The sequence below is a fragment of the Oryctolagus cuniculus genome, chromosome X (assembly GCF_051225735.1).
Source record: "Oryctolagus cuniculus isolate XC-2025 breed Fujian yellow rabbit chromosome X, ASM5122573v1, whole genome shotgun sequence".
Taxonomy (NCBI): Eukaryota; Metazoa; Chordata; class Mammalia; order Lagomorpha; family Leporidae; genus Oryctolagus; species Oryctolagus cuniculus.
In genome coordinates, this window is record NC_142888.1 from 32,728,395 (window position 1) to 32,869,209 (window position 140,815).

Below are 140,815 nucleotides of genomic sequence, written 5' to 3' on the forward strand. Positions count from 1 at the left end.
CATCACCTGCTCACATACAGTGAGGTGTCTCACCTACACATGGGCCCTGACAGTCCCTACCCGTTTCCTGCCCAGTGTCTTGCTCATCAGACTGTCGGATAGCGTCTGATCTTCGGTCCTCACTCCCTTCTCATAAACTATTTCGTACACACCATCACAAGTTCTTATACAGTATTTCAAAAAAAATAGTGCCATCGATAGATTTTATGAATAGCAGACATATACGTAAAACAATTTTTATTCATTTGAAGACAGAGTTCTTCCATCTGCCAGCTCACTCTCCAAATACCCACAATGGCCAGGGCTGAGCTGGGCTGGGCTGGGCCCGGCACACAATTCAGGTCTCCCAAGTGAGTGGCAGGGACTCAATTACTTGCTTCCAGGTTGTGCATCAGAGGAAGGCAGAGTCAGGATTGGAGGTGGGCATTGAATCCAGGTATTCCCAAGCAGGTTGCAGGCATCCTAACCTGGGCCTAATTGCTAGGCTAAGCACCTTCCCCCTGTCAGTATCTTAATCACTCAGTCTTAATGAGTTCCCACATAAACACACTGTCAAAAAAGTCTGTGGTCACAACTTCTGCTCTCCCTCCCCTGTCTCACACACACAATTGTAGCTGCCCATGTTTCTTACACACAGTTGCCAATTTGTAGCCTCTACTGTTTTGGATACCTGATGTCACTGTCATTCTCATTCTCTCTCTGTCAACCTCTGCCCCACACCCTCACGGCCTTTCACACAAAATCATGCCTGTCACATTCAGTTCCGACAACATCAGGGAAAAGAAATGGCACCAGCCTTCAGCAACACCTTTAAAAATATATATTTACAGGAACAATTCCCCATTCTCTGGGACTCTTAGAAAAAAAAGGTCCATTTTGGGGAAGTAAAACAAACAGTGGAGACGAGTGTAGCACCGTCCCCCAAATCACCAACCCCCAGGTCCCCAGGCCTGGGCTGGGCTGGTGCTGATGGGAGGTGAGCCCAGGAGTTTTTTGAACCCACCCTCTCCAGCCTGGAATTGAGACAAGACAGGCTTTATGTCCCCCATTTCTCCCTCCCAACTCCAGGGACACTTAGAGTCCTTTGTACCCGCCCGCAGGAAATTGGGGGGCTGGGAGGGAGCTGAAAATACATGTTTGGTATCAAAAATAAACAATTGGGGGTGACAGGAAGATCCCCCCCCCCAAAATCCCTTCCTTCCCACCCACCCCATCAGATATAGGAAGGGATGCTTCCCTCTCCCCTATTGAAAAGCCCCATTTAAAAATAGATTATACTATCAAAATGGCAGGGGTGGGAGACAGGGAGACCTGGAGTACTGGGTGGAGGGGCCCCCCAGACGGGGACCACCCCCCAAAAAAAACCCTCCATTGGGAGGTAACACGCAGGACCCCAGGGAGGTTGGCAGACAAAGGAATGGCTTCTCAGGGGGCAGAAGGACAAAGGGGCATTCCTCCCTGGCCACAATGTTGGTTGAAAATAGGACAAGCTGAGAGAAAGGCTCAGGAGGTGGAAAATCCCATTTCAAAGGTGTGATTCTTGCTTGGTCAAGACTCCTAAACCATTAAATGGTACAAATTCTTCCTGGATCCCAGATACGGCCAGGAATAATAAAACAAAACTAGCTCTTCTACCCACATCCTAAAATGGAGACAGGGCTCCCTCACCTCCCCAAGGGTAGGCTGAGAAATAAATAAAGAAATGTCCATCTCAAGCCAGACCCTGATTGTCTTGTCTTGGCGAAAAAAAGTGGGGACATGGGGGAGATGTCTCAACCACCCCTCTTAAAAGGGTTGGGCCAGTCTCCTCCCAGTGGCCTTCAAAAAATAAATAAATAAACCGCCCCTACCACTGAAGTAGGAGACGTGTCAGGGCGGCCACTGGGGGACTGACAAAGAAGACAGAAGTTGTGTGTGTTTTGTGGAAGAGTTAGTGCGAGATCCTTCTTCCCAAGAATCCCCACCCCACCACAACCAGAGCATGAGTCTGTCAGTTGAATTATGCTTCTCCTTGAGATGGCTGGCTGGAGAGAAGTTCAGGGGCATGGATGGAGTGACCCCAGAAGGGGGTGGTAGTGGTGGAGGAGGTGGTAGTGGAGGAGGAGGAGGAGGAGGAGGAGGAGGAGGAGGAGGTGGTGGTGGTGGTGGAAGTCATGGCTTCTGAGGCCCTGGGGAGAGCACCACGGGGGTCGAGAGGCCATCCACGCTGATGGAAGGGATGTGCACCTGGGCGCTGCCGCTGGAAGGAAACTGGGGGCAGAAATAGGGAGACGTCATGGATGGGGGCAATTCTAGGGTCTCTCACCCTCTCCAAGATGGGCGGAGGGGATCCTACCTGGAAGGAGAGCTTGGCCGGGCTACGGGGTGCAATGGGACTCAGGGTGCTCCAGAAGTGAATGCTGGGAGGCAGCGAGCTGGGAGTCAGCAGCACCGGGGTCTGCAGGGAAGGCGCAGTTGCAGTGAGCCCAGGGCATGCAGTCGTACGAAAATGGAAGGAACCTGATCCCACCCCTACCACAAATTTTCCATACAGACTCCCAAGGTCACTCTCCAAAAGTTCACAGACTTACACTGTAACTACTAAGGCCACGGCCATGACAACTCCCAAACTCTACACAGACACCCCCTCCCAGCTCCTGAGCACCCACCCCCAAGGATCTATCCATATCCTGCTCTCAAACCTCACAAAGCATCATCCCAATAGCTCAGGGTCCTCCAACTCTTACGTCCCACCCAGATACCTGAGAGGAAAGCCAATTAGCAAATACCAAAGAGCCCCACTCAGATTCCATAAGCCACGCCCCAATGCAGAAACAGTTCCCACTGCAGGGCGAGCAGCTGTCCCACAGTCCCGCCCACAAAAGTCCCCAGACCGGCCTTTCAATTCAGCCCCACCCCCAGCCAAGTTTCCGAGCTGCCAATCACACTCTAAGGCTCAACCCTCTTCAGAGACCACGGTCACCTGTCAGTCACCTGCCTAGCGCCAATCCCCATCCAAACTGGCTGCCAGCCCCACCTCGTTCACAGGCACTCACCAATGTATGAGTAGGTAGCAAAGAAGGCGTCAGCGCTGGCCCCGGTGCCTGCAGACCAGAGCCAGTTCCAGAGCCTGGGGTCCGGTCGGGTCCCGGCCCACCAAGCAGGCTTGGGCTGAGTGGAAGCTCCAGGTCCCGCGGCTTCCGGCCCTTCTGCGGCTGGGCAATTTCAGGGCTAGAAGTCGCCAGGCCACCCGCCGGCGCCGCAGTCTCCCTAACGACCGCGGGCAGCCGGGCCGGCCCGCCTTCTGTGGGAGGGACTTCCGGCTCAGCCTTGGTGGTTTCCGGCACAAACCCTGCCTCCCCCGCGCCTTCCAACTCTTCCTTGGGCCCATCCACTTTGACTTCTGGGGGCAGTGGCCGGCCCAAAGCAGGCTCCACGTCGAGCTCTTCCGATTTCACGTTCGGGACCTCGGGCGGGGTTAAGATGACCTGGGAGAGGGGTGGGCGCAGAGGGTGTAAGTAAGGTGGTTTGGGCGAAGCAGCTTTCTTCCGTGAGCCACACAGTGATTTCTCTGGGAAGGTGGGACTTGGTGCCTGAGGCATGACTGCCCGTAAGGGCGTCTTCCCGGAGGACACGGGACTTCTCGAAGGAAATGGGATTTCTGCGGAGGCAGGAGCCTGGGGTGAGAACCCCCACAGCCAAGTGTGACTGCTGGTGATGCCCTGCCCCGTCATGGACTAAACAGTGGTTCTCAAAAATCTATTTGACAGACCCAGCAGCGCTTGCCTCATCTGGGAACTTATTAAAAATGCAAATTCTTGGGATGGACATTTGGCCTAGAGGCAATGGCTGCATTCCATATCCGAGTGCCTAGGTTCGAGTCCCACCTCCGTGTTCAGCTTCCTGCAAATGTGCACCCGGGGAGGCAGCAAATAACAGCTCAATGTGTGGGTCCCTGGCACCCATGTAGGAAACCCAGACTGAGTTCCTGGCTCCGGGCTTTGGCTTGGCCCAGCCTTGGTTGCTGTGGGCCCTTGGGCAGTGAACCGCAGGATGGCAGCTCTCTCTTAAAATAAATAACATTTTTAAAAAAGGAATGCAATTTCCTGGGCCTCTCCCCAGACCCAAGCAATCAGAAACTCTGCAGGGGAGCCCCAGCGATCTGTGGTTTAACAAGCCCCTCCAGGCGGTCCTGATGAGCACTAAAGTGTGAGAGCCCGTGTTACCTGTAGGTAACAATGAATTGTAGCACATTTATTTGCCCTCTTCATAAGATTTGCATAGCTCTCCTCTCCGATCCTTTCTCCAAAGGGACTTTTTTTTTTTTTGTCAGGCAGAGTGGACAGTGAGAGAGAGAGAGACAGGAGAAAGGTCTTCCTTTGCCGTTGGTTCACCCTCCAATGGCCACCGCGGCCGGCGCACCGCGCTGATCCGAAGGCAGGAGCCAGGAGCCAGGAGCTTCTCCTGGTCTCCCATGGGGTGCAGGGCCCAAGCACCTGGGCCATCCTCCACTGCACTCCCGGGCCACAGCAGAGAGCTGGCCTGGAAGAGGGGCAACCGGGACAGAATCCGGCACCCCGACCAGGACTAGAACCCGGTGTGCCGGCGCCGCAAGGCAGAGGATTAACCTAGTGAGCCACGGCCCCGGCCTGGGACTTCTTTTTTAAAGATTTAATTATTTAAAAGGCAGAGTGACAGAGATGGAAAGACACCGTGAGAAAAGAGATCTTCCATCTGCTGTCACTCCCCAGATGGCTGCAATTGCCAAGGCCGGGCCAGGCTGAAGCTAAGAGCCAGGAACTCCATCCGGGTCTCCCACATGGGTGGCAGGGGCTCACATACTTGAGCCATCAACTGCTGCTTTCCCAGGCACATTAGCAGGGAACTGGATGGGAAGGGGAGCAGCTGGGGCTCAAACCAGTGCTCTGATAAGGGATGCAAGTGGTGGGTTTCACCGACTGTGTCACAATGCTAACCTCCCCAAGGGGACTTCTGAGTCCCTCCTTCCACCACTATCTCCAGTAGCAGGGCTTCTGCACCTCTGCTCTTACCGGCCACTCTCCTCAATTGGGAATTGTACACCCCTCCTCTTATCAAACTTCCATATTCCAGTCCTTACCTGCAGAGGCAGGCCAGCCTCCTCAGCCTCTAGGCAGGCCTCCAAGGGGGTTGGACTAGTGCTCCTGCTGCCGGAGGGGGGCGCTGATGCTCCTCCAGGGGTGGTGCTGGGGAGCACGGAGGCAGATCGGAGATGAGATGGTGGCGGTGGCTGTGGCTGTGGCTGCAGAGACTGAATGGTGAAGGTAGAGTAGAGACCGGAGCGCATGTACTCGTTCCGGCTGCTGCGTGCCAAACCACCTGGGCCTGCCATCCCTGCACCCTTGGGTGTGCCTGGCTTTCCACAGGCGGTGTCCCCAGGGGTGGCATGTACAGCAGCAGGGGCCACATTTGCCACGGCAGAGGCAACAGACACCTCAGGCTGGGACGGGCAGTCTTCGGTGGAGCACCCTGCGACCTCGGGATAGGACACGAACTTGTAGACAAACTTCTGGCCGCTCACCTTGCGGATGATATTCTGGGAAGAGACAAGACAGAACAGAGGGCCTTAAAGGTCAAGGGCGGGGGGAGGGACGGTGTGGCCGGGAGAAGAGAGGCTGGAGGGGCTGTCTTCCTCCTAGCACCTTTCTTCCTACCTGCCCCTATTTCACCCATCTCAATCGCCTGTCAGTATCTGCATCCCTTCCTTCCCCCTCCCCGGATCCGTCTCTGTATTCCTCCTGTTTCTCCCTTCGACAATGCTTTCTTTAATCTCCTCCCCATCCATCTCCCTCCCTCTTCATCTCCATCTGTCTGGTTTCCCAAGCTGTGCCAGCTCCTGTTCACAATGGAACCCCTCTAGGGGAGTATAGGTGCAGGGGTGTCTGCAGGTTAACAAGTTCAGGCCTATGGGGTGGCTGCTAGGACACAGACTTGGAGACTAGCTAATGCAATATAACAGCAAAATGAAGTGAGTGCTGTAAATGTTGGAAGAGATGAAATTAATGCAGATGAGTGGGATGACAAATTACCAATATAGATTATTTAATGCTATTAACATAGAAGTGGAACAGGCCGAGGTCCATTACAGAGGACAGGGTAAGGAGGCCTCATTAATACTACCTGTGGGGGCAGGGGTTCAGTGGAGCAGCTTAGAAACTGGTTGGGATGCCCACATCCCATATAGCGGTACCCTGGTTCAAGTCCCAGCTCTGTTCCCAATTCTAGTTTCTTGCTAATGTGCAACCTGGGAGGCAGTGGATGATGGCTCAAGTAGTTGGCTTTCTACCACTCATGTGGAAGACAAGGACTGAATTCCTAGCTCTCAGCTTCAGTCTGGCCTGGTCCCAGCTGTTGTAGGCATTTGGAGAGTGAACCAGTGGATAGGAGCCCTCTCACTCACTCGCTCGCTCTCTGCCTCTCAAATAAGTAAAAAAACAAAAACAAAACCAAAAAGACTGTTGTGGAGTTGTGGAGGTTTAAACCAAAAGGGCAACAAAATGAAGTAACTGACAATTAGGAAAGAACAATAAAATACTGGTATAAATATTGGGGGAGGGGCAAGTATGTTTGAGGTATTTCAGGACAGGTCCGGTCTGGAGAGTTTCAGGGACGTTCTGGGGTCTCTTAGGCTACAGTGAGGTAGCCCCACTGTTTTGGAGATCTGGGTTAAAGGAATAAACTAGGAAAGTGGGATAAATGCTTCCAGTGACTAAAGGGTGTGACACAGGTCTGTGGCTGTTCCGGGAGCAAGAGGAGTCTGGGGGTACTAGGCAGTCTTTTTCTGATTAAAGATTTATTTATTTATGTGAAAGGCAGAATTAGGGAGAAGAGAGAGAGACAGACAGACGCGTTCCATCTATTGGTTCACTCCCACAAATAGCTGCAAAAGCAGGACTGGGCTAGGCCAAAGCCAAGAGCCTGGAATTCCGATGTGGTGCCACGTGGCTGGCAGGGGCCCAGGTGCTTGGGCCATCTTCCGCTGCTTTCCTGGGTGCATTAGCAGGGAGCTGGTTTGGAAGTGGAGCAGCGCCCATATGAGATGCCAGCATCGCAGGCAGTGGCTCAGTTTGCTGTGCCACAACGTGGGCCCCCTGGTGAGGTCTTTGTGCTGATCAGGCATGTCACGGGGTGGGCTTGTGTTTCTCAGAAGAGGAATGAAAAAGAGTATTAGTTTACACTGTTTCAAAGGCTTCTTCTAAATAAGAAAATGAGATGCATGTTATAAATATTAAGGAGAGAAGAAAAGTAGTGCAGCTCAGAGGGTCTGATAGGATGCAGAAAATTTAAAATTCCAGCTATGACAATAAGATGATGAAATAAAACAGTTGATACGGATATTGGAGCAGACCAGTGTTGCTTTGGGAATCCAAAAGGATGGTGTGTGGCGCTGACTTTACATATGCTGCTTCAGAGACTTCAGTGAAAGAAAATAAAAAGTATGAGGGTCCCAGAGAACAAAGTAAGAAAGGTTAGCATAATATTTTCAGGGAGGTTTTGATTCCAGGAATTAGAATAGAAAATATTTTAGAGTAAGAGAAGATTATAAAGCTTTTAACCAAAGCAGTAAAACAAGAAAATAAAATGAGATTAAGTTAGTCTGAAGGTCCCAGAGAAAGGGTTAAGAAATAATACATTTTAATATGATGTTCAGTTATACCATAAGTTAGACAAGAGAATGACACTTGTGACCTCAATGTCAGAGGCCTTACCTTGTCATAGTAGTACCGCAAGGCCCGGCTGAGCTTGTCATAATTCATGTTGGTCTTGTTCTTGCGCAGCCCCCACAGCCGGGCTACCTCCTCTGCATCCACCAGCTTGAACTCACCACCATCCCGTGAGGTCCAGGAGATGATGTGGCCATTGCCTTGCTCTCTCAGCAGCTGCAGCAGAAACTGCCACAGCGTCACAGATGGGTCCATCGCTGGGGCAACACTCACGCCATCCCAGGGATACCTGGAGGGCAGAGAGCTCAGAGCTGAGAAGCTGGGGACACAGGAGGAGGCAGAGATGAAAAGGAGGATTCCTTTCTTGTCATCTTGTCCCTACCGCTGTCTCCAAACGCCACTATCTTTCCCCTAAGCACCATCAGATTAACTTTTAAACATCTCCGTCTAGTTTTGGTTGTCTCCTGTAATGGGCCAAGATTTATGGTGGCTCTTAGGATGGTGTGAATGTTTTGCACGTAGCAGAACGTGGTAGGCAGAAAAATGCTACCTCCGATTCAAAGAAGTCCACATCCTAATTCCAGAACCTGTGACTGTTATGCTATATAGCAAAGAGGAACTGTGCAGATGGAATAAGATTACAGACTCTAAGATTATTCTGTTGTTTTTTTTTTAAAGTGAGCTTTTAAATACAGAAGAGGGGGGGCTGGCACTATGGCACAGAGGGTAAAGCTGCTGCCTGCAGTGCTGGCATCTCATAAAGGCACTGGTTCAAGTCCTGGCTGCTCTTCTTCTGATCCAGCTCTCTGCTACGGCCTGAGATAGCAGTAGAAGATGGCCCAAGTGTTTGGGCCCCTGCACCCGCATGGGAGACGTGGAAGAATCTCCTGGCTCCTGGCTTTGGATAGGCTCAGCTCTGGCCATTGTGGCTGTTTGGGGAGTGAACCAGCGGATGGAAGCCTCTGCCTCTCTCTCTCTCTCTCTCTCTCTCTCTGCCTCTCTGTAACTCTGCCTTTCAAATAAATCAATCAATCTTAAAGTCAGAAAGGGCCCTCAGCGGGCAGCCACTAAGGAAATAAGGATCTTGGTCCTGCAACCTCAAAGAGTTGAATTCTGCCAACAACCCCAATAAGCTGGAGACGGATTCTCCCCCTAGAGCCTTCACAAAGGATCACAACCCTGCCAACCCCTTGACTTTAGCCTGGTGGGACCAGGGTTGCACCTCTACAGCACTAGATCATAAAAGCATTGCCTTCAACAGCATTGCCCGTGAGCATCGCGGCAGGAAGACTAGGGCAGTCCCCCTCCACTGAACCTTTTTGGGATCTTCTACCACATCAATGTCAAATTCGTCGGAAGGTCTCTTTTGCCAAATCCTCTTAAAGCTGGTCACGTATGGGGCTCTGCGCCTCTGTTTAGCAATTTTCCTCATCTGTCAAGTCCCCGCTTGGAGGTCCTTTAGGAAGAATCTTCCTGCAACTGAGGACCTGCTCTCCCTTGTTTCTGTCCACATTCTCCTCAACAGCAACAACTAACATGTTCTGAGTACTTACACATGTCAGGCACTGCTCCAAGCAAAGCAGCAATATGGCCTACTGGACAACTGCCCAGGCGCTAGGCTCAGATTGCCAAGGTTCGAACCTTGCCTTTTATGAAGGTACTTCAAGCAGCTCACGGAAAAATGAAATTAGGTAACTTTATTTTGCTGCAAAGAGTTTTTTGAAATACATGTATAGTTTTCATAACAAATATTTTCCATAAAAATACTCACTTTTCATCTCATCCCCCCCCCCCCAAACTGTGTGAAGTATCCTATTAGCTGTGTGACCCTGGGCATATTCTTTTAACCCCTTCCTACTTCAATTTTCTCATATCCATACAACAGGGATAATAATAGTGATATCTTGTTCATAGGGTTATTGTGTGGGTACAATATAATAAGCCTGGGGTATAAGCTCTAAGTAAACATTACTTTCTGATTTGTTCATAATTTCTTATCTCAATATCCCAAACTCCCAAAAGCCCTAAAACCAGAAAGCTTCTCTGCAAGTATTTTGGCAGCAAAATCTGATGTGAAAGGCAGTGAGGCCCTTTTTGGTCTTTACGGAGCCTCACTCAGCATCAACCACTGGCCGTTGTGCTGCAGAGATACAAATGTAGCTGATGCCAGAGCTTACGGAGGGTATTATGTAACACATCGCAAGTGCACTATGTTACCTTTCGAAAATCTGAGACTGTGAAACATAGCTGGCCCCAGGGTTTTGGATAAGGGCATGCAGACCTGCACTGTTATATTTTTATAGATACTGACTCATTTGTCCCTCATCACAAGGCTGGGACCTCAGTCCTCTTAGCACTGTTTTACAGACAAGGAAGCTCAGGCACAAAATGGCTCCGTAACTTCCACAGGCCGCAGGCTGTAAGTGACAGAGCCAGCAGCGGGACTCAGGTGGTCAGGTTCCAGCTGTGTAGGCTTTCACCCCTCAGGTTGAGCTGCTCCCCCACTCCTCACAAACACTGCCACCTCTCAGCAAGGTCCTTCCCAGAGCGGGCTCCTCCCTGTGAATCCATCACTGCTCTTTCCCAAGGACAAACTGGAAACAAACATGAACTTCCTGTTCCTAAAGGGAATGAACTTTAATCTGTTCACCTGGCTAGGATCACTGGGTTAAGACAAAGTTTTGAAGAGCTTCCTGTTATTGTTGATTGTTTAATCTGCAATGAAATATACAGCATGATCCTCTTCTGTCTGACCTGGTTCCAAGTTCATGCAGCTGGCCGTCTTGGGCAATTATACAAGTCACAAAGCCACGCAGTGTGGGATTGCAGAGTCCTGTCATCAGAGGCCTCGCCGAGTTTGTTTGGACGGCTGACTTGTTTCAGAGGCCCAGAGAGGTTAGTGTGACTCCTAGTGGCGAACAGAGGCAATTTTCCCGGTTTCTCTTCCAGACCCTAGCAGTTCAGTGGAATCAGCTGGTTGGCTTCCAGCCTCAGCAGCACACAGGGCTTTGTATTTTGCTTATTATCACTTCTCCCACTCGACCCCTAATAAGAGCTCTAGTAATCTGCCTCACTTGGATGTGTTTACTCCTCTTCATCTCATTCATCTTCAGCAAGCATGGGAGTGCCTACTACGGACTTGGTGCTAGGGACGCCAACGTGAGCAAAACAGACCAACATTCTTGCTCTAGAGGAATCTGCACTTGAGTGCGGCAGACAGACAAGTAAACAAGGCACACAAGGGCATGCCCGATGCTGATGCAGGCTATGGGGGAGATGTGGGCAGGAAAGGGCATGGGGAGTCAGGAGAGGGTGGTTACGACCTAGGAGAGGTGAAGGAGTTGGGCTTGGGGGAGCCTGGGAGCAATGAGCCTGGCCAAGGAAGCAGCCAGTGTGAAGAGCTTCGTAGCTGAGGGTGCTGATGGGTTAGAGGGAGAGGAAGGCAGCCAGCTCGGGTGGAGGGCAGGCAGTGAGGGAGGGGAGGGAGCAAAGGATGAGAACGGAGGGACCGGGGGCACAGAGGGCTGACGGGTAACAGGATGCCTCTGGCTGTTGTGAGAACAGGTTGTTGCGGCTGTAGTGGCTCCTGCACCAGTCCGAGTGGACAATGGGTGAGAAGTAGATGGGTTCTGGATAAAATCTGGAGACAGGGCAAGTAGGATCTCCTGACAGGCAGCAAGGTGGGGCGGGGAGAGTGAGCCACATGGGTCAAGGGTGCTTTCAAGTTTGTGGTCTGATCACCTGCGAGGATAGCGTTGTATTCAACCGAGACTGGGGCACTGCAAGAGAGAGTGGGTTTTGTGGTACTGGAAGTACAGAGCACTATCTTGCCCCAAATCACACAGCTGGAAGCTCGTGGTGGTGGTGGTGGTGGGGAGACTGGGATTCAAACCCAGGTGACTTGGCTCCAGCCATCAATCCTAGTTACCCTACATCACCAGTCCTCTGTGAAGACAAACACAGAAGGGTTAAGATCTCAGCAGACAGCATGAGGGCTTCCCTGTGGAAGTGAAGTTTGATCTGAGATGGCCATCCTGAACTACCCACGTATCTCACTTCTGGGGACAGGCGCATGTGCTGTTCTGTCTGCCAGGAGAGTCCTTCCCTCACCTGATGAACTCTATTACACAATCATCAAGTTCCGGCACCTGCCAGGCAGGATGAATTCTTCCTCTGTGTGATTTAGTGCACCGAATAACCTGTCTGCTCTTGCAAATCTATTCTCTCTGGGTTTTCAGCCTTATACTCCTCTGCCATGCTCTCGCTGTGTGACCTTGAGCAAGCATCTCAACCTCTCTGTGCCTATTTCCTCATCTGTAAAATGGTAATACTTTATTCTCAAATAATCTGAAAAATATATTTATGTTAGCATTTGTAGCTAACGTGTCATTCTCCCTCCCCAAGCCTTTCTTCCCAGTCCTGCATATCACAGTGGCCTATGCCCTCTGGCTACTCTCATCTCCCTGACCTCAGGTTCTACCTCCTGCCCTTTTTTCCCACTACAGCAGCCTCCTTGATGTCCCCTGAAAACATAGCAGGCACAATCCCTCCTCAGGGCCTTTCTTCTGCCTGGTACATTCTCCCCGAGACATTACAGATCCTCCCCTCAGGTCCTTCAGGCCCTAACTCAAGAGTCATCTTCCAAGTGTGGCCTGCCCTTTGCCTAAGATTTCAACCACTCCAAGAATCTATTCCTACCTGCCCTACTTCCTGTTTTCTCCTTAGCACCTGTTTAACAGACCATCTTATTTCGCTTGTTTACACGGTCTGCCTCCAAGGGCATGGATTTCTGCCTGTTTCATTCCTTCTCATATCCCTTCTCCATTCTGTCTCTGATATCAAGGTCTGAAATTCTATTTTTCACATCTATTCATGCAATAAATTCTTACTGAGCACCTACTGTATACCAGCTACCTTTTTTGTGTGTGTGAACTGGAAACACAGCAGCCAATAAGCAGACAAAAAGCATAAGCTCTCATAGGACTACCCTTCTAATGGGGAGAAACAGTAAACTGGCCAGTGTCAGAAAGCAGAAAAGGGCAAAGGGACAAGCAAAACAGGAGAGGGGCCTGAGCTCTGCTAAGTGTGCAGGATCAGGGGGTGGCCAAGAGAAGTTGGTTCTTTTTTTGCTAGAAACAGCATTCTGAGCAACTTTTTGTAAGGCGTGTGCCTTTAAGTAGTGTATCCCAAGTACCACAGCATGATGGAACAGACTGTTTACTGCAATAACACGACCCAGATGAAACCAAGTTCAAGCGCTCTTTTTTTTTTTTTTTTTTTTTTTTGACAGGCAGAGTGGACAGTGAGATAGACAGAGAGAAAGGTCTTCCTTTTGCCGTTGGTTCACCCTCCAATGGCCGCCGCGGCCGGCGCGCTGCGGCTGGCGCACCGCGCTGATCCGAAGGCAGGAGCCAGGTACTTCTCCTGGTCTCCCATGGGGTGCAGGGCCCAAGCACTTGGGCCATCCTCCACTACACTCCCGGGCCACAGCAGAGAGCTGGCCTGGAAGAGGGGCAACCGGGACAGAATCCGGCGCCCCAACCGGGACTAGAACCCGGTGTGCTGGCGCCGCAAGGCAGAAGATTAGCCTACTGAGCCGTGGCGCCGGCCTCAAGCGCTCTTTAGAAGCTGCTTTTCCACCTGTGCCTTTAGGCGAGCTGGTATTACAGGTATTCGTTTTGGGAACGCATTCTTTTGCTAAAGCAACATGCACCTACCTTGTTCACATATAAACTGGCCTTCTCCGAAGCTGATTTTGCATGTGTCTTCACATAGTGTGTGCCATGCACCTGTGCCATTTGAACAGAGCCCTGAAAGGAGCCAAGCAAAGCTCCCAGAGGAGTGGGAGAAGAAGCAATGCAAAGGGCCCGAGGTTGGGCACGTCTACTGTGTCTGAAGACCAGTGCCGAGGTGGCCAGTGTACCAGGAGCACAGTTAGAGGGGGTGGGGTGGTGGAGGTCAGAGAAGTGACTTGTTTCATTAACTCACAGGTATTCTGTATTTATGCTGGAGGGGGTTCTAGTCGGTTCCGTCATTTTACAAATGAGAAACCAAGTGCAGGGAGAACATGATTAAATCATGCCTGTGGGGTCACCCAGCTAAAAGGACTGGGGCTGGCTGGGTGCTGAGACAAGGTGTGGCATGGAGACAGCTCTGCAGGCACCGGAAACGGAAAAAAAAAAAAACCCATGGAGGTGGGAACTACTTTGGTTTTAAAGGAGTAGGGTCTCACACGGGGTGGGATGAAGTGAGAGAGGGGAGCTTCAAAAACTGTTCTGTGCCCCTAGCACTTACTGGGCCACCCTTGAATAAGGCATTTAACTCCCTATGCTCCCATTTCTGCAGTACCTATCTCCTAAGACTGGTGAGGACCGACTGAGTTCCCTAAAATAAAACACTTTGCCTGGTACATAGCAGATGCTCAATAAATGTTAGCTCCTCTTGGTATTCTCATCACCACTATCGCTAATGTATTCATTCATTGTGGTGGTGGCAGGATATCCGGGTGGCTAAGAGTGTGTACGAAGGAGAGTGCTCCACAAGGAAAGGGGGAGGAAGAGAAAAATGTACAGGCTAACCCTCCTGGGGGAGGTATGTAAGGCAGAGTGGGAATGCAAGAACACGGGGGTGGGGGGGCAGGAAGGCCATGGTACAGATACCTTACAGGGCTAACATTCATCTGCTAGCAGGGAGAGGAGTAGAAAAAACTTATTGACTCCTGTAGGAAAAAGGAGAAAGCCCAAGGACTGGAGTGGCAGTGTACAAAACAGGGAGGCCACGCAGGGCAATGGGCTGCTAGCTCGGGGGATGTGAGCCCAAGCCTGGAGACAGATGCACCGTAAAAAGGGAGGGCGCGTTGACAAGGCCATGCACTGATACATTAGGGGACTGGAGAAGGCAAGGACATACTCAGGTGGACTCACTGTTAAACAGGAGTGTGTATGTCTGTGCGTGTGTGTGTTGGTGGTGGGATATAGCGCCACGGATTGATTCGCTATGGGGAACAGGACGGGTGGAATAAACAAGGCCACAGAGGGGCCCCCGAAAGTTAAGGGTGCAAGAAACGCAAACACTCAGACGCACCTACTATTAAGGGGGCTGGACAATGCCACAAACTGGCTCTCTATAAGTGGGGGTGGGGGGTGGGGCAAGCCAATGGACGAGTCCACTGTAAATTGGGGTGTGGAGAATAGAAGCACGCAGACCGATCCATTATACCGCGGAAGGGGGACGATTAGGCCACGGTCAGATCCACTATAAGAGGCGAAGGGAGGAGAGGGCATGTCATACGCAGGTCCACCAGCTGTGGTGGGGCGGCAGTGGGGAGTGGAACACTAGCAGGCCACGGGCCAAGCCACATTCCCCGCGCGGGGGCGGGAAGATACATGGGGTCATGGACAGGACCCTCCACCCTCCAGGCCGGGGCTCACCTGTGCGTAGCGCTGCAGTGGCGGTGGCGTAGCTGGTGTTAATAGCTCCGGGGGGCGGGGGCTCCATACGCGGCCCCACCGCCCCCCAGGCCCGGGTTCCGAGGCGGCGGCGGCGGTGGTGGCGGTGGCGGCGGCAGCACCTAGAAGCCGCCCCTGCGTTTCCCCACCGCTCACGTGGGCCTGTGGAGGAGGAGCCCAACGTCCCGCCGCTTGCTGATTGGCTAAAGAGCCAAGGCTAGAACGCACGGCTTAGGGGCTCAGCGGGGCGGACCCTGCCCCACAGAGCCATTCCGTGATTGGCCGAAGGAGAAATGATGTGCGCGGACGGACACCCAAGTCCCGAGGCGGCATGCTAGCCCTCGCCGGTGCTCCACGCTGATTGGCTCAAAGAGAACCGACAGATCGTGGTTAATTGATAAGCTTGGGGGCGCCTGCCTCACACTGATTGGCCTAAACGGAATTGATGGCAGACAGACAGCCCCTAAGAATGGCGGGCGCGCGGGCCGGGGTGGGGTGCGGTGCTGTTCTCCGCTGATTGGAGGATTAGACTCCTAGACAGCTGCCAAAACACCAAGCAGGCGGTGCTGCACGCCACGCTGCTTAGCGGAAGCAGGACTTGTATAGAAATGGGCGTAGCAGCCAGCCGGGCTCTGCGTAGGCGGGCAGGGTAACTCTATAGTGATTGGCTAGAAGGGACGAATTTAGAAGGGAGCGGGGGTAGGAGGGCAGGATGGCTGCCAGACTCGCAAAGGAGCGTTGAGAAACTAAGTGCTCACAGAAAAGACAGGGTCAAGCTGTGGCTAGAGTTATTAAGGGGGCGGAACCTGGCTCTGTGCTGACTGGGGGGCTGGACCAGGGAGGGCAGAATTTGGCTCTGCGCCTATTGGTGGAAACTGGAAGCAGAGGCCAAGGTTGGGCTGAGCCTGGCGTGGGTGTAATTGATGGTACCTGAGGAACGATTGGGATTTGGAAGAAGGGTTAAACCTTAGGGCTAGGAGTGAAAGGCTGATTGCCATGGGAACAAACCTCCACCCTGAACCTGTCCATTCTCCATGGCAATTCAAAGGGCGATAGCCAGTAAAAGGAATGCAAGGAAGGGTGTGTGTGTGTGAGGTTGCCATGGTGACAGAGAGGGCAGAGCCTAAAGTCAAGTAGCAAATGCTGCCAGGCAATAGGCCGGAGGCAGGACTTCCAGGGTGCTTTAAAGGATCCATAGAGAAACTAGATCTTCCAATTAATGCTGGACTCTGGAAACAGGGTGCCTTGGCAACCCGCAGGAGTTAGGGGGAAAAAGAAGGGCCATGTGACTCAAAGGCATTCAGGATCTTTAATGTCGGAGGATGCGGTAAGTAGTCAATGGTGAGGCTTCTCTGGGAAATTCTGCAGGCCTTGTAGTTCTCTAAGCCCCTGAAAAAAAGGACAGAAAGGATTTAACAAGGGACGGGTCCAGGCCCCACCTCAGGCTTGCTCTGACCTCCCCGCCCTTGGATCCAGTTTAGAAGGAAAGATGGTCCTTTCCTTCGTCGGCTCTCTCCCTTCTTTAGGTCATCACCCTAACCACATCTGGACATAGAGGCTGGGAGTGGAGTGAGCTGCTCTCACCTCTAGCAACATGTGGATATGGGCCTTGATAGTCATGGAGTCCTTGGTGAGGCTGTTGCTGAGCCTGGAGAAAAGAAACGAGAATGTGCAAAGTGGGCCCCACTTATGAAGATGACCCTTCCTCATCACTTCAAGAACTACCTACATCTGGGATGACTTCCACCCATCTGCTGTGCAGAGATGCCTGACCACAGTCTGGACCTGATCCAAGGATTACCAAATGTCTAATGTATGCCAGTTTAAGGCACTGGGGAGATAGCAGCAAACACAACATACAAAAATCCTGCCTACACGGGGCTCAAATTCTTAGAGACAAATAAATGATGGACTAAAATATATGGTATGTCAGATGGTTCTAAGTATAATGAAAAAAGGAAGCAGTGATGGAGGGAAAGTAGTATGGGAGTGGGAGCTGCCATTTTTAATACAGTGCCTAGGGACAGCTCCATTGAGAAGCATTTGAGTGAAGCTGTAAAGAAGCAAATAGTGCTATATGAAGGCTGCACGGTGTTCCACACAAGTAGCAGCAAATACAAAGGTGTTGAGGTGGGAGTGTGCCTGGCATGTTTGAGTCACAGCTAATAGGGCATTGTGGCTGGAGAAGAGTAAGTGAGAGGTACTAGAAGAGCTGAGGTCAGGGAGGTAAGGGGGTGGGTGCAGGGAGTGGGAGGCAGGCTGTGTAAACCTACAAGGCCATGTTAAAGAGCCTGGCTTTTCTGCTAAGTGAGCTGGATGCCAGGGGAGGGCTGTGAGCAGAGGAGGGAGGTGAACTGAGTTGGGTCACAGAGGATCCATTTGGATGCTGTGTAGAGTGACTAGGGATAAGGAGAGTAGTGTGGAAGCTGGAAGTCCAGTGAGGTGGCTATGGCAATAGTCCAGGTGAGCCATGGAGGATCAGACCACAGTGGCTGAGAAATGACTGGATTTAGGGTGCATTTTGGAAGTAGAGCCTACAGGATTTACCAAAGGGTCAGCTGTTGGGTGTGAGATAGGACGCTAGGAAGATGCTAAGGCTTAGGCACCCTGAATCTAGAAGTGCCTAAACCACCCTGGCTCCGGACTGCTGGGATACATAAAATAGTAAATTCCTTTTGTGTGAGCCAATTTGGATCAAGTCCCTCCTGAAATAATCCTCACTGATACAAAGAATGAGAAGGAACTGACTGAGAAAGAATTAAGCAGCAAAAGGGCCCAGAGGCAGGAAAGAGTTTTTTAAGGAACAGCCAGGAGATCAGAAACTTAGAAATTAAGTGAACAGTGAAGGAAAGTGGTATAAGATAAAGTCCAAAAAGGTAGGAAAGGCTAGATCATGCATATAATGAGAAATGTGGATTTTATTATGCTGTCAATGGAGCAGTCAGTTTGAGGGGAAAATGAATCTAAGTACTGAACTAAAGTACATAGTAACAAGATAGGCTGTTACACTGGAAAAAATAGGATGAACTCATCTGTATGTCAATACCTCACACACTTTGTATTTCCAGCCCAGACCTTTCCTGAACCGGACTTAGGAGTTTTAACTCTATCTTCAAAAAATCGACTTCTGGGGCCCACCCTGTGGTGTAGTAAGCTAAGCCTCTGCATGTGGCACCAGCATCCCATATGGGCGCCAGTTCGTGTGCCGACTGCTCCTCTTCTGATCCAGCTCTCTGCTATGGCCTGGGAAAGCAGTGCAAGATGGCCCAAGTGCTTGGGCTGCTGCACTCAGGTGGGAGATCTAGAGGAAACTCCTGGCTCCTGGCTTCAGAAAGGTGCAGCTCCAGACGTTACGTCCATCTGGGGAGTGAACCAACGGATGGAAGGCCTCTCTCTCTGTCTCTCCCTCTCTGTAACTCTACCTCTCAAATAAAACCTTTTCAAAAATCGACTTCAGTGTTCACTAAGCACTTCATACTTAACAGGCCTCAGATTGAGCTCTTGATCTTCCCCTCCAGATCTACTCTTCCCCTTCTCCTCTGCCTCAGATACTGGCAACTCCATTCTTTCAGTTGCTCCACCAAAAACCTGGACTCCTCTTTCTCACACCTAATGTTCAACCAACCATTCTTTTTAAAAACAAATTACAACAGCTCCCATCTATCCAAATGCTTCTTTAAGTGTTCTTTCTCCATAGCACTGCTAACATCTGACTTACATTTGTACTTCAAAAAGTTCATGGAAAATGGAAATGAATGTTCATTTTGGTGTAAAAAATTTGAAATTCATGCAGTTTTTTCATAATATGCATTTTCATAGATCTTTTGAAGACTTCTTTATTTTTTAAAAAGAGATTTATTTATTTATTTGAAAGGGAGAAAGAGAGAGAGAGAGAGAGGGAGAAAGAGGGAGAGAGGGAGGGAGGAAGAGGGAGAAAAGAGGGGGCAGAGGGAGAGAGAGGGATCAATCTTCCACCCGCTGCTTCACTTCTCAAATGGCCACGTTAGCTGGGACTGGGCCAGGCCGAAGCCAGGAGCCCAAACTCTATCTGGGTTTCCCACATAGGTGGCAGGAGTCCAAGGACTTGGAGCATCTTTCGCAGGCACATTGGCATAGAGCTGGATCATAGCTCTATGTAGAGCAGTCAGAACTCAAATTGGCACCCCTATGGGATTCCAGCATCATATGTGGCAGCTTAACCCTAAGCACCACAAGGCCGGCCCACTGAAGACTCCTTGTGTGCATGTATTTTAACTTTTTTTTGTACTAAAATTAATGTCTTTTAATTCCATATCCCATGAATTGTTTGAAATTCTCTCATACTACAATTTACTTACTTATTGTCTGTCTCCCCTGACTAGAATGGTCAGCTGTGTGAAGGTGAAGGCTTTGGTCTGTTTTATTCCTGTTGAATCCCCTGTAACCAGAACAGTGTGTGGCACAGAGTAGGTATCCAGTGTATGCTGAATGAATAAGTGAATGACTAAGCCACTCAAAGGAGCCTGAAGTCCTCACAAGGTAAGTGAGTCTATGTTTAGGTACAAAAAATGAAGCATGGTGCTGTTGCTAGAGAGTGTCAATACTTTCAAGGTTATTTGGGGTAGTGTCCAAAGAACAGGGCAATAAAGTTGATAAGATCCAAACCAACAGTTTTAATGTCAAAAAGGAGAACAGCGGCTAGCATTGTGGAACAGCAGGTTAAGCCGCCACTTGTGATGCTGGCACCAGCTATTTGGGCACCGGTTCATGTCCTGGGGGCTCCATTTCAAATCCAGCTCCCTGCTAATGCTCCTGGGAAAGCAGCAGCAGATGACCCAAGTGCTCAGTCCCCTGCCACCCAGCAGGAAACCCAGATGGAACTCCAGGCTCCTGGCTTTGGTCTGTCCCATCCCTGGCTGTTGCAGCTATTTGGGGAGTGAACAAGTGAATAAAAGAGCCTTCTCTCTCTCTCTCTCGTCCTCTCTCTCTGTAACTCTACCTTTCAAATAAATAAATAAATCTAAAAAAAGACAGAACAAAATTAGCTACTGCAACAATGAAACAAGCTTAGTCTATGAGTGGCTGTGAAGTTAACCCTTAAAAGGAGAAAAACATGAAGCTTACCAAATGCTACTTGTAACACAAAAGGAATATGTTTAATTTTTTACTACTGATGTAATATGTAAAGCATTGTTAACAGGAAGATGGTTAGGCTGTTTCCTCTATAGTTACATGTCTGTTTGCAGACGTGCACTCCTTTCAGGCTTAACAGGAAAGTAGATATAGAGACTTGCTCTCCTCCATCCCCTCCAAAATATACTAAGAACAGGAAAAACTGATGGGCAATTTTGCTTACATGAAATAACCACAAAGAATGTCCCAGATAGTTGATAGACTCAAATTTTTATCTTCTAGAAATATTAAACTTCTAGGCAGTCCAACCACTAATAATAAAGCAATAAGAGACTCAACCACATTTTTTATCATACTAATAGACCAGGTAAGGGGACAGGCACTGATAACTTATATACCTAATTTTTGAGAAATATAGAGTCTCAAAAACTTAAAATATATTTAAAAAGCCCAGGAATCTTTTGTAACATAAAAGGAAAGCTATGATATAAAGACTGAACTTGGTCTAAATGACTACCAGTGCAGAACTGCATTGACCATGGAGGCAGACTCCTTGATCAAACTATTCACTAACTGGTCTGATCACCAAGATTTAGACATCTCAGCAGGTCTGATATTCTTTTGAGTCCTGTAAAACAGAAGCCCAAGAAAGATCTGAAAAGAGAAAAATTACTGAACACCTAAGAGAGGCAACTCTGAAAGAAATTAATGTAGGAATAAGCATAAACATAACCAGGAAGAAATTTGACATCAGTGGTATCCACACTTGTGAGCTGTTGTTAGTCTAAGCCTATCACTCAGAGCCCTCACTCTCGTTCCATCTGAGCCCTGTTTGCCTTTCTTGGCAGTTTCTCCAGCAGGCCAGGTGCACTGCTCCCCTTGCTGGAAATGCTCTTCTCCAGACAGCCCCATGGCTTGTTCATTCAAATAACTCAAATGGAACCTCTGCTGGGCAGCCTTCCTCAGCTGCATTTCAAACCCCTCACCTATATACCCAATTGTCCTTCCTTATTCAACAACTTAAAACTCAAATGGAGCCCACCCTTTCTCTCCCCATCACCACCAACATAGATCTGTTCCATTCACTGCTTCAGTAATTCATTCAACAAACACAGAGGGTCTGCTACCTGCTGGGTAGTATTCTAATCACCTGAGGTCTAGACAAAGTTTCTCCCTTTGTAAAGCTTACATCCTAACTGGAGGAGATGATATGTATGAGTAAGAAATAAATTACACAGTAAATATTAGCAAGTGACAAATGCTAGGTAGAAAAGAAAAAAGAACAAGAGAGGGGAATCAAAGACTACTAGGGGTTGCAATTATATAGTTAGGTTATGAAAGACTTTGTTGAGGAAAACACATTTAAGCAGGACAATGGAGTGAGGAGAAAAGAAGCCACAGGAGTACTGGGGAAAGAGCACTGCAAGCAGAGAAAACAGCCATGGCATCTGCCCTGAGGTGAGAGCATTCTTGGGACATTTAAAGAAGCATGTGCAAGTCACTGTGGCAAGAGCACAGCAATGAGCAGGAAAATTAACAGGTGAAATTAGAGGTAACCTGTTTTACTGTTACTGATTTACAGGCTGAGGCCTCATGGATCCGGTCATAGTTGTATTTAGGTCTAATAATACAGTCCCTCTAGAATGTAAGCTCTCAAGAAACTCTTCTGTCTTGTTCCCTGGGGCATCTCCACTGTCAAGCACAGAGTGTGGTAAACAGAAGATGCCCAATATGTTTGTGTGAATGAATGATACAAAGCTCCCTTACTGGAGTGTTTATTATGTGCTATACCTGGGGCTGAACTTTGCATCCCCTTTCCTCAGCTCCAGCCCAGAGGAGGAACGGAGGTAGGTCTCTAACTTAAGGGAGAAGAGTGTTGAAAATGGTGGGGTGTTGGGGCCAATGCAATGGCACAGGTCAATCCTCCACCTGTGGCGCCGGCATCTTATATAGGCACCAGTTCTAGTCCCGGTTGCTCCACTTCCAATCCAGCTCTCTGCTATAGCCTGGGAAAGCAATAGAAGATGGCCCAAGTGCTTGGGCTCCTGCACCCACGTGGGAGACCTGGAAGAAGCACCTGGTTTCTGGCTTTGGATCTGCGCAGCTCCAGCAGTTGCAGCCATCTGGGGAGTGAACCAACAGAAGGAAGACCTTTCTCCCTATCTCTCCCTCTCACTGTCTGTAACTCTACTTCTCAAATAAAATAAATAAATTCTTTAAAAAAATGGTGGGGTGTTTTAGATACTACCTTCAAGAATGCACTTACTGTGTGAGGAGTGAGCTCTTACGATCAATGAACTTGAGAGCTTCTGCCAGTGTTAATTCCAGGAAAAAACCATATCCCAGGGCCACATAGATGCGTGAAGTATCTGAGCTGAGGAGAGAGAGGTTAGAGGAAGTGGAAGACATCCTTATTACTGTTTATCATACCATACAGTTTAGTTAATTTTTTACTCCCTCCCCTTCCCCAAATTGAGACTCTGGGAAGACAGGGACTTTATTCTATTTTATTTCTTGTCATATTCCCAGTACTTAGGTTATGTCCTAAGGTATGTAAAATCTAGCACAGTGTTTGGTACATAGAAGATGGTAAAAAAAAAAATATCTTGCATGAAGGAAGGGCTCAGAAGGGCGGGTAGACACTCACACCACTGTGTCAACGAAGAAGTTACAGCCCAAATCCACCTGCATATATAACTCCGATTGCTTAGCTTCCTGTGGGGCCAGGGAAAAAGAGGTAGGGGTCAGTGGTCAATTTGTAGGTCAGGTGACAGGTTTTGGTCTAGGGTCTCTCTTCTCAGTTCCTTCCCATGCTCCCCCCATCACACACATACCAAAACCAAATGAAAAAAAAAAAAAAAAAAAAAACAGTACCCAACCATGATATATCTACCTGGAGTCGTTCAATGACATTTCTTAGCTGAAGGTATTTGGCCAGCTGCTCATATACCTTGTCTCGATGGTCCAGCACCTTTCTGATGGGACAAAAGTACAAATGGTGACCAACAGGCAGCTTTGTCCTCCTTGGGAAACCTTATACCATGATTCTTTGAGGTGCTCCAGTTACCATGCTCTAAGTAGGCCTTTTAGTGTAGAAGTTAAAATTCTGGACACTGGGTCAGACTGCCTGGGTTTGAATCTGGGTTCTACCCTTTGCTAGCGGTGTGACTTCACTAAGTAAACTGTTCTATATGCAGTTTTCTCATCTACAAAATAGGAGTGGCATTCTAACCTCACGGAGGCACTGGGATTAAATGAATGTTTACTATAAGACACTTAGAATGATGTCTTCCAAATGATAAGCTTTATATACGTGTTAGCTCTTACTATTATTACACTTTACTCCCAAATGTCAATCTCTATGTCTCATCTTCACCCTAGAAAAATCCTCCACCCCTTTCGGGATGCTCATAGTCTAAGCCTTACTTCCTGCTCAGATTAGTAATAATAGCTTTTCACATTCCTTGAACCTTTAACATATTTCAGGCATCACACTTTTTTAAACTCAACCACTGCATGAATAAGGTTCCGTAATAAACTTCCTCATTTTACTGATTTGAGAAATTTATAAGGCACAGAAAGGAGGGGCAAGGTGCGATGTTTACACGGATGGCAGGTAGCCGAGCCAGAACTCAAACCCCAGAACTGTGGATCTGGAATTTGGCCCTTAATCCATTAAGCAACATCGGGACCACGCATGCGCAGACACGCCCTATGAACGCCACGTCCTAGCCAAATCGCACCCCGGAAGTCGCTCCTCCTTTCCCCTTCGAATGGCGCGTGGTGACGGGCTCCGAACGTCTCGCCCACCAATCTGAAGGCTTGGCCCCCGACTTTAAACGCCCCACCCACCACGTGGACTATTCTGAAGGCCCCGCCCCTCTCGCTGTCACTCACCGCAAGTCCCGCTGCAGCACGTCACTGATGAAGGCCTCATAGCGCAGAACTTTCTCTCCCGTGGCCTCAACCACCCGCCCTTTAGGGGGCGTCTCCATTATGGGCTCCTGGGGAATGAGCAGGGGGAAGACCACGTTGACCACTTCAGTATGGACTCATGCAGGTCATCTCCACCCTCTCAACGTTGGGAAATGGGCACGTTCGGGTCCTGCTGGGAGTTCCGCCTTCTGCCCTTCCCAACTCTAGGACTCGGCCACCCAGGGATACCAAAATGCGGCCCTTACCTGAGGGCCGCCGGCGATAAGAACGGGTTGGTATAACCGCGGCTTCCGGGTGGCGCGGGTGAATGACGTATAACAAGCGCGCTGACCAACCAAATAAGCAGGTGGGGAGGGGCGGTCCTGAAAGGAAGTAAGACCCGCCAAGGGGAAAAAGAGAAGGTCAGGGCTTTACTGAATCAAAGGAGATCAGGTAGGACTGTAGGGCGTGGGAGCAGAGATCCTTTGGCAATGAACTAGCCTATTGGAAACTGCACAAGCAGCGCGTGGAGCCTGTGGGGACTGTTCGCGGCTTTTGTGGATTTGGCGGTTTCCAGGGGAGGTAGAACGCACAGGTGGAGGTAGAGCTAGGGAATGAAGCGTTTAGTATTTAAAAGGCAGAGCCTGGGAGGCGGACAGGCAAGTCACATCTTGACTTCACCCGAGAGGTTCGCGTTTCACTCCCGGTGATGGGAACGAGTATGAGCATTTAAAAACTTTTTAATGGAGACGCATTTTTCTAGAATTCCTCTTTGAGGATTGCAGCTCTGTGGCCCACAGTCTATGACTGGAGCTAAGCAGAGATTGGCAATACTATGTGTAAGCATCTCATTTTATTAGTCAAATGGAGGGTCCCTGAGTCGTTTGCAAAAGATCTGCTATTTTGTACTTAGGAATAATCCCATGTGTTTAATTAAATGGGCAAGCTTTTTCTTTGTATGCACTCAAGTGATTGAATGCCTGTATTTTGCATCTTTAGCATCTAACCCAGCAAGTCCTGGCCTGAGCCCAGAGGAGAATTCAGATGCTCGCACCCCCAAATGCTATTCCCATATCTAGAGCCTAGAGTCCTTACCCTTACTTGTGAAGTCTTCCCAAGTAATTTGCGTGTAAAAGTTCGGTTGTCGTTTCCAAATTCTCAAACCTGTTTGTTAAGCTTTTCTTTGCCTTCAGGAAAAAGTGACTGTAAAAGGAACATTGAGTTTTTTTTTTGTTTGTTTTGTTTTGTTTTGTTTTGACATGAGAGTTCTTTTAAAAGTTTGTGGGAAAATAGAATTAAACCGTGGTTAAGTCCCTGCTTGGAACACTAGCATCACATGTTGGTGGAGTGCCTGGTTCGAGTCCCAGCTCCTTCACTTTGGATCCAGGTTTCTGATAATGCATACCCTGGGAGGCAGCAGATGATGACTGACATAGTTGGGTCCCGTAAAATATGTAAGAGACTCAGATGAAGTTCTGGACTCCTTATTTCAGCCTGGCCTAGTCCTTGCTTTTGCCAGCATTTGGGGAGTATCCCAGAGGATAGAAGATCACTCTGTCTGACTTTCAAATAAAATGAAAATAAATAAATAACGTAAAGAAAAATAAGATTGGTTTGGTTCAAAATTTTTGAAATCCATTTATAATTTCTTCATAGTGTGCAATTTCCATGAACTTTTTGAAGACTCCGTGTATGCATGGCTTTCAAAAGTTTTTCGCACCAGAATAAATTTACATTTTAATTCGTTTCCATAAACTTTCTGAAGTACCCTCATACTTTTTTTTTAAATTTCACGTTATAGTTAAAATTACATTTAGTGTGATTTTTTTTTTAATTTATCTATTCAAAAGGCAGAGTGACAGAGAGAGAAAGGGATCTTCCATTCGCTGGTTCACTCCCCAAATGATAACAGCAGCTGGGGCCCAGCCAGGCCAAAGCCAGGAACTAGGAATTTCATCTGCATCTCCCATGTGGGTAGTAGGGACCCAAGTACTAGGGACATCCTCCATTGCTTTCCCAGGTGCATTGGCAGGGAGCTGGATCGGAAGCAGAGCAGCCAGAATTCAAACCAGCACTCTATATGGGATGCTGGCATCACAGGCTTCACAGGTGGCAGCCTGCTGTGCCACAATGCTATTTATTGTGATTTAAACAAACACTAAGTAGTTAGACAAAGATTCAGTTAAGGTTAATCTCTACCACTTTCTTGTGAAAAAGATAAAGCATTTGTTACCTTTATTTGGCAGCAGGAACACATATCGTTCTGATGGGCTGAGGATGGGTCTGGGCAGGCCTATTAATTTATATTTCACAAAAAACACTTTTCTGTTTTTAAAAATAATCACTTTTCTATTTTAAAAATCTGTTTGTTTGCTTTATTGGAAAGGCAGATTGACAGAGAAAGAATGAGAGAGCGAGATCTTCCATCCACTGGTTCACTTCCCAAATGTCCTCAACTGTGAGGGCTAGGCCAGGCTGAATCCTGGAGCCAAGAACCCTATCTAGATCTTCCATGTGGGCTGCTTGCCCAATTACTTGGGCCATCACCTGCCAACTCCTAGGCACATTAGCAGGAAGCTAGATGGGAAGCATAGTAGCTGGGACTTGAACTGACACTCCAGTATAAGATGCTGGTGTCCCAAGCGGCAGCTTAACATGCTGCACCACAGTGCTAGCCCCAGCAACATCAACCCCCATTTTTTAAAAAAAATATATGTCCTGGACTGGCATTGTATAGTGGCTAAAGCCAACTCCTACAACACTGGTATCCCATATGGGCACCAGTTCAAGTCCCAGCTGCTCCACTTCCTATCCAGCTCCCTGCTGATGGCCTGGGAAAGCAGCAGAGGATGACCCAGGTGCCACCCATATGGGAGACCCAGAAGAAGCTCCTGGCTCCTGGCTTCAGCCTAGCCCAGCCCTGGATATTACAGACATCTGGGAGGTAAACCAGCAGATGGAAGATCCCTCTCTCTCTCTGCCTTTCAAATGAATAAATAAATCTTAAAAGAAAAATGTTGCCAATTTTGTTTTTACATTTCGTTTTTATAAAGAATTTTATTTATTTGAAAGACAGAGTTACAGAGAGAGGTAGAGCCAGAGAGAGAGGTCTGCCATTCTGCTGGTTCACTCCCCAAATGACTGCATTGGCCAAAGTTGAGCTGATCTAAAGCCAGAAGCCAGGAGCTTCTTCTGGGTCTCCCACGTGGATGCAGGGGCCCAAGGACTTGGGCCATCTTCTACTGCTTTCCCAGGCCATAGCAGAGAGCAGGATTGGAAGTGGAGCAGCCAGGACTCAAGCCCAGTGCCCATATGGGATGCAGGCTGGCTTTAACCCACTGTGCCACAGTGCCAGCCCCTACATTTCTAATCTATAGAAAAGTTGACAGTGAACACACATAGAGCCTTCACTGAGGTTTACTAGTTGTGAATTGTTGGGGAATAGTTCGTGGCGGCATTGCTAGGCAGAGGTTTTTAGTTTCAGTTTTGACCGGGGGCTTTCCAACGGGCAGGGCTCTCCAGAGGTGGAGGGATTGAGGTCGCAGTAAACAACAAGATGGCGCCAGGACCCCTGCAGTGAGTCTGCCTGCCTGCCTGCTGCGTGACACCTCACCTGATTGGCCGAAGGACGCGTGCCCTTCACGTGAACAGAGACCGGATTGGTGTGCCTGATGCATGGACTCTAGCTTGCTTCTGATTGGTCACATTTTGTATATAAGCCGTGGGTATAAGGAGGAAGCTCTCTCTCCTCTCCTTTCCTCCTCCCTCTCTACCTCTGTCACATCTACTTTCTCTAATAAAAAGTCTACTGAAGACCGATAAGTGCCGTTCGTTCTTTTCTCATTCTTTTCTCGCCCGAGAAACCGTCGTCGCAGGCCCTGGGTTGAGTCTGCTGGCCAGACTCCCCGAGACGCTCACGGCAAGTGGTGCCGTGTCTCGGATTCCTCAGCGAGGGACAAGTGGCAGAGAAGGTAAGAAAACTTAAAACGTACATATACGGAAATCTAGGGGATAAAGCCTAGGACCACCGCGGTTTTGAGTAAGCAAATCAGGTTGCAACCATGGGAAATACACCCTCAGTTGCCAAAATGCGGCTGCTCTTCAACCGATTGTTGAGAGCGACAGGGACTCCCGGCAAAGCTGCAACTGTCTGCTCTTTCACCAGAGCAGTGGTGAAAGTTTTGCCGTGGTTCATAGAAGGAGGGGATTTATCAAGGGAGAACTGGCGCACGGTAGGAAGGGAACTGCATGCCGCTAAAGTTGAAGAAACGGTCTTACGGATGTGGTACTTGGTTGATAACGCTTTGGCTACAGACTCAGAAACCATAGGGCAATTGCTGGATGAAGGTTTAAAAATTTTAGAAAAGATAGGCAAGGATTCCAAGGATAGCAGCAGCAAAGATTTGGAGGAGGAAAGTGGCGCTGGTGGAGGGATGCCAAGTAAGAAGAGCATCCCTCCCTCTGATATCTCCCCACCACTTTATCCTCCACTGCCTTCCGTCCCACCTTACCCTGAGGATTCTCCCCACTGTTGCTGCCTTGCTAGCAGTGCCCCACAGTGGAGCCCCGTTGTACTCGGTTCGGGGAGGACGGCAGTGAAGGAAAAGGGAAGGGCCATGACTCCCGTTGACCCAGAGGAGGAGGAGCGAGACAGCCCTGTCGGCAGGGGAATCCAATCCCACCGAGGGCCGATTCCGGATTGGTCACAATTCTATAAACCACAACAGATATTCCCGGTATTCATAGATCAACAGGGCAATAGAGGTTGGACACCGGTGGACTTTAAACTTCTTAAGGAATTGCAGCAAGCAGTACAACTTTATGGGACCCATGCAAATTTTACTAAGGCAGTCCTTGAAGGCATGGGATCGGGAGGCCTTATAGTGGAAGATTGGAGAAACATAGTCAAGGCAGTTTTGTCAGGGGGTGACTCTCTTCTATGGGCCGCAGCTTATGGGGAGCTAGCAAAAAAACAGGCACTGGCCAATAGGGCCAACAGGCAACCCGCTTGGAATGAGGATATGTGTCGCTCCCCCTCTTCGTGGAGGAACGACACTAAGCCCTGCCTAGGCTTCATATCCGAGTCACGGCACCATTATGTCACTCCCCCTCTTCGCGGAGGAACGACACAGGACCCTGCGCTGTTCTTTTGTCTGCTCGGCCCTCCCCGGGTTTGCTGCTGGTTCTTCCCGGGTTGGCTGCTGGTCCTTCCCAGGTTGGCTACCGTCCCCTCCACCTCCGTGGAAGGGCGGTTCCCCCTGCCACATTCCCCACTTCCGCGGGGGAGCGGCACACCGCCGGCCGGCTCTCTTGGGGGCTGCACAGGTGTTCCTCTTAGATGTTCCCCTTAGATGTTCCTGGTGCATGCCGTCTCTCTCCTCCTTTATAGTCCTCTTCCACCAATCCCAACTCTGCTACCCACACGCCGAGTACGCTGCTCTCCTCCAATCAGGAGCAGGTCCCACAGTTTATTGGTTGAACTGGAGGCAGCTGTGTAGAAGCTGTTTCCCTTCTCAGCGCCATATTGTGGGAAAGCAGATGCATAGAATAAGTCTTAATTCCAGTAACTTAGTCTAGTCCGAGTTGCTCCCCACAGATATGTTAACTGGGAATGGAGCCTTTGACACAGAGGACGCGCAAGCGTGGTGCCCAAACGAAGTACTGATGCAAGTTCGAGACATGGCTCTTCGGGCTTGGAAGGTGGTCCCAAAAAAGGGGGAAATTAAACACAGTCTTACGAAAATAATCCAAGGTCCCAATGAACCATATGCAGACTTTATTAACAGACTGTTTGAAGCTGCGGGCAATTTGTTTGAGTCGGTGGATGAAGCCGCCCCATTGTTAAGGAGATTGGCCTATGAGCAAGCTAATAAAACGTGCTGTACAGCACTCAGACTTTGGCAACATAAAGACATTCCCACTTTCATAAAAATATGTTGGGATGTGATGGATGATATTGCGCCCAGAGCCCATGCTGCCATGGCTATGGCAAAAACTATACGAGGTAATAGCTGTAAATGTTTCAGCTGCGGCAAAGAGGGCCACTTAAAAAAGGATTGCAGGGAAACTAGGACACAGGGTCGGCAACCAGGACTATGCCCCAGGTGTGGAAAAGGAAACCACTGGGCCAATGAATGCTACTCAAAAATGGACAAAGCAGGCAATCCCTTAGAACAAAAAACAAACAAATGCTCTCAGTCGCCAAAAAATGGGAACTGGGCCCCAGTGCCCCGGGGCCCCAAACAACAGTGGGTGCAAAAGACTCGGAAAACAACAACCAACAGGTATATCCTGTTTCAAGCTCCGAGCCACAACTGCCTCAATATTAACCCCCTCAATGGGAACGCAGGCAGTGGAGGTAGAGCCGACCACAGGACAAGTCCCCTTGCAAGGTGTAGCGCTCGTCATTGGCAAAGCCACCAATTCACTTAAAGGGCTCCAGATTGTCCCAGGATGACTGACTTTCCTGCAAGAGAAATGAAAAGTGTTCTTACAGACCACGAGCCAGGCTGCGCTAATCGAGCCAGGGCAGCCTCTTGCTCAAGCACTCCATTGTCCTACCATTGCAGACCATAGGGGGAAGCAGGGAATTCACCTTGTGGCCTTAACTATGACATTGGATAATCGACCTATTTGGGCCTTAACAATTAAAGGAAAGACTATTAGGGGATTATTAGATACTGGGGCCGATGTGAGCATTAATGCACGAAAGGATTGGCCCTCCTCCTGGCCCCTGCAGGAGTCAGACAATACACTTGTAGGATTAGGAATGACGGAGGCACCACCCAGGAGTGCAGAAGTCCTAGAATGGCAGGATGAAGAACAACATAAGAGACAGTTTCAACCATACGTATGTAACCTCCCCATCACGCTGTGGGGGAGAGAAGTACTGGTACAATTAGGACTCACACTCACAGATGGTAACAGTAAAGCTGGCGTGGGCTGGCAAATGATGGCAAAATGGGATACAAACAAGGAGGCTTAGGTAAACATGGACAAGGCATAGTTGAGCCTGTCAAAGTGAAACAAAGGAAAGACAGGTCAGGACTGGGTTTTCAAAAGGGGCCACTGAACAGCAGCCAATTCCCTTAACATGGCTTACGGACACCCCAGTGTGGATTCCGCAGTGGCCCCTACCTTCTCCTAAGTTGGCTGCTGTTAAACAATTGGTTAAAGAACAATTAGAGGCAGGACATTTGAGGTCCACCTCACCATGGAACACACCCATCTTTATAATAAAAAAGAAATCTGGTAAATACCGTCTTCTTTATGATCTCAGAGCCATTAATCGGCAGATGCAGCCTATGGGAGCCCTGCAACCAGGCCTCCCAGTGCCAACTATGATACCTCAAAACTGGAAAGTGCTAGTAATAGACCTAAAAGATTGCTTCTTTTCCATTCCATTTCACCCACAAGACACCCGATGCTTTGCCTTTACAATTCCCGCTGAAAATCATGCAGCCCCCAACGAATGTTATGAGTGGAGAGTCTTGCCACAAGGCATGACAAATAGTCCTACTCTATGTCAATTATATGTGGCACAGGCCATCTTGCCAGTAAGACAACAATTTCCTGAGATTAAAGTGCTACATTATATGGATGATATCCTCCTTGCCACTCAGGACGACCACACCATTCTGGCGGCATTTACTGCCTTGCAAAAACAACTCACTAATAATGGTCTACAAATAGCTCCAGAAAAAATTTAATCTCAAACTGTTGTACAGTACTTGGGCCTAAAAGTAACCCCCACTAAGGTCATGCCTCTTGATTTTAATATTTCAACACATAAAAACACTCAATGATCTCCAAGGGCTCTGTGGACACTTAAATTGGATACGACCTTACTGTAAATTAACCACTGAAGAGATGCAACCTCTATTTCGACTTCTAGAAGGGGATTCTAATCTTAATTCTCCCAGGCAATTGACCCCTCAGGCAAAAGAGGTGATCTTCTTGTTCGAACAAAGACTCAAAACCACTGCCATGCAGCGTTGTGACCCCGCCCAAGAAATTCAAATTTTGATTTTCATAGAGTTTCACTACCCATATGCCCTACTCTGGCAAGGATGGCCTCTCTTGTTCATATATCCTCATAATCATTTACCAAAAGTAATACTCCCATATGGAGAAGCATTGGGAAACCTGGCTATACAGACTGCCAACAAGGCTTTAGAACTTTCAGGACGTGTGCCACACTGATGTGTGACACCATTCGACTCTCAAGTAATTAGGGAATGGGGCAAGGAAGTTTGGCAATGGGCTCATATGATGGCACACTTAAATATAGAAATTGATAATCATTATCCCAGTCATCCCTTTATTTCATTCTGTAAAAATGTACCTGTACATTACTTCAAAAGGGTGTATAACAACCCTATTGCAAATGCCCCAATAGCCTTTACTGATGGTGCAAAAGGGGGCACCGGAGCCGTGGTAGTCAGTGCTCAATGTCATTTCGTACTTACTATGTCTCCATCCCCTCAGCATGCGGAACTAGCCATAGTATCAAAAATATTGCTTCTCTACACACAACCTATTAATATCCTATCCGACAGTGCCTATGTAGTTAATGCTGTCAAACTAATGTTGTCCCCTGTTATATTATCCTGCCATTCCACTGTTTTCCCTTATCTAGACGCTGTTCGTCAGGCTATATACACCCGAGTCACTCCTCTATTTATAGGGCATATTAGAACTCATTCTCAGCTACCTGGTCCCCTAGCCTTAGGCAATCACTTAGCCGATCAATATTCTCGCTTCCAACTTGCATGCTCAGCCCTAGAATTAGCAAGAGAGTTTCACCAAAAATGGCCTGTAAATATCCTAACCCTCAGCAAAAGGTTTAACATTCAACTTGCCAAGGCCAAAGACATTGTCCGTACCTGTGAGCAATGCATGATACATATTCCTCTGCCTGCACCTACAGGGGCTAACCCCAGAGGATTGTATCCCTGTCACATTTGGCAAATGGACGTCACTCACATACTTTCATTTGGCAGAGTTAATTGTGTTCATGTCACTGTGGACACATACTCAGGTGTGGTCATGGCTTCGGCCATGGCCAAAGAATCCACCACTTGTGTCGTTCAACATTGTTTACAATGTTTTGCCACCTGGGGAACCCCACAAGTCATTAAAACAGACAATGGTCCCGCTTACACCTCTGCAAAATTTTGAGATTTCTTAATACAATTCGGCATCCAACATATAACTGGAATTCCCTATAATCCACAGGGTCAAGGCATAGTAGAATGTACCAATCAGTATCTAAAACTTATCATTAATAAACAAAAAGGGGTAGTAGGAGTATTATCCTCCTCACCCAAAGATATCTTGAACACAGCCCTATACACCATAAATTTTTTAAATCAGAAATCGGATGGCACCACTCCAGCTGAACGGCATGCACGTTCCGCTGAGAAGCCAAGTAAAGAATGGGTGATGTGGAAGGATCCACAGGATAATCAATGGAAAGGCCCGTTCCCAATATTACGACGGGTGCAAGGCGCAGTTTGTTTTCTCCCACAGGACGCGACACGTCCAGTGTGGACCCCGGAAAGAAGGACAAGGAGATTAGACAAGCCATCGAAGGACGATGCTTACCATCTGGAACAGGACGAGGAGATCGCTGACGCACCACATCCTCCTGAAGATCCTCCTATCCACCGCAACCAGCAGCTCTGATGAGGGCAACCCCTACTAGGGGCTCCTTTGGGCGCTCCCTTTTCCTCTCCCTTTATCTAACTCTTCCAAGATCCTCCCCTTAATGTACTTAGCCAATGTTACTCTTGGTCAGCGCTACAATGTTCCGGCTGCTGACCCGGTAGCTTCGCCTAGCTCTGCTTAAGCTGGCCTGAATCTCACCTTATCTCTAGCCGGATCTCTTTCAGATAAGCAAGGACGGTATGGATGAGTGTGGGTTTAATCACACCCACCCTTCACCATGCATTGTTTTACTCCCTTTTGTTCTCAGCGATTTTGTGAATGTTTCCCACTCCAACTCTTCATATCAGAATAATTCCGGCAACGTGGCCTCTTTCTCCTCTAATAGCATTCCACTGTGTTGTCTCCACTGCACTTCTAACAAGCCTTTACCTATTGTAGACCTCATCCAGCATTGTAAATCCCCAGTCAACCCTGTACGCCCCGCTTTCTCATCTTGCTTATCTAGCACGGTTCACGTGCAGTTAGGTCATGGATTCTTTCTCACTCACCATGCATTATTCGGGGGCTGGACAGCCCTCAATAATTCAGTCATTACCCGCTTTACTACTACAAATGTGACCTGTTCCAACCCTCATTCCAATAACACCCACATACAGCCGCTCAGTAACAGCATACAGGCTTGGTCCAACCAAAATATGTTTGAAACCGATGAGGATGGTAGTGTGTGGGACCCATTTGTTATGTGTAATGCTGCTGGAGTGTGGGGAGCAACTTGGACTAGACTGTTACTGGAATTAAGACTTATTCTATGCATCTGCTCTCCCACAATATGGCGCTGAGAAGGGAGAAACAGCTTCTACACAGCTGCCTCCAGTTCAACCAATAAACTGTAGGACCTGCTCCTGATTGGAGGAGAGCAGCGTACTCGGCGTGTGGGTAGCAGAGTTGGGATTGGTGGAAGAGGACTATAAAGGAGGAGAGAGACAACATGCACCAGGAACATCTAAGAGGAACATCTATCTGAAGGAACACCTGTGCAGCCCCCGAGAGAGCCAGCCGGCGGTGTGCCGCTCCCCCGTGGAAGTGGGGAAAGTGGCAGGGGGAACCGCCCTTCCACGGAGGTGGAAGGGACGGTAGCCAACCCGGGAAGAACCAGCAGCAAACCCGGGGAGGGCCAAGCAGACAAAAGAACAGCGCAGGGTCCTGTGTCGTTCCTCCACAAAGAGGGGGAGCGACATAATGGTGCCGTGACTCAGATATGAAGCCTAGGCAGGGTTTAGTGTCATTCCTCCACGAAGAGGGGGAGCGACATAATGGTGCCGTTACTCAGGTAGGAAACCTAGGAGGGAAGAAGTGGGAAAATACCAGAGAGAGAGACTAGCAAAGAGCCTAGGGAAAAGCCTGACGGAAAAGGTGCCAGAAGAAGCTATTGAAAGCCTAGGCATAGACTCGTATACGGACTGTGGGAAAGAAGTTAGGATTTAAAGTGAAAGCAAGAAGAAACTTAGACTCAGATACGGACTGCAGGTTGAAAGTGAAAGTGAAACCTAGAAGAAACTTAGACTCGGATACGGACTGTGGGGAGAAGCCAGGAAAAATGAGAGGGGAATATTGTTGGAAGAAAAGTTAGGGAAACATACCAGGTAGAGAAAAATATGTTAGGGAGGATGAAGCCGTGGGGGCAGGCCGAGGCAGAGACGTAAGCTATCTTGGGATTGTCAAGTCAGCCCGGGGAACAAAAGGCGAAAATCTAAAAAACCAGAGGCGGAGACGTGGGCCAGGTTGGATTTCGCCAGGTTAGCAGGGGGAACTTGGACTGAATGCTGGTGGTGGAAACGTGAGCTGGGCTGTGTGATTCGCGGAAGCCGCCGCATGCAGAGAGAGCACGGGGCGTGAATAGATAGGGAACGCAGGTCTAGCGCGAAGGCTGTGGTGCGGGCACGAAGGCCGTGGAGACCACGGAGCGTGTGAAGCCGAGCCGCGCAGAGCCGGGAACCCGCCGCAGGGCGGGCGCCGGGAAGCCGCGCAGATGAGAGAAGCGCGGCTGAAGCGGCGCAGAGCCGGGAACCCTCCGCGGGGCGAGGCGCTGAGAAGCAGTCTTGGGGCGGGCGCCGGGATGCCACAGGGATAAGAGAAACAGAAGTTTAGAAGTAAAATAGGAGAAATAGGAATGCCCGGAGATAGAGAAATAGAGAAAAATAAGGCCTCCCCACAACACGCACGGCAATGAGAGAGCTTGGATTCAGTCTGCCTGATTAGTAAGACGATAAGCACCTGTGGGCGGCTGCAGGTCACCGAAGACAGGCACGTTATCAACACCAATAAGTCTCCCCACAAGACGGCAATGAGAAGGCTTGGATTCAGTTTGCCTGATTGCTAGGGCTTGTAAGCACCTGCAGGCAGTTCTAGCAGAGCAGAGCATGCGCTGCAGGGCACCGAACTCAGGCACGCATCAGCGCCTAAAAACCTCCTCACAACATGGCGAAGAGAGGACCCGGATTCGGTTTGCCTGATTGATATGGCTTGTAAGCACCTGTGGGCAACTCCAGCAAGCAGAGCAGAGTGTGTGCCACGGGGCACCGAAGACAGGCGCGTATCAACACCAAAAATAAAAAGAAAGGGGGATCTGTGGGGAGCAACTCGGACTAGACTGTTACTGGAATTAAGACTTATTCTATGCATCTGCTCTCCCACAATATGGCGCTGAGAAGGGAGAAACAGCTTCTACACAGCTGCCTCCAGTTCAACCAATAAACTGTAGGACCTGCTCCTGATTGGAGGAGAGCAGCGTACTCGGCGTGTGGGTAGCAGAGTTGGGATTGGTGGAAGAGGACTATAAAGGAGGAGAGAGACAACATGCACCAGGAACATCTGAGGGAACACCTGTGCAGCCCCCGAGAGAGCCAGCCGGCGGTGTGCCGCTCCCCTGCGGAAGTGGGGAAAGTGGCCAGGGGGAACCGCCCTTCCACCTCCATGGAAGGGACGGTAGCCAACCCGGGAAGAACCAGCAGCAAACCCGGGGAGGGCCAAGCAGACAAAAGAACAGCGCAGGGTCCTGTGTCGTTCCTCCACAAAGACGGGGAGCGACACTGGAGCTTGTACAGATATCACACCCTTACTTTTCCTTAAAGGATTCCATTGGGCTAACGGCACCTTCTGCGGCTCGTACTACCAACCTGCTAACCTAACGTTAAAGTACACATCCCATAAAGCTGAAGGCAGGGTCAATTCTCCTGTGTGCCTGAGCACGCCTTTTCTTTGGTATGTTTGTCAAGACATTAATTGTACTTGTTTTTCAGGAAATCTAACTGCTGGGATGGGAACCACACGGCTGTCATGGTTCGCATTCCAACTTGGGTCCCAGTATGGGTACTGGTACGCGAACAGGACTTTGCAGTCGCCCTCCGCAACTGGAGAGACTTTGGTGCCACCGCCATTGTTGTAGCCATTATTGCAGCCTTGTCAGCCGGTGCGGTATGGCAGTCTCTCAGGCTTCCACCCTATCCACACTGGATAACATTACTAAGGACACGGCTGCGTCGCTGGAACATCAACAAGAAATGGACCTACACTTCTATACCGGCCTCCGAATGCTAAATCAGCGTGTAGATGTTATGCAGGAAGAGCTGGACTTATTGGTGGCTCTTGCAGGTATGCCATGCTTACTTCAACCCGTGTCCACTTGTGTTACTCCCTTTAAAGCAGCAGAATTTTCTCATTTAGCCAATGACTCTAAAGCTTTAGGAAAAATGATAAATACTGCTTGGAATAGCAATTTCACTCTGCTGTTAGATAAGCTGCGACGTGATATATTACGGTTAAGGAAAACCTCTCCTTCTGGTACAACTATATGGTCGCCCTTTGCGACCCTAGGGTCCCAGTTCAGCAAATCCTGGAACACGGTTAAAGAATGGGTGGCCATCGGGGCCCTGTTTATTGTGGTACTCTTGTTTGGTTCTGGGCTACTTCGCCTCCTGATCTCCATTATACGCCGCCATAGGCAAACGCAGCTGGTGGTTAAACAAGCCATGTTAGTGATGCACAAACAATACCCCATGACTAACCCCCAAGCTGGAGTGTGGCTTAGCATGTTGGAACAGTAGTCAAAGACGGGTAAGTTCTGGGAGGCATGCCGAGCAACCTAAGACAGGGCGGAGGGGCATGTTCCCCCCCCCCCGACCCCATGACAGGTATGGCGGTATTGCGTTCCTGGTCGCCTAAGACAGACACGTTTCCACGCCACCAATTTAAAATAAAGAAGGGGGAGATGTTGGGGAATAGTCTATGGCGGCATTGCTAGGCAGAGGTTTTTAGTTTCAGTTTTGACCGGGGACTTTCCAACGGGCAGGGCTCTCCAGAGGTGGAGGGATCAAGGTCGCAGTAAACAAGATGGCGCCAGGATCCCCGTAGTGAGTCTGCCTGCCTGCCTGCTGCGTGACACCTCACCTGATTGGCCGAAGGACGCGTGCCCTTCACGTGAACAGAGACCGGATGGACTCTAGCTTGCTTCTGATTGGTCACATTTTGTATATAAGCCGCGGGTGTAAGGCGGAAGCTCTTCTCTCTCTCCTCTCCTTTCCTCCTCCCTCTCTACCTCTGTCACGTCTACTTTCTCTAATAAAAAGTCTACTGAAGACCGATAAGCGCCGTTCGTTCTTTTCTCGCCCGAGAAACCGTCCTCGCGGGCCCTGGGTTGAGTCTGCTGGCCAGACTCCCCGAGACGCTCGCGGCAGTGAATATTTGGCCACTTTTACTTTCTCTCCAGATTACAAAATAATTGTTGACACGGCTGCATTTCCACTCTGTCCTTTGGATGGCTACAGATATTTGAGCCACTCTTCTGTTATTGGATGTTTAAATGTCCAGTTTTTATCATTGTTATAGTCTGGGATGGGATAACTGTATTTGCTTGCAAATTTTGGTGTGCAACCATAATTATATCCTGGTGATAAAACAGGATTTTGGTTCATATCCCAAATGGTTGCAATAGCTGGGAATGATCTAGGCTGAAGTCAGGAGCCTAGAACTTCAACTGGGTCTTTCATGTGGGTGGTAGGGGCCCAAGTATTTGGAACATCATCCACTGCCTTCTCAGGTACATTTGTAGGAAGCCTGGTCGGTAATGGAGCAGCCAGGGCTCCAACTGGCCCTCCAATATGGGATGCCAACATCCTAAGTGGCAGCTTAACCTGTCACCCCACAATGTTGATCCCTAGTGATGAGTTTCTAGAAGTAGAATTTATGAATCTAAGTTCCCTGCTAATGCACCTGGGAAAACAGTAGAGGATGACCCAAGTACTTAGACCCCTGCCACCACCTTGGAGATTTGCGTGGAGTTCCTGTCTCCTGGCTTTGGCCTGGTTGGCCTGGCCCACCCTGGCTGTTGTGACCCTTTGTGAAGTGAATCAGTAGATAGAATCTCCTCATCCTCTCTCTGTCCCTCTCTCCATCTCTCTCCCTTTCAAATAAATAAATAAATAATTTTTTAAAAAGAGCTTTTGGATTTAAGGATATCACTGCATTGTAAATCAAGTATTAAGTGTCAATTGTACACATACTCCATTACAAACCTCCTCATCTAAATTCTATATCAGGGGTCAGCAAACTGTTATACTGGTTTGCTAACTCTTGATGTTTCCTTACATCCTATGAGCTAAGAATACCATTTATATTTTTTAAGTGCTTAATAAAGTAACAATAAAATAGTTTGGGACATGTGAAAATTATATGCAATTTGAATTTCAGTGTTCAATAATGAAGTTTTATGGGAACACAGCCACATTCATTTATCTACATATTATCTGTGACTGCTTTTGTGCTACAGTGGCACAGTTGAGTAGTTGCCAAAGAGGCCATCTGGCCTGAATACCCAAAAGTATTTAATTTCTGACTTTTTACAGGAGAAGTGTGCCAAGCCTAGCCCTACGTAATTATGTCAGTCAACAGTATAGAGGCTGGGGCTATAACCACATGGGCTGCCCTGGCTTCTACCGGTGACCTCTTCCATGGCTGATGAGTTAGCATTTTCAGGTTGGTAATTCAGGGAGATATGAGAAACATGGTCAAGCTGTAACCAACTCTAGCCCAAGACAGAATATCGACCAAGCCTCATATCTTCATTACTCTTTGCTCTCCTTTCATCCAACCATCTACTCTCATGCTTTCCTCAGTTCTGACTTAACACCTCTTTTCCCTATCTTTGCATTTTCCCAGGAAGAAACACTGAGGCCCAGGTATGTTTGCCTTTACTTGATAGCTAATGATGCAGAACATGTCACCATGTCCATATTTGCTATCCATGTATCCCATTTGCTGAAATGTCTCTTTACATTCTCTGCTCATTTTCTAATTAGATTGTTTTTACTAAACTGTTGGATTTTCAGAATTCCTTATATGAGGGATTTAAAAAGGGGCTGGTATTGTGGTGCAATAGCTTAAAAACCACTGCTTGTGATACCAATATCCCATTATCAGAGTGCTGGTTTGAGACATGGCTAATTTGCTTCTAATCCATCTTCTTGCTAATGCTCCTGGAAAAACAGCAGATGATGGCTCAAGTACTTGGATCCCTGCCACACAAATGGGGGACCTGAATGGAGTTCCTAGATTCCTCGGGGTGCTTTGGCCCAGACCTGCCTATTGCAGACACAGGGAACATGAAATACCATATGGAAGGTCTTTCGGTTGCTCTGCTTTTCAAATAAACAAATAAACAAACAAATATAAATATTTTAAAAAGTCTGTGGAAATACATATTATGAAAATCCATTATGAATCTGAAAATTTTGCACTAAAATAAAAATTTTAAAATTATTTTTATTTTATTTGAGAGACAGGAACAGTTAGCCACCACTGTTGTTCCAATCCTGAATGAGTCCTAATTTCACTCCTGGCAGCTCCACTTCTCATCCATCTCACTGCTAATGTTGCAGGAAGGCAGCAGAAGATGGCCTGAATACTTGGGCCCCTGGACCCATGTCAGAGTCCTGGATCAAACTCCTGGTTTCTGGTTCTGGCCTGGACCAGCCACAGCCATTATACTCATTTGGCAATGAACCAGTGAATGGAAGATCTCTCTCTCTCTCTCTCTCTCTCTCTCTCTCTCTCTCACTCTGCCTTTTAAATACATTAAAAAAAACTCTTCAAAGAAACAGCATTATTGAGATATAATTCACATTAGATTCACAAATCAGAAGTGACAATTCAGTGGTTTCTAGTGTATTCACAAAGGTGTGCAAATAGCACCATAATTCAATTGGCTAACATTTTGGTCACCACAAATAGAACTTCTCTGCCTACTCCTCAGGGCTTTTCTCCCCCCAGCACCAGCTCTAAACTGCTACAGTTTGTTGTCATTGTTTTTGATAATAAGTTTTCTTGGAATATGACTCTTCACCTTATATTTTCCAAAGTCCTTTCCAGCCACATCTCCCAATCCTTGCAAAGATCTCAACCCTCTTGCAACCAGTGAAAATGATGGCTCACAGTATTGTCTGCCTACTCTTGTTTATAGTAAAATAACTCAGGAGACTTAATGGTAATAGATTCTTTTCTAATAAAGCACAACATTTACAAATATCATAAACCCAGGTTTGAAATGCATATGTAAATTCTGAAATGAATAAGCATTACTTGTTTTTTTTAAGATTTATTTATTTTATTTCAAAGGGAGAGTTAGAGAGACAGAGGTACAGAGAGAGGTCTTCCACCTGGTTTACTCACCAAATGGTCACAACAGCCAGGGCTGGGCCAGGGAGAAGCCAAGAACCATCTTCTTCTGCGTCTCATGTGGGTGCAGTAGCCCAAGCACTTGGGCCATCTTTGGCTGCTGCTTCAGGGCATTAGCAGGGAGATAGGTCAGAAGTGGAGCAGCTGGAAATTGAACCGGTACCCATATGAGATGCTGGCACTGCAGATGGGAGCTTAACTCACTATGCCACAGCACCAGCCCCATTCATTGAGTTTTTAAACAGGCAACCCTTTGACTTTCGACTTGCTCCTAAATAAATTTCTGCTGAGGAAACTGCAAGGGAGAAGGAAGGGAAGGCTACATTTCTCCAAGGGCTTTTTTTTTTATTAAAGATTTATTTATTTATTTGAAAGTCAGAGTCATACAGAGAGAGGAGAGGCAGAGAGGGGGGAGAGAGGTTTTCCATCTGCTGGTTCATTCCCCAGATGGCTGCAATGGTTGGAGCTGTGCCTACGTGAAGCCAGGAGTCAGGTGCTTCTTCCTGGTCTCCCATGTGGGTATAGGGGCCCAAGCACTTGGGCCATCTTCCACTGCTTTCCCAGGCCACAGCAGAGAGCTGGATTGGAAGTGGAGCAGCTGGGTCTTGAACCAGCGCCCATACGGGATGCTGGCACTTCAGGCCAGGGCATTAACCCACTGAGCCACAGCACAGGACCCTCTCCATGGGCTTTTATCATGGGTTTGTATCAAAAAAGGCACACATCCATTCTAAAACATGGAATAGTGTTTTTAAAACTTTATTGTAATAAAACTATAAAGCACACAAATATTAGCCACATCCTCATTTTAAAAAAATACTAAAAGCAAAATCACTGTCTATACATGTTTACTCTCCTGAATCAGTTAAAAAAGAACTCACATTCAACTCAATAATAAAGAACTTTTAAGATAACAGTAAATATTCTCATATGAAGAACAGGTTCCTTTCTCTCCTTACCCACCCCAGGTAGGTCACATGAAAGAACAGGCCTCATAACATATTTAATTTCATACCTACATGAAGCAGCAATAACCATCAATAATCTGACAATACTGCTTGTAGATGCTGTAACATTTTTGGCAATTACACAAAGCCATTCCTTAGTATTGCCATGAAACAGAGACCTTACAGTCTAGAGAGTGGAGAGGGTTTCCAAAACCAATGTGACATAAATAGAAACCAAGGCAACAACTAGTCTGGATACAGCTGTGGCTGACTTGACTGAACACAGGGAAACCCAAATAAAGTTATTTAGTGTTTTATGTAAGTCAGAATAAAGAAATAAAGAAGAGGGACAGCAGTCACTTGAAGGGAAACTAAGAAAAGGTTAGTTGGTGCTTCACAGGAGAAATGAGGACCTGCAATGGCTGCTGGTGGGTGGCAGCCTACTCTGCACACTGTGTGGATTTGAGGCACCTGCTGGTTGAAGCAGCCAGGCAGGGTATCTCTCCCCACCCTGCAACGTGTGACTCCCGCCCCTGCCCCAACATCTAGTTCTGATGCCAAGTATGGTGAACCTAAGGCCAAGTCATCCAAGACGCGGTAGGAGACAAAGTCAGCGTTAACAAATGGCATGAAATGTGAGCCACAGGAGAGTCCCTTTCAGTCCTCCTCCAAGTCCTGCTCGAGCAGAAAATTGGCAGCCCACTCCTCATTCTTCTCACAAGCAAAATATGCTTCAACCACAAGTCCCTGAGGAAAGCCCAAAGCCTTCAACCTCTCTATAGCTGCCAATTCCTGGGGTGTTACTTCCACATAGCTGCCATCTTCTGTTGATGCTTCTTCGGTTCCCGCGCTGTCCACTCCTCCTCCTTCATGGCCAGCTTCTTCACGACCAGCTCCGCTGCTACCGGCTTGAGGGGGCTCGACCTCGGCCGCACTTGCCCTGTCTCCGGGGAGTCCCATTAAAAGATACTCCACGGCTCTGTGAGGGTTGTTGAAGCTGGCTCTCAGGGCTGCAAGGACCTGCTCCCGTTCGTAGCCCATGGACACGATCTCGGCGACCATTTGCTCGGAAGCCGGACGTGTCAGCAGCGCCCTTGCTGCCTGCTCAGACGGCTGGGCCCGAGAGGAGGGTCCCGCGATGGCGTCATCTGGTGTGGGGCTTGGAGCCCCTGGCGGGCCTGCCTGCTGCCCTGCCGCTTGAGGTGACGCAGGTGCACCAGCAGGTGCAGGCTGAGCCGACGCTGTACTGGATGCTGACACGGAGGCAGGCGCGGACTTGGCACGCGTGGAGGTGGCAGGCGCGGCGGGCAAGGCAGGGCCGCGCGCTGGGGCCCCAGCACCAGCCGATGCCGCGGTGGCAGGATGGGACTGCCCAGCTGTGGCCGTGGCCGTGGCTGGTGCTGCTGTGGTCGCCGCCTCGGGTCTGGCCACCAGGACCGTCACAGCGTGGTGCTCGTGGATCTGACAGTCTCTGAGCACAGCGTCGTCCGGGAGGACGCGGCCCGCATAAAGGAGCTGCTGCCCCGCTACCGGAAAGGCATCTCTGCCCTGCTCGGCTTCAATTTTCTCCTTGAGGGCCCTCACCGTCTGGCCGGGGTCAATGTCGATGTGGAAGGTGAGCTGCGGCCCGGCCTCGAGGGTGAGCCGCATGGCGCCGCCGCGCAGGGCCGCGGCCTGGTCGGCTGGCCGGGCTGGGGCGCGTGCTGGCCGCCGGGCAGGCGGGCGCGAGGCCTGGCGGGGCGGGCACCGCCGCGCTCCTCACACTGCCTCTGCCTCTGGCTCTCGGGACCCTGCGGGGGCGGGTCCCAGTCGCCCTGCCCAGCGCGCTCTGCCCTGCCCGCGGGGCCTCCTTCCGTGAGCCCCGGCCTCCGCAGTGCGGGCCCCTGGCTCAAGATGGCCGCCGTGCCGCCGCCAGCCCCTCCCCCACCCAGGAGTAGCCGTTGCTCCCCGCGTGACGGTGGCCGGGAGGGGCCCTCCCACGCCCGGACGCTCCTTCGCCACCCACCCGGTCGCGGTGCTCGGCCTCACTCGTCCATGCACTCCGAGCTCCCGGGGCCTCTGTCTGGGCTTCTGGTGCTTCGCAGCCTCTTTTAGATCCCTTTGGGGGACTGCTAACCTTTCTAGAACTTTCTCCGTTTGCTAACTCTGTAATAAGCTCTGGAACATTGTATCCCTTTGTGCACATCCAAGTTCTGTTCCTGCACATTGCTCTTTCTCCTTTAAATATCTGTGCAGTCTCTCTTGCCACCCAAGTGTAAGGTATGCTATGGAATCCCCCTTGTTTCACCTCACACTGTGGAAAAAACACCCATGGGCTCATTTATGCCTCAGACACCATGCTCTTAACAATGCTCTGAAAGGATGAAATCTATCTGATATAGTTCCATTTGTTGACTTGTAAAAATATTTTCTCATTTTGCAGGTAGAGTGATACAGAGAGGGACAGATATATAGAGAGGTCTCCGTGGCATAGCTCAGAGCCTACGTGTACAGCATAACTGTGGCTATGCAAGGCTGAAGTTGGAGCCAGGAACTCAACCCAGGACTGTTTGCTGGTGGCAGGTGTGCAAGCCCTTGGGCCATCCTGGGCTTGTTTCCAGGCCCGTGAACCGGGAACTGGATGACAAGCAGGGGAGCTGGGCCTCACTGCACTCTAACATGGGATGCTGGCTTCCTTAGTGGTTTGCAAACCCACTACAATAGTCCCTTGATATTCTGTTTGCATTGACCTATAGAAACTGTACATATTCATGGGATACCATGTAACTTTTTATTTATTTATTTGAAAGTCAGAGCTACATAGAGAAGGAGAGGCAGAGGCAGAGTAAGGAGAGAGAGAGAGAGAGAGAGAGAGAGAGAGAGAGAGAGAGAGAGAGATCCTCTGTCCTCTGCTCCACTCTCCAATTGGCGGCAATGGCCAAAACTGTGCTGATCAGAAGCCATGAGTTAGGAGCTTCTTCCAGGTCTCACATGCAGATGCAGGTGCCCAAGGACATGGGCCATGTTCCACTGCTTTCCCAGGGCATAGCAGAGAGCTGGATTGGAAGTGGAGCAGCTGGGACCCTAATCATTGCCAATATGGGATGCTGGCACCACAGGTGGCAGGTAAACCTGCTACGCCACAGGACTGGCCTCCATATAAATTTTTAAATATAAACTAACCACCTTTATTATTTTTTATTTTAATATGTGCAGAGACAGCAAGAAGAGACAGACAGAGTTTTCTCTTCTTACATATGCATCCCCAAACCCTGGTTAACAGGTAGGGCTGTGTCACAGAAGTCAGGAACCAGGAACTCAGTCCATGGATCCCATGTTGGTGTACTTGAGGCAGGAGACAGGGACAGACACATCTTCCATCTACCAGTTCACTCCTTCAGAGCCCACAGACCATGGCTGGCCTGGCTAAAGAGCATCTCATAGCTGCATTCCCACCTCACAAGTTTGTGGTAGGGACAGACATATTGATCCATCACCTGTGCATCCCAGGTGTGCATTACTATGGATCTAGATTTGCAGTGAAGCCTGGACTTGAATCATTTATGTCCATGTGGGACTGACATCGCTAGAGCAGCCTAAACTAATGCTCCAAGTGCCTGCCCCTGAATTCTTCTATTTGTTGCCTTGTGACGTGGGTTTCCAAAATATTCTCATACATTCTATGACTGAGTCCTTTTGTTACATGAGTGGTTTGCACATAAATTGGCCAGTCTATTGCCAGTCCTTGCTTATTTGATCCGTGATGGGTTTTTGCAGAACAGGCACAGCAAATTTCCTAGTTCAAATGATTCCTTTGAAAATTGTTGGATGTTGCTTGAAGTTTAACATCTAAGAAGTCTTTCTCAAGTCTTAACTCTGAAACTCCTTCCTGTGATTTATTTAGAAAATCTGTAGTTTTGTCTTCTAATTTCAATCTTTGGCATGTGTCGCTCCCCCTCTTCATGGAGGAACGACACAGGACCCTGCGCTGTTCTTTTGTCTGCTCGGCCCTCCCCGGGTTTGCTGCTGGTTCTTCCCGGGTTGGCTACCGTCCCTTCCACCTCCGTGGAAGGGCGGTTCCCCCTGCCACTTTCCCCACTTCCACAGGGGAGCGGCACACCGCTGGCCGGCTCTCTCGGGGGCTGCACAGGTGTTCCCTCAGATGTTCCTGGTGCATGTTGTCTCTCTCCTCCTTTATAGTCCTCTTCCACCAATCCCAACTTGGCTACCCACACGCCGAGTACGCTGCTCTCCTCCAATCAGGAGCAGGTCCTACAGTTTATTGGTTGAACTGGAGGCAGCTGTGTAGAAGCTGTTTCTCCCTTCTCAGCGCCATATTGTGGGAGAGCAGATGCATAGAATAAGTCTTAATTCCAGTAACTTAGTCTAGTCCGGGTTGCTCCCCACAGATCCCCCTTTCTTTTTATTTTTTGGCGTTGATACGCGCCTGTCTTTGGTGCCCCGTGGCACACACTCTGCTCTGCTTGCTGGAGTTGCCCACAGGTGCTTACAAGCCCTACCAATCAGGCAAACCGAATCCGGGTCCTCTCTTCGCCATGTTGTGAGGAGGTTTTTAGGCGCTGATGCGTGCCTGAGTTCGGTGCCCTGCAGCGCATGCTCTGCTCTGCTAGAACTGCCTGCAGGTGCTTACAAGCCCTAGCAATCAGGCAAACTGAATCCAAGCCTTCTCATTGCCGTATTGTGGGGAGACTTATTGGTGTTGATTCGTGCCTATCTTCGGTAACCTGCAGCTCATACTCTGGTCGAGCTGCCTGCTGGTGCTTATCGCCTTACTAATCAGGCAGACTGAATCCAAGCCTTCTCATTGTGGTATTGTGGGGAGACTTATTGATGTTAATTCGTGCCTGTCTTCGGTGACCTGCGGCGCATAAGCTTCTAGCCGCCCGCAGGTGCTCACCACCTCCCTAATCAGGCAGACCGAATCCAAGCTCTCTCATTGCCATGTTGAGGGGAGGCCTTATTTTTCTCTATTTCTCTATCTCCGGGCATTCCTATCTCTCCCATTTTACTTCTATCTGCCAGCATTCCTATTTCTCTCATTTTACTTCTAAACTTCGTTTCTCTTATCCCCACGGCTTCTCGGCACCTGCCCCGAGGCTGCATCTCGGTGCCTCGCCCCGCGGCGGGTTCCCGGCTCTGCGCTGCTTCAGCCCGCGCTTCTCTCATCTGCCCGGCCTCCCGGCGCCCGCCCTACGGCGGGCTCCCGGCTCTGCGCGGCTCGGCTTTGCGCGCTCCGCGGTCTCCACGCCCTTCGCGCCCACACCACGGCCTTCATGCCAGCCCCGCGTTCCCTATCTACTTGTGCCCCGCACGCTCTCTCTGCGCGCGGCAGCCTCCGCGAGTCACACAGCCCCAGCTCACGTTTCCGCCACTGGTATTCAATCTAAGTTCCCCGGGCTAACCTGGCGAATTCAACCTAGCTCACGCGTCTGCGCCTTTCGGTCTAGCTTCCCGTCCTTTGCTCCCCGGGCTAATCTGATGGATTCCAACCTGGCGGCCAACGTCTCTGCCTCTGGTTCCAGATTTTCGCCTTTTGCTCCCCGGGCTGACTTAAAGAATTCCAAGCTGGCTTATGTTTCCGCCTCGGCCTGCCCCCGCAGCTTCAATTTCCCTAACATTTTTCTCTACCCGGTATGTTTCCCTAAGTTTTCTTCCAACAATATTCCTCCCTCATTTCTCCTGGCTTCTCCCCACAGTCCGTATCCGAGTCTGTTTGTTCTAGCTTTCACTTTCGCTTTCGACCTTAGAGATTTCTCCCAGCTTCCCCCCGTAGTCCGTATCTGAGTCTATGCCTAGGCTTTTGATAGCTTCTTCCGGCACCTTTTCCGTCCGGCTTTTCCCTAGGCTCTTTGCTAGTCTCTCTCTCCGGTATTTTCCCACTTCTTCCCGTTTCTTCCCTCCTAAGTTTCCTATCCGAGTCACGGCACCATTATGTCGCTCCCCCTCTTCATGGAGGAACGACACAGGACCCTGCGCTGTTCTTTTGTCTGCTTGGCCCTCCCCGGGTTTGCTGCTGGTTCTTCCCGGGTTGGCTACCGTCCCTTCCACCTCCGTGGAAGGGCGGTTCCCCCTGGCCACTTTCCCCACTTCCATGGGGGAGCGGCACACCGCTGGCCGGCTCTCTCGGGGGCTGCACAAGTGTTCCCTCAGATGTTCCTGGTGCATGTTGTCTCTCTCCTCCTTTATAGTCCTCTTCCACCAATCCCAACTTGGCTACCCACATGCCGAGTACGCTGCTCTCCTCCAATCAGGAGCAGGTCCTACAGTTTATTGGTTGAACTGGAGGCAGCTGTGTAGAAGCTGTTTCCTCCTCTCCCAGCGCCATATTGTGGGAGAGCAGATGCATAGAATAAGTCTTAATTCCAGTAACTTAGTCTAGTCCGGGTTGCTCCCCACAGGCATGTTTCAATGAAGCAACTTTACCAGAATCCAAAAATTTCAAGAAATTCAACAACATGAAAACACACAATCCAGTTAAGAAATGGGCACATTACTTGAACAAGCATTTGCAAAAGAGGAAATTCAAATGACCAATGGGAACATGAAAAAATGTTGAGTATCACAGCTGTCAGGGACATGCACATCAAATCCACAGTGAAGTTTCACCTCACCCGCGTTAGAATGTCTTTCATAAGGAAGTCAACAAACCACAATCGTTGGCTAGGATGTGGGAAAAGGTTCCCAACCCACGGTTGGTGGGAGTGTAAATTGGTACAGCTGCTGTGGAAGACAGCATGGAGATACTTCAGAATTCTAAATGTAGACCTACCAGATGACCCAAACATCCCACTCCTGGGAATTTACCCAAGGGAAATGGAATCAGCATATCCAAGTGTTAGCTGTACCCACATGTTTACTGCAGCTCAATTCACACTAGCTAAGAGAGGGAATCAACCCAGATGTCTGTCCATTAACTGAAGTCTGGATAAAGACATTATGGTATATGTACACTATTGAATAGTACACAGCAGTATAAAATGAAATCCTGTCATTTGACACCAAATGGATGCAACTTGAATCTGTTCTACCTAGTGAAGTAAGCTAGTCCCCAAAACAAGTGCCATACCACAGCCTACTCTTGTTGACAGTAATATTTACAGGTGGTCTCAGTAGTAACAGATTCTTCTCTAAGAAAGCGCTGCATTTACAAATACCAGAAAGGAGATTTGAAATACTCGTCTGAATTCTGAGCTGGCTCACCACTCAGTGGGTTCTAACTGGGCAGGTCTCTCACTTACGAGCAATTTCTGCCCAAGAAAGGCAATAGAGAGGGGAAGGGGATGCTGCTCTTGTGCACGGGCCTCAACAGTCATCAATTCTCAGCGGGACACGTCCACAGCAAACATGCAAGTGTGGCTTTAAAACTTTAGTGTGGGGCCCGTCCTGAAGGCACTGCAGGCTGTGCCTCCACCTGCTGTGCCAGAATGCCATGAGGGCCCTGTTTCATGTCCCAGCTGCTCCTCTTCCAACAGGCCCTCTGCTGATGGCCTGGGAAAGCAGTGAAGATGGCCCAATGTGTGGGCCCCTGCACCGGTATGGGAGACCCTTAGGAAGCTTCTGGTTCTTGGTTTCACATAGGGTCAGCTCCTGACATTGTGGCCATTGGAGAGAAACCACTGGGTGGAAGACCTACTCCTGTCTCTCCCACTCTCCCTGTTTTTTTTTAAAAGAAGATTTATTTGTTTATTTGAGAGAGTTATACCGAAAAAGGAGGGAGGGAGGGAGGGAGGGAGGGAGGGAGAGAGAGAGAGAGAGAGAGAGGGAGAGGTCTTCCATGCTCTGGTTCACTCCCCAATTGGCTGCAACGGCTGGAACTGCATTGATCCGAAGCCAGGAGTCAGAAACTTCTTCTGGGTCTCCAACATGGGTTCAAGAGCCGAAGGATTTGGGCCTTCTTCTACTGCTTTCCCAGGCCATAGCAGAGAGCTGGATTGGAAGTGGAGCAGCCGGGACTGGAACTGGCACCCATATAGGATGCTGGCATTTCAGGCCAGGGCATTAACCCACTGCACCACAGCACCGCCCCTCTCCCACTCTCTATCTGTAATTCTAACTCTCAAGTAAATGAATAAAATATTTTCAAAGCTTTATTGCAATAAAAGTATAATGTACACAGATATTTGACACGTGTCATTTTTCTTCTAACAAAAAAGAAAATCAAAGAGAACAGCAACATCACTCTGCCTTTCCAGCTATAGTTACTCCAATCACATTAGACATGGATCGCATACATTCCAATGACAGAGGTATTTTTTAAGATTATTTATTTGAAAACTACAGTTATAGAGAGGCAGAGGGAGAGAGAGGTCATCGAGCCAAAATTTTACTCCCCATATGGCTGAACAGATGGAAGAAATCTATTTCTCTCTCTCTCTCAGCCTCTGCTTCTCTGTAAGTCTGACATTCAAATATATAAATAAATTTTTTACAAACATTTCTATGGAGGAGACACTGTTTCCAAAACCAATGTGAATTAAAGAAATAGAAAGAAGGGCATTACATTACTCTGGGCGTACTCTGGATGGAGTGCACTGAAAACAGATTCCCAGCAAAATGACTTAGTTTTGTATCCAAGACAGAAAGAAGTAATGATAGGATAGTAGAACACAGAAAGGAAACCTAGGAAAAGTTGAAGTTGTTTCAAAGAAAAAACGAAAACTACAATTGTGGATGGAGTCCACTGCAAAGGGAGAAACCTACAAGTGACTTGGTGCTTCACAGGAGAAATGAGGACCTGCAATGGCTGCTGGTGGGTGGCAGCCTACTCTGCACACTGTGTGGATTTGAGGCACCTGCTGGTTGAAGCAGCCAGGCAGGGTATCTCTCCCCACCCTGCAACGTGTGACTCCGCCCCTGCCCCAACATCTAGTTCTGATGCCAAGTATGGTGAACCTAAGGCCAAGTCATCCAAGACGCGGTAGGAGACAAAGTCAGCGTTAACAAATGGCATGAAATGTGAGCCACAGGAGAGTCCCTTTCAGTCCTCCTCCATAGCCAGGTCGGATAACAAACTGGCAGCTAAGATCTCATTCTTCTCACAAGCAAAATATGCTTGTATCACAAGGCCTTCAGGAAAGCCCAATGCCTTTAACCTCTCTATAGCTGCCTGTTCCTGAGGTGTTACTTCAATGTAGCTGTCATCTTCTCTTACTGTTTCTGCAGTTTCTGCATTGTCAACTCCTTCACCTCCTCCTCCTCCTTCACTGCCATCTTCCTCCTCCTCGGTAGTTAGCATATGAACCAAGTACTCTTGGTACTGTCTAAGTTGATCTTCTAATTGAGGATCCTGTGGACATAAGCGTTGCAGCACTCCTGGAAGCAAAGATGGGAAGTGCTGAATGATTCGTCTCAACTCTTCAAACTCTGGTAAATTCCGTAAAACATCCAGGGGGTGTCCTCCAGAACCCGATGTCGCAGCCCCTTCATCTGCCTCCACCGCTGAAGACCGACCAGCTCCGCTGCTACCGGCTTGAGGGGGCTCGACCTCGGCCGCACTTGCCCTGTCTCCGGGGAGTCCCATTAAAAGATACTCCACGGCTCTGTGAGGGTTGTTGAAGCTGGCTCTCAGGGCTGCAAGGACCTGCTCCCGTTCGTAGCCCATGGACACGATCTCGGCGACCATTTGCTCAGAAGCTGGACGTGTCAGCCTTGCTGCCTGCTCAGACGGCTGGGCCCGAGAGGAGGGTCCCGCGATGGCGTCATCTGGTGTGGGGCTTGGAGCCCCTGGCGGGCCTGCCTGCTGCCCTGCCGCTTGAGGTGATGCAGGTGCGCCAGCAGGTGCAGGCTGAGCCGACGCTGTACTGGATGCTGACACGGAGGCAGGCGCGGACGTGGCACGCGAGGTGGCAGGCGCGGCGGGCAAGGCAGGGCCGCGCGCTGGGGCCCCAGCACCAGCCGATGCCGCGGTGGCAGGATGGGACTGCCCAGCTGTGGCCGTGGCCGGTGCTGCTGTGGTCGCCGCCTCGGGTCTGGCCACCAGGACCGTCACAGCGTGGTGCTCGTGGATCTGACAGTCTCTGAGCACAGCGTCGTCCGGGAGGACGCGGCCCGCATAAAGGAGCTGCTGCCCCGCTACCGGAAAGGCATCTCTGCCCTGCTCGGCTTCAATTTTCTCCTTGAGGGCCCTCACCGTCTGGCCGGGGTCAATGTCGATGTGGAAGGTGAGCTGCGGCCCGGCCTCGAGGGTGAGCCGCATGGCGCCGCCGCGCAGGGCCGCGGCCTGGTCGGCTGGCCGGGCTGGGGCGCGTGCTGGCCGCCGGGCAGGCGGGCGCGAGGCCTGGCGGGGCGGGCACCGCCGCGCTCCTCACACTGCCTCTGCCTCTGGCTCTCGGGACCCTGCGGGGGCGGGTCCCAGTCGCCCTGCCCAGCGCGCTCTGCCCTGCCCGCGGGGCCTCCTTCCGTGAGCCCCGGCCTCCGCAGTGCGGGCCCCTGGCTCAAGATGGCCGCCGTGCCGCCGCCAGCCCCTCCCCCACCCAGGAGTAGCCGTTGCTCCCCGCGTGACGGTGGCCGGGAGGGGCCCTCCCACGCCCGGACGCTCCTTCGCCACCCACCCGGTCGCGGTGCTCGGCCTCGCTCGTCCATGCACTCCGAGCTCCCGGGGCCTCTGTCTGGGCTTCTGGTGCTTCGCAGCCTCTTTTAGATCCCTTTGGGAGACTGCCAGCCTTTCTAGAACTTTCTCCGTTTGCTAACTCTGTAATAAGCTCTGGAACATTGTATCCCTTTGTGCACATCCAAGTTCTGTTCCTGCACATTGCTCTTTCTCCTTTAAATATCTGCGCAGTCTCTCTTGCCACCCAAGTGTAAGGTATGCTATGGAATCCCCCTTGTTTCACCTCACACTGTGGAAAAAACACCCATGGGCTCATTTATGCCTCAGACACCATGCTCTTAACAATGCTCTGAGAAGGATGAAATCTATCTGATATAGTTCCATTTGTTGACTTGTAAAAATATTTTCTCATTTTGCAGGCAGAGTGATACAGAGAGGGACAGATATATAGAGAGGTTTTCGTGGCATAGCTCAGAGCCTACGTGTACAGAATAACTGTGGCTTTGCAACAGAGCCCACGTGTATAGAATAACTGTGGCTGTGCAACGCTGAAGTTGGAGCCAGGAACTCAACCCAGGTCTGCTTGCTGGTGGCAGGTGTGCAAACCCTTGGGCCATCCTGGGCTTGTTTCCAGGCCCGTGAACCGGGAACTGGATGACAAGCAGGGGAGCTGGGCCTCACTGCACTCTAACATGGGATGCTGGCTTCCTTAGTGGTTTGCAAACCCATTACAATGGTCCCTTGACATTCTGTTTGCATTGACCTATAGAAACTGTACATATTCATGGGATACCATGTAACTTTTGAAGTAAAAACTTACCACCTTTGTTATTTTTCTTATTTTATAATGTGGCTAGAAGTAAATACAGAGAGACAGAGGTTTCTCATCCTTTGTCTTCTTCCCCAGATAGAGGCCAACAACCAGAGTTATGTTGGGCAGGAGCTAGGAGCATTGGACTCAATGGATCCCCGTTTGTGGCAAGGATCCAAGTACTTGATGTGTCCCCTGCTGGCTCCCAGGGTCTGCATCCATAGTAATCTGAAATTGACAATTGGGCCAACACTTGAAAATAGGCCCTCCAGTGTGGGAAAAGGGAGTCCCAATGCATGTCTACACTGCTATGGCAAACACTGGAACCAGCGTGAGATGTTGGAATACATAGAAACCCTGTGTAATGTGCAAATCAAGGTCAACACATCTGCCTCCTCGACAACATTTCTTTTTGGTGAAAATATTCCAAATCCTTCCTTCTACCCTTCTGTGAAATATCAGCACTTTCTCCTTAGTTCACTCTTCTTTCAGTGCCTTTCCCCTTTGACACTTGCTGTTGTACTGCCTTTCATTCCGTGTTGGGAGACCCCCTCTTTTGTGTTGCTTTTCTGTTACACGGATGTGTTTTACCCACTGTTTCAAGGAAGTTCTGCTGGCCACAGTGTCTCTGAGGATTCATTTCTGGTTGAATGTCTGGATATCTCTTTCATTCCCCAAACTCATCTTTGCTGATTAAAGAATTCATGGTTGGGGGCAGCCTGTTGGCACAGCAGGTGAAGCTGCTGCCTGGGATACCAGCATCTCATATGGGAATTGTGGTTTGAGGCCCTGCTTCTCCACTTCCCAATAGCCCCCAGCTAATGCAGCTAGCACAGCAGCAGAAGTTGGCCCAATTACCAGGGCCCCTACCATCTACTTGGGTGACTAGAGTGGAGTTCCTGCCTCATGACTTTGGCCTCTGCCGGGTTCCATTGTGGTGAGTAACTGAAGAAGATTCTCTGTCTCTTGCTCCTGCTCTCTCTGGTGCTCTACCTTGCAGATTTGAAGAAAACAATGGCAGCGATTTATAAAGTGCTTGAAAATGGTATTTGGAATACACGTGCAGGAATCTAAACATTCCTGGCACTAAAATAAACATATTTTTCTAAATACTGATTTCTTTCATTGTGTTTGAGAGGCAGGAGACAGGGACAAACACGTCTTCCAACTACAGGTTACTCCCTCAATGCCCACAATGGATAGGGCTGGCTCAGACTGAAGACAGCAGCTCAGAAGTCCATTTTGGCCTTCCACATTTGTGGTAGGGGCACATGGATTGGATTGTCACCTGTGCTTCACAGCTGTGGATTAGTATGGAGCTGGATTTGCAGTGGGGCCTGGACTTCAATCAGGGATGTCCATGTGGGACTCAGACATCCCTAGAGCAGCCTAACTCATGTTCCAAGTGCCTGCCCCTGAACTCATCTTTTCATTGCCTGTGTCTCGTGGACTTTAAGAAGTAGCCTTGTACACTGTACTGCTAAGTCCTTTGTTAGATGATGGTTTGCATTTGTTTCTGACAGTCTGTACCTTGACTTTGCTTACTTCTCCGTGTAATGGGTTTTTGCAAATATAGATAATTTCCCAGTGCAACTGATTGCTTTAAAAATTGTTGGGATGTTGCTTTTAGTGCCATGTTTAGGAGGTCTTTCCCAAATCTCCATGCTGAAACTTCTTCCTGTGATTTATTTAGAAAATATGTACTTTTATGTTCTAATTTCAATCTTTTGGCATGTTTTTTTTAATTTAAAAAAATTTTTGACAGGCAGAGTTAGACAGAGAGAGACAGAGAGAAAGGTCTTCCTTTTCCGTTGGTTCACCCCCAAAATGGCTGCCATGGCTGGTGTGCTGTGCTGATCCAAAGCCAGAAGCCAGGTGCTTCCTCCTGGTCTCCCATGCGGGTTTTGGCATGTTTTAAAGAAACAAATTTGCCAGAATCCATAAAGATCTCTAGAAACTCAATAACAAGAAAACAAACAATCTGGTTAAGAAATGGGCAAATTACTTGAACAGGCTTTTTTCTCCAAAAGAAACCTTTTATTTAAGGAATGCAAACTTCATGCATTTCATAAGTACAACTTTAGGAATACAGTGATGTTTACCACCATACCCACTCTCCCACCCACGCTCCTGCCCCCTCTCCTCCTCTCTCTCCCATTCTCTGTCCCATTCTCCACTAAGATACATTTTTTATTAACTTTATACACAGAAGACCAACTCTCTTTTAAGTAAAGAGTTCAAAAATTTGCACAAAGAGGCCGGCGTTATGGCTCACTAGGCTAATCCTCCACCTGCAGCGCTGGCACTCCAGGTTCTAGTCCTGGTTGGGGCGCCGGTTCTGTCCTGGTTGCTCCTCTTCCAGTCCAGCTCTCTGCTGTGGCCCGGGAAGGCAGTGGAGGATGGCCCAAGTGCTTGGGCCCTGCACCCACATGGGAGACCAGGAGGAAGCGCCTGGCTCCTGGCTTCGGATTGGCGCAGCGCGCCGGCCACTGTGGCCATTTGGGGGGTGAACCAATGGAAGGAAGACCTTTTTCTCTGTCTCTCTGTCTCACTGTCTAACTCTGCCTGTCAAAAAAAAAAATTTGTACAAGGAAAGGAAAACCAAAGAAACCATTCCTCATCAGTGGAGACAAGTAATGTTCAAAGTCGTTGCATTTTGAAGTTAATTTCACTTTTTTTTAAGAAACTTAATTAACTTTAAAGAAGCACCCAAGAATGACATATCTTTTGCGAGCATTTAGGCATAATTATAATACAGCTCTCTGAGGACAGAGGTCCTGCATGGGAGCTAGAGTGAACAGAAACTCCTATTGTACATTTAGCAGTTAAGAATTTTATGTATGTTGGCCGGCGCCATGGCTCACTAGGCTAATCCTCCACCTTGCGGTGCCGGCACACCAGGTTCTAGTCCCAGTAGGGGCACCGGATTCTGTCCCGGTTGCCCCTCTTCCAGGCCAGCTCTCTGCTGTGGCCAGGGAGTGCAGTGGAGGATGGCCCAAGTGCTTGGGCCCTGCACCCCATGGGAGACCAGGAGAAACACCTGGCTCCAGCCATCAGATCAGCGCGGTGGGCCAGCCGCAGCGCTCCGGCCGCGGCGGCCATTGGAGGGTGAACCAACGGCAAAAAGGAAGACCTTTCTTTCTGTCTCTCTCTCTCTCACTGTCCACTCTGCCTGTCCAAATAAATAAGTAAATAAATATTTTAAAAAAAAAGAATTTTATGTATGTCGTCAGTGATCACCCAAGGCTCTTGACAGGAGCTGCCTAGGCTGTGGAAGCCTTTTGAACCCACAAACTGCATCAGTATTTAGATAAGACCATAAGCAAATTGGAAGTTCTCTCCTCCCTTCAGAGAAAAGTACCTCCTTCTTTGATGACCTCTTCTTTCCACTGGGGACCTAACCACCGAGGTCCTTCATGTAGGACACTTTTTACCACAGTGTCTTGGCTTTTCATGTGAAGAGGCATTTTTCAAAAGAAATTCAAATGGCCAACAGACACATGAAAAAATGCTCAGGTCACTATCCCTCTAAACAAAACCACAATGAAGTTTCACCTCACTCTGGTTAGAATGTCTTTCATACAGAAATCAACACAACAAACAACAAATGTTGGCCAAGATGTGGGGGAAGAGGTACCCTAATCCATTGTTGATGGGAATGTAAACAGGTATAGCCACTGTGGCAGCCAGTATGGAGATACCTCAGAATTCTGAATGTAGACCTACCATATGACCCTGCCATCCCACTCCTGGGAATTTAGGCAAAGGAAATGAAATCAGCATATGAAAGAGTTACCTGTACTCGCATATTTATTGCAGCTCAATTTGCAATAGGTAAGATAGGAAATCAACACAGATGTCCATCAACTGAAGACTGGATATTAAGAAATGATGGGGGCTGGCGCTGTTGTGCAGCAGGTTAACGCCCTGGCCTGGAGGGCCAGCATCCCATATGGGCACTGGTTCAAGACCCGGCTGCTCCACTTCCAATCCAGCTCTCTGTTATGGCCTGGGAAAGCAGTAGAAAATGGCCCAAGTCCTTAGGCCCCTGCCCCCATGTGGGAGACCAAGAAGATATGCCTGACTCTGGCTTCGGATCAGCACAGTTCTGGCCGTTGTGGCCGGTTTGGGAGTGAACCATCGGATGGAAGACCTCTCTCTCTCTCTCTCTCTCTCTCTCTCTGCCTCTCCTCTCTCTGTGTAACTCTGACTTTCAAATAAATAAATAAAATATTTTAAAAAAGAAATTATGGTAAATGTACACTATGGAATACTGCACAGCAGTAAAAAAAATAAAATCCTGTCGTTGGCAATAAAATGCATGCACCTGGAAACCATCATACTTAGTGAAATAAGCCAGTCCCCAAAAGACAAATAACATACTACTGCCTACTCTTGTTGACAGTAACATTCACAGGAAACTTTAATGGTAATAAATACTTCTTTAATAAAGCAAAGTACTTACAGGTACCAGAAATTCTGAACATTGGATCAGCATTCAGTGGGTGTTTTAAACAGGGAGCTGTCTGACTTATACTATGCTCCCAATCACATTTCTGGGAATGAAAGTGCAAGAGAGAAGGGGAGGGAATGCTGCTCTTGTGCATAGCCCTCAAAGGTGATAAATTCACAATGGGACACGTCCACAGCAAACATATAAGTGTGGTTTTAAAACTTGATTGCGGTGCCAGCGCTGTGGCATTGTAGGCTATGCCTCTGCTTTTGGGGCCAGCATGTCATGAGGGCATGGTTTAAGTCCTAGCTGCTCCTCTTACAATCCAGCCCTATGCTCATGGCCTGGGAAAGAAGTGGAAGACAACTCATGGGCTTGTGCCCCTCCACCCATGTGGGACAGCCAGAGGAACAGCCTGGCTTCTGGCCTCTGATCATTTCAGCTCTGGACATTGTGGCCATTTGGGGAGTGAACCAGTTGTTGAAAGACCTTCTCCTCTTAATTCCCACTCTCTGTAACTATAGCTTTCAAATAAATGAGTAAAAACATTTAAAAACCCTTATTGTTATCAACTGTTGAGTGCACAGATATGCAACACGTGCCATTTCCCTGAAAGAAAACCAAGTATAACAGCAACATCATTATGCCTATACTGTTACAGTTACTTGAAGCAGGTTACACGGGTCTCACATTCATTCCAATGATAAAGAATGTTTAAAATAACATTATGTACTGTCATATGAAGAACAGATTCCCTTTCCCCCATTCCCTTCGCCCCGTTCTAAGGGCCCCCACAACAGTCGTTGGCTCCCTATGAGGATTTTCTTTTGCTCCCCTGCGACCACCCCATTGGATTGGTCTGTCTGTGATTCTATCTTCTGAGCTCTTTCTTTTGCTTTCTGGTTGTTGCTTACTTTCGCCCCTCACTATTGGCCAGACCCTGAGTAAGGACCCCAGGCCTAAGCTCTTACAGGCTTTACGTGGCCTTAAACTAAAACGGAAGGAAACTGAAAAGTTTGGGGAAACTGCTGCGGGCATGTGTCCCTGGCTTGAGGCAGTAGACATTTATGATCCCTTCGACGGGGATAAGATCTTACAAGCCACCCAACAGTGGGAGGTGGACGCCAACATACCTGTCCCCCTCCAGTTTTACCCTATAGTTATTGCCATCTTGCAATGCTTAGCTCCCCCTACTGCCATTTTCCTGACATCCACGCCTTGGGCAGACCTCTGTGTTCTGCCTCAGATTCTGCAAGATCTACAGAGTTTGATCAGTGGGCTCCTCCTCCTCCAACTCCGACAGTGATTCTGACTCAGAACCTCCCCACCAGACCAAAGATAAAAACACAGAGGCTGCGGGCCAGATAGGGGACCAAACGGGAGTGGCCACCTTGGCTTCTGCTCCCCTCCTCGCCAGAATGTCCCCTCCTCACCTGAATCTCCCCTCCCACCTATTCTTGGCCCCTGTTAACTTGGCCATCAGTTCCTCCTCCTGGGGCACAGGGAGAGCCTCCTCCTTTTGTTACCTGACCCCCCTCCCTTGTTTTCAAAAGGCTTGCCTCCAGGCCCCACCTCCTACAGATAAACAGGTTGGGTCCTGCTGGGCCAGCCCAAACCACAAGCCCCTCCCTGGCCAGAGGTGCCACCTCCTCTTCGAGGTGCTCACCTGATGCACCCTCGACCCTGCCACTCGGGTTCCTTGAGGCTGCTTTCCTCCTGGAGCAGCTTCTGCTGCATCCCCGCCTTGGGGCTCTGACTCCTGGGCACTTTTCAGCCCACTGCCCCCTCCCTCCCTGACATGGGGATCTGCATTTCTCCCTCAGATAAGCTCACTGAGGCCTTCCTCTTCAATGTTCTGCCAACCCCTCAATGCCCCCAGGAGTGGTATGGCCACTGTTATTCCACACTCAAGGATTTGTGTGAGGAGTACATAAAAAATGGTCCTCGTTCCCCCTATACTGAACAACTATTGGAGACCATAGCCATTGGCCTTAACTGCCCCTGGGACTGGAAGGACCTCTCTGGAGCCCGTGGACTTTCTAAAATGGAGGGCTATTTACTAAGATGAATGTGAACAGCAAGGGGTCTGCTGTTCCAAAGCAGGAGCCCCATCATCTCAAGGGGGACCGTCCCGCCACCCCAACGCTGGACGACCCAATCAAATGGGAACAGGTGCCCCTAGGGCTTACTGGACCATTCCTCTGGAGTCACAGATCAAGCCTCACATACATGTTTGGTTTAATGGTAAGGTCTTCAGGGCGTAGCTGATTCAGGTGTAGGTGTCACCATAATGAGAGACGAGGAAGTTCCCTCAGAGTGGGAAAATATCCAAGGCCCTGATGTGTGAGTGGTGGCAGTACTTTCTCCCCATCGTCAGCTAAAACACCCTGTTGTTTGGAGAGACCCAGAGGGACACAAGGGCCATGTGCAGTCGCTGATAACTATAGGCTTGGGTAGTCATTTGTTTGGTCGCGACCTGCTTAGTAGCATGGGAGCTACGCTAACTACTGATGATAAGTTTTGTCTGGAAGACCTTCTACAAACAGGCCATGAGTCCCCCAAATTCAATAAGTGCCTCCAATTCTAGGGGCCACTGTTCGTGCCATCCCCCATCAAATTACAACGGACTCATGATACCCCCATGTGGGCAGAACAGTGGCCCCTGCCTCGACAAAAGCTAAGCCATCTAACCGCTTCGGCTCAACAACAGTTAGACTTGGGTCATACAGAACCCTCAACTAGCCCTTACAATACTCCTATTTTTGTCATCCACAAAAAATCCACATCTTCCATCTGGCTCCTCCATGATTTGAGGGCTGTCAATACCCACATGACAAAAATGGGCACCACAAAGCCGGGAATCCCCATAACTACTGTGCTTCCCACTGTCATGTCTTTCGCATTCTGGATATGAGAGACTGCTTTTTCGTATCCCCCTTCAACCTGAGGATAGGGAGCATTTTGCCTTCACAGTATCTGTGCCCAGTAACACAGTCCCAGGGCAACGGTTTCAGTGAATAGTCTTGCCACAAGGCATGAAAACAGCTTGTCCATTTGCCAAATTTATGTTTTTAAAGGCTCTGACACCTTTGTTTGCCATTACTGGCTTAAATATCATCCACTACATGGATCACTTCTGCTGGTTCTAGGAGCTTTCCCTCAAGCTGTACAAAACCTCCAAGCCATAGACCTTGTCGTAGTCCCAGAACTCCTCCTTTTCACCTCCTGCGCACTGAGATGCTTCCCTACACTGTTCACCCTGTTCCACCCTGCATTTCTATCCCAAAGAAAGCTACCTTAAACAAATTACAGGTCCAGTTGGAACACATAAATTGCATTCGTCCTTGGCTAAAGTTAACAACTTACCCCCCATTTTACATGTCTATGCAGGAACCCTGATCCCACCTCCCCTAGAGAGCTTACTGAGGAAGCTGAGTGTGCCCTCAGCCTAGTTAACCAATCCCTTGCTTCCTACAGCTTCATAGTTGGGATCCACAAAAAGAACTCTGGGCCATTGTTCTGGGCTCTGCTAGGACATCCACAGACATGCTGTAGCCTCCTGATAATGTCTTGGTTGGGCCCATCTGTCCCCCACAGCCATGTCAGAGCTCCAGTCTCCTCTTTATAGGCTTTCTTCTCTTATTAGAAAATTACGATTGTATTGTTAGACAGTTTGGCTGTAAGCCTGATCACCTGGTTATCCCACTTCTTAAGTCGTCGCTGGATTTTGCTCTCCTCAATGATGCTTCCCTTATGACTGCCTTGGCTGGCTATACTGACCAGATAGGTAGTCACATCCCCCCAAGCAAACTTCTCCAAGTAATGCGTCTGCTGCCCCTTTCTGTTCCTTCTGTTATCTCCTCTAAACCCAATCCTCAAGCCCCGCTTGTTTTTACAGACACTAGCATTTCTGAAACCATCACTACTGTCAAATTTACCCCCAAGCAACCATCGACTCAGTTTGTCCGCTCCTACCTTGCAGGATCCCCACAGTTTCTAGAGCTCCTTGCTATCTATCATGCTCTATGCCTGACTCCTGAGTGCTGCAACCTTTTCACTGACAGCATATATTGCACTCAACTCCTCCCCCAACTCCCTCATGCCTAATGTACATTGGATCTCTCTTCCTCTTTAGATACCCTGCTTGCCTCACTACAACACCTACTGGAAGCACGCACATCTCCACTCTGTTCAATACATCACAGCGCACTCTAGTCTGCTTAATCCTTTACCTTCCCTTTAATATACAGGTTGATGTGCTGACCTGCCCCGATGTGCTCACCACTGAGTGCACTGCAAGAGATCCTCACTCTCAGTTTCATCAATCAGCCCGCTCCCTTGCTGCTTTGTTCTCTGACCTACCCATCCAACAGTGCAAACACACAGTCTGTCAATTGTGCTAGGTGTCCCCCATTTTGGCCTTTTGCACCACTACAACCAATGGGGGCTAATCCTCGGGGCCTTAAGGCCAATGCTCTGTGGCAAATGGATGTTACTCACTTCCCTTCCTTTGGCAAACAAAAGTTCCTCCATGTAACGATGGACACTTATTCAGGGTTTATAATGGAAACTCCTTCCACAGGTGAAAACACCCCTAAGGATATTGCTCACCTCCTGTCCTGCTTTCTTATTATGGGACACCCACTTTCCACAAAAACTGATAAGGACCCTGCTTACACATTTGCTTCTTTTTGCGTTAAGTATGCCATTGGTCATATCATGGGCATACCCTATAACCCCAGGGCCAAGGCAATGTAGAAAGAGAACATCAGAACCTTAAGACTATGATTGAAAAACATAGGGGAGACTACGGTACCCACCATGAGCATGGTAATTTTGCTCTCTTCACCTTAAATTTCTTAGAAGTCTCACCCTCTGGAGAGCCGCCAGCAATAAGATACTGGAGACCCCTTGTGAGCCCAATACCTCTGGTTAGATGGAAGGACCTGACCACCCAGCAATGGAAAAGGCCTGATCCCCTCATAACAATGGGAAGAGGTTTCACTTGTGTCTTTCCAGAGATCATTCCATAGTCTATGTGGATACCAGCTCAAAATGTCAAACCCTGGACCCCAATCTCTGCAAACCAACCCTCCAACAAGCCAGCTTCAGTGCCTTTCCACTAAATGAGCCGCTGATGAAGAGACACTAGGAGAGGATGTGGCCTGCCCCCCCTCAACATTGGGTAACATGGGGAGAACTCAGGGGTCTGGTGGACCCAGTTCAATCCTGTCTCCAACCCCCAATACAACGTGCTTGTTGCTGGGGTTACTGAACTGTGCAACAATGAAGTCAAACTCTCAGGCTGCCTGTGACCAGGCTGGGTCCCAAGACGGCCCCAGCGACTTGACTTCCTGCCCAAATATACAGTAACTGGACAGGACCCTGGAACCAGCCAATCAAGGATGCCATCAGGCAGCTAGTACAGTGGACTGAGAGAGCCCTTGGACTGATCAAAGCTGCTGGTATATTCATTGTCACTACAGTGCAGCTGTCACCAGTTTCCCTCATCCAACCATGCATCCCCAGCCTGATGTTTGCTTCACAGCTGTTTGTATCACCAATGTACCTGCTTTAGAATGGGAAACTCGATATCGTTACTTGTCAGCCTGTATCAGGGGCCCTCGGGATGGGTTATTTCTCAGGTGCTCTTCAATTTAACCCAAAACCTAATGCCACCCACATTTCTATCCTGGCAGTTACCACGTTTACATAGGGAATGGTTGGTAGGGACTCACGAAATTTTGGTTCCATCCCTATGCACTGATGACTACAGTAGTGGTCATCGTGGGTTGCAGTGTACTGATCTATTTTTTCCATGCCGCACTAAGCTGAGTCCCATCTGCCAAGCAAAAGGCTGCTCCACTAGCAAAGATTTTGGCCATCGAGATAGTCTGGCCTGAAACAGAGGGGAGAGATATGGATGATCCTGTGCCTGGCTGGGAGACTGCCTGCCTGGCCCATGCAGAAGCTTAAGAGGGCATGGCATAGCACGCCTCCTGGGAAAGACCATGGTCGGGGCTCAGCACACTGAGACCCACACATGACCTGACTGCTGTTAGGCAGCAGGGACCCAGGCACATTTCCCCCACTCCACTTCCTGTTGAGGGGCCTTGTGCTTGTCAACTAGGTAAACAGCTCCCAAGTGTGGCCTAGCCACATAAGACCACCTGGAAGACTATGTAAACCACGTGAGCTTCAAGCTGATTGGAGACAGGTAGAAGCACCAGTATTGCCTTTATCCTATAGAATTAGTGTTGCTACCCTGAACTAGCTACTGCATTTTGTCTGTCCTATAAAAGCCTATGGCTAACTGTTAATAAACAGCCATGTTCACTGAAACAGTCTCTGGTGCTTCTTGTTGAAGAATGCCATCCCCCCACCATCCCGACAGTGTGGGCCTTGCAGGACAAGCCCACACAGGGGCCAAAGGACTTGAGCCATCTTATACTCCTTTCCCAGGCCATGGCAGAGAGCTAGATCACAAGTGGAGCAGCTGGGACTCAAAGTGGAGCCCATATGGGATGCTGGCACTGCAGGTGGTGGCTTTATCCGCTACACCACAGCACCAGCCCCGAGATCTTTTAAAATAAATTTACGTATTTTCACATGAAGAACTGGTTCCTTTCCCTCCTCCCCTACCCCACATATGTCACAGGAAAGCATGAGGTTCCTTATATAGTAATTTCACACCTATGTGAAGCAGCAACAACCATCAATAATCAGGCATTTCTGCTTACAGGTGCTCCAGCATTGTTGGCAATTTCATGAAGGCATTCCCTAGTTGCCATGAAATGGACCACAAATTCTAGGGAGTGGGGCAAGCGCTCTGACAAAGCGAGTAACTCGACTGCTTGTAGTTCCAGCATCCCATACCAGTGCTGGTTCTAGGGCTGGTTGCTCCATTTCCTAGCCAGCTCTCTGCTATGGCATGGGAAAATAGCGGAAGATGGCCCAAGACCTTGGGCACCTACTTGCATGTAGGAAACCCATGAGAAGCTCCAGGTTCCAGGCTTTGGATCGGCCCAGCTCTAGTTGTTGCGGCCATTTGGAGAGTGAATTGGCAGATTGAAGACTTCTCCTTCTCTCTCTCTCTCTGTCTCTCTCTGTCTCTCCCTCTCTCTGCCTCCGCCTCCCTGTAATTCTGCCTTTCAAATATGTAAATAAAAATTTTAAGAAATTTCTATGGAGCAGACACTGTTTCCAAAACCAACTGAAATAAAGAAATAGAAAGCAAGGCATTACCCTGGGTGTAGTCTGGACACAGTGGTGGAATGGAGTCTACTGAAAACAGGGAAAGCCAGTAAAAGTAACTTATTATTTTATCAAGGCCAATAAAAGACAGCCAGGGTATCTCTCCCAGCCCTGCATCATCATGACTCCTGCACCAGCCCCAATATATGGTACCAGATGCCGAGTATGGTGGGTAGGAGACCAAGTCATCCCAGACGTTGTAGTAAACAAAAACGTAATGCATCGGCGCGAAGTGTGAGTCAGAGGAGAGTCCCTTTCAGTCCTCCTCCAAGGCCAGCTCAGAAAGAATACTGGCAGCTAAGACCACGTTCTTATCACAAGCAAAATATACTTGGATCACAAGTCCTTCAGGAAACCCGATTGCCTTTAACTTTTCAATAGCTGCCTGTTCCTGAGGTGTTACTTCAATGTAGCTACAATCCTTTGATGATCCTGCGGTTCCCACAGTGCCACCTCCACCTTCTCCTTCATCACCAGCTTCTTCCATAGGGGCAGTTAGCATGTGAACCAAATAATCCTGATATTGTCTAAATTGCCTACGTAATAGAGGATCCTGTGGACATATGCGTTGCAGCACTCCTGGAAGCAAAGACGGAAAGTATTGAAGGATTTGTCTCAATAATTGAAACTCTGGTGCATTCCATAAAACATCCAGGGGATGTCCTCCAGAACCCGATGTCGTAGCCCCTGCATCTGCTACCACCGCTGAAGACCGACCAGCTCCACTGCTACCGGCTTGAGGGGGCTCGACCTCGGCCGCACTTGCCCTGTCTCCGGGGAGTCCCATTAAAAGATACTCCACGGCTCTGTGAGGGTTGTTGAAGCTGGCTCTCAGGGCTGCAAGGACGTGCTCCCGTTCGTAGCCCATGGACACGATCTCGGCGACCATTTGCTCGGAAGCCGGACGTGTCAGCAGCGCCCTTGCTGCCTGCTCAGACGGCTGGGCCCGAGAGGAGGGTCCCGCGATGGCGTCATCTGGTGTGGGGCTTGGAGCCCCTGGCGGGCCTGCCTGCTGCCCTGCCGCTTGAGGTGACGCAGGTGCACCAGCAGGTGCAGGCTGAGCCGACGCTGTACTGGATGCTGACACGGAGGCAGGCGCGGACTTGGCACGCGTGGAGGTGGCAGGCGCAGATTTGGCACGCGTGGAGGTGGCAGGCGCGGCGGGCAAGGCAGGGCCACGCGCTGGGGCCCCAGCACCAGCCAATGCCGCGGTGGCAGGATGGGACTGCCCAGCTGTGGCTGTGGCCGTGGCCGTGGCCGGTGCTGCTGTGGTCGCCGCCTCGGGTCTGGCCACCAGGACCGTCACAGCGTGGTGCTCGTGGATCTGACAGTCTCTGAGCACAGCGTCGTCCGGGAGGACGCGGCCCGCATAAAGGAGCTGCTGCCCCGCTACCGGAAAGGCATCTCTGCCCTGCTCGGCTTCAATTTTCTCCTTGAGGGCCCTCACCGTCTGGCCGGGGTCAATGTCGACGTGGAAGGTGAGCTGCGGCCAGGCCTCGAGGGTGAGCCGCATGGCGCCGCCGCGCAGGGCCGCGGCCTAGTCGGCTGGCCGGGCTGGGGCGCGTGCTGGCCGCCGGGCAGGCGGGCGCGAGGCCTGGCGGGGCGGGCACCGCCGCGCTCCTCACACTGCCTCTGCCTCTGGCTCTCGGGACCCTGCGGGGGCGGGTCCCAGTCGCCCTGCCCAGCGCGCTCTGCCCTGCCCGCGGGGCCTCCTTCCGTGAGCCCTGGCCTCCGCAGTGAGGGCCCCTGGCTCAAGATGGCCGCCGTGCCGCCGCCAGCCCCTCCCCCACCCAGGAGTAGCCGTTGCTCCCCGCGTGACGGTGGCCGGGAGGGGCCCTCCCACGCCCGGACGCTCCTTCGCCACCCACCCGGTCGCGGTGCTCGGCCTCGCTCGTCCATGCACTCTGAGCTCCCGGGGCCTCTGTCTGGGCTTCTGGTGCTTCGCAGCCTCTTTTAGATCCCTTTGGGAGACTGCTAACCTTTCTAGAACTTTCTCCGTTTGCTACTCTGTAATAAGCTCTGGAACATTGTATCCCTTTGTGTTTATTCATTTTCTGTTTCCTACACTTGTGCTGTTTGATACCAGTCATGAAGGGAGGATGGTTGCCAGAGCGAGTCTCGTGGGTTCTTTTCCCCAGCTTAGTACAGAAATGAAAAGCCAGAAAACTATTTGCAAAGAGGCAGAAACTTTATTGCATTGACAAGCAATAGAGAAAGTGTCTGGTGCTTCAGAAGACAGGTGGAACGCCCCAGCAGCACACTGGCTTTGAGGAAGCGTCCTCGGATTTTAAGGCAGTACTAATTGTTAATTGAGTTATGCTATTGGGGGTGCCCATTGGACAGGGGTTTCACGTACGTATGCTGTTTCCTTGGGGCTCAAGGAGCCTGCAGGGGTCTCCTGGAGACCGCCTGTCTCCATAGGGGATCAGCCCCCTCCACTGCTAGCTCTGGGTGGAAGATCGCAGCTATACTGGAGGCATGGTTTAAACTGCAAGGTCACACAAAATAGCCAGGGTCTCTTGGAGCTGATCCAGCTCTCCCCAGGTTCTCATCCCCTTCCCCTGCCAGCTCTGACTAAAGACTGCACCCACCCTGAAGGTGTGATTTAAATCTGCAAGGTCACACCTGCAGCACAGGAAGCTGTGAGTAGAGGAAATGCCAGTGTCCTGGAGAGGCAGCCTGCTTGTGCAGGACGTTCTCCCCGTGTCTGAAGGGGCCGCCAGACTCCCTGTTTAACTCTCTGTGCAATCTCCCCTATCTCCCAAGTGCAAGATAGGGTATGAAATAAATCCTCAGTGTTTCTGCTCACACTGTGGAAACCACACCAATTGGTTAATTTTTGCTTCAGCCACCTTTCAGATACTGACAATGTTCTGAGCAAAAGTGAAATCTATTTGATACAGACCCTTTTGTTGATCTGTAAAAAATATTTGATCATTAGCAGGCAGAGTGATACAGAGAGGAACACACACACACACACACACAGACATATGTATATATCTTCCAGGCTGTGGCTCAATGCCCATGTGGACAGAATAGGTTGGAGCCAGGAACTCAACCCAGGTCTGCCTGCTGGTGTCAGGTACACAAGCCATTGGGCCATCCTTGGCTTTTTTCCAGACCCATCATCTGGAAGCTCGATGACAAGCTAGGTGCTGGGCATTGAACTAACACTCTGACAAGGGATGCTGGCTTCCCATGTTGTCTCCAAACCCACAACAACTGTACCTTGAAATTCTTTTTGCATTGACATATAGAAACTTTACATATGCATGTGATACCATGTACCTTTTTAAATAGAATCTCACCACCTTTGCAATTTTTTATTTTGAAATGTGGAGAGTCAGCAAGAAAAGACAGACAGAGGTTTCTCCTCCTTCATATGCTTCCCCAAAGCCTGGTTAAGAGCTGGGGCTCTGTCAGGCAGAAGCCAGGAGCCAGGAACTCAGTCCATGGATCCCATGTTGGTGGCAGGGATCCAAGTATGTGATGCATCTCCTGCTGGACACCACGGTCTGCATCCATAGCAAACTAAAACTGGCAGCCAAGCAAGCACTTGAATATAGGCAGGCATACCAGTGTGGGGTGCAGGTGTCCCAATCTGCGTCTGTCTACACTGCTATGCCAAACACAGAGTCCAGTGTGTGTTGTTGGAATCCATGGAAACTGTGTGTAATGTACAAATCAAGGTCAACACATCTGACTCCCCAACAACATTTCTTTATGGTGAAAATATTCCAAATCCTTCCTTCTACCTTTCTGTGAAATATCAGCACTTTCTCCTTAGTTTAGGCTCTGTCCTATGCATACCTCTCTTTGGACACCTGCTGTTCTACTGCCTTTCATTCCATGTTGGGAGACCCCCTCTTTTAGTTCTGCATTTCTGTCGTAAGGATGTGTTTGACCCACTGTTTCAAGGAAGTTCGGCTGGCCAGAGTGTCCAAGATTTCTTTCAGGGTTAACTTCTGGATGGCTTTTTCATTCCCCAAAGTCAGCTTTGCTGATTAGAGAATTCTTGGTTTAGGGCAGCCTGTTGGCACAGCAGGTGAAACTACTGCCTGGGATGCCAGCGTCCCATATGGGAGTTTTGGTTTGAGGCCCAGCTCCTCTGCTTCTAATATAGCCCCCAGCCTATGGCAGCTGGCACAGCGGCAGAATGTGGCGCCTAAGAACCTGGGGCCCTCCCATCTACCTGGGTGACTAGAGGAGTTCCTGCCTCATGGCTTTGGCCTCTGCCAGGCCCCATTGTGGTGGGCAACTGGAGGAGTGTCTCTGTTTCCCACTCCTGCTCCTGCCTTGAGATATGAAAAAAACAACGACAATGATTTATAAACTGCTTGGAAATGGTATTTTGAGTACACGTGCAGGAAGCGATACATTTTTGGCACTAGAACACACATTTTTTCTAAATGCTGCTTTCTTCCATTGTACTTGAGAGGCAGGAGACAGGGACAGACACATCTTCCATCTACCAGTTCACTCCTTCAGAGCCCACAGACCATGGCTGGCCTGGCTAAAGAGCATCACATAGCTGCATTCCCACCTCACAAGTTTGTGGTAGGGACAGACATATTGACCTATCACCTGTCCATCACAGGTGTGCATTACTATGGATCTAGATTTGCAGTGAAGCCTGGACTTGAATCATTTATGTCCATGTGGGACTGACATCGCTAGAGTAGCCTAAACTAATGCTCCAAATGCCTGCCCCTGAATTCTTCTATTTGTTGCCTTGTGACGTGGGGTTTCCAAAATGTTCTCATACATTCTATGAGTGAGTCTTTTGGTTACATGAGTGGTTTGCACATAAATTGGCCTGTCTATTGCCAGTCCTTGCTTATTTGATCCGTGATGGGTTTTTGCAAAACAAGCAAAGCAAATTTCCTAGTTCAAATGATTCCTTTGAAAATTGTTGGATGTTGCTTGAAGTTTAACATTTAAGAAGTCTTTCTCAAGTCTTAACTCTGAAACTCCTTCCTGTGATTTATTTAGAAAATCTGTAGTTTTGTCTTCTAATTTCAATCTTTGGCATGTTTCAATGAAGCAACTTTACCAGAATCCAAAAATTTCAAGAAATTCAATAACATGAAAACACACAATCCAGTTAAGAAATGGGCACATTACTTGAACAAGCATTTGCAAAAGAGGAGATTCAAATGACCAATGGGAACATGAAAAAATGTTGAGTATCACAAGCTGTCAGGCACATGCACATCAAATCCACAGTGAAGTTTCACCTCACCCGCGTTAGAATGTCTTTCATAAGGAAGTCAACAAACCACAAACGTTGGCTAGGATGTGGGAAAAGGTTCCCAACCCACGGTTGGTGGGAGTGTAAATTGGTACAGCTGCTGTGGAAGACAGCATGGAGATACTTCAGACTTCTAAATGTAGACCTACCAGATGACCCAAACATCCCACTCCTGGGAATTTACCCAAGGGAAATGGAATCAGCATATCCAAGTGTTAGCTGTACCCACATGTTTACTGCAGCTCAATTCACACTAGCTAAGAGAGGGAATCAACCCAGATGTCTGTCCATTAACTGAAGTCTGGATAAAGACATTATGGTATATGTACACTATTGAATAGTACACAGCAGTATAAAATGAAATCCTGTCATTTGACACCAAATGGATGCAACTTGAATCTGTTCTACCTAGTGAAGTAAGCTAGTCCCCAAAACAAGTGCCATACCACAGCCTACTCTTGTTGACAGTAATATTTACAGGTGGTCTCAGTAGTAACAGATTCTTCTCTAAGAAAGCGCTGCATTTACAAATACCAGAAAGGAGATTTGAAATACTCGTCTGAATTCTGAGCTGGCTCACCACTCAGTGGGTTCTAACTGGGCAGGTCTCTCACTTACGACCAATTTCTGCCCAAGAAAGGCAATAGAGAGGGGAAGGGGATGCTGCTCTTGTGCACGGGCCTCAACAGTCATCAATTCTCAGCGGGACACGTCCACAGCAAACATGCAAGTGTGGCTTTAAAACTTTAGTGTGGGGCCCGTCCTGAAGGCACTGCAGGCTGTGCCTCCACCTGCTGTGCCAGAATGCCATGAGGGCCCTGTTTCATGTCCCAGCTGCTCCTCTTCCAACAGGCCCTCTGCTGATGGCCTGGGAAAGCAGTGAAGATGGCCCAATGTGTGGGCCCCTGCACCGGTATGGGAGACCCTTAGGAAGCTTCTGGTTCTTGGTTTCACATAGGGTCAGCTCCTGACATTGTGGCCATTGGAGAGAAACCACTGGGTGGAAGACCTACTCCTGTCTCTCCCACTCTCTATCTGTAACTCTAACTCTCAAGTAAATAAATCGAATCTCTTTTAAAAGCTTTATTGCAATAAATGTAATATACACAGATATTTGACACGTGTCATTTATATTCTAATGAAAACTGGACAAAGAGAACAGCAACATTACTCATCCTATCCAGGTACAGCTACTCAAATCAGGATAGAGAGGTCTCACATACATTCTACTGAGAGAGAACTTTTAAAAGATTAATTATTTATTTGAAAGCTAGAAATACATTAGGCAGAGGTGGGGGGGAGGGAGAGAGAGAGAGAGAGAGGGAGAGAAATCGTTCAATTGAAAGTTTACACATGGCTGAATGGATGGAAGACCACTCTCTTTCTCTCGGACTCTCCCTCTTTCTCTCACTCTCTCGACCTCTGCCTCTGTAACTCTGCCTTTCTATATACAAATACAATCTTTTAAAACATTTCATTGGAAGGAATGGCATTACATTACCCTGGGAGTACTCTGGATGGAGCCCACTGAAAACAGAAACCTAGCAAAAGTGACTTAGTGTTGTATCCTAGACAGAGGCATCACAGAAAGAAGAAATGATAGGATAGTAGAACACAGAAAGGAAACCTAGGAAAAGTTGAAGTTGTTTCAAAGAAATAACGAAAACTACAATTGTGGATGGAGTCCACTGCAAAGGGAGAAACCTACAAGTGACTTGGTGCTTCACAGGAGAAATGAGGACCTGCAATGGCTGCTGGTGGGTGGCAGCCTACTCTGCACACTGTGTGGATTTGAGGCACCTGCTGGTTGAAGCAGCCAGGCAGGGTATCTCTCCCCACCCTGCAACGTGTGACTCCCGCCCCTGCCCCAACATCTAGTTCTGATGCCAAGTATGGTGAACCTAAGGCCAAGTCATCCAAGACGCTGTAGGAGACAAAGTCAGCGTAACGAATGGAACGGCGGGAGATGTGAGCCACAGGAGAGTCCCTTTCAGTCCTCCTCCAAGTCCTGCTCGAGCAGAAAATTGGCAGCCCACTCCTCATTCTTCTCACAAGCAAAATATGCTTCAACCACAAGTCCCTGAGGAAAGCCCAAAGCCTTCAACCGCTCTATAGCTGCCAATTCCTGGGGTGTTACTTCCACATAGCTGCCATCTCCTGTTGATGCTTCCTCGGTTCCCGCGCTGTCCACTCCTCCTCCTTCATGGCCAGCTTCTTCACGACCAGCTCCGCTGCTCCCGGCTTGAGGGGGCTCGACCTCGGCCGCACTTGCCCTGTCTCCGGGGAGTCCCATTAAAAGATACTCCACGGCTCTGTGAGGGTTGTTGAAGCTGGCTCTCAGGGCTGCAAGGACGTGCTCCCGTTCGTAGCCCATGGACACGATCTCGGCGACCATTTGCTCGGAAGCCGGACGTGTCAGCCTTGCTGCCTGCTCAGACGGCTGGGCCCGAGAGGAGGGTCCTGCGATGGCATCATCTGGTGTGGGGCTTGGAGCCCCTGGCGGACCTGCCTGCTGCCCTGCAGCTTGAGGTGCGCCAGCAGGTGCAGGCTGAGCCGACGCTGTACTGGATGCTGACACGGAGGCAGGCGCGGACGTGGCACGCGTGGAGGTGGCAGGCGCGGCGGGCAAGGCAGGGCCGCGGGCTGGGGCCCCAGCACCAGCCGATGCCGCGGTGGCAGGATGGGACTGCCCAGCTGTGGCTGTGGCCGTGGCCGTGGCCGGTGCTGCTGTGGTCGCCGCCTCGGGTCTGGCCACCAGGACCGTCACAGCGTGGTGCTCGTGGATCTGACAGTCTCTGAGCACAGCGTCGTCCGGGAGGACGCGGCCCGCATAAAGGAGCTGCTGCCCCGCTACCGGAAAGGCATCTCTGCCCTGCTCGGCTTCAATTTTCTCCTTGAGGGCCCTCACCGTCTGGCCGGGGTCAATGTCGATGTGGAAGGTGAGCTGCGGCCCGGCCTCGAGGGTGAGCCGCATGGCGCCGCCGCGCAGGGCCGCGGCCTGGTCGGCTGGCTGGGCTGGGGCGCGTGCTGGCCGCCGGGCAGGCGGGCGCGAGGCCTGGCGGGGCGGGCACCGCCGCGCTCCTCACACTGCCTCTGCCTCTGGCTCTCAGGACCCTGCGGGGGCGGGTCCCAGTCGCCCTGCCCAGCGCGCTCTGCCCTGCCCGCGGGGCCTCCTTCCGTGAGCCCCGGCCTCCGCAGTGAGGGCCCCTGGCTCAAGATGGCCGCCGTGCCGCCGCCAGCCCCTCCCCCACCCAGGAGTAGCCGTTGCTCCCCGCGTGACGGTGGCCGGGAGGGGCCCTCCCACGCCCGGACGCTCCTTCGCCACCCACCCGGTCGCGGTGCTCGGCCTCGCTCGGCGATGCACTCCGAGCTCCCGGGGCCTCTGTCTGGGCTTCTGGTGTTTCACAGCGTCTTTTAGATCCCTTTGGGAGACTGCCAGCCTTTCTAGAACTTTCTCCGTTTGCTACTCTGTAATAAGCTCTGGAACATTGTATCCCTTTGTGTTTATTCATTTTCTGTTTCCTACACTTGTGCTGTTTGATACCAGTCATGAAGGGAGGATGGTTGCCAGAGCGAGTCTCGTGGGTTCTTTTCCCCAGCTTAGTACAGAAATGAAAAGCCAGAAAACTATTTGCAAAGAGGCAGAAACTTTATTGCATTGACAAGCAATAGAGAAAGTGTCTGGTGCTTCAGAAGACAGGTGGAACGCCCCAGCAGCACACTGGCTTTGAGGAAGCGTCCTCGGATTTTAAGGCAGTACTAATTGTTAATTGAGTTATGCTATTGGGGGTGCCCATTGGACAGGGGTTTCACGTACGTATGCTGTTTCCTTGGGGCTCAAGGAGCCTGCAGGGGTCTCCTGGAGACCGCCTGTCTCCATAGGGGATCAGCCCCCTCCACTGCTAGCTCTGGGTGGAAGATCGCAGCTATACTGGAGGCATGGTTTAAACTGCAAGGTCACACAAAATAGCCAGGGTCTCTTGGAGCTGATCCAGCTCTCCCCAGGTTCTCATCCCCTTCCCCTGCCAGCTCTGACTAAAGACTGCACCCACCCTGAAGGTGTGATTTAAATCTGCAAGGTCACACCTGCAGCACAGGAAGCTGTGAGTAGAGGAAATGCCAGTGTCCTGGAGAGGCAGCCTGCTTGTGCAGGACGTTCTCCCCGTGTCTGAAGGGGCCGCCAGACTCCCTGTTTAACTCTCTGTGCAATCTCCCCTATCTCCCAAGTGCAAGATAGGGTATGAAATAAATCCTCAGTGTTTCTGCTCACACTGTGGAAACCACACCAATTGGTTAATTTTTGCTTCAGCCACCTTGCAGATACTGACAATGTTCTGAGCAAAAGAAAAATCTATTTGATACAGACCCTTTTGTTGATCTGTAAAAAATATTTGATCATTAGCAGGCAGAGTGATACAGAGAGGAACACACACACACACACACATATATGTATATATCTTCCAGGCTGTGGCTCAATGCCCATGTGGACAGAATAGGTTGGAGCCAGGAACTCAGTCCAGTCCGCCTGCTGGTGTCATGTACCCAAGCCATTGGGCCATCCTTGGCTTTTTTCCCAGGCCCATGATCCAGGAGCTCGATGACAAGCTAGGTGCTAGGCACTGAACTGCACTCTGACAAGGGATGCTGGCTTCCCAAGTAATCTCCAAACACACCACAATAGGCCACTGAAATTCCGTTTGCATTGATCTATAGAATCTGTACAAATTCATAGGATACCATGTAACTATTTAAATAGAAACTCACCACCTTTATTATTTTATTTTGAAATATAGAGAGACATGTGCTTCCCCAAAGCCTGGTTAAGAGCTGGGACTCTGTCAGGCAGAAGCCAGGAGCCAGGAACTCAGTCCATGGATCCCATGTTGGTGGCAGGGATCCAAGTATGTGATACCTCCCCTGCTGGACACCACAGTCTGCATCCATAGCAAACTAAAACTGGCAGCCAAGCAAGCACTTGAATATAGGCAGGCATACCAGTGTGGGGTGCAGGTGTCCCAATCTGCGTCTGTCTACACTGCTATGCCAAACTTGGAGTCCAGTGTGTGTTGTTGGAATCCATGGAAACCGTGTGTAATGTACAAATCAAGGTCAACACATCTGACTCCCCAACAACATTTCTTTATGGTGAAAATATTCCAAATCCTTCCTTCTACCTTTCTGTGAAATATCAGCACTTTCTCCTTAGTTTAGGCTCTGTCCTATGCATACCTCTCTTTGGACACCTGTGTCGCTCCCCCTCTTCATGGAGGAGCGACACAGGACCCTGCGCTGTTCTTCTGCCTGCTCGGCCCTCCCCAGGTTTGCTGCTGGTTCTTCCCGGGTTGGCTACTATCCCTTCCACCTCCGTGGAAGGGCAGTTCCCCCTGGCCACATTCCCCACTTCCGCAGGGGAGCGGCACACCGCCGGCCGGCTCTCTCGGGGGCTGCACAGGTGTTCCCCTTAGATGTTCCTGGTGCATGCCGTCTCTCTCCTCCTTTATAGTCCTCCTCCACCAATCCCAACTCAGCTGCCCACACGCCGAGTACGCTGCTCTCCTCCAATCAGGAGCAAGTCCTACAGTTTATTGGCTGAACTGGAGGCAGCTGTGTAGAAGCTGTTTTCTCCTCTCCCAGCGCCATATTGTGGGAGAGCAGATGCATAGAATAAGTCTTAATTCCAGTAACTTAGTCTAGTCCGAGTTGCTCCCCACAGATCCCCCTTTCTTTTTATTTTTTGGCGTTGTTACGCGCCTGTCTTCGGTGTCCCGCGGCACACACTCTGCTCTACTTGCTAGAGTTGCCACAGGTTCTTACAAGTCCTATCAATCAGGCAAACCGAATCCGGGTCCTCTCTTTGCCATGTTGTGAGGAGGTTTTTAGGCGCTGATGCGTGCCTGTGTTCGGTGCCCCGCAGCGCATGCTCTGCTCTGCCTGCAGGGGCTTACAAGCCCTAACAATCAGGCAAACCGAATCCAAGCCTTCTCATTGCCGTATTGTGGGGGAGACTTATTAGTGTTGGTTCGTGCCTATCTTCGGTGACCTGCAGCTCATACTCTGGTCGAGCTGCCTGCTGGTGCTTACCGCCTTACTAATCAGGCAGACCGAATCCAAGCTCTCTCATTGCCATGTTGTGGGGTGACTTATTGGTGTTGATAACGTGCCTGTTTTCGGTGACCTGCGGCGCATAAGCTGCTAGCCTCCCGCAGGTGCTCATCGCCTCACTAATCAGGCAGACCGAATCCAAGCTCTCTCATTGCCGTGCTGTGGGGAGGTCTTACTTTTCTCTGTTTCTCTATCTCCGGGCATTCCTATTTCTCCCATTTTACTTCTATCTTCCAGCATTCCTATTTCTCTCATTTTACTTCTAAACTTCTGTTTCTCTTATCCCTGCGGCTTCCCGGCGCCTGCCCCGAGGCTGCTTCTCGGCACCTCACCCTGCGGCAGCTTCACGGCTCTGCGCGGCTTCCCGGCGCCTCGCCCCGCCGGCGGGCTCCCGGCTCTGCGCGGCTCGGCTTCGAGCGCACACTCCGCGGTCTCCACGCCCCTTCGCGTCCGCACCAGGGCCTCTCGCCAGCCCCGCGTTCCCTATCTATTCACGCCCCGTGCTCTCTGCACGCGGCAGCTTCCGCGAATCACACAGCGTAGCTCACGTCTCCGCCACTAGCATTCAATCCAAGTTCCCCGGACTAACCTGGCGAATTCCAACCTGGCGGCCCACGTCTCTGCGTCTGGTTCCAGATCTTCGCCTCTTGCTCCCTGGGGTGACTTGAAGAATTCCAAGGTGGCTTACATTTCCGCCTTGGCTTGCACTCGCGGCTTCATCCTCCCTAACATTTTTCTCTACCCGGTATGTTTCCCTAAGTTTTCTTCCAACAATATTCCTCCCTCATTTCTCCTGGCCTCTCCCCACAGTCCGTATCCAAGTCTAAGTTTCTTATAGGTTTCACTTTCACTTTCAACCTGTAGTCCGTATCTGAGTCTAAGTTTCTTCTTGCTTTCACTTTAAATCCTAACTTCTTTCCCACAGTCTGTATCCGAGTCTATGCCTAGGCTTTCAATAGCTTCTTCCAGCACCTTTCTCGTCCGGCTTTCCCTAGGCTGTTTGCTAGTCTCTCTCTCCGATATTTTTCCACTTTTTCCCGTTTCTTCCCTCCTAGGTTTCCTATCCGTCCTAGGTTTCCTATCTGAGTCACGGCACCATTATGTCGCTCCCCCTCTTCGTGGAGGAACGACACTAAGCCCTGCCTAGGCTTCATATCCGAGTCACGGCACCATTATGTCGCTCCCCCTCTTCATGGAGGAACGACACTGAACCCTGCCTAGGCTTCATATCCGAGTCACGGCACCATTATGTCGCTCCCCCTCTTCATGGAGGAGTGACACTGAACCCTGCCTAGGCTTCATATCCGAGTCACGGCACCATTATGTCGCTCCCCCTCTTCGTGGAGGAACGACACAGGACCCTGCGCTGTTCTTTTGTCTGCTCGGCCCTCCCCAGGTTTGCTGCTGGTTCTTCCCGGGTTGGCTACCGTCCCTTCCACCTCCGTGGAAGGGCGGTTCCCCCTGCCACATTCCCCACTTCCGCGGGGGAGCGGCACACCGCCGGCCGGCTCTCTCGGGGGCTGCCCAGGTGTTCCTCAGGTGTTCCCCATAGATGTTCCTGGTGCATGCCGTCTCTCTCCTCCTTTATAGTCCTCCTCCACCAATCCTAACTCGGCTGCCCACACGCCGAGTACGCTGCTCTCCAATCAGGAGCAAGTCCTACAGTTTATTGGCTGAACTGGAGGCAGCTGTGTAGAAGCTGTTTTCTCCTCTCCCAGCGCCATATTGTGGGAGAGCAGATGCATAGAATAAGTCTTAATTCCAGCAACTTAGTCTAGTCCGAGTTGCTCCCCACAACCTGCTGTTCTACTGCCTTTCATTCCATGTTGGGAGACCCCCTCTTTTAGTTCTGCATTTCTGTCATAAGGATGTGTTTGACCCACTGTTTCAAGGAAGTTCTGCTGGCCACAGAGTGTCCAAGATTTCTTTCAGGGTTAACTTCTGGATGGCTTTTTCATTCCCCAAAGTCAGCTTTGCTGATTAGAGAATTCTTGGTTTAGGGCAGCCTGTTGGCACAGCAGGTGAAACTACTGCCTGGGATGCCAGCGTCCCATATGGGAGTTTTGGTTTGAGGCCCAGCTCCTCTGCTTCTAATATAGCCCCCAGCCTATGACTGCTGGCACAGCGGCAGAATGTGGCGCCTAAGAACCTGGGGCCCTCCCATCTACCTGGGTGACTAGAGGAGTTCCTGCCTCATGGCTTTGGCCTCTGCCAGGTCCCATTGTGGTGGGCAACTGGAGGAGTGTCTCTGTTTCCCACTCCTGCTCCTGCCTTGAGATATGAAAAAAAACAACGACAACGATTTATAAACTGCTTGGAAATGGTATTTTGAGTACACGTGCAGGAAGCGATACATTTTTGGCACTAGAACACACATTTTTTCTAAATGCTGCTTTCTTCCATTGTACTCGAGAGGCAGGAGACAGGGACAGACACATCTTCCATCTACCAGTTCACTCCTTCAGAGTCCACAAGAGCCATGGCTGGCCTGGCTGAAGAGCAGCTCATAGCTGCATTCCCACCTCACAAGTTTGTGGTAGGGACAGACATATTGACCCATCACCTGTGCATCCCAGGTGTGCATTACTATGGATCTAGATTTGCAGTGAAGCCTGGACTTGAATCATTTATGTCCATGTGGGACTGACATTGCTAGAGCAGCCTAAACTAATGCTCCAAGTGCCTGCCCCTGAATTCTTCTATTTGTTGCCTTGTGACGTGGGGTTTCCAAAATGTTCTCATACATTCTATGAGTGAGTCTTTTGGTTACATAAGTGGTTTGCACATAAATTGGCCTGTCTATTGCCAGTCCTTGCTTATTTGATCCGTGATGGGTTTTTGCAGAACAGGCACAGCAAATTTCCTAGTTCAAATGATTCCTTTGAAAATTGTTGGATGTTGCTTGAAGTTTAACATCTAAGAAGTCTTTCTCAAGTCTTAACTCTGAAACTCCTTCCTGTGATTTTTTAGAAAATCTGTAGTTTTGTCTTCTAATTTCAATCTTTGGCATGTTTCAATGAAGCAACTTTACCAGAATCCAAAAATTTCAAGAAATTCAACAACATGAAAACACACAATCCAGTTAAGAAATGGGCACATTACTTGAACAAGCATTTGCCAAAGAGGACATTCAAATGACCAATGGGAACATGAAAAAATGTTGAGTATCACAAGCTGTCAGGCACATGCACATCAAATCCACAGTGAAGTTTCACCTCACCCGCATTAGAATGTCTTTCATAAGGAAGTCAACAAACCACAATCGTTGGCTAGGATGTGGGAAAAGGTTCCCAACCCACGGTTGGTGGGAGTGTAAATTGGTACAGCTGCTGTGGAAGACAGCATGGAGATACTTCAGAATTCTAAATGTAGACCTACCAGATGACCCAAACATCCCACTCCTGGGAATTTACCCAAGGGATATGGAATCAGCATATCCAAGTGTTAGCTGTACCCACATGTTTACTGCAGCTCAATTCACACTAGCTAAGAGAGGGAATCAACCCAGATGTCTGTCCATTAACTGAAGTCTGGATAAAGACATTATGGTATATGTACACTATTGAATAGTACACAGCAGTATAAAATGAAATCCTGTCATTTGACACCAAATGGATGCAACTTGAATCTGTTCTACCTAGTGAAGTAAGCTAGTCCCCAAAACAAGTGCCATACCACAGCCTACTCTTGTTGACAGTAATATTTACAGGTGGTCTCAGTAGTAACAGATTCTTCTCTAAGAAAGCGCTGCATTTACAAATACCAGAAAGGAGATTTGAAATACTCGTCTGAATTCTGAGCTGGCTCACCACTCAGTGGGTTCTAACTGGGCAGGTCTCTCACTTACGACCAATTTCTGCCCAAGAAAGGCAATAGAGAGGGGAAGGGGATGCTGCTCTTGTGCACGGGCCTCAACAGTCATCAATTCTCAGCGGGACACGTCCACAGCAAACATGCAAGTGTGGCTTTAAAACTTTAGTGTGGGGCCCGTCCTGAAGGCACTGCAGGCTGTGCCTCCACCTGCTGTGCCAGAATGCCATGAGGGCCCTGTTTCATGTCCCAGCTGCTCCTCTTCCAACAGGCCCTCTGCTTATGGCCTGGGAAAGCAGTGAAGATGGCCCAATGTGTGGGCCCCTGCACCCGTGTGGGAGACCCAGAGGAAGCTTCTGGTTCTTGGTTTCACATAGGGTCAGCTCCTGACATTGTGGCCATTGAAGAGTGAACCACTGGGTGGAAGACCTACTCCTGTCTCTCCCACTCTCTATCTGTAACTCTAACTCTCAAGTAAACAAATCGAATCTCTTTTAAAAGCTTTATTGCAATAAATGTAATATACACAGATATTTGACACGTGTCATTTATATTCTAATGAAAACTGGACAAAGAGAACAGCAACATTACTCATCCTATCCAGGTACAGCTACTCAAATCAGGTTAGAGAGGTCTCACATACATTCTACTGAGAGAGAACTTTTAAAAGATTAATTATTTATTTGAAAGCTAGAAATACATTAGGCAGAGGTGGGGGGGAGGGAGAGAGAGAGAGAGAGAGAGAGAGAGAGAAATCGTTCAATTGAAAGTTTACACATGGCTGAATGGATGGAAGACCACTCTCTTTCTCTCTGACTCTCCCTCTTTCTCTCACTATCTCGACCTCTGCCTCTGTAACTCTGCCTTTCTATATATAAATACAATCTTTCAAAACATTTCATTGGAAGGAACGGCATTACATTACCCTGGGAGTACTCTGGATGGAGCCCACTGAAAACAGAAACCTAGAAAAGTGACTTAGTGTTGTATCCTAGACAGAGGCATCACAGAAAGAAGAAATGATAGGATAGTAGAACACAGAAAGGAAACCTAGGAAAAGTTGAAGTTGTTTCAAAGAAATAACGAAAACTACAATTGTGGATGGAGTCCACTGCAAAGGGAGAAACCTACAAGTGACTTGGTGCTTCACAGGAGAAATGAGGACCTGCAATGGCTGCTGGTGGGTGGCAGCCTACTCTGCACACTGTGTGGATTTGAGGCACCTGCTGGTTGAAGCAGCCAGGCAGGGTATCTCTCCCCACCCTGCAACGTGTGACTCCCGCCCCTGCCCCAACATCTAGTTCTGATGCCAAGTATGGTGAACCTAAGGCCAAGTCATCCAAGACGCGGTAGGAGACAAAGTCAGCGTTAACAAATGGCATGAAATGTGAGCCACAGGAGAGTCCCTTTCAGTCCTCCTCCAAGTCCTGCTCGAGCAGAAAATTGGCAGCCCACTCCTCATTCTTCTCACAAGCAAAATATGCTTCAACCACAAGTCCCTGAGGAAAGCCCAAAGCCTTCAACCTCTCTATAGCTGCCAATTCCTGGGGTGTTACTTCCACATAGCTGCCATCTTCTGTTGATGCTTCCTCGGTTCCCGCGCTGTCCACTCCTCCTCCTTCATGGCCAGCTTCTTCACGACCAGCTCCGCTGCTACCGGCTTGAGGGGGCTCGACCTTGGCCGCACTTGCCCTGTCTCCGGGGAGTCCCATTAAAAGATACTCCACGGCTCTGTGAGGGTTGTTGAAGCTGGCTCTCAGGGCTGCAAGGACGTGCTCCCGTTCGTAGCCCATGGACACGATCTCGGCGACCATTTGCTCGGAAGCCGGACGTGTCAGCCTTGCTGCCTGCTCAGACGGCTGGGCCCGAGAGGAGGGTCCCGCGATGGCGTCATCTGGTGTGGGGCTTGGAGCCCCTGGCGGGCCTGCCTGCTGCCCTGCAGCTTGAGGTGCACCAGCAGGTGAAGGCTGAGCCGACGCTGTACTGGATGCTGACGCAGAGGCAGGTGCAGGTGTGGCACGCGTGGAGGTGGCAGGCGCGGACGTGGCACGCGTGGAGGTGGCAGGCGCGGCGGGCAAGGCAGGGCCGCGGGCTGGGGCCCCAGCACCAGCCGATGCCGCGGTGGCAGGATGGGACTGCCCAGCTGTGGCTGTGGCCGTGGCCGTGGCCGGTGCTGCTGTGGTCGCCGCCTCGGGTCTGGCCACCAGGACCGTCACAGCGTGGTGCTCGTGGATCTGACAGTCTCTGAGCACAGCGTCGTCCGGGAGGACGCGGCCCGCATAAAGGAGCTGCTGCCCCGCTACCGGAAAGGCATCTCTGCCCTGCTCGGCTTCAATTTTCTCCTTGAGGGCCCTCACCGTCTGGCCGGGGTCAATGTCGATGTGGAAGGTGAGCTGCGGCCCGGCCTCGAGGGTGAGCCGCATGGCGCCGCCGCGCAGGGCCGTGGCCTGGTCGGCTGGCCGGGCTGGGGCGCGTGCTGGCCGCCGGGCAGGCGGGCGCGAGGCCTGGCGGGGCGGGCACCGCCGCGCTCCTCACACTGCCTCTGCCTCTGGCTCTCGGGACCCTGCGGGGGCGGGTCCCAGTCGCCCTGCCCAGCGCGCTCTGCCCTGCCCGCGGGGCCTTCTTCCGTGAGCCCCGGCCTCCGCAGTGCGGGCCCCTGGCTCAAGATGGCCGCCGTGCCGCCGCCAGCCCCTCCCCCACCCAGGAGTAGCCGTTGCTCCCCGCGTGACGGTGGCCGGGAGGGGCCCTCCCACGCCCGGACGCTCCTTCGCCACCCACCCGGTCGCGGTGCTCGGCCTCGCTCGTCCATGCACTCCGAGCTCCCGGGGCCTCTGTCTGGGCTTCTGGTGCTTCGCAGCGTCTTTTAGATCCCTTTGGGAGACTGCCAGCCTTTCTAGAACTTTCTCCGTTTGCTAACTCTGTAATAAGCTCTGGAACATTGTATCCCTTTGTGTTTATTCATTTTCTGTTTCCTACACTTGTGCTGTTTGATACCAGTCATGAAGGGAGGATGGTTGCCAGAGCGAGTCTCGTGGGTTCTTTTCCCCAGCTTAGTACAGAAATGAAAAGCCAGAAAACTATTTGCAAAGAGGCAGAAACTTTATTGCATTGACAAGCAATAGAGAAAGTGTCTGGTGCTTCAGAAGACAGGTGGAACGCCCCAGCAGCACACTGGCTTTGAGGAAGCGTCCTCGGATTTTAAGGCAGTACTAATTGTTAATTGAGTTATGCTACTGGGGGTGCCCATTGGACAGGGGTTTCACGTACGTATGCTGTTTCCTTGGGGCTCAAGGAGCCTGCAGGGGTCTCCTGGAGACCGCCTGTCTCCATAGGGGATCAGCCCCCTCCACTGCTAGCTCTGGGTGGAAGATCGCAGCTATACTGGAGGCATGGTTTAAACTGCAAGGTCACACAAAATAGCCAGGGTCTCTTGGAGCTGATCCAGCTCTCCCCAGGTTCTCATCCCCTTCCCCTGCCAGCTCTGACTAAAGACTGCACCCACCCTGAAGGTGTGATTTAAATCTGCAAGGTCACACCTGCAGCACAGGAAGCTGTGAGTAGAGGAAATGTCAGTGTCCTGGAGAGGCAGCCTGCTTGTGCAGGACGTTCTCCCCGTGTCTGAAGGGGCCGCCAGACTCCCAGGCCCACTGGCCTGCCTCAAATCCCCTCCTTTTTATTACACACCCTACTACTCTGAGGACTTGTGCCATTGATGTCGCACTGGATACCTCTTGCTAGCGGGGTGGGGGTGGGGGGGGTGGGGGTCATCTTCTTAAGGCCCAGTAGGTTGCGGCAGGTCAGAGTAGTGGCGGCCTTCCAGGCTGCTGTGTTAGAATCCAGTCTCCATACAGGGTTTCATCTGAACGACCCCTTGCATCTTGATGGATTTTAACCTTTGAGAGACAAATTTGACAGGCCAATTAAAGATACGTGGGCCAAACATTAGACTAAGTAGTAGCATACAGAATGGGCTCAGCAGAGACAGTAGCCATGCTGTGGATGCTAACCAAGATTTTAGTTGTTCCCAAACTTGACCTGTCAGGTGGGTTTTACTGAGAAGTTTTTTAACCACACTGCTTTTTGGAGGATGTGATCTGTTTGTGTGACTGCAGCTCCTGAGGTGTTGACCTAGAAGCAAGAGGAGGTGTTTGCTATGGCAATACTCCTCCCTATTGGGCTAGCATATCTGTGGTCTAGGGCCATCTGGGCTAGTGAGTTTAGAGAACTTTGTAAATCTCTAAAGCTGAAGCCAACTTCTTGGGCTATGTCTCTCACAGTAGTGGTGATGTTTGAGACCTGCAGGTGAGTACTATCCACTCCATACGTCAGCCCAGTCAAGGTTGCTGCCAGGGCTGTCACACCTAGTGTGATCGGGGTCACTGATTCTCTTTTGACTCTGATTTTAGTGTTAGTTTTTGAGAGGGCCTGGTAAGTCTCTTCAATTGCAGTTTGGTTTAGATCTCTGAGTTTTCTATCAATTGGTCCAGTGCCCAACATCCTAGGGGTGTAGACATCTTACACCCCATGTCTTTTTAGATAAATTATCATAGCCCATAAAGAGCATTCCTCTTGGGAGGCAGAGGAATTTGTACTGCTTCAGGCCCACGTTCCGGGGTCTAGGATCATCGGTGATGTTAAGGAGGTCAGTAATCTTATTGTTAAGAATCATATTCCTGGGCCAGCGCCGGGGCTCACTAGGCTAATCCTCCACCTAGCGGTGCCAGAACACCGGGTTCTAGTCCCGGTCGGGGCGCCGGATTCTGTACCGGTTGCCCCTCTTCCAGGCCAGCTCTCTGCTGTGGCCAGGGAGTGCAGTGGAGGATGGCCCAAGTGCTTGGGCCCTGCACCCCATGGGAGATCCTGCCATCGGATCAGCGCGGTGCGCCGGCCGCGGCAGCCATTGGAGGGTGAACCAAGGGCAAAGGAAGACCTTTCTCTCTGTCTCTCTCTCTCTCGGTCCACTCTGCCTGTCAAAAAAAAATCATATTCCCTCCTTCCTCTAAGGTGCTTCTAAGGAATTGATGTTTCTTTGTATGAGTGTGGGTTATATTATCTCTGCCCTCAACACTCTGGAACATTTTAAATGCTGTTTTGCAAGTTAGAACAGCTGTAGTTTTATTTTCAGAGATTTTTTTGCAGTTGATGGGTCAAAGATAGAAGGATAGCAATATAGCCCTCCCATATCTACACAGGAAGTTAGTTCCCCTTCCCATGAGAGCTGGTCTGTGGGATGATAGGGTTAAGGAAGGACAATTTTTGTTTGGTAACCATCAAGGCAGGTCCATTCCAAGGTTGCACTTTAAACCACCGGGGCTCATTCGCAGTTTGTAGGGAAGAATAGCATATCTAGCATTTGCTTATGTTAGTAGCTATACTTGCTACATGAACGGGGGAGTTAGGCTCGATCCTGCCTGTTTGGAGAGAGCCAGTGGCTGTGTGTATCAGTATGAAACAGGAGACAGAGGCGATGGGAAGCAGGTGTGTCTTCCCCCTAGCAACCCTGTTAGTGGTCAAGACCAGATTTGGAGGGCATCCCCAGTCCTTTGGGGGTGGTTTCACTAGGCCAAGAAATAAAAGTATAAAGAGTACTATCACCAGCACCTAGGAGAGAGAAAAGAATTGCATGGGGTTGCAGTCAAGGTACTTATCACTCAGGTGTCTTTTTGAAGAGTAGCTTTAGGCCTTCCAGTGATTTATAGGTGTAGGTGGACTCCAGAGGGTTCGAGCTGGTCTAAGGTCTCTGGCACTGGTGTGGTCTCAGTAGCTGTCCCCCCCTTTTTTTTCTCTAGAATGGTATATCCAGGTGTCTATCCCAGAGATCTTAATAGTGGAGGGGGTGGATAGGATGACAGGGAAGGGTCCTTCCCAAAACGGCTTGTGAGTCCCCTTCTCTAATGCCCTTATCAAGACTAGATCTACAGAGAGGAAGAGGGGCTTTCCTTCTCCTGGATGGGAGCCCTTGTGTAACTCACGTATGCCCACTGAAAGGCTGACAGATGAGTGACAGTCAGTTATCCATTGGGCCTCTTCATCTAGAACTATGGCATTAGTGAGAAAAGGTTCCCATAAAGTTTTTTTTCTTTTGTTTTGTTTTTTTGTTTGTTTTTTGTTTTTTTGTTTGTTTTTTGTTTTTTTGTTTGTTTTTTGTTTTGACAGGCAGAGTGGATAGTGAGAGAGAGAGAGAGAGACAGAGAGAAAGGTCTTCCTTTTGCCGTTGGTTCACCTTCCAGTGGCCGCCGCGGCTGGCGCGCAGCGGCCGGTGCACCACGCTGATCTGAAGGCAGGAGCCAGGTGCTTCTTCTGGTCTCCCATGGGGTGCAGGGCCCAAGTACTTGGGCCATCCTCCACTGCACTCCCTGGCCACAGCAGAGAGCTGGCCTGGAAGAGGGGCAACCAGGACAGAATCCGGCGCCCCAACCGGGACTAGAACCCGGTGTGCCGGTGCCGCAAGGAGGAGGATTAGCCTAGTGAGCCACGGCACTGGCAGGTTTTTGTTTGTTTGTTTGTTTGTTTGTTTAAGGGGAAGAGGCCTAGGCTTCCAGGGGTGCTGCGAACCCGTATTATGGCTAGATTTAGAAGCTGCCACCAGGGGGCTTGTACCTCCTGAGCTAATTTTAAAATATGTCTCTTTAGAATACCACTGGCCTTTTCAACTTTTCCTAAGGACTGAGGGTTCCATGCACAGTTGTATATTAAAGTCAATTCCTAAAGCCTGGATGATTCCCTGGGTGACCTCTGATTTAAAGGCTGAGCCATTGTCACTCCATAAGGAGTGAGGAATCCCAAAACATGTAATAATCTAATTTAGTAAAATTCTTATTACTTTAGTCACCTTTTTAGATTACAAGCAAATGCCTCAACCCATCCTGAGAAGGTATCGACCAAGGCCAGCATCATTTTGTGTTTCTTTTCTTTCTTTCTTTTTCTTTTTTTTTTCTTTTTTTTTTTTTTGACAGGCAGAGTGGACAGTGAGAGAGAGAGAGAGAGAGAGAGAGAGAGAAAGGTCTTCCTTTACCGTTGGTTCACCCTCCAATGGCCACAGTGGCCGGCGTGCTATAGCCGGCGCACCGCGCCGATCCGAAGCCAGGAGCCAGGTGCTTCTCCTGGTCTCCCATGTGGGTGCAGGGCCCAAGCACTTGGGCCATCCTCCACTGCACTCCCGGGCCACAGCAGAGAGCTGGACTGGAAGAGGGGCAACTGGGACAGAATGCAGCGCCCTGACTGGGACTAGAACCTGGTGTGCTGGTGCCGCAGGTAGAGGATTAGCCTATTGAGCCTCGTCGCCGGCCCATTTTGTGTTTCTTAGTTCCCTGCATGTGGGTGAAATCCTTCTGCCAATCCTTACCTAGATAAGTGCCCTTTTGTTGTTTTCCTTGGGAGAGGGCAATAGCCTGTTTTTAGTGTTGAATCACAAGCAGATCTCATATCCCTGTATCACCCGTTTGACTGTCTATGATAACTTTTTTTTTTTTTTTGACAGGCAGAGTGGACAGTGAGAGAGAGAGAGACAGAGAGAAAGGTCTTCCTTTGCCATTGGTTCACTCTCCAATGGCCGCCGCGGCTGGTGCCCTGCGGCTGGCGCACCGCGCTGATCCGATGGCAGGAGCCAGGAGCCAGGTGCTTCTCCTGGTCTCCCATGGGGTGCAGGGTCCAAGCACCTGGGCCATCCTCCACTGCACTCCCTGGCCACAGGAGAGAGCTGGCCTGGAAGAGGGGCAACCGGGACAGAATCCGGCGCCCCGACCGGGACTAGAACCCAGTGTGCTGGCGCCGCTAGGCGGAGGATTAGCCTAGTGAGCCGTGGCGCCGGCCCGATAACTTTTTTTCCTGTAAACAGGCGCTGAAACAGAGCCAGGGTGTTGTTTCTTACCAGATGATGCATCTGGTGGAGGGTTTTTAGGACCTTCCACTGGACACTTCGTGGCAACCAGAGTCGTCCATCAAGGGTAATCTACCAACCTTGATGGTCAAGACTGCATCCTGCCTCTTTCCCCTGTAAGTTTTCTGAGTGTAAGAGGGCCTTTCATGCGGTAATAAAGATTCTTCCCATAAAACCATGGCCTCAGAGATTTTTGAAATGGCAGCCTGCTGGGTTGCCTTATCTGCCAGTGTGTTTCCTTTTGAAACAGAGCCCATATCCCATTGATGTCCTTTGCAGTGCATCGCAGTGGCCCTGGGTGACATAAGGATTGCCTCAAGTAAATTGAGGGTTTCAGTCCTCTACTTGGTTGGGGATCCCCCTGAGATTAGAAGTCCCCTCTCTTTCCAAAGTGCTGCATGAGCATGCAAGTCAAGGAAAGGTAATTAGAGTCAGTATAAATATTGACTGACTTGCCCTTTGCTAATCTTAGGATGGCTGTTAGAGCAATAGATTCTGCTAGCTAAGCACTGATGGAAGTGGGAAGTGTATGGCTTCTATCACTTTTCATTCTGAGATGACAGCATACCTGGCATATCAGATCCCCTCCTAAACCAGTAAACTGCCATCAGTAAACAACTCCCAGTCTGGGTTAAGAATGGGTTTATCTGTCAGATCAAGATGAGGAGTCCCATGGTAGGGTCTCCTCACATGAATGGAGGTTTTTTCCCATTTTTTTTCCAGGAAGAAAATGGCTGAGTTTAAAGCAGGGAACTTTTTAAAGCATATTTCGGTCCCTTCCATGCGTGAAGCTTGGTATCTAAAGATGTGATTATCTGACAGCCAGAGATGTCCCCTTCTATCTAGAATACTCCTGAGGACCTGTGGGGACAAAACAATGAGGGATCTTTCCAGAGTGAATTTTTGAGCCTCTGGGATTAAGAGTTCCACAGATGCCAGGGCTTTCAAGCAGACTGACCATCCCTTAGCTACTGGGTCTAATTCCTTACTTAGATATTGCTACTGGCTGGATGCTCCCTCCCCAGTTCTGAGTTAGGACTCCCATGACTACTCCCCTTTTTTCGTAGGCATATTAATCAAAGCTTTCTTGTGTGGGGAGATCCGGTGCTGGGGCTCTGCTTAAAGCCTGTTTTAATTGATTGAAAGCTTGTTTTTCCTCCTGAGGCCATTCAGGGAGCTTAGCATTTCCTTGGGCCTCTTGAAGAACTTGTAGAGGGATCTCGCTAACACTGCATACCTTGGGATCCAAATCGGACAATAACCTGTGGCCCTAAGAAATCCTCTTAGTTGTTGGGGGTTTGTGGCAAGAGAAAGCCCAATACTGGCTGAATGCTATCCCCTCCTAGCATTCTGGTATTTCCCTCTAGTATCATTCCTAGATAAGGCACTTTGAATTCACTTAACTGTGCCTTGTCTTTGAAGACCTTATGGCTCTTCTGGGCTAGAAAATTGAGGAGGGACCTGGGAGCTAAATCACACATCTTCAACAGGCCACTAAAAGGTCATCCACATACTGGATGGAGGTAGCCCCAGAAAATTGCCATTCCTCTAGATCCTTAGCCAAAGTCATTCCAAGCAGGTGAGGACTATCTCGGAATCCCTGTGGGAGGACAGTCCATGTCAGCTGCCACCCTCCGCCTCTCAGATCTTCAAATGCAAATAGAGGTTATCTCTGGAAATGTAGAGGGATGCAGAAAAAGGCATCTCTTAAATCAAGCACTGAAGAACATTTGGCCTTACCAGGGACTTGGGTTAAGAGGGTGTAGCGGTTAGGAACTACTGGGTGCCATGGGACAACGGCTTCATTTATCAGTCTCAGATCTTGTACTAGTCACTACTTATTGGCCCCTTTTCTGACCTCTAGAATGGGTGTGTTGTATGGACTCACACACTCTACTAGTAATCCAGCTCTACTAACTGGTTGAAAATGGGCTTTAGCCCCTCTTGGACCTCTGGTTTTAGGGGTGTTGCCTTTTGTCTTGGGTAAACTGAGGGGTCTTAGAGGTGGATAACCACAGGTTTGGCTGAGAGAGCCCAACCAACTGTTTCCCCATCTGTCCACACAGCAGGACCAATATCTACCTCAACTAAAGGAAAGCAGCCATAGACCTTAGAGGGAAGAACCAGGCCTACATAGCCTTATCCAGAATGTCCCTCCCCAAGAGAGGTGCTTGGGTCTCAGGGATTATCAGGAAGTACTGGTGGAAGTGGAAGTCATCCCAGGAGCAAGCCAAAGGCTGAGTAAAATACCGTTCAAGAGGCTGGCCTGATTTGCCCTGAATGGCTAACTTTTGTGTGGACCCAGGCCCAGGAGAAAAGGGCAAGGCTGAAAATCTAGCACCAATGGCAAGGAGAAATCTGACTGTGAGTCCACCATCAGAGAGGTCCAGGACTCCTCAGTATGAACCCAAGTGGCGGGAGCCTGGAGAGTAGGCCCTGGGACCCGTCACTGGGAGTTCTGGTCCAGTAGCCCCTGCTCCCTTCAGAGCCTGGGACACTTGGATTCCCAGTGCTCCTTCTTACAGATTGGACAGGGTCTAGGAGGTGGTTTCTTTTGTGCAGGCTTGGGAAAGTCCTTTGGAAAGTGTTCCGCCTCCCCACATTTGAGACAGGTTTTTGATTTATGGGCCTTGCCTGAGGTGGCTATACCCATAGCAGCCAAGATTTCCCCATGGCGCCTGTTTTCCTGTTTCTCCTTTTCCCAGTACCTATTGTATTAGACAGTATTAGCCACCTGAAATGATTGGTCCAAAGAGGACTTATCAGGATCTGCCATTAACTGTTGGAGCTTCCTTTATATATCCAGGGCAGACTGGGTCAGGAATTTGTTCTTAAGGACAGCTTCTTCTCCATCCACCGCTCCAGGGTCCAGGTTAGTGAATTTAAGCATTACCCTGTTGAATTTTTTTAGGAAGGTCACAGGAGGTTCAGATTCCCCCTGCTGCACAGCCATTAATTGCCCACAGTGAAAATGTTTGAATTTTGCTCATTTTAGCCCTTTAAAGATGCAGTAAATATAATGATTTTGTTCCCACTCATCCCTCTCCTACCCAGGATCCCAATCAGGGATTTTAGTGGGCACTACCTCAGCCCCTACTTGGATTTTTACACAGTTTTTCTGTTTTACACTTAGGAAGTTATAATAATCATTGCCTGCCTCCCGTGCCTTTGCTAGCACTCTTTCTCTCTATGGAAGTTAGTGTCTGATTGAGGAGTAAAGTGACATCTTTCTCTGTCAGATCGTATAATACTTTACGTTGTTCAAAAGCCTATATTTACTGCTCTGGGTTGTCTGTGTAATCTTCCAGGTCTTTTTTTTTTAACCTCTTGTAATTTAGCCCGAGAAAAAGACACAGTGCTAACCTCTGAGCCAAATTCACTAGCTCCCACCACCTGCAAGGGAAACATTCCATCTCCTTGCATACTTTGGTAAGGTCGAGGTGCCTTACTCCATCTGGGAGTTGGCCTAGGATAAGGGGGACAAGGTTGATCTTGGGGCTTTAGGGATGAGGGGGCTCTGGGAATGACCTTGGAGACACCTCGACTGATTTTTCTTCTTCCATACCCAGCTTGCCTCCCACGGCCTGCACCAGCACTTTTTCTACGTTACAGTTTTGGAACAAGTCTGCGTGTTCTCTAAGATAGAAGAACAGTTGGACATAAGGAATTTCTCCCCACTTGCCTTCACACCTATAGACAAGATCTAGTTGTAGTATGATGTTATAATTGAGACTTCCCTGTGGAGGCCAGGTCTCCCCAACATTAAATGGGTATTTCGGCCAGGACTCAGTGCAGAAGAAATTCAGGACCTTCTTTCCGAGGACCTGGAGGTCAAAGTGATCCCAACTCTTAAGGATGCATCGAAGAGGTGTCTGGGGATCCACTCGTGAGGACTGAGATCCCATTGAATAATAAAGGAGAGAGAATGGACTGCCTAGAGAGGTCGCTTCCTCTCTCTATACAACCCTAACATGAGGACTGAGCCTGGCAGGCACTGGGAGGTAAACCCAGTCCGGCCCCTGGGGCACAGCCCTCTGTGAGTGGTCATCACAAGGATGGCCTTCCTGTCCACCAGGACAGGCCTTACGAGTGTGAGGATTGCCACTCCTACTCCCGTCTCAGTTTATCCCGCCCCTGGTCTCCACTCCTTTGCCTCTCAGGATGAGGGCCTTGATAAAATGGCCTATTCCCCCAGTAATGCTGCTGCCTCCAACTCTGAAAGCAGTTTAACTCTCATACCAAACTATCAGAAGGTCAAGCCTGTCCTGACTGGTGATGTCTCAAAGACCTTTAAAGTCCATGCCTCCCGTGGACTCTCTGCTTTTTTAGGGCTTAGGCAACTGAAGAAAAGTTACTGTATCCCAAGAACAGCCTCACATTTTTCTCTGAGGCTCTTTACAAACATCTGTCTCAGAAACCCTTATGGAGACAAAAGGAGCATGCACAGTGACCTGACAGAGAGGGGTCAAAAATTTTGGTTACTTATCTGAACATTTTACACATGGCGTCCTTTTACTGTAACAAGAAACTCGGAGGGGGAACGTTCTGCATTCTGACAGGCACCAGAAACAGTGGAGGAACAGGGGCAGTTTTTTAATGCCAGCAGGCTCAGGGGGAAATATGGTTTTGACAATTGAACCCTGTGCCTAGGTGTATTACAATATTTATAGGTTTGTTAGCATCATACTTTAACCCTTACAGAACTGTGTCTAAATTGCAGCCTATGTGACTTAGGACCACACTTCAAAAGGTTGGTGGGTGTGGCATGCTACAAAGGAGATACGTGGGTCACATTTATAGGACAGATTTATGACTGGAGTTATGGATAGAGAGCTTAGGATATCTTCCCTCCCTAGACAAGATAACTGCATTTTTTAAAGATTTATTTATTTATTTGAAAGACAGAGTTACACAGAGAGAAGAGAGGTAGAGAGAGAGAGGTCTTCTATCCTCTGGTTCACTCTGCAATTGGCCGCAACTGCACTGATCCTAAGCCAGGAGCCGGGAGCTTCTTCCGAGTATCCCACGTGGGTGGGGTATCCCACGAGTATCCCCTTGGGTACAGGGACCCAAGGACTTGGGCCATCTTCTTTGGCTTTCTCAGGCCATAGTAGAGAGCTGGATTGGAAGTGGAGCAGCTGGGTTCGAACTGGTGCCCATATGGGATGCTGGCGCTTCAGGCCAGAGTCTTAACTGGCTGCGCCACAGTGCCAGCCCCGATAACTGCATTTAACTTCACCAGACAATTGGGAGCAGCCACTTTTCAAAGTGTCAGGGGTTTGTTTTCCTTCCCTTGACTCTGGTTGTGGCCTTATTGTTGCAAAAACATCATTACTTTAATAGGGGATCAGACTCTAATTTTATGTTAAAGAAAATAGAATAACTTTTGTATCCAAAAATTTTGCCTCTCATTAATTTCTGTGACTTCATCACACCTTCTGCAACTTAGTCAAACCTTTCTACCTTTCCATTCCAGTCTAGAGTAAACTAGCCATTAAGATAAAGCAATTTATACAAACCATGTCCTTCCTCTATTTAAAAAAAGCCTCTTTTTCTTTTTAACCTTCTTTACCAAGAACACATTTTTATACTTGTGACATTTTTCTATCTGCTGATTTCCTTGATCTACTTCCCAGCCTTAGTTTTAAATTATGTTTCATAACAATCCCAAACAGTCTCCATGAACTATTCCTAACATGAATGGCTCTAGGATTGGACAGATGTGTTGCTTCTCCTATTGCTCATGATTGTCTGCTATCTAGTTGTCTGAGTTTAACTGGAGGGCCAATATTACCCTAGGTAAGGCTAAGCCCCGCTCACATAGCAGTAGGTGGCATGAGCAGGCATCCCTCCAAGAGAGAGGCAAAGACTTTGGGTCACAGTCTGGCCACTAGAAAATCAAAATGAGATTGGGGGGGAGGGTCTCTAGGCTCTCAGCCAACTGCCCTTCCTAGCTACCCTCCCCCTTTTACAATCCCTCTGAAATTTAGGCTGTGGCTAAGCTGTGGCCAGAAGGACTCCATGTACTCGGAGAGTGGTGAGATGCCGGATGATCAACGGTCATTCCCAAAGATCTGGTCCCGCTTGTGGGAAGGAATACAGACCCTGGTGAAGTCTTCTATCAAGGCCCACGTTGGGTGCCAAAGAGGTTACCGGTCACGGAGGGAGGGCCGTTGCTGGAATGAGTCTCGTGGGTTCTTTTCCCCAGCTTAGTACAGAAATGAAAAGCCAGAAAACTATTTGCAAAGAGGCAGAAACTTCATTGCATTGACAAGCAATAGAGAAAGTGTCTGGTGCTTCAGAAGACAGGTGGAACGCCCCAGCAGCACACTGGCTTTGAGGAAGCGTCCTCGGATTTTAAGGCAGTACTAATTGTTAATTGAGTTATGCTATTGGGGGTGCCCATTGGACAGCGGTTTCACGTACGTATGCTGTTTCCTTGGGGCTCAAGGAGCCTGCAGGGGTCTCCTGGAGACCGCCTGTCTCCATAGGGGATCAGCCCCCTCCACTGCTAGCTCTGGGTGGAAGATCGCAGCTATACTGGAGGCATGGTTTAAACTGCAGGGTCACACAAAATAGCCAGGGTCTCTTGGAGCTGATCCAGCTCTCCCCAGGTTCTCATCCCCTTCCCCTGCCAGCTCTGACTAAAGACTGCACCCACCCTGAAGGTGTGATTTAAATCTGCAAGGTCACACCTGCAGCACAGGAAGCTGTGAGTAGAGGAAATGCCAGTGTCCTGGAGAGGCAGCCTGCTTGTGCAGGACGTTCTCCCCGTGTCTGAAGGGGCCGCCAGACTCCCTGTTTAACTCTCTGTGCAATCTCCCCTATCTCCCAAGTGCAAGATAGGGTATGAAATAAATCCTCAGTGTTTCTGCTCACACTGTGGAAACCACACCAATTGGTTAATTTTTGCTTCAGCCACCTTTCAGATACTGACAATGTTCTGAGCAAAAGAAAAATCTATTTGATACAGACCCTTTTGTTGATCTGTAAAAAATATTTGATCATTAGCAGGCAGAGTGATACAGAGAGGAACACACACACACACACACATATATGTATATATCTTCCAGGCTGTGGCTCAATGCCCATGTGGACAGAATAGGTTGGAGCCAGGAACTCAGTCCAGTCCGCCTGCTGGTGTCATGTACCCAAGCCATTGGGCCATCCTTGGCTTTTTTCCCAGGCCCATGATCCAGGAGCTCGATGACAAGCTAGGTGCTAGGCACTGAACTGCACTCTGACAAGGGATGCTGGCTTCCCAAGTAATCTCCAAACACACCACAATAGGCCACTGAAATTCCGTTTGCATTGATCTATAGAATCTGTACAAATTCATAGGATACCATGTAACTATTTAAATAGAAACTCACCACCTTTATTATTTTATTTTGAAATATAGAGAGACATGTGCTTCCCCAAAGCGTGGTTAACAGCTGGGACTCTGTCAGGCAGAAGCCAGGAGCCAGGAACTCAGTCCATGGATCCCATGTTGGTGGCAGGGATCCAAGTATGTGATACCTCCCCTGCTGGACACCACAGTCTGCATCCATAGCAAACTAAAACTGGCAGCCAAGCAAGCACTTGAATATAGGCAGGCATACCAGTGTGGGGTGCAGGTGTCCCAATCTGCGTCTGTCTACACTGCTATGCCAAACATGGAGTCCAGTGTGTGTTGTTGGAATCCATGGAAACCGTGTGTAATGTACAAATCAAGGTCAACACATCTGACTCCCCAACAACATTTCTTTATGGTGAAAATATTCCAAATCCTTCCTTCTACCTTTCTGTGAAATATCAGCACTTTCTCCTTAGTTTAGGCTCTGTCCTATGCGTACCTCTCTTTGGACACCTGCTGTTGTACAGCCTTTCATTCCATGTTGGGAGACCCCCTCTTTTAGTTCTGCATTTCTGTCGTAAGGATGTGTTTGACCCACTGTTTCAAGGAAGTTCTGCTGGCCAGAGTGTCCAAGATTTCTTTCAGGGTTAACTTCTGGATGGCTTTTTCATTCCCCAAAGTCAGCTTTGCTGATTAGAGAATTCTTGGTTTAGGGCAGCCTGTTGGCACAGCAGGTGAAACTACTGCCTGGGATGCCAGCGTCCCATATGGGAGTTTTGGTTTGAGGCCCAGCTCCTCTGCTTCTAATATAGCCCCCAGCCTATGGCAGCTGGCACAGCGGCAGAATGTGGCGCCTAAGAACCTGGGGCCCTCCCATCTACCTGGGTGACTAGAGGAGTTCCTGCCTCATGGCTTTGGCCTCTGCCAGGCCCCATTGTGGTGGGCAACTGGAGGAGTGTCTCTGTTTCCCACTCCTGCTCCTGCCTTGAGATATGAAAAAAAAGACAACGATTTATAAACTGCTTGGAAATGGTATTTTGAGTACACGTGCAGGAAGCGATACATTTTTGGCACTAGAACAAGCATTTTTTCTAAATGCTGCTTTCTTCCATTGTACTCGAGAGGCAGGAGACAGGGACAGACACATCTTCCATCTACCAGTTCACTCCTTCAGAGCCCACAGACCATGGCTGGCCTGGCTGAAGAGCAGCTCATAGCTGCATTCCCACCTCTCACATTAGTGGTATGGAAAGACGTATTGAACCCTGCACCCCAGGTGTGCATTACTATGGATCTAGATTTGCAGTGAAGCCTGGACTTGAATCATTTATGTCCATGTGGGACTGACATTGCTAGAGCAGCCTAAACTAATGTTCCAAGTGCCTGCCCCTCAATTCAGCTTATCATTGCCTGTCTGACGTGAATTTTCAGTAATATTTTTGTACACTGTATGAATAAGTCCTTTTGTTACATGAGTGATCTGCATGTATTTTGGCCATTTTGTTGCCTGTCTTTGCTAACTTGATCCTTACTGGTTTTTTGCAGAACAGACATAGCTAATTTCCTAGTTCAAATGATTCCTTTAAAAATTGTTGGATATTGCTTTAATTGTCATGTTTAGGATGTCTTTTCCAAGTCTTAATTCTGAAACTCTTTCCTGTGATTTATTTAAAAATCTGTACTTTTATATTCTAATTTAAGTCTTTGTCATATTTCAATGCAACAGCTTTACCAGAATCTAAAAGGAGCTCATGAACTCAATGGCAAGAAAGCAAACAATCCAGATAAGAAATGGGCAAATTACTTGAACAGGCATTTGTCATAAGAGGAAATAAAATGTCCAAGAGACACATGAAAAAATGCTCAGGACCACTAGCTGTCAGGGAATTGCAAATCAAATTCACAGTATAGTTTCACCTCACCCCCTTAGAATGTCTTTCATACAGAAGTCAACAAACCACAAACATTTGCCGAGGATTTGGGAAAAGGCAACTGATCCACACTTGTTGAGAATGTAAACTGGTACAGCTACTGGGGAAACAATATACTGTCTGAGATACCTCAGAATTCTGAATGGAGACCCAAACATCCCACTCCTGGGAATTTACACAAAGGAAATGAAATCAGCATATGAAAGTGTTAGCTATACCTTCATGCTTACTGCAGCTGAATTCACAATAGCTAAGATAGGGAAACAAACCAAATGTCCATCACCTGAAGACTGAATATGGTCATTATAATATATGTACACTATTGCATAGTACACAGTATACAATGGAATCCTGTCATTTGAAACAAAATGGATGTAACTGGAATCCATTATACTTAGTGAAATAAGCTAGGCCCAAAATCAAATGCCATACAAGTGACTACACTTGTTGACAGTAATTACGGATGACATCAGTAGTAACATATTTTTCTCTAGCAGAGCACTACATTTACAAATACCAGAAAGTGTATTTTGAAATACTTGTTTGCTTTCTGATCTGGCTCACCATTCAGTCAGTTTTTTAAATAGGCAGCTATTTTACTTATGGCCAGCTCCCAGTCATATTCCTGCCAAGGAAAAGGCAAGACGGCGGCTTGGCTCACTAGGCTAATCCTCCGCCTTGTGGCACCGGCCACACCGGATTCTAGTCCTGGTCGGGGTGCTAGATTCTGTCCCGGTTGCCCCTTTTCCAGGCCAGCTCTCTGCTGTGGCCAGGGAGTGTAATGGAGGATGGCCCAAGTACTTGGGCCCTGCACCCCATGGGAGACCAGGAGAAGCACCTGGCTCCTGCCATCGGATCAGCGCAGTGCGCTGGCCGCGGCAGCCATTGGAGTGTGAACCAATGGCAAAAGGAAGACCTTTCTCTCTGTCTCTCTCTCTCACTGTCCACTCTGCCTGTCCAAAAAAAAAAAAAAAAAGAGAGAGAGAGAGAGAGAAGGGGAGGGAATGCTGCTCTTGTGCATGGGCCTCAAAGGTGATAAATTCACAATGGGACACGTCCACAGCAAACATGCAACTGTGTTTTTAAAACTTGATTGCAGTGCCAGCACTGCGGCATTGTAGGCTATGACTCTGCCTGAAGGGCCAGCATGTCATGTGGGCATGGTTTGAGTCCCAGCTGCTCCTCTAAAAATCCAGCTCTCTGCTTATGGCCTGGAAAGCAGTAGAAGATGGCCCAAGTGCTTGGGTCCCTGCACCGTTGTGGGAGACCCTGAGGAAGCTTCTGGTTCTTGGTTTTACACAGGGTTAGCTCCAGCCATAGTGGCCATTTGGGGAGTGAACCACTTGTTGGAAGACCTTCACCCTTCTCTCTCACTCTCTGTAACTGTATCTCTCCAATAAATGAATACAATCTTTTTTAAAGGCTTTATTGAAATAGATAAAACATGTACAGATAATGGATACGGGGCATTTTGCTTATAATGAAAACCAAAGAAAACCAAAGAGAACAGCAACATCACTCTGTCTATCCAGGTAGTTACTCAAATCAAGTTAGACAGGTCTCACATACATTCTAATGAGAGAGAAATTTTTTAAGATTAATTTATTTGAAAGTTGTTTTCCATAAGGCAGAGGGAGACAGACAGAGAGAGAGACAGAGAGGGAGGAAAAGAGAGAATCCTCCAATCGATAGTTTACTGCCCACATGGCTAAACAGATGGAAGACCTCTCTCTCTGGCTATTGCTTTTCCTCTCACTCTCTCGACCTCTGCCTCTCTGTAACTCTGCCTTTCTATATATAAATACAATCTTTGAAAAACATTTCTATAGAGCGGAGACTGTGTCCAAAACCAATGTGCAAAAAGAACTAGAAAGAAGGGCATGACATTACCCTGGGAGTACTCCGGATGGAGCCCACTGAAAACAGAAACCTAGCAAAAGTGACTTGGTGTTGTATCCTAGACAGAGGCATCACAGAAAGAAGAAATGATAGGATAGTAGAACACAGAAAGGAAACCTAGGAAAAGTTGAAGTTGTTTCAAAGAAATAACGAAAACTACAATTGTGGATGGAGTCCACTGCAAAGGGAGAAACCTACAAGTGACTTGGTGCTTCACAGGAGAAATGAGGACCTGCAATGGCTGCTGGTGGGTGGCAGCCTACTCTGCACACTGTGTGGATTTGAGGCACCTGCTGGTTGAAGCAGCCAGGCAGGGTATCTCTCCCCACCCTGCAACGTGTGACTCCCGCCCCTGCCCCAACATCTAGTTCTGATGCCAAGTATGGTGAACCTAAGGCCAAGTCATCCAAGACGCGGTAGGAGACAAAGTCAGCGTAACGAACAGAACGGCGGGAGATGTGAGCCACAGGAGAGTCCCTTTCAGTCCTCCTCCAAGTCCTGCTCGAGCAGAAAATTGGCAGCCCACTCCTCATTCTTCTCACAAGCAAAATATGCTTCAACCACAAGTCCCTGAGGAAAGCCCAAAGCCTTCAACCTCTCTATAGCTGCCAATTCCTGGGGTGTTACTTCCACATAACTGCCATCTCCTGTTGATGCTTCTTCGGTTCCCGCGCTGTCCACTCCTCCTCTCCTTTCACCGCCAGCTTCTTCACGACCAGCTCCGCTGCTCCGGGCTTGAGGGGGCTCGACCTCGGCCGCACTTGCCCTGTCTCCGGGGAGTCCCATTAAAAGATACTCCACGGCTCTGTGAGGGTTGTTGAAGCTGGCTCTCAGGGCTGCAAGGACCTGCTCCCGTTCGTAGCCCATGGACACGATCTCGGCGATCATTTGCTCGGAAGCCGGACGTGTCAGCAGCGCCCTTGCTGCCTGCTCAGACGGCTGGGCCCGAGAGGAGGGTCCCGCGATGGCATCATCTGGTGTGGGGCTTGGAGACCCTGGCGGGCCTGCCTGCTGCCCTGCAGCTTGAGGTGACGCAGGTGCGCCAGCAGGTGCAGGCTGAGCTGAGGCTGTACTGGATGCTGACGCAGAGGCAGGTGCAGGTGTGGCATGCGTGGAGGTTGCAGGCGCGGACGTGGCATGCGTGGAGGTGGCAGGCGCGGCGGGCAAGGCAGGGCCGCGGGCTGGGGCCCCAGCACCAGCCGATGCCGCGGTGGCAGGATGGGACTGCCCAGCTGTGGCCGTGGCCGTGGCCGTGGCCGTGGCCGGTGCTGCTGTGGTCGCCGCCTCGGGTCTGGCCACCAGGACCGTCACAGCGTGGTGCTCGTGGATCTGACAGTCTCTGAGCACAGCGTCGTCCGGGAGGACGCGGCCCGCATAAAGGAGCTGCTGCCCCGCTACCGGAAAGGCATCTCTGCCCTGCTCGGCTTCAATTTTCTCCTTGAGGGCCCTCACCGTCTGGCCGGGGTCAATGTCGATGTGGAAGGTGAGCTGCGGCCCGGCCTCGAGGGTGAGCCGCATGGCGCCGCCGCGCAGGGCCGCGGCCTGGTCGGCTGGCCGGGCTGGGGCGCGTGCTGGCCGCCGGGCAGGCGGGCGCGAGGCCTGGCGGGGCGGGCACCGCCGCGCTCCTCACACTGCCTCTGCCTCTGGCTCTCGGGACCCTGCGGGGGCGGGTCCCAGTCGCCCTGCCCAGCGCGCTCTGCCCTGCCCGCGGGGCCTCCTTCCGTGAGCCCCGGCCTCCACAGTGCGGGCCCCTGGCTCAAGATGGCCGCCGTGCCGCCGCCAGCCCCTCCCCCACCCAGGAGTAGCCGTTGCTCCCCGCGTGACGGTGGCCGGGAGGGGCCCTCCCACGCCCGGACGCTCCTTCGCCACCCACCCGGTCGCGGTGCTCGGCCTCGCTCGTCCATGCACTCCGAGCTCCCGGGGCCTCTGTCTCAGCTTCTGGTGCTTCGCAGCCTCTTTTAGATCCCTTTGGGGGACTGCTAACCTTTCTAGAACTTTCTCCGTTTGCTAACTCTGTAATAAGCTCTGGAACATTGTATCCCTTTGTGCACATCCAAGTTCTGTTCCTGCACATTGCTCTTTCTCCTTAAATATCTGCGCAGTCTCTCTTGCCACCCAAGTGTAAGGTATGCTATGAAATCCCCCATGTTTCACCTCACACTGTGGAAAAAACACCCATGGGCTCATTTATGCCTCAGACACCATGCTCTTAACAATGCTCTGAGAAGGATGAAATCTATCTGATATAGTTCCATTTGTTGACTTGTAAAAATATTTTCTCATTTTGCAGGCAGAGTGACAGTGAGAAGGACAAATATATAGAGAGGTTTCCGTGGCATGGCTCAGAGCCTACGTGTACAGAATAACTGTGGCTATGCAAGGCTGAAGTTGGAGCCAGGAACTCAACCCAGGTCTGCTTGCTGGTGGCAGGTGTGCAAGCCCTTGGGCCATCCTGGGCTTGTTTCCAGGCCCGTGAACCGGGAACTGGATGACAAGCAGGGGAGCTGGGCCTCACTGCACTCTAACATGGGATGCTGGCTTCCTTAGTGGTTTGCAAACCCACTACAATAGTCCCTTGATATTCTGTTTGCATTGACCTATAGAAACTGTACATATTCATGAGATACCATGTAACTTTTTATTTATTTATTTGAAAGTCAGAGCTACATAGAGAACGAGAGGCAGAGGCAGAGTAAGGAGAGAGAGAGAGAGAGAGAGAGAGAGAGAGAGAGAGAGATCCTCTGTCCTCTGCTCCACTCTCCAATTGGCGGCAATGGCCAGAACTGTGCTGATCAGAAGCCATGAGTCAGGAGCTTCTTCCAGGTCTCACAGGCAGATGCAGGTGCCCAAGGACATGGGCCATGTTCCACTGCTTTCCCAGGGCATAGCAGAGAGCAGGATCGGAAGTGGAGCAGCTGGGACCCTAATCATTGCCAATATGGGATGCTGGCACCACAGGTGGCAGGTAAACCTGCTACGCCACAGGACTGGCCTTCATATAAATTTTTAAATATAAACTAACCACCTTTATTATTTTTTATTTTAATATGTGCAGAGACAGCAAGAAGAGACAGACAGAGTTTTCTCTTCTTACATATGCATCCCCAAACCCTGGTTAACAGGTAGGGCTGTGTCACAGAAGTCAGGAACCAGGAACTCAGTCCATGGATCCCATGTTGGTGTACTTGAGGCAGGAGACAGGGACAGACACATCTTCCATCTACCAGTTCACTCCTTCAGAGCCCACAGACCATGGCTGGCCTGGCTAAAGAGCATCACATAGCTGCATTCCCACCTCACAAGTTTGTGGTAGGGACAGACATATTGAACCATCACCTGTGCATCCCAGGTGTGCATTACTATGGATCTAGATTTGCAGTGAAGCCTGGACTTGAATCATTTATGTCCATGTGGGACTGACATCGCTAGAGCAGCCTAAACTAATGCTCCAAGTGCCTGCCCCTGAATTCTTCTATTTGTTGCCTTGTGACGTGGGGTTTCCAAAATATTCTCATACATTCTATGACTGAGTCCTTTTGTTACATGAGTGGTTTGCACATAAATTGGCCAGTCTATTGCCAGTCCTTGCTTATTTGATCCGTGATGGGTTTTTGCAGAACAGGCACAGCAAATTTCCTAGTTCAAATGATTCCTTTGAAATTTGTTGGATGTTGCTTGAAGTTTAACATCTAAGAAGTCTTTCTCAAGTCTTAACTCTGAAACTCCTTCCTGTGATTTATTTAGAAAATCTGTAGTTTTGTCTTCTAATTTCAATCTTTGGCATGTGTCACTCCCCCTCTTCATGGAGGAATGACACAGGACCCTGCGCTGTTCTTTTGTCTGCTCGGCCCTCCCCGGGTTTGCTGCTGGTTCTTCCCGGGTTGGCTACCGTCCCTTCCACCTCCGTGGAAGGGCGGTTCCCCCTGGCCACTTTCCCCACTTCCGCAGGGGAGCGGCACACTGCTGGCCGGCTCTTTCGGGGGCTGCACAGGTGTTCCCTCAGATGTTCCTTGTGCATGTTGTCTCTCTCCTCCTTTATAGTCCTCTTCCACCAATCCCAACTTGGCTACCCACACGCCGAGTACGCTGCTCTCCTCCAATCAGGAGCAAGTCCTACAGTTTATTGGCTGAACTGGAGGCAGCTGTGTAGAAGCTGTTTTCTCCTCTCCCAGCGCCATATTGTGGGAGAGCAGATGCATAGAATAAGTCTTAATTCCAGTAACTTAGTCTAGTCCGGGTTGCTCCCCACAGATCCCCCTTTCTTTTTATTTTTTGGCGTTGATACGCGCCTGTCTTCAGTGCCCCGAGGCACACACTCTGCTCTGCTTGCTGGAGTTGCCCACAGGTGCTTACAAGCCCTACCAATCAGGCAAACCGAATCCGGGTCCTCTCTTTGCCATGTTGTGAGGAGGTTTTTAGGTGCTGATGCGTGCCTGAGTTCGGTGCCCTGCAGCACATGCTCTGCTCTGCTAGAACTGCCTGCAGGTGCTTACAAGCCCTATCAATCAGGCAAACCGAATCCAAGCCTTCTCATTGCCGTATTGTGGGGAGACTTATTGGTGTTGATTCGTGCCTATCTTCGGTAACCTGCAGCTCATACTCTGGTCGAGCTGCCTGCTGGTGCTTATCGCCTTACTAATCAGGCAGACTGAATCCAAGCCTTCTCATTGTGGTATTGTGGGGAGACTTATTGATTTTAATTCGTGCCTGTCTTCGGTGACCTGCGGCGCATAAGCTGCTAGCTGCCTGCAGGTGCTCACCACCTCCCTAATCAGGCAGACCGAATCCAAGCTCTCTCATTGCCATGTTGAGGGGAGGCCTTATTTTTCTCTATTTCTCTATCTCCAGGCATTCCTATCTCTCCCATTTTACTTCTATCTGCCAGCATTCCTATTTCTCTCATTTTACTTCTAAACTTCGTTTCTCTTATCCCCACGGCTTCTCGGCACCTGCCCCGAGGCTGCATCTCGGTGCCTCGCCCCGCGGCAGGTTCCCAGCTCTGCGCCGCTTCAGCCCACGCTTCTCTCATCTGCCCAGCCTCCCGGCGCCCGCCCTGCGGCGGGCTCCCGGCTCTGCGCGGCTCGGCTTTGCACGCTCTGTGGTCTCCACGCCCTTCGCGCCCACACCACGGCCTTCATGCCAGCCCCGCATTCCCTATCTACTTGTGCCCCGCACGCTCTCTCTGCGCGCGGCAGCCTCCACGAGTCACACAGCCCCAGCTCACGTTTCCGCCACTGGTATTCAATCTAAGTTCCCCGGGCTAACCTGGCGAATTCAACCTAGCTCACGCGTCTGCGCCTTTCGGTCTAGCTTCCCGTCCTTTGCTCCCCGGGCTAATCTGACGGATTCCAACCTGGCTGCCAACGTCTCTGCCTCTGGTTCCAGATTTTCGCCTTTTGCTCCCCGGGCTGACTTAAAGAATTCCAAGCTGGCTTACGTTTCTGCCTCGGCCTGCCCCCGCAGCTTCAATTTCCCTAACATTTTTCTCTACCCGGTATGTTTCCCTAAGTTTTCTTCCAACAATATTCCTCCCTCATTTCTCCTGGCTTCTCCCCACAGTCCGTATCCGAGTCTGTTTGTTCTAGCTTTCACTTTCGCTTTCGACCTTAGAGATTTCTCCCAGCTTCCCCCCGTAGTCCGCATCTGAGTCTATGCCTAGGCCTTTGATAGCTTCTTCCGGCACCTTTTCCGTCCAGCTTTTCCCTAGGCTCTTTGCTAGTCTCTCTCTCCGGTATTTTCCCACTTCTTCCCGTTTCTTCCCTCCTAAGTTTCCTATCCGAGTCACGGCACCATTATGTCACTCCCCCTCTTCATGGAGGAATGACAGGACCCTGCGTTGTTCTTTTGTCTGCTCGGCCCTCCCCGGGTTTGCTGCTGGTTCTTCCCGGGTTGGCTACCGTCCCTTCCACCTCCGTGGAAGGGCGGTTCCCCCTGGCCACTTTCCCCACTTCCTCAGGGGAGCGGCACACCGCTGGCCGGCTCTCTCGGGGGCTGCACAGGTGTTCCCTCAGATGTTCCTGGTGCATGTTGTCTCTCTCCTCCTTTATAGTCCTCTTCCACCAATCCCAACTTGGCTACCCACACGCCGAGTACGCTGCTCTCCTCCAATCAGGAGCAGGTCCTACAGTTTATTGGTTGAACTGGAGGCAGCTGTGTAGAAGCTGTTTCTCCCTTCTCAGCGCCATATTGTGGGAGAGCAGATGCATAGAATAAGTCTTAATTCCAGTAACTTAGTCTAGTCCGGGTTGCTCCCCACAGGCATGTTTCAATGAAGCAACTTTACCAGAATCCAAAAATTTCAAGAAATTCAACAACATGAAAACACACAATCCAGTTAAGAAATGGGCACATTACTTGAACAAGCATTTGCCAAAGAGGACATTCAAATGACCAATGGGAACATGAAAAAATGTTGAGTATCACAAGCTGTCAGGCACATGCACATCAAATCCACAGTGAAGTTTCACCTCACCCGCATTAGAATGTCTTTCATAAGGAAGTCAACAAACCACAATCGTTGGCTAGGATGTGGGAAAAGGTTCCCAACCCACGGTTGGTGGGAGTGTAAATTGGTACAGCTGCTGTGGAAGACAGCATGGAGATACTTCAGAATTCTAAATGTAGACCTACCAGATGACCCAAACATCCCACTCCTGGGAATTTACCCAAGGGATATGGAATCAGCATATCCAAGTGTTAGCTGTACCCACATGTTTACTGCAGCTCAATTCACACTAGCTAAGAGAGGGAATCAACCCAGATGTCTGTCCATTAACTGAAGTCTGGATAAAGACATTATGGTATATGTACACTATTGAATAGTACACAGCAGTATAAAATGAAATCCTGTCATTTGACACCAAATGGATGCAACTTGAATCTGTTCTACCTAGTGAAGTAAGCTAGTCCCCAAAACAAGTGCCATACCACAGCCTACTCTTGTTGACAGTAATATTTACAGGTGGTCTCAGTAGTAACAGATTCTTCTCTAAGAAAGCGCTGCATTTACAAATACCAGAAAGGAGATTTGAAATACTCGTCTGAATTCTGAGCTGGCTCACCACTCAGTGGGTTCTAACTGGGCAGGTCTCTCACTTACGACCAATTTCTGCCCAAGAAAGGCAATAGAGAGGGGAAGGGGATGCTGCTCTTGTGCACGGGCCTCAACAGTCATCAATTCTCAGCGGGACACGTCCACAGCAAACATGCAAGTGTGGCTTTAAAACTTTAGTGTGGGGCCCGTCCTGAAGGCACTGCAGGCTGTGCCTCCACCTGCTGTGCCAGAATGCCATGAGGGCCCTGTTTCATGTCCCAGCTGCTCCTCTTCCAACAGGCCCTCTGCTGATGGCCTGGGAAAGCAGTGAAGATGGCCCAATGTTTGGGCCCCTGCACCCGTGTGGGAGACCCAGAGGAAGCTTCTGGTTCTTGGTTTCACATAGGGTCAGCTCCTGACATTGTGGCCATTGAAGAGTGAACCACTGGGTGGAAGACCTACTCCTGTCTCTCCCACTCTCCCTGTTTTTTTAAAAGAAGATTTATTTGTTTATTTGAAAGAGTTATACCGAAAAAGGGGGGAGGGAGGGAGGGAGAGAGAGAGAGAGAGAGAGAGAGAGGTCTTCCATGCTCTGGTTCACTCCCCAATTGGCTGCAACGGCTGGAACTGCATTGATCCGAAGCCAGGAGTCAGAAACTTCTTCTGGGTCTCCAACATGGGTTCAAGAGCTGAAGGATTTGGGCCTTCTTCTATTGCTTTCCCAGGCCATAGCAGAGAGCTGGATTGGAAGTGGAGCAGCCGGGACTGGAACTGGCACCCATATGGGATGCTGGCATTTCAGGCCAGGGCATTAACCCACCGCACCACAGCACCGCCCCTCTCCCACTCTCTATCTGTAATTCTAACTCTCAAGTAAATGAATAAAATATTTTCAAAGCTTTATTGCAATAAAAGTATAATGTACACAGATATTTGACACGTGTCATTTTTCTTCTGACAAAAAAGAAAATCAAAGAGAACAGCAACATCACTCTGCCTTTCCAGCTATAGTTACTCCAATCACATTAGACATGGATCGCATACATTCCAATGACAGAGGTATTTTTTAAGATTATTTATTTGAAAACTACAGTTATAGAGAGGCAGAGGGAGAGAGAGGTCATCGAGCCAAAATTTTACTCCCCATATGGCTGAACAGATGGAAGAAATCTATTTCTCTCTCTCTCAGCCTCTGCTTCTCTGTAAGTCTGACATTCAAATATATAAATAAATTTTTTACAAACATTTCTATGGAGGAGACACTGTTTCCAAAACCAATGTGAATTAAAGAAATAGAAAGAAGGGCATTACATTACTCTGGGCGTACTCTGGATGGAGTGCACTGAAAACAGATTCCCAGCAAAATGACTTAGTTTTGTATCCAAGACAGAAAGAAGTAATGATAGGATAGTAGAACACAGAAAGGAAACCTAGGAAAAGTTGAAGTTGTTTCAAAGAAATAATGAAAACTACAATTGCGGATGGAGTCCACTCCAAAGGGAGAAACCTACAAGTGACTTGGTGCTTCACAGGAGAAATGAGGACCTGCAATGGCTGCTGGTGGGTGGCAGCCTACTCTGCACACTGTGTGGATTTGAGGCACCTGCTGGTTGAAGCAGCCAGGCAGGGTATCTCTCCCCACCCTGCAACGTGTGACTCCCGCCCCTGCCCCAACATCTAGCTCTGATGCCAAGTATGGTGAACCTAAGGCCAAGTCATCCAAGACGCTGTAGGTGACAAAGTCAGCGTAACGAATGGCATGAAATGTGAGCCACAGGAGAGTCCCTTTCAGTCCTCCTCCATAGCCAGGTCGGATAACAAACTGGCAGCTAAGATCTCATTCTTCTCACAAGCAAAATATGCTTGTATCACAAGGCCTTCAGGAAAGCCCAAAGCCTTTAACCTCTCTATAGCTGCCTGTTCCTGAGGTGTTACTTCAATGTAGCTGTCATCTTCTCTTACTGTTTCTGCAGTTTCTGCATTGTCAACTCCTTCACCTCCTCCTCCTCCTTCACTGCCATCTTCCTCCTCCTCGGTAGTTAGCATATGAACCAAGTACTCCTGGTACTGTCTAAGTTGATCTTCCAATTGAGGATCCTGTGGACATAAGCGTTGCAGCACTCCTGGAAGCAAAGATGGGAAGTGCTGAATGATTCGTCTCAACTCTTCAAACTCTGGTAAATTCCGTAAAACATCCAGGGGGTGTCCTCCAGAACCCGATGTCGCAGCCCCTTCATCTGCCTCCACCGCTGAAGACCGACCGGCTCCGCTGCTCCGGGCTTGAGGGGGCTCGACCTCGGCCGCACTTGCCCTGTCTCCGGGGAGTCCCATTAAAAGATACTCCACGGCTCTGTGAGGGTTGTTGAAGCTGGCTCTCAGGGCTGCAAGGACCTGCTCCCGTTCGTAGCCCATGGACACGATCTCGGCGACCATTTGCTCGGAAGCCGGACGTGTCAGCAGCGCCCTTGCTGCCTGCTCAGACGGCTGGGCCCGAGAGGAGGGTCCCGCGATGGCATCATCTGGTGTGGGGCTTGGAGACCCTGGCGGGCCTGCCTGCTGCCCTGCAGCTTGAGGTGCGCCAGCAGGTGCAGGCTGAGCCGACGCTGTACTGGATGCTGACACGGAGGCAGGTGCAGGTGTAGCACGCGTGGAGGTGGCAGGCGCGGCGGGCAAGGCAGGGCCGCGGGCTGGGGCCCCAGCACCAGCCGATGCCGCGGTGGCAGGATGGGACTGCCCAGCTGTGGCCGTGGCCGTGGCCGTGGCCGGTGCTGCTGTGGTCGCCGCCTCGGGTCTGGCCACCAGGACCGTCACTGCGTGGTGCTCGTGGATCTGACAGTCTCTGAGCACAGCGTCGTCCGGGAGGACGCGGCCCGCATAAAGGAGCTGCTGCCCCGCTACCGGAAAGGCATCTCTGCCCTGCTCGGCTTCAATTTTCTCCTTGAGGGCCCTCACCGTCTGGCCGGGGTCAATGTCGATGTGGAAGGTGAGCTGCGGCCAGGCCTTGAGGGTGAGCCGCATGGCGCCGCCGCGCAGGGCCGCGGCCTGGTCGGCTGGCCGGGCTGGGGCGCGTGCTGGCCGCCGGGCAGGCGGGCGCGAGGCCTGGCGGGGCGGGCACCGCCGCGCTCCTCACACTGCCTCTGCCTCTGGCTCTCGGGACCCTGCGGGGGCGGGTCCCAGTCGCCCTGCCCAGCGCGCTCTGCCCTGCCCGCGGGGCCTCCTTCCGTGAGCCCCGGCCTCCACAGTGCGGGCCCCTGGCTCAAGATGGCCGCCGTGCCGCCGCCAGCCCCTCCCCCACCCAGGAGTAGCCGTTGCTCCCCGCGTGACGGTGGCCGGGAGGGGCCCTCCCACGCCCGGACGCTCCTTCGCCACCCACCCGGTCGCGGTGCTCGGCCTCGCTCGTCCATGCACTCCGAGCTCCCGGGGCCTCTGTCTCGGCTTCTGGTGCTTCACAGCCTCTTTTAGATCCCTTTGGGAGACTGCTAACCTTTCTAGAACTTTCTCCGTTTGCTACTCTGTAATAAGCTCTGGAACATTGTATCCCTTTGTGTTTATTCATTTTCTGTTTCCTACACTTGTGCTGTTTGATACCAGTCATGAAGGGAGGATGGTTGCCAGAGCGAGTCTCGTGGGTTCTTTTCCCCAGCTTAGTACAGAAATGAAAAGCCAGAAAACTATTTGCAAAGAGGCAGAAATTTCATTGCATTGACAAGCAATAGAGAAAGTGTCTGGTGCTTCAGAAGACAGGTGGAACGCCCCAGCAGCACACTGGCTTTGAGGAAGCGTCCTCGGATTTTAAGGCAGTACTAATTGTTAATTGAGTTATGCTATTGGGGGTGCCCATTGGACAGCGGTTTCACGTACGTATGCTGTTTTGCTTGGGGCTCAAGGAGCCTGCAGGGGTCTCCTGGAGACCGCCTGTCTCCATAGGGGATCAGCCCCCTCCACTGCTAGCTCTGGGTGGAAGATCGCAGCTATACTGGAGGCATGGTTTAAACTGCAAGGTCACACAAAATAGCCAGGGTCTCTTGGAGCTGATCCAGCTCTCCCCAGGTTCTCATCCCCTTCCCCTGCCAGCTCTGACTAAAGACTGCACCCACCCTGAAGGTGTGATTTAAATCTGCAAGGTCACACCTGCAGCACAGGAAGCTGTGAGTAGAGGAAATGCCAGTGTCCTGGAGAGGCAGCCTGCTTGTGCAGGACGTTCTCCCCGTGTCTGAAGGGGCCGCCAGACTCCCTGTTTAACTCTCTGTGCAATCTCCCCTATCTCCCAAGTGCAAGATAGGGTATGAAATAAATCCTCAGTGTTTCTGCTCACACTGTGGAAACCACACCAATTGGTTAATTTTTGCTTCAGCCACCTTTCAGATACTGACAATGTTCTGAGCAAAAGTGAAATCTATTTGATACAGACCCTTTTGTTGATCTGTAAAAAATATTTGATCATTAGCAGGCAGAGTGATACAGAGAGGAACACACACACACACACACACAGACATATGTATATATCTTCCAGGCTGTGGCTCAATGCCCATGTGGACAGAATAGGTTGGAGCCAGGAACTCAACCCTGGTCTGCCTGCTGGTGTCAGGTACACAAGCCATTGGGCCATCCTTGGCTTTTTTCCAGACCCATCATCTGGAAGCTCGATGACAAGCTAGGTGCTGGGCATTGAACTAACACTCTGACAAGGGATGCTGGCTTCCCATGTTGTCTCCAAACCCACAACAACTGTACCTTGAAATTCTTTTTGCATTGACGTATAGAAACTTTACATATGCATGTGATACCATGTACCTTTTTAAATAGAAACTCACCACCTTTGCAATTTTTTATTTTGAAATGTGGAGAGTCAGCAAGAAAAGACAGACAGAGGTTTCTCCTCCTTCATATGCTTCCCCAAAGCCTGGTTAAGAGCTGGGGCTCTGTCAGGCAGAAGCCAGGAGCCAGGAACTCAGTCCATGGATCCCATGTTGGTGGCAGGGATCCAAGTATGTGATGCCTCCCCTGCTGGACACCACAGTCTGCATCCATAGCAAACTAAAACTGGCAGCCAAGCAAGCACTTGAATATAGGCAGGCATACCAGTGTGGGGTGCAGGTGTCCCAATCTGCGTCTGTCTACACTGCTATGCCAAACTTGGAGTCCAGTGTGTGTTGTTGGAATCCATGGAAACCGTGTGTAATGTACAAATCAAGGTCAACACATCTGACTCCCCAACAACATTTCTTTATGGTGAAAATATTCCAAATCCTTCCTTCTACCTTTCTGTGAAATATCAGCACTTTCTCCTTAGTTTAGGCTCTGTCCTATGCGTACCTCTCTTTGGACACCTGCTGTTGTACAGCCTTTCATTCCATGTTGGGAGACCCCCTCTTTTAGTTCTGCATTTCTGTCGTAAGGATGTGTTTGACCCACTGTTTCAAGGAAGTTCTGCTGGCCAGAGTGTCCAAGATTTCTTTCAGGGTTAACTTCTGGATGGCTTTTTCATTCCCCAAAGTCAGCTTTGCTGATTAGAGAATTCTTGGTTTAGGGCAGCCTGTTGGCACAGCAGGTGAAACTACTGCCTGGGATGCCAGCGTCCCATATGGGAGTTTTGGTTTGAGGCCCAGCTCCTCTGCTTCTAATATAGCCCCCAGCCTATGGCAGCTGGCACAGCGGCAGAATGTGGCGCCTAAGAACCTGGGGCCCTCCCATCTACCTGGGTGACTAGAGGAGTTCCTGCCTCATGGCTTTGGCCTCTGCCAGGCCCCATTGTGGTGGGCAACTGGAGGAGTGTCTCTGTTTCCCACTCCTGCTCCTGCCTTGAGATATGAAAAAAAAGACAACGATTTATAAACTGCTTGGAAATGGTATTTTGAGTACACGTGCAGGAAGCGATACATTTTTGGCACTAGAACACACATTTTTTCTAAATGCTGCTTTCTTCCATTGTACTTGAGAGGCAGGAGACAGGGACAGACACATCTTCCATCTACCAGTTCACTCCTTCAGAGCCCACAGACCATGGCTGGCCTGGCTGAAGAGCAGCTCATAGCTGCATTCCCACCTCTCACATTAGTGGTATGGAAAGACGTATTGAACCCTGCACCCCAGGTGTGCATTACTATGGATCTAGATTTGCAGTGAAGCCTGGACTTGAATCATTTATGTCCATGTGGGACTGACATTGCTAGAGCAGCCTAAACTAATGTTCCAAGTGCCTGCCCCTCAATTCAGCTTATCATTGCCTGTCTGACGTGAATTTTCAGTAATATTTTTGTACACTGTATGAATAAGTCCTTTTGTTACATGAGTGATCTGCATGTATTTTGGCCATTTTGTTGCCTGTCTTTGCTAACTTGATCCTTACTGGTTTTTTGCAGAACAGACATAGCTAATTTCCTAGTTCAAATGATTCCTTTAAAAATTGTTGGATATTGCTTTAATTGTCATGTTTAGGATGTCTTTTCCAAGTCTTAATTCTGAAACTCTTTCCTGTGATTTATTTAAAAATCTGTACTTTTATATTCTAATTTAAGTCTTTGTCATATTTCAATGCAACAGCTTTACCAGAATCTAAAAGGAGCTCATGAACTCAATGGCAAGAAAGCAAACAATCCAGATAAGAAATGGGCAAATTACTTGAACAGGCATTTGTCATAAGAGGAAATAAAATGTCCAAGAGACACATGAAAAAATGCTCAGGACCACTAGCTGTCAGGGAATTGCAAATCAAATTCACAGTATAGTTTCACCTCACCCCCTTAGAATGTCTTTCATACAGAAGTCAACAAACCACAAACATTTGCCGAGGATTTGGGAAAAGGCAACTGATCCACACTTGTTGAGAATGTAAACTGGTACAGCTACTGGGGAAACAATATACTGTCTGAGATACCTCAGAATTCTGAATGGAGACCCAAACATCCCACTCCTGGGAATTTACACAAAGGAAATGAAATCAGCATATGAAAGTGTTAGCTATACCTTCATGCTTACTGCAGCTGAATTCACAATAGCTAAGATAGGGAAACAAACCAAATGTCCATCACCTGAAGACTGAATATGGTCATTATAATATATGTACACTATTGCATAGTACACAGTATACAATGGAATCCTGTCATTTGAAACAAAATGGATGTAACTGGAATCCATTATACTTAGTGAAATAAGCTAGGCCCAAAATCAAATGCCATACAAGTGACTACACTTGTTGACAGTAATTACGGATGACATCAGTAGTAACATATTTTTCTCTAGCAGAGCACTACATTTACAAATACCAGAAAGTGTATTTTGAAATACTTGTTTGAATTCTGATCTGGCTCACCATTCAGTCAGTTTTTTAAATAGGCAGCTATTTTACTTATGGCCAGCTCCCAGTCATATTCCTGCCAAGGAAAAGGCAAGACCGGCGGCTTGGCTCACTAGGCTAATCCTCCGCCTTGTGGCACCGGCCACACCGGATTCTAGTCCTGGTCGGGGTGCTAGATTCTGTCCCGGTTGCCCCTTTTCCAGGCCAGCTCTCTGCTGTGGCCAGGGAGTGTAATGGAGGATGGCCCAAGTACTTGGGCCCTGCACCCCATGGGAGACCAGGAGAAGCACCTGGCTCCTGCCATCGGATCAGCGCAGTGCGCTGGCCGCGGCAGCCATTGGAGTGTGAACCAATGGCAAAAGGAAGACCTTTCTCTCTGTCTCTCTCTCTCACTGTCCACTCTGCCTGTCCAAAAAAAAAAAAAAAAAAAAAGAGAGAGAGAGAGAGAAGGGGAGGGAATGCTGCTCTTGTGCATGGGCCTCAAAGGTGATAAATTCACAATGGGACACGTCCACAGCAAACATGCAACTGTGTTTTTAAAACTTGATTGCAGTGCCAGCACTGCGGCATTGTAGGCTATGACTCTGCCTGAAGGGCCAGCATGTCATGTGGGCATGGTTTGAGTCCCAGCTGCTCCTCTAAAAATCCAGCTCTCTGCTTATGGCCTGGAAAGCAGTAGAAGATGGCCCAAGTGCTTGGGTCCCTGCACCGTTGTGGGAGACCCTGAGGAAGCTTCTGGGTCTTGGTTTTACACAGGGTTAGCTCCAGCCATAGTGGCCATTTGGGGAGTGAACCACTTGTTGGAAGACCTTCACCCTTCTCTCTCACTCTCTGTAACTGTATCTCTCCAATAAATGAATAAAATCTTTTTAAAGGCTTTATTGAAATAGATATAACATGCACAGATAATGGATACGGGGCATTTTGCTTATAATGAAAACCAAAGAAAACCAAAGAGAACAGCAACATCACTCTGTCTATCCAGGTAGTTACTCAAATCAAGTTAGACAGGTCTCACATACATTCTAATGAGAGAGAAATTTTTTAAGATTAATTTATTTGAAAGTTGTTTTCCATAAGGCAGAGGGAGACAGACAGAGAGAGAGACAGAGAGGGAGGAAAAGAGAGAATCCTCCAATCGATAGTTTACTGCCCACATGGCTAAACAGATGGAAGACCTCTCTCTCTGGCTATTGCTTTTCCTCTCACTCTCTCGACCTCTGCCTCTCTGTAACTCTGCCTTTCTATATATAAATACAATCTTTGAAAAACATTTCTATAGAGCGGAGACTGTGTCCAAAACCGATGTGCAAAAAGAACTAGAAAGAAGGGCATTACATTACCATGGGAGTACTCCGGATGGAGCCCACTGAAAACAGAAACCTAGCAAAAGTGACTTGGTGTTGTATCCTAGACAGAGGCATCACAGAAAGAAGAAATGATAGGATAGTAGAACACAGAAAGGAAACCTAGGAAAAGTTGAAGTTGTTTCAAAGAAATAACGAAAACTACAATTGTGGATGGAGTCCACTGCAAAGGGAGAAACCTACAAGTGACTTGGTGCTTCACAGGAGAAATGAGGACCTGCAATGGCTGCTGGTGGGTGGCAGCCTACTCTGCACACTGTGTGGATTTGAGGCACCTGCTGGTTGAAGCAGCCAGGCAGGGTATCTCTCCCCACCCTGCAACGTGTGACTCCCGCCCCTGCCCCAACATCTAGTTCTGATGCCAAGTATGGTGAACCTAAGGCCAAGTCATCCAAGACGCTGTAGGAGACAAAGTCAGCGTAACGAATGGAACGGCGGGAGATGTGAGCCACAGGAGAGTCCCTTTCAGTCCTCCTCCAAGTCCTGCTCGAGCAGAAAATTGGCAGCCCACTCCTCATTCTTCTCACAAGCAAAATATGCTTCAACCACAAGGCCTTCAGGAAAGCCCAAAGCCTTCAACCTCTCTATAGCTGCCAATTCCCGGGGTGTTATTTTAATGTAGCTGCCATCTGCTCTGGCTGCTTCTGCAGTTCCCACACTGTCAACTCCTTCTCCTCCTCTCCTTTCACCGCCAGCTTCTTCCACAGGGGCAGTTAGCATGCGACTCAAATACCCCTGGTACTGGCTAAACTGCGCGAGTAACTGAGGATTCCGCGGACGTATGCCTTGCAGCACTTCTGGAAGCAATGAAGGATCGTGCTGAATAATCTGTCTCAACTGTTGAAACTCAGGGTGATTCAGTAAAAAGTCCAGGGGGTGTCCTCCAGAACCCGATGTCGCAGTCCCTGCATCTGCCTCCACCGCTGAAGACCGACCGGCTCCGCTGCTCCCGGCTTGAGGGGGCTCGACCTCGGCCGCACTTGCCCTGTCTCCGGGGAGTCCCATTAAAAGATACTCCACGGCTCTGTGAGGGTTGTTGAAGCTGGCTCTCAGGGCTGCAAGGACCTGCTCCCGTTCGTAGCCCATGGACACGATCTCGGCGACCATTTGCTCGGAAGCCGGACGTGTCAGCAGCGCCCTTGCTGCCTGCTCAGACGGCTGGGCCCGAGAGGAGGGTCCCGCGATGGCATCATCTGGTGTGGGGCTTGGAGACCCTGGCGGGCCTGCCTGCTGCCCTGCAGCTTGAGGTGCGCCAGCAGGTGCAGGCTGAGCCGACGCTGTACCGGATGCTGACACGGAGGCAGGTGCAGGTGTAGCACGCGTGGAGGTGGCAGGCGCGGCGGGCAAGGCAGGGCCGCGGGCTGGGGCCCCAGCACCAGCCGATGCCGCGGTGGCAGGATGGGACTGCCCAGCTGTGGCCGTGGCCGTGGCCGTGGCCGGTGCTGCTGTGGTCGCCGCCTCGGGTCTGGCCACCAGGACCGTCACTGCGTGGTGCTCGTGGATCTGACAGTCTCTGAGCACAGCGTCGTCCGGGAGGACGCGGCCCGCATAAAGGAGCTGCTGCCCCGCTACCGGAAAGGCATCTCTGCCCTGCTCGGCTTCAATTTTCTCCTTGAGGGCCCTGACCGTCTGGCCGGGGTCAATGTCGATGTGGAAGGTGAGCTGCGGCCCGGCCTCGAGGGTGAGCCGCATGGCGCCGCCGCGCAGGGCCGCGGCCTGGTCGGCTGGCCGGGCAGGCGGGCGCGAGGCCTGGCGGGGCGGGCACCGCCGCGCTCCTCACACTGCCTCTGCCTCTGGCTCTCGGGACCCTGCGGGGGCGGGTCCCAGTCGCCCTGCCCAGCGCGCTCTGCCCTGCCCGCGGGGCCTCCTTCCGTGAGCCCCGGCCTCCGCAGTGCGGGCCCCTGGCTCAAGATGGCCGCCGTGCCGCCGCCAGCCCCTCCCCCACCCAGGAGTAGCCGTTGCTCCCCGCGTGACGGTGGCCGGGAGGGGCCCTCCCACGCCCGGACGCTCCTTCGCCACCCACCCGGTCGCGGTGCTCGGCCTCGCTCGTCCATGCACTCCGAGCTCCCGGGGCCTCTGTCTCAGCTTCTGGTGCTTCGCAGCCTCTTTTAGATCCCTTTGGGAGACTGCCAGCCTTTCTAGAACTTTCTCCGTTTGCTAACTCTGTAATAAGCTCTGGAACATTGTATCCCTTTGTGCACATCCAAGTTCTGTTCCTGCACATTGCTCTTTTTCCTTTAAATATCTGCGCTGTCTCTCTTGCCACCCAAGTGTAAGGTATGCTATGGAATCCCCCTTGTTTCACCTCACACTGTGGAAAAAACACCCATGGGCTAATTTATGCCTCAGACACCATGCACTTAACAATGCTCTGAGAAGGATGAAATCTATCTGATATAGTTCCATTTGTTGACTTGTAAAAATATTTTCTCATTTTGCAGGTAGAGTGATACAGAGAGGGACAGATATATAGAGAGGTCTCCGTGGCATGGCTCAGAGCCTACGTGTACAGAATAACTGTGGCTATGCAAGGCTGAAGTTGGAGCCAGGAACTCAACCCAGGTCTGCTTGCTGGTGGCAGGTGTGCAAGCCCTTGGGCCATCCTGGGCTTGTTTCCAGGCCCGTGAACCGGGAACTGGATGACAAGCAGGGGAGCTGGGCCTCACTGCACTCTAACATGGGATGCTGGCTTCCTTAGTGGTTTGCAAACCCACTACAATGGTCCCTTGACATTCTGTTTGCATTGACCTATAGAAACTGTACATATTCATGGGATACCGTGTAACTTTTGAAGTAAAAACTTACCACCTTTGTTATTTTTCTTATAATGTGGCTAGAAGTAAATACAGAGAGACAGAGGTTTCTCATCCTTTGTCTTCTTCCCGAAATAGAGGCCAACAACCAGAGTTATGTTGGGCAGGAGCTAGGAGCATTGGACTCAATGGATCCCCGTTTGTGGCAAGGATCCAAGTACTTGATGTGTCCCCTGCTGGCTCCCAGGGTCTGCATCCATAGTAATCTGAAATTGACAATTGGGCCAATACTTGAAAATAGGCCCTCCAGTGTGGAAAAAGGGAGTCCCAATGCATGTCTACACTGCTATGGCAAACACTGGAACCAGCGTGAGATGTTGGAATACATGGAAACCCTGTGTAATGTGCAAATCAAGGTCAACACATCTGCCTCCTCGACAACATTTCTTTTTGGTGAAAATATTCCAAATCCTTCCTTCTACCCTTCTGTGAAATATCAGCACTTTCTCCTTAGTTCACTCTTCTTTCAGTGCCTTTCCCCTTTGACACTTGCTGTTGTACTGCCTTTCATCCCGTGTTGGGAGACCCCCTCTTTTGTGTTGCTTTTCTGTTACACGGATGTGTTTTACCCACTGTTTCAAGGAAGTTCTGCTGGCCACAATGTCTCTGAGGATTCATTTCTGGTTGAATGTCTGGATATCTCTTTCATTCCCCAAACTCATCTTTGCTGATTAAAGAATTCATGGTTGGGGGCAGCCTGTTGGCACAGCAGGTGAAGCTGCTGCCTGGGATACCAGCATCTCATATGGGAATTGTGGTTTGAGGCCCTGCTTCTCCACTTCCCAATAGCCCCCAGCTAATGCAGCTAGCACAGCAGCAGAAGTTGGCCCAATTACCAGGGCCCCTACCATCTACTTGGGTGACTAGAGTGGAGTTCCTGCCTCATGACTTTGGCCTCTGCCGGGTTCCATTGTGGTGAGTAACTGAAGAAGATTCTCTGTCTCTTGTTCCTGCTCTCTCTGGTGCTCTACCTTGCAGATTTGAAGAAAACAATGGCAGCGATTTATAAAGTGCTTGAAAATGGTATTTGGAATACACGTGCAGGAATCTAAACATTCCTGGCACTAAAATAAACATATTTTTCTAAATACTGATTTCTTTCATTGTGTTTGAGAGGCAGGAGACAGGGACAGACACATCTTCCAACTACAGGTTACTCCCTCAATGCCCACAATGGATAGGGCTGGCTCAGACTGAAGACAGCAACTCAGAAGTCCATTTTGGCCTTCCACTTTTGTGGTAGGGGCACATGGATTGGATTGTCACCTGTGCGTCACAGCTGTGCTTTAGTATGGAGCTGGATTTGCAGTGGGGCCTGGACTTCAATCAGGGATGTCCATGTGGGACTCAGACATCCCTAGAGCAGCCTAACTCATGTTCCAAGTGCCTGCCCCTGAACTCATCTTTTCATTGCCTGTGTCTCGTGGACTTTAAGAAGTAGCCTTGTACACTGTACTGCTAAGTCCTTTGTTAGATGATGGTTTGCATTTGTTTCTGACAGTCTGTACCTTGACTTTGCTTACTTCTCCGTGTAATGGGTTTTTGCAAATATAGATAATTTCCCAGTGCAACTGATTGCTTTAAAAATTGTTGGGATGTTGCTTTTAGTGCCATGTTTAGGAGGTCTTTCCCAAATCTCCATGCTGAAACTTCTTCCTGTGATTTATTTAGAAAATACGTACTTTTATGTTCTAATTTCAATCTTTTGGCATTTTTTTATAATTTAAAAAAATTTTTTGACAGGCAGAGTTAGACAGAGAGAGACAGAGAGAAAGGTCTTCCTTTTCCGTTGGTTCACCCCCGAAATGGCTGCCATGGCTGGTGTGCTGTGCTGATCCAAAGCCAGAAGCCAGGTGCTTCCTCCTGGTCTCCCATGCGGGTTTTGGCACGTTTTAAATAAATAAGTTTGCCAGAATCCATAAAGATCTCTAGAAACTCAACAACAAGAAAACAAATAATCTGGTTAAGAAATGGGCAAATTACTTGAACAGGCTTTTTTCTCCAAAAGAAACCTTTTATTTAAGGAATGCAAACTTCATGCATTTCATAAGTACAACTTTAGGAATACAGTGATGTTTACCACCATACCCGCTCTCCCACCCACACTCCTGCCCCCTCTCCTCCTCTCTCTCCCATTCTCTGTCCCATTCTCCACTAAGATACATTTTTTATTAACTTTATACACAGAAGACCAACTCTCTTTTAAGTAAAGAGTTCAAAAATTTGCACAAAGAGGCCGGCATTATGGCTCACTAGGCTAATCCTCCACCTGCAGCGCTGGCACTCCAGGTTCTAGTCCTGGTTGGGGCGCCGGTTCTGTCCTGGTTGCTCCTCTTCCAGTCCAGCTCTCTGCTGTGGCCCAGGAAGGCAGTGGAGGATGGCCCAAGTGCTTGGGCCCTGCACCCACATGGGAGACCAGGAGGAAGCGCCTGGCTCCTGGCTTCGGATTGGCGCAGCGCGCCGGCCACTGTGGCCATTTGGGGGGTGAACCAATGGAAGGAAGACCTTTTTCTCTGTCTCTCTGTCTCACTGTCTAACTCTGCCTGTCAAAAAAAAATTGTACAAGGAAAGGAAAACCAAAGAAACCATTCCTCATCAGTGGAGACAAGTAATGTTCAAAGTCGTTGCATTTTGAATTTAATTTCACTTTTTTTTAAGAAACTTAATTAACTTTAAAGAAGCACCCAAGAATGACATATCTTTTGCTAGCATTTAGGCATAATTATAATACAGCTCTCTGAGGACAGAGGTCCTGCATGGGAGCTAGAGTGAACAGAAACTCCTATTGTACATTTAGCAGTTAAGAATTTTATGTATGTTGGCCGGCGCCGCGGCTCACTAGGCTAATCCTCCACCTTGCGGTGCCGGCACACTAGGTTCTAGTCCCAGTAGGGGCACCGGATTCTGTCCCGGTTGCCCCTCTTCCAGGCCAGCTCTCTGCTGTGGCCAGGGAGTGCAGTGGAGGATGGCCCAAGTGCTTGGGCCCTGCACCCCATGGGAGACCAGGAGAAGCACCTGGCTTCTGCCATCAGATCAGCGTGGTGGGCCAGCCGCAGCGCTCCAGCCGTGGCGGCCATTGGAGGGTGAACCAGCGGCAAAAAGGAAGACCTTTCTCTCTGTCTCTCTCTCACTGTCCACTCTGCCTGTCCAAATAAATAAATAAATAAATATTTAAAAAAAAGAATTTTATGTATGTCGTCAGTGATCACCCAAGGCTCTTGACAGGAGCTGCCTAGGCTGTGGAAGCCTTTTGAACCCACAAACTGCATCAGTATTTAGATAAGACCATAAGCAAATTGGAAGTTCTCTCCTCCCTTCAGAGAAAAGTACCTCCTTCTTTGATGACCTCTTCTTTCCACTGGGGACCTAACCACTGAGGTCCTTCATGTAGGACACTTTTTACCACAGTGTCTTGGCTTTCCATGCGAAGAGGCATTTTTCAAAAGAAATTCAAATGGCCAACAGACACATGAAAAAATGCTCAGGTCACTATCCCTCTAAACAAAACCACAATGAAGTTTCACCTCACTCTGGTTAGAATGTCTTTCATACAGAAATCAACACAACAAACAACAAATGTTGGCCAAGATGTGGGGGAAGAGGTACCCTAATCCATTGTTGATGGGAATGTAAACAGGTATAGCCACTGTGGCAGCCAGTATGGAGATACCTCAGAATTCTGAATGTAGACCTACCATATGACCCTGCCATCCCACTCCTGGGAATTTAGGCAAAGGAAATGAAATCAGCATATGAAAGAGTTACCTGTACTCGCATATTTATTGCAGCTCAATTTGCAATAGGTAAGATAGGAAATCAACACAGATGTCCATCAACTGAAGACTGGATATTAAGAAATGATGGGGGCTGGCGCTGTTGTGCAGCAGGTTAACGCCCTGGCCTGGAGGGCCAGCATCCCATATGGGCACTGGTTCGAGACCCGGCTGCTCCACTTCCAATCCAGCTCTCTGTTATGGCCTGGGAAAGCAGTAGAAAATGGCCCAAGTCCTTAGGCCCCTGCACCCACGTGGGAGACCAAGAAGATATGCCTGACTCTGGCTTCGGATCAGCACAGTTCTGGCCCTTGTGGCCGGTTTGGGAGTGAACCATCGGATGGAAGACCTCTCTCTCTCTCTCTCTCTCTGCCTCTCCTCTCTCTGTGTAACTCTGACTTTCAAATAAATAAATAAAATATTTTAAAAAAGAAATTATGGTAAATGTACACTATGGAATACTGCACAGCAGTAAAAAAAAAATAAAATCCTGTCGTTGGCAATAAAATGCATGCACCTGGAAACCATCATACTTAGTGAAATAAGCCAGTCCCCAAAAGACAAATAACATAATACTGCCTACTCTTGTTGACAGTAACATTCACAGGAAACTTTAATGGTAATAGATACTTCTTTAATAAAGCAAAGTACTTACAGGTACCAGAAATTCTGAACATTGGATCAGCATTCAGTGGGTGTTTTAAACAGGGAGCTGTCTGACTTATACTATGCTCCCAATCACATTTCTGGGAATGAAAGTGCAAGAGAGAAGGGGAGGGAATGCTGCTCTTGTGCATAGCCCTCAAAGGTGATAAATTCACAATGGGACACGTCCACAGCAAACATGCAAGTGTGGTTTTAAAACTTGATTGCGGTGCCAGCGCTGTGGCATTGTAGGCTATGCCTCTGCTTTTGGGGCCAGCATGTCATGAGGGCATGGTTTAAGTCCCAGCTGCTCCTCTTACAATCCAGCCCTATGCTCATGGCCTGGGAAAGAAGTGGAAGACAACTCATGGGCTTGTGCCCCTCCACCCATGTGGGACAGCCAGAGGAACAGCCTGGCTTCTGGCCTCTGATCGTTTCAGCTCTGCACATTGTGGCCATTTGGGGAGTGAACCAGTTGTTGAAAGACCTTCTCCTCTTAATTCCCACTCTCTGTAACTATAGCTTTCAAATAAATGAGTAAAAACATTTAAAAACCCTTATTGTTATCAACTGTTGAGTGCACAGATGTGCAACACGTGCCATTTCCCTGAAAGAAAACCAAGTATAACAGCAACATCATTATGCCTATACTGTTACAGTTACTTGAAGCAGGTTACACGGGTCTCACATTCATTCCAATGATAAAGAATGTTTAAAATAACATTATGTACTGTCATATGAAGAACAGATTCCCTTTCCCCCATTCCCTTCGCCCCGTTCTAAGGGCCCCCACAACAGTCGTTGGCTCCCTATGAGGATTTTCTTTTGCTCCCCTGCGACCACCCCATTGGATTGGTCTGTCTGTGATTCTATCTTCTGAGCTCTTTCTTTTGCTTTCTGGTTGTTGCTTACTTTCGCCCCTCACTATTGGCCAGACCCTGAGTAAGGACCCCAGGCCTAAGCTCTTACAGGCTTTACGTGGCCTTAAACTAAAACGGAAGGAAACTGAAAAGTTTGGGGAAACTGCTGCGGGCATGTGTCCCTGGCTTGAGGCAGTAGACATTTATGATCCCTTCGACGGGGATAAGATCTTACAAGCCACCCAACAGTGGGAGGTGGACGCCAACATACCTGTCCCCCTCCAGTTTTACCCTATAGTTATTGCCATCTTGCAATGCTTAGCTCCCCCTACTGCCATTTTCCTGACATCCACGCCTTGGGCAGACCTCTGTGTTCTGCCTCAGATTCTGCAAGATCTACAGAGTTTGATCAGTGGGCTCCTCCTCCTCCAACTCCGACAGTGATTCTGACTCAGAACCTCCCCACCAGACCAAAGATAAAAACACAGAGGCTGCGGGCCAGATAGGGGACCAAACGGGAGTGGCCACCTTGGCTTCTGCTCCCCTCCTCGCCAGAATGTCCCCTCCTCACCTGAATCTCCCCTCCCACCTATTCTTGGCCCCTGTTAACTTGGCCATCAGTTCCTCCTCCTGGGGCACAGGGAGAGCCTCCTCCTTTTGTTACCTGACCCCCCTCCCTTGTTTTCAAAAGGCTTGCCTCCAGGCCCCACCTCCTACAGATAAACAGGTTGGGTCCTGCTGGGCCAGCCCAAACCACAAGCCCCTCCCTGGCCAGAGGTGCCACCTCCTCTTCGAGGTGCTCACCTGATGCACCCTCGACCCTGCCACTCGGGTTCCTTGAGGCTGCTTTCCTCCTGGAGCAGCTTCTGCTGCATCCCCGCCTTGGGGCTCTGACTCCTGGGCACTTTTCAGCCCACTGCCCCCTCCCTCCCTGACATGGGGATCTGCATTTCTCCCTCAGGTAAGCTCACTGAGGCCTTCCTCTTCAATGTTCTGCCAACCCCTCAATGCCCCCAGGAGTGGTATGGCCACTGTTATTCCACACTCAAGGATTTGTGTGAGGAGTACATAAAAATGGTCCTCGTTCCCCCTATACTGAACAACTATTGGAGACCATAGCCATTGGCCTTAACTGCCCCTGGGACTGGAAGGACCTCTCTGGAGCCCGTGGACTTTCTAAAATGGAGGGCTATTTACTAAGATGAATGTGAACAGCAAGGGGTCTGCTGTTCCAAAGCAGGAGCCCCATCATCTCAAGGGGGACCGTCCCGCCACCCCAACGCTGGACGACCCAATCAAATGGGAACAGGTGCCCCTAGGGCTTACTGGACCATTCCTCTGGAGTCACAGATCAAGCCTCACACACATGTTTGGTTTAATGGTAAGGTCTTCAGGGCGTAGCTGATTCAGGTGTAGGTGTCACCATAATGAGAGACGAGGAAGTTCCCTCAGAGTGGGAAAATATCCAAGGCCCTGATGTGTGAGTGGTGGCAGTACTTTCTCCCCATCGTCAGCTAAAACACCCTGTTGTTTGGAGAGACCCAGAGGGACACAAGGGCCATGTGCAGTCGCTGATAACTATAGGCTTGGGTAGTCATTTGTTTGGTCGCGACCTGCTTAGTAGCATGGGAGCTACGCTAACTACTGATGATAAGTTTTGTCTGGAAGACCTTCTACAAACAGGCCATGAGTCCCCCAAATTCAATAAGTGCCTCCAATTCTAGGGGCCACTGTTCGTGCCATCCCCCATCAAATTACAACGGACTCATGATACCCCCATGTGGGCAGAACAGTGGCCCCTGCCTCGACAAAAGCTAAGCCATCTAACTGCTTCGGCTCAACAACAGTTAGACTTGGGTCATACAGAACCCTCAACTAGCCCTTACAATACTCCTATTTTTGTCATCCACAAAAAATCCACATCTTCCATCTGGCTCCTCTATGATTTGAGGGCTGTCAATACCCACATGACAAAAATGGGCACCACAAAGCCGGGAATCCCCATAACTACTGTGCTTCCCACTGTCATGTCTTTCACATTCTGGATATGAGAGACTGCTTTTTCGTATCCCCCTTCAACCTGAGGATAGGGAGCATTTTGCCTTCACAGTATCTGTGCCCAGTAACACAGTCCCAGGGCAACGGTTTCAGTGAATAGTCTTGCCACAAGGCATGAAAACAGCTTGTCCATTTGCCAAATTTATGTTTTTAAAGGCTCTGACACCTTTGTTTGCCATTACTGGCTTAAATATCATCCACTACATGGATCACTTCTGCTGGTTCTAGGAGCTTTCCCTCAAGCTGTACAAAACCTCCAAGCCATAGACCTTGTCGTAGTCCCAGAACTCCTCCTTTTCACCTCCTGCGCACTGAGATGCTTCCCTACACTGTTCACCCTGTTCCACCCTGCATTTCTATCCCAAAGAAAGCTACCTTAAACAAATTACAGGTCCAGTTGGAACACATAAATTGCATTCGTCCTTGGCTAAAGTTAACAACTTACCCCCCATTTTACATGTCTATGCAGGAACCCTGATCCCACCTCCCCTAGAGAGCTTACTGAAGAAGCTGAGTGTGCCCTCAGCCTAGTTAACCAATCCCTTGCTTCCTACAGCTTTATAGTTGGGATCCACAAAAAGAACTCTGGGCCATTGTTCTGGGCTCTGCTAGGACATCCACAGACATGCTGTAGCCTCCTGATAATGTCTTGGTTGGGCCCATCTGTCCCCCACAGCCATGTCAGAGCTCCAGTCTCCTATTTATAGGCTTTCTTCTCTTATTAGAAAATTACGATTGTATTGTTAGACAGTTTGGCTGTAAGCCTGATCACCTGGTTATCCCACTTCTTAAGTCGTCGCTGGATTTTGCTCTCCTCAATGATGCTTCCCTTATGACTGCCTTGGCTGGCTATACTGACCAGATAGGTAGTCACATCCCCCCAAGCAAACTTCTCCAAGTAATGCGTCTGCTGCCCCTTTCTGTTCCTTCTGTTATCTCCTCTAAACCCAATCCTCAAGCCCTGCTTGTTTTTACAGACACTAGCATTTCTGAAACCATCACTACTGTCAAATTTACCCCCAAGCAACCATCGACTCAGTTTGTCCGCTCCTACCTTGCAGGATCCCCACAGTTTCTAGAGCTCCTTGCTATCTATCATGCTCTATGCCTGACTCCTGAGTCCTGCAACCTTTTCACTGACAGCATATATTGCACTCAACTCCTCCCCCAACTCCCTCATGCCTAATGTACATTGGATCTCTCTTCCTCTTTAGATACCCTGCTTGCCTCACTACAACACGTACTGGAAGCACGCACATCTCCACTCTGTTCAATACATCACAGCGCACTCTAGTCTGCCTAATCCTTTACCTTCCCTTTAATATACAGGTTGATGTGCTGACCTGCCCCGATGTGCTCACCACTGAGTGCACTGCAAGAGATCCTCACTCTCAGTTTCATCAATCAGCCCGCTCCCTTGCTGCTTTGTTCTCTGACCTACCCATCCAACAGTGCAAACACACAGTCTGTCAATTGTGCTAGGTGTCCCCCATTTTGGCCTTTTGCACCACTACAACCAATGGGGGCTAATCCTCGGGGCCTTAAGGCCAATGCTCTGTGGCAAATGGATGTTACTCACTTCCCTTCCTTTGGCAAACAAAAGTTCCTCCATGTAACGATGGACACTTATTTGGGGTTTATAATGGAAACTCCTTCCACAGGTGAAAACACCCCTAAGGATATTGCTCACCTCCTGTCCTGCTTTCTTATTATGGGACACCCACTTTCCACAAAAACTGATAAGGACCCTGCTTACACATTTGCTTCTTTTTGCGTTAAGTATGCCATTGGTCATATCATGGGCATACCCTATAACCCCAGGGCCAAGGCAATGTAGAAAGAGAACATCAGAACCTTAAGACTATGATTGAAAAACATAGGGGAGACTACGGTACCCACCATGAGCATGGTAATTTTGCTCTCTTCACCTTAAATTTCTTAGAAGTCTCACCCTCTGGAGAGCCGCCAGCAATAAGATACTGGAGACCCCTTATGAGCCCAATACCTCTGGTTAGATGGAGGGACCTGACCACCCAACAATGGAAAAGGCCTGATCCCCTCATAACAATGGGAAGAGGTTTCACTTGTGTCTTTCCAGAGATCATTCCATAGTCTATGTGGATACCAGCTCAAAATGTCAAACCCTGGACCCCAATCTCTGCAAACCAACCCTCCAACAAGCCAGCTTCAGTGCCTTTCCACTAAATGAGCCGCTGATGAAGAGACACTAGGAGAGGATGTGGCCTGCCCCCCCTCAACATTGGGTAACATGGGGAGAACTCAGGGGTCTGGTGGACCCAGTTCAATCCTGTCTCCAACCCCCAATACAACGTGCTTGTTGCTGGGGTTACTGAACTGTGCAACAATGAAGTCAAACTCTCAGGCTGCCTGTGACCAGGCTGGGTCCCAAGACGGCCCCAGCGACTTGACTTCCTGCCCAAATATACAGTAACTGGACAGGACCCTGGAACCAGCCAATCAAGGATGCCATCAGGCAGCTAGTACAGTGGACTAAGAGAGCCCTTGGACTGATCAAAGCTGCTGGTATATTCATTGTCACTACAGTGCAGCTGTCACCAGTTTCCCTCATCCAACCATGCATCCCCAGCCTGATGTTTGCTTCACAGCTGTTTGTATCACCAATGTACCTGCTTTAGAATGGGAAACTCGATATCGTTACTTGTCAGCCTGTATCAGGGGCCCTCGGGATGGGTTATTTCTCAGGTGCTCTTCAATTTAACCCAAAACCTAATGCCACCCACATTTCTATCCTGGCAGTTACCACGTTTACATAGGGAATGGTTGGTAGGGACTCACGAAATTTTGGTTCCATCCCTATGCACTGATGACTACAGTAGTGGTCATCGTGGGTTGCAGTGTACTGATCTATTTTTTCCATGCCGCACTAAGCTGAGTCCCATCTGCCAAGCAAAAGGCTGCTCCACTAGCAAAGATTTTGGCCATCGAGATAGTCTGGCCTAAAACAGAGGGGAGAGATATGGATGATCCTGTGCCTGGCTGGGAGACTGCCTGCCTGGCCCATGCAGAAGCTTAAGAGGGCATGGCATAGCACGCCTCCTGGGAAAGACCATGGTCGGGGCTCAGCACACTGAGACCCACACATGACCTGACTGCTGTTAGGCAGCAGGGACCCCAGGCACATTTCCCCCACTCCACTTCCTGTTGAGGGGCCTTGTGCTTGTCAACTAGGTAAACAGCTCCCAAGTGTGGCCTAACCACATAAGACCACCTGGAAGACTATGTAAACCACGTGAGCTTCAAGCTGATTGGAGATAGGTAGAAGCACCAGTATTGCCTTTATCCTATAGAATTAGTGTTGCTACCCTGAACTAGCTACTGCATTTTGTCTGTCCTATAAAAGCCTATGGCTAACTGTTAATAAACAGCCATGTTCACTGAAACAGTCTCTGGTGCTTCTTGTTGAAGAATGCCATCCCCCCACCATCCCGACAGTGTGGGCCTTGCAGGACAAGCCCACACAGGGGCCAAAGGACTTGAGCCATCTTATACTCCTTTCCCAGGCCATGGCAGAGAGCTAGATCACAAGTGGAGCAGCTGGGACTCAAAGTGGAGCCCATATGGGATGCTGGCACTGCAGGTGGTGGCTTTATCCGCTACACCACAGCACCAGCCCCGAGATCTTTTAAAATAAATTTACGTATTTTCACATGAAGAACTGGTTCCTTTCCCTCCTCCCCTACCCCACATATGTCACAGGAAAGCATGAGGTTCCTTATATAGTAATTTCACACCTATGTGAAGCAGCAACAACCATCAATAATCAGGCATTTCTGCTTACAGGTGCTCCAGCATTGTTGGCAATTTCATGAAGGCATTCCCTAGTTGCCATGAAATGGACCACAAATTCTAGGGAGTGGGGCAAGCGCTCTGACAAAGCGAGTAACTCGACTGCTTGTAGTTCCAGCATCCCATACCAGTGCTGGTTCTAGGGCTGGTTGCTCCATTTCCTAGCCAGCTCTCTGCTATGGCATGGGAAAATAGCGGAAGATGGCCCAAGACCTTGGGCACCTACTTGCATGTAGGAAACCCATGAGAAGCTCCAGGTTCCAGGCTTTGGATCGGCCCAGCTCTAGTTGTTGCGGCCATTTGGAGAGTGAATTGGCAGATTGAAGACTTCTCCTTCTCTCTCTCTCTCTGTCTCTCTCTGTCTCTCCCTCTCTCTGCCTCCGCCTCCCTGTAATTCTGCCTTTCAAATATGTAAATAAAAATTTTAAGAAATTTCTATGGAGCAGACACTGTTTCCAAAACCAACTGAAATAAAGAAATAGAAAGCAAGGCATTACCCTGGGTGTAGTCTGGACACAGTGGTGGAATGGAGTCTACTGAAAACAGGGAAAGCCAGTAAAAGTAACTTATTATTTTATCAAGGCCAATAAAAGACAGCCAGGGTATCTCTCCCAGCCCTGCATCATCATGACTCCTGCACCAGCCCCAATATATGGTACCAGATGCCGAGTATGGTGGGTAGGAGACCAAGTCATCCCAGACGTTGTAGTAAACAAAAACGTAATGCATCGGCGCGAAGTGTGAGTCAGAGGAGAGTCCCTTTCAGTCCTCCTCCAAGGCCAGCTCAGAAAGAATACTGGCAGCTAAGACCACGTTCTTATCACAAGCAAAATATACTTGGATCACAAGTCCTTCAGGAAACCCGATTGCCTTTAACTTTTCAATAGCTGCCTGTTCCTGAGGTGTTACTTCAATGTAGCTACAATCCTTTGATGATCCTGCGGTTCCCACAGTGCCACCTCCACCTTCTCCTTCATCACCAGCTTCTTCCATAGGGGCAGTTAGCATGTGAACCAAATAATCCTGATATTGTCTAAATTGCCTACGTAATAGAGGATCCTGTGGACATATGCGTTGCAGCACTCCTGGAAGCAAAGACGGAAAGTATTGAAGGATTTGTCTCAATAATTGAAACTCTGGTGCATTCCATAAAACATCCAGGGGATGTCCTCCAGAACCCGATGTCGTAGCCCCTGCATCTGCTGCCACCGCTGAAGACCGACCAGCTCCACTGCTACCGGCTTGAGGGGGCTCGACCTCGGCCGCACTTGCCCTGTCTCCGGGGAGTCCCATTAAAAGATACTCCACGGCTCTGTGAGGGTTGTTGAAGCTGGCTCTCAGGGCTGCAAGGACCTGCTCCCGTTCGTAGCCCATGGACACGATCTCGGCGACCATTTGCTCGGAAGCCGGACGTGTCAGCAGCGCCCTTGCTGCCTGCTCAGACGGCTGGGCCCGAGAGGAGGGTCCTGCGATGGCATCATCTGGTGTGGGGCTTGGAGCCCCTGGCGGGCCTGCCTGCTGCCCTGCAGCTTGAGGTGCGCCAGCAGGTGCAGGCTGAGCCGACGCTGTACTGGATGCTGACACGGAGGCAGGCGCGGACTTGGCACGCGTGGAGGTGGCAGGCGCAGATTTGGCACGCGTGGAGGTGGCAGGCGCGGCGGGCAAGGCAGGGCCGCGCGCTGGGGCCCCAGCACCAGCCGATGCCGCGGTGGCAGGATGGGACTGCCCAGCTGTGGCTGTGGCCGTGGCCGTGGCCGGTGCTGCTGTGGTCGCCGCCTCGGGTCTGGCCACCAGGACCGTCACAGCGTGGTGCTCGTGGATCTGACAGTCTCTGAGCACAGCGTCGTCCGGGAGGACGCGGCCCGCATAAAGGAGCTGCTGCCCCGCTACCGGAAAGGCATCTCTGCCCTGCTCGGCTTCAATTTTCTCCTTGAGGGCCCTCACCGTCTGGCCGGGGTCAATGTCGACGTGGAAGGTGAGCTGCGGCCAGGCCTTGAGGGTGAGCCGCATGGCGCCGCCGCGCAGGGCCGCGGCCTGGTCGGCTGGCCGGGCTGGGGCGCGTGCTGGCCGCCGGGCAGGCGGGCGCGAGGCCTGGCGGGGCGGGCACCGCCGCGCTCCTCACACTGCCTCTGCCTCTGGCTCTCGGGACCCTGCGGGGGCGGGTCCCAGTCGCCCTGCCCAGCGCGCTCTGCCCTGCCCGCGGGGCCTTCTTCCGTGAGCCCGGCCTGCGCAGCGCCGGGCCCCTGGCTCAAGATGGCCGCCGTGCCGCCGCCAGCCCCTCCCCCACCCAGGAGTAGCCGTTGCTCCCCGCGTGACGGTGGCCGGGAGGGGCCCTCCCACGCCCGGACGCTCCTTCGCCACCCACCCGGTCGCGGTGCTCGGCCTCGCTCGTCCATGCACTCCGAGCTCCCGGGGCCTCTGTCTCGGCTTCTGGTGCTTCACAGCCTCTTTTAGATCCCTTTGGGAGACTGCTAACCTTTCTAGAACTTTCTCCGTTTGCTACTCTGTAATAAGCTCTGGAACATTGTATCCCTTTGTGTTTATTCATTTTCTGTTTCCTACACTTGTGCTGTTTGATACCAGTCATGAAGGGAGGATGGTTGCCAGAGCGAGTCTCGTGGGTTCTTTTCCCCAGCTTAGTACAGAAATGAAAAGCCAGAAAACTATTTGCAAAGAGGCAGAAACTTTATTGCATTGACAAGCAATAGAGAAAGTGTCTGGTGCTTCAGAAGACAGGTGGAACGCCCCAGCAGCACACTGGCTTTGAGGAAGCGTCCTCGGATTTTAAGGCAGTACTAATTGTTAATTGAGTTATGCTATTGGGGGTGCCCATTGGACAGCGGTTTCACGTACGTATGCTGTTTCCTTGGGGCTCAAGGAGCCTGCAGGGGTCTCCTGGAGACCGCCTGTCTCCATAGGGGATCAGCCCCCTCCACTGCTAGCTCTGGGTGGAAGATCGCAGCTATACTGGAGGCATGGTTTAAACTGCAAGGTCACACAAAATAGCCAGGGTCTCTTGGAGCTGATCCAGCTCTCCCCAGGTTCTCATCCCCTTCCCCTGCCAGCTCTGACTAAAGACTGCACCCACCCTGAAGGTGTGATTTAAATCTGCAAGGTCACACCTGCAGCACAGGAAGCTGTGAGTAGAGGAAATGTCAGTGTCCTGGAGAGGCAGCCTGCTTGTGCAGGACGTTCTCCCCGTGTCTGAAGGGGCCGCCAGACTCCCAGGCCCACTGGCCTGCCTCAAATCCCCTCCTTTTTATTACACACCCTACTACTCTGAGGACTTGTGCCATTGATGTCGCACTGGATACCTCTTGCTAGCGGGGTGGGGGTGGGGGGGGTGGGGGTCATCTTCTTAAGGCCCAGTAGGTTGCGGCAGGTCAGAGTAGTGGCGGCCTTCCAGGCTGCTGTGTTAGAATCCAGTCTCCATACAGGGTTTCATCTGAACGACCCCTTGCATCTTGATGGATTTTAACCTTTGAGAGACAAATTTGACAGGCCAATTAAAGATACGTGGGCCAAACATTAGACTAAGTAGTAGCATACAGAATGGGCTCAGCAGAGACAGTAGCCATGCTGTGGATGCTAACCAAGATTTTAGTTGTTCCCAAACTTGACCTGTCAGGTGGGTTTTACTGAGAAGTTTTTTAACCACACTGCTTTTTGGAGGATGTGATCTGTTTGTGTGACTGCAGCTCCTGAGGTGTTGACCTAGAAGCAAGAGGAGGTGTTTGCTATGGCAATACTCCTCCCTATTGGGCTAGCATATCTGTGGTCTAGGGCCATCTGGGCTAGTGAGTTTAGAGAACTTTGTAAATCTCTAAAGCTGAAGCCAACTTCTTGGGCTATGTCTCTCACAGTAGTGGTGATGTTTGAGACCTGCAGGTGAGTACTATCCACTCCATACGTCAGCCCAGTCAAGGTTGCTGCCAGGGCTGTCACACCTAGTGTGATCGGGGTCACTGATTCTCTTTTGACTCTGATTTTAGTGTTAGTTTTTGAGAGGGCCTGGTAAGTCTCTTCAATTGCAGTTTGGTTTAGATCTCTGAGTTTTCTATCAATTGGTCCAGTGCCCAACATCCTAGGGGTGTAGACATCTTACACCCCATGTCTTTTTAGATAAATTATCATAGCCAATAAAGAGCATTCCTCTTGGGAGGCAGAGGAATTGTACTGCTTCAGGCCCACGTTCCGGGGTCTAGGATCATCGGTGATGTTAAGGAGGTCAGTAATCTTATTGTTAAGAATCATATTCCTGGGCCAGCGCCGGGGCTCACTAGGCTAATCCTCCACCTAGCGGTGCCAGCACACCGGGTTCTAGTCCCGGTCGGGGCGCCGGATTCTGTACCGGTTGCCCCTCTTCCAGGCCAGCTCTCTGCTGTGGCCAGGGAGTGCAGTGGAGGATGGCCCAAGTGCTTGGGCCCTGCACCCCATGGGAGACCAGGAGAAGTACCTGGCTCCTGCCATCGGATCACTGCAGTGCGCCGGCCGCGGCAGCCATTGGAGGGTGAACCAACGGCAAAGGAAGACCTTTCTCTCTGTCTCTCTCTCTCTCGGTCCACTCTGCCTGTCAAAAAAAAAATCATATTCCCTCCTTCCTCTAAGGTGCTTCTAAGGAATTGATGTTTCTTTGTATGAGTGTGGGTTATATTATCTCTGCCCTCAACACTCTGGAACATTTTAAATGCTGTTTTGCAAGTTAGAACAGCTGTAGTTTTATTTTCAGAGATTTTTTTGCAGTTGATGGGTCAAAGATAGAAGGATAACAATATAGCCCTCCCATATCTACACAGGAAGTTAGTTCCCCTTCCCATGAGAGCTGGTCTGTGGGATGATAGGGTTAAGGAAGGACAATTTTTGTTTGGTAACCATCAAGGCAGGTCCATTCCAAGGTTGCACTTTAAACCACCGGGGCTCATTTGCAGTTTGTAGGGAAGAATAGCATATCTAGCAGTTGCTTATGTTAGTAGCTATACTTGCTACATGAACGAGGGAGTTAGGCTCGATCCTGCCTGTTTGGAGAGAGCCAGTGGCTGTGTGTATCAGTATGAAACAGGAGACAGAGGCGATGGGAAGCAGGTGTGTCTTCCCACGAGTGCCCCTAGCAATCCTGTTAGCGGTCAAGACCAGATTTGGAGGGCATCCCCAGTCCTTTGGGGGTGGTTTCACTAGGCCAAGAAATAAAAGTATAAAGAGTACTATCACCAGCACCTAGGAGAGAGAAAAGAATTGCATGGGGTTGCAGTCAAGGTACTTATCACTCAGGTGTCTTTTTGAAGAGTAGCTTTAGGCCTTCCAGCGATTTATAGGTGTAGGTGGACTCCAGAGGGTTTGAGCTGGTCTAAGGTCTCTAGCACTGGTGTGGTCTCAGTAGCTGTCCCCCCCCTTTTTTTTCTCTAGAATGGTATATCCAGGTGTCTATCCCAGAGATCTTAATAGTGGAGGGGGTGGATAGGATGACAGGGAAGGGTCCTTCCCAAAACGGCTTGTGAGTCCCCTTCTCTAATGCCCTTATCAAGACTAGATCTACAGAGAGGAAGAGGGGCTTTCCTTCTCCTGGATGGGAGCCCTTGTGTAACTCACATATGCCCACTGAAAGGCTGACAGATGAGTGACAGTCAGTTATCCATTGGGCCTCTTCATCTAGTAAGAAAAGGTGTCCCATAAAGTTTTTTTTGTTTTGTTTTGTTTTTTGTTTTTTGTTTCTTTGTTTGTTTGTTTTTTGTTTGTTTGTTTTTTGTTTTGACAGGCAGAGTGGATAGTGAGAGAGAGAGACAGAGAGAAAGGTCTTCCTTTTGCCATTGGTTCACCCTCCAGTGGCCGCCGCGGCCGGTGCACCACGCTGATCCGAAGGCAAGAGCCAGGTGCTTCTTCTGGTCTCCCATGGGGTGCAGGGCCCCAGTACTTGGGCCATCCTCCACTGCACTCCCTGGCCACAGCAGAGAGCTGGCCTGGAAGAGGGGCAACCAGGACAGAATCCGGCGCCCCAACCGGGACTAGAACCTGGTGTGCCGGTGCCGCAAGGAGGAGGATTAGCCTAGTGAGCCACGGCACTGGCAGGTTTTTGTTTGTTTGTTTGTTTGTTTGTTTAAGGGGAAGAGGCCTAGGCTTCCAGGGGTGCTGCGAACCCGTATTATGGCTAGATTTAGAAGCTGCCACCAGGGGGCTTGTACCTCCTGAGCTAATTTTAAAATATGTCTCTTTAGAATACCACTAGCCTTTTCAACTTTTCCTAAGGACTGAGGGTTCCATGCACAGTTGTATATTAAAGTCAATTCCTAAAGCCTGGATGATTCCCTGGGTGACCTCTGATTTAAAGGCTGAGCCATTGTCACTCCATAAGGAGTGAGGAATCCCAAAACATGTAATAATCTAATTTAGTAAAATTCTTATTACTTTAATCACCTTTTTAGATTACAAGCAAATGCCTCAACCCATCCTGAGAAGGTATCGACCAAGGCCAGCATCATTTTGTGTTTCTTTTCTTTCTTTCTTTTTTTTGACAGGCAGAGTGGACAGTGAGAGAGAGAGAGAGAGAGAGGGAGAGAAAGGTCTTCCTTTACCGTTGGTTCACCCTCCAATGGCCACAGTGGCCGGCGTGCTATAGCCGGCGCACCGCGCTGATTCGAAGCTAGGAGCCAGGTGCTTCTCCTGGTCTCCCATGTGGGTGCAGGGCCCAAGCACTTGGGCCATCCTCCACTGCCCTCCTGGGCCACAGCAGAGAGCTGGACTGGAAGAGGGGCAACTGGGACAGAATGCAGCACTCCGACTGGGACTAGAACCCGGTGTGCCGGTGCCGCAGGTAGAGGATTAGCCTATTGAGCCGCGTCGCCGGCCCATTTTGTGTTTCTTAGTTCCCTGCATGTGGGTGAAATCCTTCTGCCAATCCTCACCTAGATAAGTGCCCTTTTGTTGTTTTCCTTGGGGGAGGGCAATAGCCTGTTTTTAGTGTTGAATCACAAGCACATCTCATATCCCTGTATCACCCATTTGACTGTCTATGATAACTTTTTTTTCCTGTAAACAGGTGCTGAACCAGAGCCAGGGTGTTGTTTCTTACCAGATGATGCATCTGGTGGAGGGTTTTTAGGACCTTCCACTGGACACTTCGTGGCAACCAGAGTCGTCCATCAAGGGTAATCTACCAACCTTGATGGTCAAGACTGCATCCTGCCTCTTTCCCCTGTAAGTTTTCTGAGTGTAAGAGGGCCTTTCATGCGGTAATAAAGATTCTTCCCATAAAACCATGGCCTCAGAGATTTTTGAAATGGCAGCCTGCTGGGTTGCCTTATCTGCCAGTGTGTTTCCTTTTGAAACAGAGCCCATATCCCATTGATGTCCTTTGCAGTGCATCGCAGTGGCCCTGGGTGACATAAGGATTGCCTCAAGTAAATTGAGGGTTTCAGTCCTCTGCTTGGTTGGGGATCCCCCTGAGATTAGAAGTCCCCTCTCTTTCCAAAGTGCTGCATGAGCATGCAAGTTAAGGAAAGGTAATTAGAGTCAGTATAAATATTGACTGACTTGCCCTTTGCTAATCTTAGGATGGCTGTTAGAGCAATAGATTCTGCTAGCTAAGCACTGATGGAAGTGGGAAGTGTATGGCTTCTATCACTTTTCATTCTGAGATGACAGCATACCTGGCATATCAGATCCCCTCCTAAACCAGTAAACTGCCATCAGTAAACAACTCCCAGTCTGGGTTAAGAATGGGTTTATCTGTCAGATCAAGATGAGGAGTCCCATGGTAGGGTCTCCTCACATGAATGGAGGTTTTTTCCCATTTTTTTTTTCCACGAAGAAAATGGCTGGGTTTAAAGCAGGGAACTTTTTAAAGCATATTTCGGTCCCTTCCATGCGTGAAGCTTGGTATCTAAAGATGTGATTATCTGACAGCCAGAGATGTCCCCTTCTATCTAGAATACTCCTGAGGACCTGTGGGGACAAAACAATGAGGGATCTTTCCAGAGTGAATTTTTGAGCCTCTGGGATTAAGAGTTCCACAGATGCCAGGGCTTTCAAGCAGACTGACCATCCCTTAGCTACTGGGTCTAATTCCTTACTTAGATATTGCTACTGGCTGGATGCTCCCTCCCCAGTTCTGAGTTAGGACTCCCATGACTACTCCCCTTTTTTCGTAGGCATATTAATCAAAGCTTTCTTGTGTGGGGAGATCCGGTGCTGGGGTTCTGCTTAAAGCCTGTTTTAATTGATTGAAAGCTTGTTTTTCCTCCTGAGGCCATTCAGGGAGCTTAGCATTTCCTTGGGCCTCTTGAAGAACTTGTAGAGGGATCTCGCTAACACTGCATACCTTGGGATCCAAATCGGACAATAACCTGTGGCCCTAAGAAATCCTCTTAGTTGTTGGGGGTTTGTGGCAAGAGAAAGCCCAATACTGGCTGAATGCTATCCCCTCCTAGCATTCTGGTATTTCCCTCTAGTATCATTCCTAGATAAGTCACTTTGAATTCACTTAACTGTGCCTTGTCTTTGAAGACCTTATGGCTCTTCTGGGCTAGAAAATTGAGGAGGGACCTGGGAGCTGAATCACACATCTTCAACAGGCCACTAAAAGGTCATCCACATACTGGATGAAGGTAGCCCCAGAAAATTGCCATTCCTCTAGATCCTTAGCCAAAGTCATTCCAAGCAGGTGAGGACTATCTCGGAATCCCTGTGGGAGGACAGTCCATGTCAGCTGCCACCCTCCGCCTCTCAGATCTTCAAATGCAAATAGAGGTTATCTCTGGAAATGTAGAGGGATGCAGAAAAAGGCATCTCTTAAATCAAGCACTGAAGAACATTTGGCCTTACCAGGGACTTGGGTTCAGAGGGTGTAGCGGTTAGGAACTACTGGGTGCCATGGGACAATGGCTTCATTTATCAGTCTCAGATCTTGTACTAGTCACCACTTATTGGCCCCTTTTCTGACCTCTAGAATGGGTGTGTTGTATGGACTCACACACTCTACTAGTAATCCAGCTCTACTAACTGGTTGAAAATGGGCTTTAGCCCCTCTTGGACCTCTGGTTTTAGGGGCGTTGCCTTTTGTCTTGGGTAAACTGAGGGGTCTTAGAGGTGGATAACCACAGGTTTGGCTGAGAGAGCCCAACCAACTGTTTCCCCATCTGTCCACACAGCAGGACCAATATCTACCTCAACTAAAGGAAAGCAGCCATAGACCTCAGAGGGAAGAACCAGGCCTACATAGCCTTATCCAGAATGTCCCTCCCCAAGAGAGGTGCTTGGGTCTCAGGGATTATCAGGAAGTACTGGTGGAAGTGGAAGTCATCCCAGGAGCAAGCCAAAGGCTGAGTAAAATACCGTTCAAGAGGCTGGCCTGATTTGCCCTGAATGGCTAACTTTTGTGTGGACCCAGGCCCAGGAGAAAAGGGCAAGGCTGAAAATCTAGCACCAATGGCAAGGAGAAATCTGACTGTGAGTCCACCATCAGAGAGGTCCAGGGCTCCTCAGTATGAACCCAAGTGGCGGGAGCCTGGAGAGTAGGCCCTGGGACCCGTCACTGGGAGTTCTGGTCCAGTAGCCCCTGCTCCCTTCAGAGCCTGGGACACTTGGATTCCCAGTGCTCCTTCTTACAGATTGGACAGGGTCTAGGAGGTGGTTTCTTTTGTGCAGGCTTGGGAAAGTCCTTTGGAAAGTGTTCCGCCTCCCCACATTTGAGACAGGTTTTTGATTTATGGGCCTTGCCTGAGGTGGCTATACCCATAGCAGCCAAGATTTCCCCATGGCGCCTGTTTTCCTGTTTCTCCTTTTCCCAGTACCTATTGTATTAGACAGTATTAGCCACCTGAAATGATTGGTCCAAAGAGGACTTATCAGGATCTGCCATTAACTGTTGGAGCTTCCTTTATATATCCAGGGCAGACTGGGTCAGGAATTTGTTCTTAAGGACAGCTTCTTCTCCATCCACCGCTCCAGGGTCCAGGTTAGTGAATTTAAGCATTACCCTGTTGAATTTTTTTAGGAAGGTCACAGGAGGTTCAGATTCCCCCTGCTGCACAGCCATTAATTGCCCACAGTGAAAATGTTTGAATTTTGCTCATTTTAGCCCTTTAAAGATGCAGTAAATATAATGATTTTGTTCCCACTCATCCCTCTCCTACCCAGGATCCCAATCAGGGATTTTAGTGGGCACTACCTCAGCCCCTACTTGGATTTTTACACAGTTTTTCTGTTTTACACTTAGGAAGTTATAATAATCATTGCCTGCCTCCCGTGCCTTTGCTAGCACTCTTTCTCTCTATGGAAGTTAGTGTCTGATTGAGGAGTAAAGTGACATCTTTCTCTGTCAGATCGTATAATACTTTACGTTGTTCAAAAGCCTATATTTACTGCTCTGGGTTGTCTGTGTAATCTTCCAGGTCTTTTTTTTTTAACCTCTTGTAATTTAGCCCGAGAAAAAGACACAGTGCTAACCTCTGAGCCAAATTCACTAGCTCCCACCACCTGCAAGGGAAACATTCCATCTCCTTGCATACTTTGGTAAGGTCGAGGTGCCTTACTCCATCTGGGAGTTGGCCTAGGATAAGGGGGACAAGGTTGATCTTGGGGCTTTAGGGATGAGGGGGCTCTGGGAATGACCTTGGAGACACCTCGACTGGTTTTTCTTCTTCCATACTCAGCTTGCCTCCCACGGCCTGCACCAGCACTTTTTCTACGTTACAGTTTTGGAACAAGTCTGCGTGTTCTCTAAGATAGAAGAACAGTTGGACATAAGGAATTTCTCCCTACTTGCCTTCACACCTATAGACAAGATCTAGTTGTAGTATGATGTTATAATTGAGACTTCCCTGTGGAGGCCAGGTCTCCCCAACATTAAATGGGTATTTCGGCCAGGACTCAGTGCAGAAGAAATTCAGGACCTTCTTTCCGAGGACCTGGAGGTCAAAGTGATCCCAACTCTTAAGGATGCATCGAAGAGGTGTCTGGGGATCCACTCGTGAGGACTGAGATCCCATTGAATAATAAAGGAGAGAGAATGGACTGCCTAGAGAGGTCGCTTCCTCTCTCTATACAACCCTAACATGAGGACTGAGCCTGGCAGGCACTGGGAGGTAAACCCAGTCCGGCCCCTGGGGCACAGCCCTCTGTGAGTGGTCATCACAAGGATGGCCTTCCTGTCCACCAGGACAGGCCTTACGAGTGTGAGGATTGCCACTCCTACTCCCGTCTCAGTTTATCCCGCCCCTGGTCTCCACTCCTTTGCCTCTCAGGATGAGGGCCTTGATAAAATGGCCTATTCCCCCAGTAATGCTGCTGCCTCCAACTCTGAAAGCAGTTTAACTCTCATACCAAACTATCAGAAGGTCAAGCCTGTCCTGACTGGTGATGTCTCAAAGAC

At 49.7% G+C, this 140,815-nt stretch overlaps 5 protein-coding genes, 1 long non-coding RNA gene and 6 pseudogenes across 12 annotated transcripts; 1 reads left to right on the forward strand and 11 right to left on the reverse strand.

The window, feature by feature from the left end:
- Positions 1-222: 222 nt before the first annotated feature.
- ELK1 (ETS transcription factor ELK1) lies at positions 223-15,352 on the reverse strand. Of its 2 annotated transcripts, none has more exons than XM_002719886.6 (6): positions 15,113-15,352; positions 7,728-7,971; positions 5,099-5,554; positions 3,036-3,467; positions 2,336-2,437; positions 223-2,250 (listed from the first exon to the last, which is right to left on the reverse strand). In XM_002719886.6, the coding sequence occupies exons 2-6, from the start codon at positions 7,935-7,937 to the stop codon at positions 2,152-2,154; spliced, it is 1,299 nt and encodes a 432-aa protein (XP_002719932.1). In that variant the 5' UTR covers positions 7,938-7,971; positions 15,113-15,352; the 3' UTR covers positions 223-2,151. The 2 variants fall into 2 exon arrangements, with proteins under 2 accessions (XP_002719932.1, XP_017205214.1); XM_017349725.4 differs by having other exon boundaries at positions 7,728-8,001.
- Positions 15,353-16,070: 718 nt separating this feature from the next.
- On the reverse strand, positions 16,071-24,457 carry UXT (ubiquitously expressed prefoldin like chaperone). 4 transcript variants are annotated; one of them, XM_002719887.6, is made up of 7 exons: positions 24,424-24,451; positions 24,140-24,246; positions 23,136-23,217; positions 22,890-22,957; positions 22,509-22,616; positions 16,715-16,778; positions 16,421-16,519 (listed from the first exon to the last, which is right to left on the reverse strand). In XM_002719887.6, the coding sequence occupies exons 2-7, from the start codon at positions 24,235-24,237 to the stop codon at positions 16,466-16,468; spliced, it is 474 nt and encodes a 157-aa protein (XP_002719933.1). In that variant the 5' UTR covers positions 24,238-24,246; positions 24,424-24,451; the 3' UTR covers positions 16,421-16,465. The 4 variants fall into 4 exon arrangements, with proteins under 4 accessions (XP_008270777.1, XP_002719933.1, XP_089180579.1 ...); XM_008272555.5 differs by lacking the exon at positions 16,715-16,778 and having other exon boundaries at positions 16,071-16,519; XM_089324453.1 differs by lacking the exon at positions 22,890-22,957 and having other exon boundaries at positions 24,424-24,457.
- On the forward strand, positions 24,163-39,137 carry LOC127484850 (uncharacterized). 3 transcript variants are annotated; one of them, XR_016228088.1, is made up of 4 exons: positions 24,163-24,449; positions 27,670-28,128; positions 37,126-37,477; positions 38,175-38,743. It is a non-coding gene; the product is annotated as an uncharacterized LOC127484850 (long non-coding RNA). The 3 variants fall into 3 exon arrangements; XR_016228089.1 differs by having other exon boundaries at positions 24,246-24,449; positions 25,157-28,128; positions 38,175-39,137; XR_011385565.2 differs by lacking the exons at positions 37,126-37,477; positions 38,175-38,743 and adding an exon at positions 33,689-37,119.
- Positions 39,138-42,308: 3,171 nt separating this feature from the next.
- On the reverse strand, positions 42,309-44,397 carry LOC103351827 (lysine-specific demethylase RAD23B). Its single transcript, XM_051827060.3, has one exon. The coding sequence runs from the start codon at positions 44,149-44,151 to the stop codon at positions 43,159-43,161; it is 993 nt and encodes a 330-aa protein (XP_051683020.3). The 5' UTR covers positions 44,152-44,397; the 3' UTR covers positions 42,309-43,158.
- Positions 44,398-50,279: 5,882 nt separating this feature from the next.
- Positions 50,280-52,937, reverse strand: LOC149119592 (lysine-specific demethylase RAD23B pseudogene; annotated as a pseudogene).
- Positions 52,938-64,584: 11,647 nt separating this feature from the next.
- LOC149119593 (lysine-specific demethylase RAD23B pseudogene) lies at positions 64,585-67,284 on the reverse strand (annotated as a pseudogene).
- A 4,659-nt stretch (positions 67,285-71,943) lies between these two features.
- Positions 71,944-74,040, reverse strand: LOC100341464 (lysine-specific demethylase RAD23B). Its single transcript, XM_089324451.1, has one exon. It carries the CDS (start codon positions 73,791-73,793, stop codon positions 72,810-72,812), a length of 984 nt encoding a protein of 327 aa, XP_089180577.1. The 5' UTR covers positions 73,794-74,040; the 3' UTR covers positions 71,944-72,809.
- A 6,334-nt stretch (positions 74,041-80,374) lies between these two features.
- On the reverse strand, positions 80,375-83,382 carry LOC149119594 (lysine-specific demethylase RAD23B pseudogene; annotated as a pseudogene).
- Positions 83,383-99,308: 15,926 nt separating this feature from the next.
- Positions 99,309-101,534, reverse strand: LOC149119595 (lysine-specific demethylase RAD23B pseudogene; annotated as a pseudogene).
- Positions 101,535-107,403: 5,869 nt separating this feature from the next.
- Positions 107,404-110,067, reverse strand: LOC149119596 (lysine-specific demethylase RAD23B pseudogene; annotated as a pseudogene).
- A 4,734-nt stretch (positions 110,068-114,801) lies between these two features.
- Positions 114,802-117,388, reverse strand: LOC127482697 (lysine-specific demethylase RAD23B). Its single transcript, XM_089324447.1, has one exon. It carries the CDS (start codon positions 117,166-117,168, stop codon positions 115,942-115,944), a length of 1,227 nt encoding a protein of 408 aa, XP_089180573.1. The 5' UTR covers positions 117,169-117,388; the 3' UTR covers positions 114,802-115,941.
- A 10,458-nt stretch (positions 117,389-127,846) lies between these two features.
- On the reverse strand, positions 127,847-131,666 carry LOC149119597 (lysine-specific demethylase RAD23B pseudogene; annotated as a pseudogene).
- Between the last annotated feature and the right edge of the window lie 9,149 nt (positions 131,667-140,815).

Bases quoted from the DNA above. Each gene is read 5' to 3' on its own strand.
- ELK1 (XM_002719886.6), bottom strand. From the start codon at position 7,937: ATGGACCCATCTGTGACGCTGTGGCAGTTTCTGCTGCAGCTGCTGAGA. The intron at 3,468-5,098 runs GTAAGGACTGGA...CCCCTCTCCCAG, and splicing joins AGGCTGGCCTGCCTCTGCAG to GTCATCTTAACCCCGCCCGA. The intron at 2,251-2,335 runs GTAGGATCCCCT...TTCTGCCCCCAG, and splicing joins CGGCCAAGCTCTCCTTCCAG to TTTCCTTCCAGCGGCAGCGC.
- UXT (XM_008272555.5), bottom strand. From the start codon at position 24,237: ATGGAGACGCCCCCTAAAGGGCGGGTGGTTGAGGCCACGGGAGAGAAA. The intron at 23,218-24,139 runs GTGAGTGACAGC...TTGTCCCATCAG, and splicing joins GTGCTGCAGCGGGACTTGCG to AAAGGTGCTGGACCATCGAG. The intron at 16,520-22,508 runs GTAAGTGCATTC...CCTTTTTTTCAG, and splicing joins AAGAGCTCACTCCTCACACA to GGGCTTAGAGAACTACAAGG.
- LOC103351827 (XM_051827060.3), bottom strand. From the start codon at position 44,151: ATGCGGCTCACCCTCGAGGCCGGGCCGCAGCTCACCTTCCACATCGAC.
- LOC100341464 (XM_089324451.1), bottom strand. From the start codon at position 73,793: ATGCGGCTCACCCTCGAGGCCGGGCCGCAGCTCACCTTCCACATCGAC.
- LOC127482697 (XM_089324447.1), bottom strand. From the start codon at position 117,168: ATGCGGCTCACCCTCGAGGCCGGGCCGCAGCTCACCTTCCACATCGAC.